Source organism: Pistacia vera, unplaced genomic scaffold (genome assembly GCF_008641045.1).
Source record: "Pistacia vera cultivar Batoury unplaced genomic scaffold, PisVer_v2 Contig32, whole genome shotgun sequence".
In the NCBI taxonomy this organism is placed as follows: Eukaryota; Viridiplantae; Streptophyta; class Magnoliopsida; order Sapindales; family Anacardiaceae; genus Pistacia; species Pistacia vera.
The window spans coordinates 331,615-474,696 of record NW_022196135.1 but is presented as its reverse complement, the minus strand read 5'-3'; the positions used below and the strand labels follow the sequence as shown (position 1 = coordinate 474,696).

General features: G+C 35.9%; 13 protein-coding genes and 1 non-coding gene across 22 annotated transcripts; 4 read left to right on the top strand and 10 right to left on the bottom strand.

Moving 5' to 3' along the window:
• Nucleotides 1-18,003: 18,003 nt before the first annotated feature.
• LOC116136793 (late embryogenesis abundant protein, group 3-like) lies at nucleotides 18,004-18,427 on the bottom strand. The gene is made up of 2 exons (XM_031422464.1): nucleotides 18,164-18,427; nucleotides 18,004-18,090 (listed from the first exon to the last, which is right to left on the bottom strand). The coding sequence occupies exons 1-2, from the start codon at nucleotides 18,425-18,427 to the stop codon at nucleotides 18,004-18,006; spliced, it is 351 nt and encodes a 116-aa protein (XP_031278324.1).
• A 4,963-nt stretch (nucleotides 18,428-23,390) lies between these two features.
• LOC116136758 (beta-amylase 1, chloroplastic-like) lies at nucleotides 23,391-26,454 on the top strand. Its single transcript, XM_031422424.1, has 4 exons — nucleotides 23,391-24,152; nucleotides 24,880-25,090; nucleotides 25,229-25,339; nucleotides 25,421-26,454. Exons 1-4 carry the CDS (start codon nucleotides 23,527-23,529, stop codon nucleotides 26,228-26,230), a joined length of 1,758 nt encoding a protein of 585 aa, XP_031278284.1. The 5' UTR covers nucleotides 23,391-23,526; the 3' UTR covers nucleotides 26,231-26,454.
• Nucleotides 26,455-68,061: 41,607 nt separating this feature from the next.
• LOC116136755 (transcriptional corepressor LEUNIG_HOMOLOG-like) lies at nucleotides 68,062-80,021 on the bottom strand. The gene is made up of 18 exons (XM_031422418.1): nucleotides 79,791-80,021; nucleotides 74,196-74,282; nucleotides 73,987-74,084; nucleotides 73,693-73,802; nucleotides 73,261-73,553; nucleotides 73,077-73,152; nucleotides 72,853-72,964; nucleotides 72,384-72,433; nucleotides 72,022-72,285; nucleotides 71,429-71,488; nucleotides 71,073-71,294; nucleotides 70,387-70,531; nucleotides 70,193-70,305; nucleotides 69,724-69,873; nucleotides 69,350-69,505; nucleotides 69,136-69,252; nucleotides 68,791-68,988; nucleotides 68,062-68,459 (listed from the first exon to the last, which is right to left on the bottom strand). The coding sequence occupies exons 2-18, from the start codon at nucleotides 74,225-74,227 to the stop codon at nucleotides 68,316-68,318; spliced, it is 2,340 nt and encodes a 779-aa protein (XP_031278278.1). The 5' UTR covers nucleotides 74,228-74,282; nucleotides 79,791-80,021; the 3' UTR covers nucleotides 68,062-68,315.
• Nucleotides 74,247-79,258, bottom strand: LOC116136791 (transcriptional corepressor LEUNIG_HOMOLOG-like). The gene is made up of 15 exons (XM_031422463.1): nucleotides 79,230-79,258; nucleotides 79,021-79,118; nucleotides 78,727-78,836; nucleotides 78,295-78,587; nucleotides 78,111-78,186; nucleotides 77,887-77,998; nucleotides 77,418-77,467; nucleotides 77,056-77,319; nucleotides 76,463-76,522; nucleotides 76,121-76,342; nucleotides 75,435-75,579; nucleotides 75,241-75,353; nucleotides 74,772-74,921; nucleotides 74,404-74,553; nucleotides 74,247-74,282 (listed from the first exon to the last, which is right to left on the bottom strand). Exons 1-15 carry the CDS (start codon nucleotides 79,256-79,258, stop codon nucleotides 74,247-74,249), a joined length of 1,908 nt encoding a protein of 635 aa, XP_031278323.1.
• A 5,845-nt stretch (nucleotides 80,022-85,866) lies between the features above and the next one.
• Nucleotides 85,867-89,862, top strand: LOC116136770 (desumoylating isopeptidase 1). 4 transcript variants are annotated; one of them, XM_031422439.1, is made up of 6 exons: nucleotides 85,868-85,911; nucleotides 86,462-86,550; nucleotides 86,639-86,730; nucleotides 86,860-86,957; nucleotides 87,570-87,886; nucleotides 89,156-89,862. In XM_031422439.1, the coding sequence occupies exons 3-6, from the start codon at nucleotides 86,722-86,724 to the stop codon at nucleotides 89,623-89,625; spliced, it is 894 nt and encodes a 297-aa protein (XP_031278299.1). In that variant the 5' UTR covers nucleotides 85,868-85,911; nucleotides 86,462-86,550; nucleotides 86,639-86,721; the 3' UTR covers nucleotides 89,626-89,862. The 4 variants fall into 4 exon arrangements, with proteins under 4 accessions (XP_031278301.1, XP_031278299.1, XP_031278300.1 ...); XM_031422440.1 differs by lacking the exon at nucleotides 85,868-85,911 and adding an exon at nucleotides 85,918-86,033; XM_031422441.1 differs by lacking the exon at nucleotides 86,462-86,550 and having other exon boundaries at nucleotides 85,867-85,911.
• A 246-nt stretch (nucleotides 89,863-90,108) lies between these two features.
• Nucleotides 90,109-94,299, bottom strand: LOC116136814 (thiamine-repressible mitochondrial transport protein THI74). 5 transcript variants are annotated; one of them, XM_031422483.1, is made up of 6 exons: nucleotides 94,159-94,299; nucleotides 93,409-93,989; nucleotides 92,241-92,374; nucleotides 91,716-92,142; nucleotides 90,508-90,852; nucleotides 90,109-90,237 (listed from the first exon to the last, which is right to left on the bottom strand). In XM_031422483.1, the coding sequence occupies exons 2-5, from the start codon at nucleotides 93,842-93,844 to the stop codon at nucleotides 90,536-90,538; spliced, it is 1,314 nt and encodes a 437-aa protein (XP_031278343.1). In that variant the 5' UTR covers nucleotides 93,845-93,989; nucleotides 94,159-94,299; the 3' UTR covers nucleotides 90,109-90,237; nucleotides 90,508-90,535. The 5 variants fall into 5 exon arrangements, with proteins under 5 accessions (XP_031278343.1, XP_031278342.1, XP_031278347.1 ...); XM_031422482.1 differs by lacking the exon at nucleotides 90,109-90,237 and having other exon boundaries at nucleotides 90,410-90,852; XM_031422487.1 differs by lacking the exon at nucleotides 90,109-90,237 and having other exon boundaries at nucleotides 90,410-90,852; nucleotides 92,319-92,374.
• Nucleotides 94,300-96,274: 1,975 nt separating this feature from the next.
• On the bottom strand, nucleotides 96,275-97,941 carry LOC116136790 (probable serine/threonine-protein kinase PBL26). Its single transcript, XM_031422462.1, has 5 exons — nucleotides 97,818-97,941; nucleotides 97,518-97,726; nucleotides 97,238-97,427; nucleotides 96,757-97,148; nucleotides 96,275-96,667 (listed from the first exon to the last, which is right to left on the bottom strand). Exons 1-5 carry the CDS (start codon nucleotides 97,939-97,941, stop codon nucleotides 96,275-96,277), a joined length of 1,308 nt encoding a protein of 435 aa, XP_031278322.1.
• A 1,351-nt stretch (nucleotides 97,942-99,292) lies between these two features.
• On the bottom strand, nucleotides 99,293-100,070 carry LOC116136742 (basic blue protein-like). Its single transcript, XM_031422403.1, has 2 exons — nucleotides 99,744-100,070; nucleotides 99,293-99,587 (listed from the first exon to the last, which is right to left on the bottom strand). Exons 1-2 carry the CDS (start codon nucleotides 99,934-99,936, stop codon nucleotides 99,388-99,390), a joined length of 393 nt encoding a protein of 130 aa, XP_031278263.1. The 5' UTR covers nucleotides 99,937-100,070; the 3' UTR covers nucleotides 99,293-99,387.
• A 581-nt stretch (nucleotides 100,071-100,651) lies between these two features.
• Nucleotides 100,652-108,593, bottom strand: LOC116136740. 2 transcript variants are annotated; one of them, XM_031422399.1, is made up of 16 exons: nucleotides 108,461-108,593; nucleotides 108,273-108,368; nucleotides 108,097-108,198; nucleotides 107,842-108,001; nucleotides 107,597-107,735; nucleotides 107,094-107,187; nucleotides 106,444-106,584; nucleotides 105,889-105,989; nucleotides 105,382-105,495; nucleotides 104,753-104,979; nucleotides 103,665-104,002; nucleotides 103,453-103,576; nucleotides 103,161-103,219; nucleotides 102,685-102,830; nucleotides 102,406-102,570; nucleotides 100,652-101,152 (listed from the first exon to the last, which is right to left on the bottom strand). In XM_031422399.1, the coding sequence occupies exons 1-16, from the start codon at nucleotides 108,519-108,521 to the stop codon at nucleotides 100,847-100,849; spliced, it is 2,373 nt and encodes a 790-aa protein (XP_031278259.1). In that variant the 5' UTR covers nucleotides 108,522-108,593; the 3' UTR covers nucleotides 100,652-100,846. The 2 variants fall into 2 exon arrangements, with proteins under 2 accessions (XP_031278259.1, XP_031278260.1); XM_031422400.1 differs by lacking the exon at nucleotides 108,461-108,593 and having other exon boundaries at nucleotides 108,097-108,194.
• Nucleotides 108,594-110,733: 2,140 nt separating this feature from the next.
• On the bottom strand, nucleotides 110,734-111,557 carry LOC116136809 (CLAVATA3/ESR (CLE)-related protein TDIF). Its single transcript, XM_031422478.1, has one exon. It carries the CDS (start codon nucleotides 111,419-111,421, stop codon nucleotides 111,053-111,055), a length of 369 nt encoding a protein of 122 aa, XP_031278338.1. The 5' UTR covers nucleotides 111,422-111,557; the 3' UTR covers nucleotides 110,734-111,052.
• Nucleotides 111,558-118,038: 6,481 nt separating this feature from the next.
• Nucleotides 118,039-123,707, bottom strand: LOC116136744. The gene is given in 9 exon segments (XM_031422405.1): nucleotides 118,039-118,482; nucleotides 118,886-119,142; nucleotides 119,447-119,651; nucleotides 120,680-120,804; nucleotides 120,885-121,052; nucleotides 121,825-122,044; nucleotides 122,187-122,510; nucleotides 122,991-123,175; nucleotides 123,546-123,707. Coding segments are annotated over 8 exon segments (1,578 nt in total). The 5' UTR covers nucleotides 123,101-123,175; nucleotides 123,546-123,707; the 3' UTR covers nucleotides 118,039-118,313.
• A 423-nt stretch (nucleotides 123,708-124,130) lies between these two features.
• Nucleotides 124,131-124,216, top strand: TRNAM-CAU. The gene is given in 2 exon segments: nucleotides 124,131-124,168; nucleotides 124,181-124,216. It is a non-coding gene; the product is annotated as a tRNA-Met (tRNA).
• Nucleotides 124,217-124,244: 28 nt separating this feature from the next.
• LOC116136816 (guanine nucleotide-binding protein-like NSN1) lies at nucleotides 124,245-127,711 on the top strand. Its single transcript, XM_031422489.1, has 9 exons — nucleotides 124,245-124,388; nucleotides 124,477-124,721; nucleotides 124,924-125,038; nucleotides 125,161-125,334; nucleotides 125,495-125,709; nucleotides 125,874-126,138; nucleotides 126,372-126,551; nucleotides 126,703-126,914; nucleotides 127,117-127,711. Exons 1-9 carry the CDS (start codon nucleotides 124,370-124,372, stop codon nucleotides 127,474-127,476), a joined length of 1,785 nt encoding a protein of 594 aa, XP_031278349.1. The 5' UTR covers nucleotides 124,245-124,369; the 3' UTR covers nucleotides 127,477-127,711.
• Nucleotides 127,712-128,428: 717 nt separating this feature from the next.
• Nucleotides 128,429-130,477, bottom strand: LOC116136808 (uncharacterized protein At4g13200, chloroplastic). Its single transcript, XM_031422477.1, has 3 exons — nucleotides 130,107-130,477; nucleotides 129,763-129,917; nucleotides 128,429-128,834 (listed from the first exon to the last, which is right to left on the bottom strand). Exons 1-3 carry the CDS (start codon nucleotides 130,342-130,344, stop codon nucleotides 128,586-128,588), a joined length of 642 nt encoding a protein of 213 aa, XP_031278337.1. The 5' UTR covers nucleotides 130,345-130,477; the 3' UTR covers nucleotides 128,429-128,585.
• Nucleotides 130,478-143,082: the final 12,605 nt, after the last annotated feature.

Below are 143,082 nucleotides of genomic sequence, written 5' to 3'. Positions count from 1 at the left end.
ACATTGCTGCTTCTGTGAAACAAATGGGAACCTTCCATAAAGAGTGGGAAAAAAAGAGCAAGGCAACACCAAAAACACTTTTCAAAAAACATTATGTTATGTTTTCCAAAACATAAATTAGAAATTCCAAATTTTCTTTATGTGGTGAATAGGAGAGTTACACGTGTCGGTGGGAGAAAAAATATGTAAAATAGAAGTTTAAGAGAATATTCTACTACCTACTGAACTGAACTGATTTTAACCATTAATTAAAATTTTATATTATCTTTAATTAGGATAATTTACGTAATTAATTTGTATAATATGGTTGATTGGGAAGCATGTGATAAAGGTTGTTTAGTATCCTTTTTCCTTTAAATGTGATGATGGTGTGAGGTTATAGCATGTGGAAGAGTATGTCAAAAAGTTGTTTCAANAATACTGAGTACTATTGCTAACATTTCCTACCAAGCATCAAGACAACATAAGCAAAACAATAAAACCCATCATTTACCATGAGACAAGACCTCGTCTTGCATCTTGCTCCTTTTCAAACCTTGACTCCAAGGAACTAGAACACTGCTTTGAAGCTTCTCTCCATCGTCTTTTGGACAAATGCTTTGTTCGAGGACAAACCTCTCTTCGCGACAATAGTCTGAACACATTGCTACCACAACCCAATTCATAAAACAAAACTAAATTAGCTACAGTTCTATCTAGGCCACAGAACAACAAATGAGAAGAAATAAGAAAATGCTACCTGCCATCATCAAAATTAACCTCGGCACAGGCCCAGATATGAATCTTGTAATACAAAACTATACAACCAGTAAAAATTCTCTATACAGACTAAAGTGGCAGAAAGACACGTAGGAGAGAATATAAGCTAAACTAGCAAATCAAAATAGATAATGTGGAAATCACACAGCAGCTTAAGTCACTTTGTAAAGAAGGGATTTATGGTTAGTTTGAAATAATAAAAGCACTCATTAAATCACCACCTTGTGAAACTAGCTAAAACTGTAAACAAGTGAACAAAACAAACTGCTAAAAAAAATAATCAAATAAAAATAAATTACATGAATTTGTCATAGAAATTTCACAAACAGCTGTATTGACAAAAATAATAAACAAATTACAGGCTAGAAGACACTCAATTGAACTTCAGTACCGAAAATTCAAAACTTTAAATAGTTTAGCGACATTAATAAATGTCTAAATGAAATACGTAAACATCAGAAAATAAATAAGCAAGAACTTGGATAATAAAATAAAAATTTATATAGCTCGGGATCAAGAGCACACCTCACACGGGAATTGGAGTGGTTTGGCGCAGCTTGAGAAGGAAAGCGTGGCTGCGAGCTTGAGGTTGATGGCGCGTTTGGATCATCTGTCCATATCGAGGCCCTCATGTTTGGAGATTCATTGAGCCATTGAGCTGGTATTAATTTCTGCCATTTTCTCGAGAAAAGGGAAAGGAAAGTTTAATAGAAAATATAAGATGAAACGATTATCAGAAAAAGGATTTGAGACGGGACAAGGGTATAAAAGTATTTTAGATCATCTTTTCTCTTTATTACTTAGTTCCGATTCTCTGGAATTCTATTGAACGTTTCACTATTTGTCTGAAATGCCCTGGCAGCTCCATTTGAAATTTTTATTTTATTTTTGTGAACATAATGTAAAGTAGAAAATAATATACGCTGGTGGTGCTTAAAATTTACGACAATCAAATAATTTTATTTTTAAATAAAAATATAGAATTTATTTAAATAATAATGGTCTGTTTTTTGGTTCTGCATTTTATGTCCCATGTGAATGCTACCTAGGCAGTGTTTGGAGCATGGGATTAAAAGCGGGATTGGACAATTCTTTTATCAATCCCAGTGTTTGGTTTCGTTTTAAGGAGAATTATCATAGTCCCATTCTCCTTTCTACAAGCAATCTTATAAGACCCGGACTAGACCTGACCCAATCAAAGACTCAGTTCTTAGTAAATACGGATATAGAAAAAAAAAGAGTACAGTAATTTTATGGGTATGATACGATAAATAATAAAAAATATGTTTGTAAAAATTCGACCATAAAATTCGGATATAGAAAAAATGCAATACAGGTTTAATACGACACATTATCAATAATACGTTTTGAAAAATATAGTAATATCAATCCTAGTGTTATCATTTTTCATGGGCTACTTGATTAAAATCTATATAATATTTCAAATATACAGATACGAAAAAAAAAAGGTATGGAAATTTTACGGATATGATATGAAAAATGGTGAAATATACGTTTATAAAAATTCAGTAAAAATTTGAATATAGAAATAATTTACGAATAATACGACTGATTTATGAATAATACAATTGGACTTATAGAATACAATTGTTCGCAAATTATACGGGTGGGCGTATAATCGCGAATTTACTAACTTGGGACTTCTTGTGGTCAGTCGGATTCATAACGTCAACATAATATAATAAAATTTTAAAATTATAATAAATTTCTAAAATAATTAGATCTAAATCCAAAATCCAAAAAACTGAAGATTTAAAGCAGAACTGACTGCAAGTGTGCTTCAAGTGAAAATCTCGATAAATCCTCGACCTTTCGGCTTTAAGACATAGATGTCTACAGATGAAAATATAAAATATGCATAGAATAAATCCTAATTCTATAATTGATTTTTGTACCCTATTCCACCACGGCTGCCCATCATAACTTACGATCTTCTCCATCAACGTAGCCTCAAATCCCTAGCCATTGTCAACAATTTCTTGCGCATCTTCAATCACCGTGGTTGACGAGATCTAAACCATCTACAATTCCGCTACTGATGAGCTCTAAAGCAACTCCAATCGCTGTTAAGCTCTAAACCCTCTCCAATTCGACAAGCTCTGTCGTCTCTGATGAAGCCAAAACCACTATCATCTAGTATAACGAGTGAGGTTAAAAAGAGTTTGAGCATTAAATTGGCTTTATGATTTTGATCTAAGTGGTAGGTGTTTATCTTATTTCATTTTTATCAAACATTGAATCAAATTTAGGAAGCTTGTATTTTTTTTGGCGATGCAATGGAGGGGAGCTACTGGAGGTGATGGGGTAGAGATTGAAATTATTGGTTTTGCGTGTGGAGGCGATGGATTCCGTGAAGAACGGAAGATTGAAATTGAAGATGAAAGAAATGAAATTGAAGAATATTTTAATTTTATGAATTAGGATTTCAGTTTAGCCACCGGTTCTTTGACCAAGCAGTTGAACTGGCGATCTGGCGATTTGGCGTTGTTCCTTCTGTTCAACTCTGGGTCAATCTGATCCAATTGCAATAATCGGATTTAGAATACACTCGGAGCGGATAAGAGTCTGGTTCCTTCGAACCGGTTGTCTAGTCTGAGTTTTGAAACAATGCCTACAAGTATGACTCTATGAGATTCGTTATCACAAGTTCGGAAAAAAATTTAAATAAAATAATAATTAAAATTGTTATGTTAAATATTATTTTGCTATAGAAATATTATTAAATTAAAAATTAATATTAATATTAATATTTTAATTATCTTTTTATTTGATTTAAATATACTTGATTTAATTTTATTATCTAACATTAGTATCTTCTACTGAATAATAATAAATATTTTTTTATATTTTAATATTAGAAATTGTGACTGATATTATTTTCAAAATTACAAATTACAGAAGATATCTCTCAATCAAAACTGATAGAAATAAAATTATCAGTTTTTCATATCTTTTAGCTTTTAACATGTTTTTCGTATCTCGTATGTTTTTAATATAGTTCAATTTTTTTATTATACCTTTATTATTTTGAATTGCAAATCGTACCAGAAGAAATTTCATTTCTTTTAAAAAAAATAAAAAGATTTTAAACTAATTTTTGATATATATATATATATATATATATAGTCATGTGTGTGTGTGTGTTAGAATTTTAATTAATTAAAATTCCTTGACTAAAACTACTATTTGGTTTTGCACTTTTGTATATTAGTTTTATATAATATTTAACAGCTGAGTAGTTATCTTCAACAGTTATCTTTGATGGAAAGACTTCTGCGTAGTTTAAAAGGGGAACAAGTACAGGTCCCCAATACAACAATTAATTCTAATATTCCCAAAACCATCATTTTGAGAATTACAGTGCATTGGAAGAATCTGTAATCTTTGAAGAAGACAGCAACAACAAATTGCTATGGCTGGAAGTTAGTGATAAAGTTATTCCGCTTCTGCAAATTCTATGAATGTATGAACATGTATATAATAGATATGATATGAATATGTATACATGTTGTTCTAAGTGTTTTTTACATTATTGATCTTACATGTGGTATCATAACCTTTCTTTTAATCTCTGCTTGGCATGTAATTGTTTATTGCAAATTTGGAGTATATTGCATAAAATTGGGACTTTTTATATTAAAACCCGTAACTTTAATAGGACATAATTTTTTGTATAAATCATATTTATTTTCGATTTTGGTATCATTGGAATCCTTGTTGAAAGAGCTTTCCAATGATATATTATTTGCCAAAAACGAAGTTGTGATTGCAAAGTTATGCTAGTTTAAAGTTTCAGTAAAAATCATCGTTTGGGTGATTCGGTTGCCATTTACGGCTCCAATTTGGGACGGAAACATCATTTGGGATGCCACCGACATATGCCATACGTCCACATTCAAGTTTCCTCTCTTAAATGCCAGAAAATTGGTCAGAATTGGGCTGTTAAAAACTGTAGAAAATGGGTTTAAAAGTTGCAAAAACTGGGTCAAGAAGAACCAATCAAACTGGGTCAACAAGTCAAATTGACCCGATGAAGGCAAAACGGGTTAGTTTGACCCGATCAAAGTGAAATGTCAAATTGGGTCAATTTGACCTGGTCAAACTCGATCAACAACCCAATGGGTCAACCCAACCTAATCAATCCTAATCTAAAGTCAAACCAGGTCAGCAGACCGGTCCAAGGTCAAATTAGGTCAATGGGTCATAATTTTAATTAATTAAAATTCATTGACTAAAATTACTATTTGGTCCTGCACTTTTATATATTAGTTTTATATAGTATTTAACTGTTGAGCGGTTTCTTGGCAGTTGAGCAGTTATCCCCAGCAATTGTCTTTGTTGGAAAGACTTCTGTGTACTTTAAAAGAGAATAGTTACAGGTCCCCAATACACCTAATTAATTCTGATATTCCCAAAACCATCGTTCTAAGAATTACAGTGCATTGGAAGAATCTGTAATCTTTGAAGAAGACAGCAACAACAATTATTGCTATGGCTCGAGGTTAGTGATAAAGTTATTCCACTTCTGCAAATTTCATGAATGTATGAACATGTATCTAATAGATATGTTATGAATATATATTTATGTGTGTTTTTTACATCATTAATCATATGTATATATAAAGGTTTAATAACCTCTTTTTTAAGGGAGATATGGCAATATATGGATGATTAATAAAGGGTTTGTTTTAAGATAATTAAAGTATCTATAAATGATAATGGGGAGAATATCGATTTGTGGACAATCATACTTATATTAACCCTTAAAAACCATTGGATGACATTCATCCTTCCAAAAGTTTTCAGGTTAATAGGTTAATTTGTAAGTTACAAATGTCTTATAAGTTATAAAATATATAGGCAATATTAACACACAATAATCCAAATATATCATTGTTGATGCAAAATACACTAACTAGAGTGATCTAATTGACCTTGAAGGAATCATAACTGATGTGTACGTGATCACGGGTAACCAACAATGTATAAACGGAAAATGCAACAAAGTAAATGGCACAATGAGTTTTTAAAGTGTTTTGACGAGTTAAATTCTTGAGCCTACGTCCACTGTTTTTGTATTTGCTATGAGAGCTTACAATAATGGTCCTAGAATAATTTGCTAACACCTTTCTCATCATTGGTGGGGGTTTATATATAGATTCTGTACAAAGGAAACAGCGAAAATAAAGGGATTACAATTAAGATTAATATGCAACTCCGATATTCTCACGATTGAGCGCTAAGACTACGCCAAGATTGTTGTCGATCTGATCCATTCGGAGACATCCAAGATATGAAGTTATCTGTGAGTTGGTTGAACAACTGTAAGGATTGGTCGCGACTAGCTTGTGCTAGGTTGAGCTACAACTCGACGAGCTTATGCTGGGTCGGACAATCGATTAAGTCGAACTGATTCTGGATCAAGCTATAACCTCGCAATTCTCCGAGCTTGATGGAGAAATCACACACAACATTTTCCCTTTGGTGTTCGATGCTCGTTTTGAGCTTCAAAGACTATTACTCAATTTGGAATCAAGCTTGGATTTCATCGGTTGTGCGCCGAATGCAGATTCAATTGAGCTTCATGAGTCAAACTCATCTCCAGTCGATGTACTCAACACTTGGCTTTTCCTCTACTATGGTATACTTGACAAACTTGGAATTTGAAATGAAGGGTATATGTGTAACTTCCATGCAGTCATGTAGCATTAAATGCAACAGCCTTTGGTAGTTGCTTTTCGTCGCGTTTGAGCAACTACATCTGTCCACGTGCAAAGTTAAGGCAACGTATGGTGACGGTTATGATTGTGGCAATCTGACAGTTGATCGCCCCTCGCGGATGATTGACATGTGGCCACGTCCAAGGGCCAAGATTGCTCAATAAATGAAGGGTTGAGATCCACTATAGATCAACGACTACGATCGAACCACACCCTTTCGTCTCCCATGCAAACCACTATAAAAGTAGGCAACATCGTCAAAACTTCTTCATGCTTTGCAAAAGTTTAGAATTTTCTTTGCTTGCTCTATTGTTGCTATTTCATTTTCACGATGCTCTTCTTGTGAATTTCTTCCATCTTTTTACTTCGGTAAAGTTTCTTTCCCCTCATTTGATTACTTTTATGCCTTTTTGTGATTGAGGGTGGTCATTGTCGTCGCCATATTGGGCTTTTTAGGGCTTTGTTAGGGTTTTTGAGTGTGTTTCTGGTGGTTCTAGGTTTAAGAAGGGTTTATGGTGGTGGCCACCGAAATTCTAGTAGGTCGCTTGTGTCTATTGTCCAACGCGAGCTACCTTGGGTGCCTAAACTATAAGGTGTGGATAGGTCACTGAATTTTTGAGCTCTGACACATGTTCGCATCTATTTCAGGTACCTAGAGGCGAGCTATCGTCATGTCTTCATCAAACAACCATACCATTGATTGCATGTTCGATTCCCAGCGGGCTCAATAGCTCTTGGGGGCGTAGTCCTTGAGGCTTCCGAGGATGTTGTTGCACGGAGCTCAGACCCTAGTGCAACGAGCTCTTCCGACCATGCTTCTGCAGAGGTTGTTCAGCTGAAGAAATCTCTAATCCATAGGCCTTGCAAGGAACCACAATCCTCAATTGGGGCTGAGGATCTTAGGCGCATAATCGAAATTTATGCACCTCAACTTTCCTTGAGGGTTCTAGGAGGCTTCTCCCAAAACAATCCCCCCATAGGTTGTGTGGCGGTCTCCGAATCCCTTTTAAGGGTGAGGGATGTCCATTCCCACTCATTACTTCATTAACAGTGGTTTGAGACGATTCGACATCGTCCCTCTCCAGTTGTCGGCGAACTCATATATTATAATCGTAGGCTTATACATAACATACCAAATAGCTTAGTTGGGCAAGCCATTTGTAAAGGAGCTCGTCCACCTGTATAGGTTAAAAATGGTCAAGGCCAAACGTATTATCTCTCCAAAGTGAGGAAAGTACATTTTAACTGTTTGGTCGACGTCCCAAAGAAGGTCCTACATTGGGATTCTCAATTTTTCTTTTATGAGACTGGGGACACCAACGTTTTTGCTTCGGAAGCTAGTAAGACCTCGATCCTTGTGTGTGCAAAGAGTGTTTCCAAGGTTGGTCGTCAAACTAACCAAATTTCTTTGCTTTGTAGTAAACGTCGAGCAAAACTTTCTTCCGGTAGCGAGCTTGGAGCGACTTCAGCGCTTTAGCAATCTCTCCAACAGGGAGCGCAACATTAACGAGATTATCTTGCTTCCTCAGTTGAGGGCGTACGGCTTTTGCACGGACAAAGCCACATTCAACACTATTCTCAAAAAGGTAAAGTGCTTACTTGCTCCTTTTTTTTTTTTTTAGGTTGCTGATACTTTGCCTCCCCTTTCGTAGATATGTGGGCCGAGAAACCAAAAGTCTTGAAGAAGAAGACGACAACTTTTGGGGTTGCCAAGAAATCGCCGATCACTCTGATGAAGAAGTGGCCTACTGATACTGTTGGGACAATCGGTGCCTTGTCCACAAACGCAACGGTGGCGAGCTTGGGGAAGGCTCAAGTGCTAAGAAGTCTACGAGTACCTCTAAGGAAATCAGGGAGAAGGGTGCCCCCGAGTCCCAAAAGGGCTCGACGAAAAAGACTTTTGAGCCAACTAGAGGCTCAGGAAAACAAAAGGCCCCGAGTAACATGATGGCTCAGACAAGAAGAAAGTGTTAGAGCAACATGAAGGCTCTGGCAAGAAAAAGTTGACAGAGCCACAGGGGGGCTCGGAAAAACAGAAGGTCATCGAGCAACAAGGAGGCTGTAAGGCAAGCTGGTGGCCCTAAGAAGTCCACGGCCAAGGACTTGGCCAAGAAGAAATTTGTTCATAAGGGCGAAGCTATCATTCCCGTGGAAAGTAAATCAAGCTCGCCTCAATAGGGAGGGAAAATGATGAACGAGACAGCTCGGGCTACGCTCGACGCAATAATCAACGAGCTCTCTGAGCACATTGGCGTCAGGGCCTCAACGGTCAAGGATGTCGTCACTACCTACACGAGCATTAGTGATTTGTCTCCTCCATAGCTGATGTCTTGAGCATGTAGCTATGTGACAAATGTATCAGTAGTTCGCCCCCTTTCCTTTTTCTTTTATACTTCCCTTTCTTCTTCGCTGACTTTCATTTTTTTTTTTTTTTTTTTTTGGCTTATATGGCGATCAAGCTCCTCTATGATGAGAGTTACCACAAATTGATGGGTACTCATCAAGGGTGGCAGGAAGCAGAAACGCTTAAAGAGGATGTCTTGGCTAGGGCCGAGGTAGCAGAGAAAGAGAAGGACTTGAAGCAGGCCGAGCTTAAACGGCTTAAGGAAGAGATGGAGGCCTTTGGCGTCAAGGAAATAGAGTTCCTTGACAAGATTAAGGCAAGTGAGACCGCTTGAGCTAAGGCTAAAGCAAAAGCGGACAAGGCTGTGAAGAGTTTGACACAACAATAAGGTGCCAACAATAAGCTAAACTCCGAGCTCACCTCGACTCAGAAAACTGCCTAAGATTGGGGGGCTAAGTTTAAAAAGGTCTCACTCGATCTCACCAAGGAGGTGGAAGGTCGCCAAAAGGCCGAGGCTGAAACTAAACAACTTAGGCTCAATGTTAGGGAGCTGAACATGACCATCACGAACCGAGCTTGGGAAACATCGGTCTTCTTAGTGTAGAAACTGTAGGAAGCTTATCCTTCAATCGACTTTTCCTTCCTTCCGAAGGCTTACCAGAAAGAGGTCGACAGAATAAGGACCGAGGGTCAAGGCATAGCCAATGTTTACTCGAATGACTCCGAGTTCAATGGTGAAGGTGAGGAGGGAGTCAAGGAGGGAGAGGAGGATGTTGGCGTCAAGCAAGAGGTCAAGGATCTGGCTCCTCTGGCCACACTTTCGCCTATTGCTGTCGACCTTCCTCCTGTTAAGACTTCAAAGGACGTCCCCACTCCTACCCTCGAAAAGGCTACCAAGATTCCTACTGTCAACGATCCCTCTATCCTAATTGGTGACGAACTCCCTGGTCCTGCTAGTAACGATGCCTCTGTTCCTCCAACTTTTTAGAGATTTTTTTTTGTACCTCCTTTTTTTTTTTTTTTTTTTTTTTTTTTTTTTTTTGGCTTTTTAGTTTAGTTTGTAGCTAAACTTCATAATCAATGAAAAATTTGTTTTGCACATATCTGTCAAGTAATTTTTACTTCTACAGAGTCATTTCGATCGTCCTAATCAGAAAATTTGAATTTGCTCCAAGTTATGCGTATTTTGCTTCTTGAGGAACTTTTCAAATATATATAAAAAAATCTTGTGCGACAACTCTGAGTTCTAGATTAATTGTCCGTCTCGAGTTTTAGTCGCTGGCTTATGACCGATTTTCCTTCGACATGTTTTACTTGAATTTTTTCAAGTTTAACTTCATCGATTTGAGAAATTTCTCCCTTAATGAGTTGAATTCTGACGTGGCTTATTGAGCTAAGCTGCCTTTTTTTGAACTCTTGACTCTGAGTTTTGGATGTGATCGCATAGGTCGCAATTTTGAAACCAAAGATGATAAATGATGAACAAGATACTAATAAACAAAAAGTGACAAACAAAATAAAGTTCATGAATAATACCTCTTTTTATTGATAGAATTTTGGCTATAAACGATCTTACAATGAATATTAGAGAAAAGACAAGACATAGTTAGAATCCGAGCTGCTTATTGGTAATAACTTCACAAATGCTCAGATTTCCATGCTCGCAGTACAGCTTCACCATTGAGGTGTCCAGGTGGAAAGTTCCTAGTGCAAATTTTTCGAAGATCCTGAATGGACCTGCCCATATAGGCCTAATTGCCCCCAAGTTTGGGTTTTGTGTACCTTGGACAACCTTTCTAAGGACTAGGTCACCCACTTCAAAGTCACTGTTCTTGACCTTGGAGTTAAAGTATCGTCTGGCTCGTTGTTGGTATGAGGCAAGCCTTAGCTGAGACTTGGCTCGATGTTCTTCGATTAGGTATAGTCTTAGGCAGAGAATATCTTCGTTTGTTTCTTCATTAAATACCTCCTTTTAGAACGAACTAATCCCTACTTCAATTGGGGCCATTGCTTCACACCCGTATGAAAGTGAGAACGAGGTTTCTCCTGTCAAGCATCTGGCTGTCGTTCTATAACACCACAAGGCCTCGAGCAATTCCTAAGCCCATCTTCCCTTTAGGGTGTGGAGCTTCTTCTTAATGGTGTGTTTGATCACTTTGTTCACAGCCTCCACTTGGCCGTTAGTTTGAGGCCGATCAATAGCGATGAAGCTCTTCTTTATACCAAGCCTTTCGCAGAAAGATCTGAAGTCCTTATAGTCGAACTGTTAGCCATTGTCGATTATTATTGTATGGGGAATTCTAAATCTAAAAATAATGTTTTTGTAGACAAAATCCTTCAGCTTGTTCGATGTGATGGCAACTAAAGATTCAGCTTCTGCCCACTTAATGAAGTAGTCTACTGTAACCACTGCGAACTTAACACCTCCTTTTCTTTTAGGGAAACGGCCTATTAGATCGATCCCCTAGATTGCAAACGGCCAAAGACTTGTCAAGGTAGTTAACTCTTAAGGCAGAGCTTGTAGAACATTTGTAAATCTCTGACATTTGTCGCACCTGCACACATAGTCTATTGCATCGTCAAAAACTATTGGCCAGTAATAGCCCTAGTGAAGCACCTTATATGCTAGAGATCTACGCACTACATGGTTCTCACATGCCTTCATGGATTTCTCTTAAAACATAGTCCGCGTCTTCATATTCAATACACCGCAAGAGTGATGAATTATGCCCACAGTTATACAGTTTGTCATTGATGAGCATGCATCGAGCTGACTTTGCTTGGAATGTCCTGGTTTCACTTCTTCCTTCAAGCATTGTTCCATCCCTTAGGTAATCAATTGTTACATCCATCCAGCTATATCGCTGCCCTGTTACTAAAACTGGTTCCTATAAAGCAAGGATGCATAGACTTGAGAGGAATTTGATAGGTATCAAATCAGTCTTTTTTTGGCTCATCGTCGAAGCTAGGCGAGCTACAACGTCGGTCACTTAATTCTTCTCTCTCGAGATTTTAAGAATAGTGAAAGATTTTAACTGCTCGAGTTCAGATTTCACCTGCTGGAGATATGATGTCATTCTATCCTCTTTTACTTTATATTCCCCAGAAATCTAGGATCTATGGTGTCCTCTAGAGGTCCGAGGTTTGGCTCAGACTCTGTGATGACCATGGCTCTAGGGAGTGGCCATTTCAGTGCAACATGAATAGCCCGATTGTAACACACCCAATATTCTTTCCTACAACTCCTGATTTTTGCATCCCCGCCTAGAGTCGGGAACCTTATTACCTAGCAGCGTACCGAGGTGACTGCACTCATATCACTAAGCATCGATCTTTCGAGGATGGCATTTTAAGTGGTCGGACAGTCTACTACTAAGAATTATGCCATCACCATTCTGATCCTAGGTTCTGTCCCCAAAGTCATGGGCAAGTCGATTGTTCCCTTGGGGACTAGGCTGTCCTCGGTGAATCCATAAAGCAGTGATGGACATGCCCTTAGATCTCGTTCTAGAACCTCATTTCCCAGAAAGCTCCCAAGAAAACGATGTTCATTGCACTGCCATTATTGACCATCACCCTAAGTATTCTGGCATTGCCGATCCTCGTTGCTATTACAATCGCATCATGATTATGGCGAGGAGATTCTTCACACTCGTCTATTGTGAATCCTATCACTTTACTCTTTTGTCTGGGCCACTTCGGCAGCTTCTGTTCACAGGTCATTACTCGGGGGACCGAGTCTGTTCTGGCCTCTCTAGCATATTATTTACGAGAGTGCCTTAAGCTTCGTGCAATGTCAGGACCCCCGTAGATCATGCCTACCCGAACATCATTGTTGGCATTGGCCGGGGCTTGTTGGATCTAGTTATTCTGCTTGCCTGTACTTTCATGTGCTAACGCCTCCTTAACAAATTCTTTTAGGTGGCCTCTTCGGATCAGATCTTCGATGGCGTCCTTTAAAGTCTGCCACTCATTGGTGTTGTGCCCGATGTCCCGATGGAATCGACAATATTTCTGTTGATCTCTTCTGTCCAGAGCCCCCCTCATCCTTTCTGGAACGTGCAATCTCTTACCCTCACAAGAGACTTCATATATATGAGTTATGTCTTGAGTGAAGGGAGTATATTTTGCATATCACAAGAAAGGTTGTCTTTCCTGCGATTTGTTGTTTTTTTGCCTTTTTGGAACCTATTCTAATCCTTGTCATTGCGGTCTTGGCCCCTTCATTTATCTGTTGGGTGACTTGTCACCTATCCGAGACTCTTTGCAGCGAGCTTCTAGCTAGGGCAGCTAGCGAGCTTTCCACTCACTGATGCTTAGCAACCATCTGATAAAACTTTGTCAAGCTCACATGGTCTTCACTTTAGAGCTCTTTCCACAGCTCTGTTTGTGGTCTGATGCCCACAATTAGTAAAGTTCAGATTGATTCTTCGGGTGCATCCATGACCTTCGCTGGCTCATTCTGGAACCTCGTTAGATATGAGGTTAGTGTTTCATCTCTCTCCTGACAAATATTGCTTAAGTAGCTGAGTGGCATTGCATACTATCTCCTCGCTTGGAATTGTTGTAGGTACAGCGAGGAGAACTATTGCCAAGAGCTAATTGAGTTTGCCTTGAGCCTTTTGTACCAACTCTTGGCATCCCCTACCAATGTGATCACAAAGCAACGGCACTTTGCCTAGTCACAGATCTGGTACGGCTCCATCAGGTAGTTGAAAGTGTTAAAGTGGTCTCTAGGATCTCCTTTCCCATCGAACTTACTTTCTAACGCCCTGAATCCCTAGGGAAGCAGGATCTGGCGAACTTCCTCTATAAAGGGAGAGCTCACTATCTCTTTCGTCGTATCGTTCTAGCAGGCTCTTAGATCGTCGAGCCTTTTCTGCACCCGATCTAAGTCTTCATTATGAGGATTGCCCTGACTGGCTTTGTTCAGCCTTACCTTGAGCAGGTGAGTTCGCAAACTTGTGAGCCCCCTCCATTATGCGCATTGATGTGTAAGGTTGAGTCATGATGGCTGGGTTAGTAGGTGTTATCATGCTCATTAGTACGTTGCTCGCGATGTTAGTTATAACTGGAACATCAGTTATTGCCAGATTGGTGCACATGACTCATCTCGCGAGCTTGCGAGGTTTAAGCCAATCTTGGGCGTAGGTTAAAACCGGCACGCTGACACTGGGGATAGCGTCAGTATCCCTTTGGAGACCATTATCTTCGTCTTTTCCTATGGGTTGTTTGTCCAGTCACCTCCCAGGGTTAGTTTGCCTGCAGGACTCTCGTTCTTACACTAAATGTTCTCGACAATGTCGGGATTGTCAATCGTGCCTCAATGCCGACGAACCAGATTGGTCACCAACTGAGTTCTGACCTATTGGAGTGACGTCGGTGAAATGCAGTCGGTCAAGGTCTTGGAGGGGCGGTTGCTAATTTCTCAGCTTAGCCACATTTTGTTGCACAAACTATGCGACCATCGTTTTGATCATCTCTACCAATTGGCCATTCTCAGGATTCGACATCCCTACCCCCAGCTGATTCACGGCTTACTGCACCGATGGCCCTAATGGTCGACGTCTGGCGACATCTTGGTGCACCTCCTAGTAGGTAGTCTCCACGTTGTCGTGCTTTTTGGTAGTGGTCTTTGATCTGGTTCAAACCATCGTGGGCCTTGAGTGATCAAGCACTGGGGTTTGTTTGCTGGAAATTCTGAAATTTGGCGGAAGCCTTACTTCTAGCGCCAAAATGTTGATGCAAAAATACACCAACTAGAGCGATCCGATTGATCTTGATGGAAACGGAACTGATGTGTGCATGATTATAGGTAACCAACAATGTATAGACAGAAAATGCAATAAAGTAAATGGCACAATGAGTTTTTAAATTGGTTCGGCGAGTTAACTTCTTGAGCTTACGTCCACTATTTTTGTATTTGCTATGAGAGCTTACAATAATGGTCCTAGAATAATTTGCTAACCCCTTTTCTCATCATTGGAGGGGGTTTATATACAAATGTTGTACAAAGGAAAAAGCAAAAATAAAGGGATTATAATTAAGATTGAAATGCAACTCCAATATTCTCGTGATTGGGCACTGAGATTGCACCAAGATTGTTGTCGATCCAATCCCTTCCGAGATATCTGGGATCTGAAGTTATCTATGAGTTGGTTGAACAACTGTAAGGATTGGTTGCAACTAGCGTGCGCTAGGTTGAGCTACAACTCGACGAGCTTATGCTGGGTCAAACAATCGGCTAAGTCAAACTGATTCTGGATCAAACTATAACCTCGCAATGCTCCGAGCTTGATGGAGAAATCACACACAACAATCATATATGATCTTCTCTTAAATAGTACTTTATTTTGTGTAGTACATAATTACTCTATATAATGAATTTTTTTACTATTTACTTAATGGATATAATTTTTTTCTTTTCTATATAATAAAGATAAGAAAGGATGAAAATAGTTATCACGTATCAAGTGATAATATGATATTATCACATATGTCAATTAATCGAGTAATAATATTACATGATTTGCTGAGCGGACTACATTCCAATGGCATAAATCAAAAGGCCTTTTGAATTTTGAGTAGAATTATTGTCACAACAAAGCATCAAGTGATTCTTTGGATGAAGTGGTTATGAGTCTTTGCCATTTTTGACCAAGCCTAGTGTTCCGAAGTCATATAGTGTTTAACCATTTATTACATTCTTCCACATGCATAGACCATACCTTGATGGTGAAAGCTCATGGATTTCATTTCGAGGGTATTCATTTAACTTTATGGGTGCATTTGGTTAAGAGAAAGTTGTATTGTTAAGAATGTTATATTAATGGGAATATAGATTACCTTAAAAATTACTTAGAGGTAGCGTTTGGTTCAGGAAATGTTATATTATTGAGGAATGTTGTATTACTGGAAAGATAGATTACTAGGGAATCTTTAAAGAAATGTGTTTGGTCGGTTGGAATAAATTGATAGGTATGTTATAACAATATGTTTGGTTGGGAGGATAAATGAGTGGGTATGTTATGTAGATTACTAAATTGCCCTCATTTTAAAATAATAATATAATATTTTTTTATTATTATTTTATTCTATTATTTTTTAAATTATTTCTTTTAACCCCCCTATATTTGAAATTTTACCAAAACACCCCAACCATATACAACTTTAATTTATAGCAAAGTCACCCCCACTCACCCCAAACCACCGCCGGCAGCCACCACCACCACCGGAAGCCGCTGTAATGGCGCACGACCAGCCGGATCTGGCTGGTCGTACACCGATCAGGCCTAATCCAACTAGATTTGGCCATGAATATGGTCGTTTCACAGCTAGATCTGGCCGTTAATATGGTCATTTCATGGCCAAAGATGTGGCTGTGAAACGGCCATAGATCTGGCTGTGAAAAGGCTAGATCTTTGGCCATGAAACAGTCGCCGTTTCACGGCCAGATCTATGACGTTTCACGGCCACATCTTTGGCCGTGAAACGGCCATATCTGGTCGTTTCCGGCCATGGATCAAAAATCCATGGTCGGAAATGTCCTTATCGGCACACGATCGGCAAGATCCTACCGATCTTCTGCCGATATGATGACTTTCATCGGTGGCCAGCGGTGGTGGCTAGCGGCCGGCGGTGGTCTTGGATGATTGGGGGTATTTTGTTAACTTTTAAACTTTTTTTGTGGCGGGGGTGTTTTAGCTAAGTTCTCAAATGTAAGGGGTCTGGGTAATTGTTATTTAGTAGACATGTGAGGGCAAATGTGTCCAGAATGATAAAATATTAACGGCAAAATAGGGTAAAAATTATGATTACCCCGATAATCTAACATTAACACCCCCTGGGAAGGTAATCTGATTACCCCCAATATTACCAATAGTAACTACTATTTGCAATAAAATATTACTGTAATATTATATTACTTTACAACCAAACGAGGGAATCTTGAAAATTAAACAAAGATTACAGAATTTATCTTATTTCACCCCGAACCAAACGCACCCAGAATGTTATGTTAAATGTGTGTGGTTAGATTGAAATAAATTGGTGGGTATGTTATATTGATATGTTTGGTTGGAAAGAATATATTGGTGGGTATATTATATAGATTACTGAATTGCCTTTCTTTTTTAATAATAATAATATTACTATTATTTGAATTATTCTTTTAACCCCCTACATTTGAGATTTTGCCAAAACACCCCAGCCACAATAAAAATATAATTTTTGACAAAATCACCCCCACCCACCCAAGCCACTATCAGCCGATGGACACCACTGTCTGTCATGCTCGGCAGTGGCCTGAACAACACACAACTGGCCGGATATGACATGTCGTGCGTCGATCTGGCCGTTTCCGGCCAGATCCATAGCCTAAACCTTTACAAATGTGGTCATTAACGGCTAGATCGACGCACGGCCAACCAGCCAGATCTGGCCAGTCGTGCGCCATTTTGGCCACAACCGCCGCCAGTGGTGGTTAGATCTGGCCATCTGTCTTGGGTAATTCGGTGGAAGTGTAAGGGTACTAATGTCCTAAAAATATTGTGTATAAGGATAAAATAATCCACGAATATTCTTGTAAATTGTTTTCAAAGCAAGAGCATTATTGTCTAAAAAATTTAATAGTTAGGGGTAAAATTGTAACAATATTAAGATTACCAAATAATCTTAGAATACCCACAAAAATTGTGGTATTTACCACCTATATAACCAAAAGTGATTACTATTAGTTTTGGAGGTTGACTATAATCTTATATTACTTGATAATCAAACATAGTAATGTAAATAATATAAGATGACATTATTGAAGTATTATGAAATGACCCCCAACGAGATGCATCCTATGGTTTTATTTATAGGTATTAAATACTCTGGAAGATTGAGAATTTTAACTAAGAATAAATAAGAAAAAAGAAGAAAGCTTTATTACATCCGGAATGAGCTCTGTAAACAAGTTTGAAGGTAGAGAATCATTAGTCTCTCAAATTATAGTACATAATAATATTTGTTTATATATTCTAGTCTAAAAATAAATATTAGGTAAGCAGTGAGCTTGACATTGGTAATTTATCCATAATAATTAGGTAAAAGAAGCAAGAGAATGAGATCTTTGAAAGTTAAGGAAGGTTCAAATCAGAAGAAGATTTTAATTAATCACTTGTTCCTTTCACCACCAATTCCGAGTTTGCTCTTTACGCTGTCCACAGCGCTCTGCGCTATGTTCACCACTTTCTCTCCCGTCTGTAAAACAACCCCATTTTACAAATTCAATTCTCGTTTGTAATATCATAAAATAAAAAAATGAGAGGAGGACCTGTTGAAGAAAATCAGTTCGCTCCAATTCTTGTTGCACAGATAGCCTGGTTGGTTCAGACATTTTAGGTGTCCTCTCCTTTACTGCATTTGCTGTCTCTTTTGCTTCATTTGCTGTCTCCTTCCCTTTCCCCTTTGCTTCTTCTTTTGCTTCATTTGCTGTCTCCTTTCCTTTCCCCTTTGCTTCATTTGCTCTCTCTTTAGTACACTCTACTATCTTTTCTGTATTAGCTTTATTTGGTCTCTCTTTGGTACACTCTACCATCTCTTTTGTCTTAGCTTCGTTTGATCTCTCTTTAGTACACTCTACTATCTCTTCGGTCTTAGCCTGCACAAAACACAAAACAAAAACGACGCAGGATCGGTTTTCTAATTTCAGTTACGATTTTATATTGGAATTTAATTGATTTAGGATTTTTAGTTGAATCAAGAAGGTTAATTTTAGTTAAATTTTGTTATCTTATTTTATGATTTCTTGTCTTATTGTTTTATTGTAGATTCGACATTTTTTTGGGTAGATTCAATAGTGGCAGACCTAGGAAATTAAGTTTAGGGGCTAAAATGTAATTTTAAATGAAGAGCATGTCAAAGTTAAGAAAACATCAATTTAAGAAATTGCATTTAATGGAATAAAATGTAAAGTTTAAAAAATATGAGGGGGCCAAAGAAGAAGTAACTTTTCGAGGACATAATTACTATTTTTTGTTTTTTTTAATGACCGAGGTATTTAGGCAAGCTTGTTACACACCTCAATTAATTATCGAGGTCCATTAAACACTCTACAAGCTCAATATTTCAAAATAAACTATTAATGTGGTAGGTAATCTCAAGGTGATTCAAACTCAAAAAGTCAATAAAGAAAGCAAACATTCTTAATCGTCAAACTAATCTTTTGGGGTTTAAACCTTCTTAATCATTAGGTCAATCCCTTAGGGTTTAAAATTACTATTTTCTTATCGTATAATATTAAAAAATCCAAAGGGGAGATCCGCCACTGAGATTCAATATGCCTTCTATTGGATTGAAAAATTATTATTCGTAGTTACGGTTACACTAAAGCGTATTTAGTACCTATCCTATTATGTTGCATCAAAAAACCACAATTTCAAACAAAACTTCCAAATCAAAATATGGAAAATGTTCACATTTAGAATTAACTAAAAAATATATGTTTAGAATTCACATAAAAATAAAAATACATTGATATAATCAAATAATCAGNTTGGCTTCGTTTGATCTCTCTTTAGTACACTCTACTATCTCTTCGGTCTTAGCCTGCACAAAACACAAAACAAAAATGACGCAGGATCGGTTTTCTAATTTCAGTTACGATTTTATATTGGAATTTAATTGATTTTGGATTTTTAGTTGAATCAAGAAGGTTAATTTTAGTTAAATTTAGTTATCTTATTTTATGATTTCTTGTCTTATTGTTTTATTGTAGATTCAATAGTGGCAGACCTGGGAAATTATGTTTAGGGGCTAAAATGTAATTTTAAATGAAGAGCATGTCAAAGTTAAGAAAACATCAATTTAAGAAATTGCATTTAATGGAATAAAATGTAATGTTTACAAAATATGAGGGGGCCAAAGAAGTAGTAACTTTTCGAGGACATAATTGCTATTTTTTTTTTTTTTTTTTTTTTATGACACGTCATATTTGGGCAAGCTTGTTGCGCACCTTAGTTAGTCATCAGGGTCCATTGAATATTCTACAAGTCTAATATTTCAAAATAAACTATTAATGTATCAGGTAGTCCTAAGGTGATTCAAACCCAGAAAGTCAATAAAGAAAGCAAATATTCTTGACCATCAGGCCAATCTCTTGAGGTTTAAACCTTCTTGATCGTCAAATCAACTCCTTAGAATTACTGTTTTCTTAACGTATAATATTAAAAAATCCAAAGGGGAGATCCGCCACTGAGATTCAATATGCCTTCTCTTGGATTGAAAAGTTATTATTCGTAGTTTCGAATATATTTGTGTCTTAGAACGGTTACACTAAAGCTTATTTAGTACCTATCCTATTGTGTTGCATCAAAAAACCACAATTTCAAACAAAACTTCCAAATCTAAATATGGAAAATGTTCACATTTATAATTAACTAAAAATTATATGTTTAGAATTCACATAAAAATAAAAATACATTGATATAATCAAATAATCAGAATATGCCTATGTAAAACACAAGTTAAAATAACGTATATTATGTTTACTTGAGTTTGGCCCTGGGTTAGGCCTGCATCAGATTGGCCCTGGGTTTGGGCTGCATCAGATGATTCTTGTAGGGTAGACATCTTTTAACTTGTAAATAAAACTTGAGAAATGATTTTCCCTCTTTAAATTGTTGAATGTAAAAATGGGGATAATATAGAGTGCAATGCATATAGGAAGGAAGACATATGGCGTCAAAGCGAATAATTCTGCTATTGAAAAGGACTAAATTAATTTTTTTTGTGGTGAGTTAATCAAAATATGGTCCTCTAAAAAGAGAAGAATATGCATTTCCATTCATTTCTCAAAATGATAAAAATGTGACCAAATTGTTGCACCAGGAATTTTATTTTAATTTATATTTTCTTTATTAAGAAATACAACAACATTTCTAATTTTTTTTTTTTTTTTTTTTTTTAAAATATGATCCTCGTGCCTGCAGGCCTTCAAATTGTAATGTTTTATACTCAAGTACCAAAACAGTAGCTAGTTGCCCAATCAAACTAGTGATTATGTATATTAGACTTTTTGTGGACCGACAACAATTTTATATAAAGTATGAAGCTTTACTAAATTCCAAAACTCATCCATACTTTCTTGCTAAACTTTGTTTCGGTGTATACGTTTGTGGCTTCCAATTAAAATTATAAAGTAGGATTAGGTTTCAGCAAAATAATAATTATCATTGGGAGTATTCGAGTCAACTTGTACGTACGTCAACTAATATTTCAGTATCTTAGAATTGTCAGTAGAGTAAGAGTCTCAATGATCACCCATATTAGTGTCTACAGAAACTCAAACTTAAAAGCTCATAAAACCTCTTTTTGCTTTTTTACTATCAGGTCACCCGATGGTGGTTAATTCTAATTGCAAGTTGAACGTTTGTTTGTTAAGAATGTGTTAGTGTTCCTTTCACGTTTTGCTTTCATCCAAAGTCCACTAGAAATATATTTTTGTGATAGAGTGTTAACAATAGCTAACTTTTATCGTGTCACGTCTTCAAAATAAATATAATATTAAAAATAAAATATAAAAAACATTGCATGAGAAAGATTGGCGATTGTAGCACCCCGGTTTTGTGATTATTAAGATCAAAGGATTGTTATAGAGTTGATTGAAACTTCATTGTGGTGTTTCAATTTAGAAATTATGCAAGTAGTTTGAAAATCATGTGATTGAGCACATGGACATGAGATAGACAAAGACACCCACTACACTTCATGACTTCATGTGACACAGTCATGGTTTATCTCTTCTGCTAGTCAATAAACGTGGCCTTCAACGTCAATCAATTTCCCGACTTCTCTTCTCCTCCATAAGTATATGAAAAATATTAAGGTCTAATTAAATATAAAATAAACAATATTTTTCAATGATATGAATATACAATATATAATTAGTTCTTGACTCTTAAAGAAGATTATTATAGTTAATCCCAAATGGTTGATTTGATGGTTAATAACGTGTATTTCATTTTTTGAGTTTTTAAGTTCAAATTTTGATATTTCAACCATAATAACATTATGTTTTACCTAATTTTTTGATTTTATAAGATATTCAAATTATTTTAGAGTTTAGTTGATGTGTACTTAAACTAACTTAGTTATCTTGGTTACCAAAATATTATTATAGTTAATAAAAATTAGGTGTGCTAAACTTTGTTTAATTTGTGTTTACAGCCATAATTGAACCACCCAATAATAGTTAAATAAAATCAAATAATCTATTTGAAATAGGTAGTTAATAATAACTTTTTCTAGGTGTAAAAATAATCTAATTGTTCTCATTCACCATATAATTATAGAAATTATACCAACTTCTTCTTATATCAAGAGTTTACAAACAAGCAACACCAAATAAATAGGTCTATTTTGAGTATTGGATCCAAATTATGAAGTGTCATGGTGTTTAATATTAGTTATTGATGGAGGAGAAACATAGAATTGTCTCAACATTGGTTAACAACTGCGAATGACTATAATAAGATTAATTATACAACTCATAACAAATTAAAATTAAATTTCCATATCTCAAATACTATTAGATTTTTTTTCAAAATTTCCTTAAAAAACAAATACAAATGTCAAAAAATTTATTAAATTGGAAATTATTTATATATTTTCAAGATTTTAAAATGAAATAAATAACTACTTTCATCAATAAGGCTAAAGAAAAGGATTTTTGTAGTGACAAAATCATATAAATATATGTCGGGTGTTAGTATTAATGGTAGAAAGTATTGATTATTTATTGAGCTACTCTAACATCGCTTATTATTAGATTAACTATTGCATTCCTCAAATTTAATAAATTTATGCATAAGAAGTTTATAAATTTGATAAATCAATTACCAAAAATTTTTGGACACACAGGTTACCCCTAATGATCCCGAGACATGTGGAGATGGCTTATATCACGAAAAGATTGTCCACTGGACGATCATGATTCAGTTGTGGCCCCCGTTTGTCAATCAAGCCACTTATCAATTATCATTCGCCAAAAAGAAATCATAGAATCCTCCAGATCCGAATATGCTTCAACGTGGCAACTCCTGACAGACGATTGCACTATTCATCGTGCTACCTCATGCCATTATCCGCCACGTGTCCGCCCTGTCTTCCTTAAACTAGTTTTGTTATCGGTCCTTCCGATCCGTGGACGTAAAGCAGCCTTAGAAAATAAAAAGACAAAACCCGCAACATGTCTTACGCCGACAGAGCACGACACGTGACGACGTCGCTTTAGCAAACGTGTCACCACATCATCCGTTCCCCCAGTTTACTTTCAAGTAAAAACCGCAAAAGCGCGTTCGCTTGCTCGAACCTTCACGCGTTTTATCCATCTCACCGTCCCTTGTCACATGAGTCGAGCAATCGTAGCCATCGCCTCCTCACGAGCTCTCCACCCGCCACGTTGCAACCCACTACACGCGTCGCGAAATTAGCGGTTAATCAAATGATTATTTTAATCTTATCCGAATCTCAACCTTATATATACTCGCCAGCCCCACCATGCGTTTGCAAAATCTAAAACGCAAACTCTTTTGACACGAGAAGAAATTTTTTTCTTATTCATTTTCAAATTCAAAATTCAAGCAAAAGCTACGTAACTTTTTCAGTTATTTTCTTGGGAAAATCCAGCAAGAACAAATGGCTTTGAACATGACACACCAGATCGGAGCATTGGCAGGGACTCCGATTTCGTTGGAAGGAAGCCCCGTCTCCGGCGATTCAACCAACGCGGTGAATGCGTCAGCGGTTTGGAAAGCAGTTCCAACAAATTTATCTTGTAAAATTTCAAAACCAGATATGATGGACTCGGTATCACCGCCCATCAGTCCCTGTCGGTCACCGGTACTGAGCAACATGCGCGCAGATCTCTCTGTGGCGTGCCGCGCATACGCGCCTGAGTCGACGGCGACGCCGGTGTCGGAGACGGACAGGGACTACGCTGAGCTGTACAAACAGGGAGGCGGTGCGAAGGGAAAGGAGAAGGGAGTACCGGTGTTCGTGATGATGCCGTTGGACAGCGTGACGATGTCTAACGGCGTGAACAGACGGAAGGCGATGGACGCTAGTTTGAGGGCGTTAAAGAGCGCGGGAGTGGAGGGAATAATGATGGACGTGTGGTGGGGCCTGGTGGAGAGGGAGCAGCCCGGGCACTACAATTGGGGTGGATATAACGAGTTGATTGAAATGGCTAAACGACATGGACTCAAGGTTCAAGCTGTGATGTCGTTTCATCAATGTGGCGGTAACGTCGGTGACTCTGTTACGTGAGTATCACATGTTTTCTTATTAGTTTTTTGGTAGTCGCATGTGGCGTTATGATTTGTTTGAAAAGTAGGGTAGCTTTTCGGTGTTTTTGGAAATTTATGGATCTCTTGAAACTTGGAAAGTTGCGTAGAAGCAAAGTGATATACGAAGTTATTTCGTTCTATATTGAAGAATTGGGTTTAAAGGATTGGATTAGTATTCTATAGGGAAAATGATATAGAAAATTATTTATTTAAGTCATCGTGGATCCTATTGATTGAGAAGAATAGAGGATTGTGCAACTCATTGGCACATGCACTGGTGGGGTGCATGATAACTATTACATTGAATAGAGAAAGTTGGAACCAATTTGTAGAAATATAGCGTCAGATATTGCAGTTGCGAGGTTACGTTATTGTTATCTCTATTAAACCTGTATTAGTATCTCTGTTCAATATTAACTATTACATTGAACAGAGAGAGTTTACTATTGTGGGAATCTTTCTAGGTTTCTTGAGATATTCTGTCTTGGTAATAGTAATAGTTCATATAAGAGATTATTACATATATTTGGAAAATTATGGGATAAAAGTTTTTTGACAGCATAGTAAGTTTGATTGATGTTTTGGTGGCTTTGAAATGCTCGACATTGTCGAAGTAATAGAATACTATGTGTAAATTCTTTTCTTGTTTCTTTTTATGGGAAGTTATGGCACTTTTCTCATTAGTTTGTTTTCGATTTCGCAGTATCCCATTACCCAACTGGGTTAGGGAGGAAATGGACAAAGATCAGGACCTTGCATACACTGATCAGTGGGGAAGAAGGAATTATGAATATGTTTCACTCGGCTGTGATACTGTGCCAGCCCTTAAGGGTCGAACACCTGTCCAGTGTTATGCTGATTTCATGCGTGCCTTCGGAGACAACTTCAATCAGTATCTTGGTGACACCATTGTGGTAATTAGTCGTTCTTCTAGTGCTTTCTGATATATTGTCTTTGGGTGCTAAATGATCTGGAATTCTGCATTTGTGCAATTATGTATGCTATATAAGTAAAAGATTTAGCTAAATTGTGGAGGAATTCGTTTTATACAGGAAATCCAAGTGGGAATGGGTCCAGCAGGTGAGCTTCGTTACCCTTCATATCCAGAGATGAATGGAACATGGAAATTCCCTGGAATTGGAGCCTTCCAATGTTATGACAAGGTACTTACAATTCCTTTTATGCATTTGTTCAGATACTTAAAGCTTTCCAGTTCTCATATGAGTGTTGGTTACTTGATGCAGTATATGCTCAGTAGCTTAAAAGCAGCGGCTGAATCTGCGGGTAAGCCAGAATGGGGTAGTACAGGCCCTACTGATGCTGGACACTACAACAACTGGCCAGAAGATACCCCTTTTTTCCGAAAAGAAGGTGGTGGTTGGAATAGTGAGTATGGTGAATTTTTCCTCGGCTGGTATTCACAGATGCTCATCGAACATGGTGAGAGAATTCTCTCATCTGCCAAGTCAATCTTTGATAGGACAGGTGTAAAGATTTCGGTGAAGGTTGCAGGAATCCACTGGCACTATGGAACCAGGTCCCATGCCCCTGAACTCACAGCTGGATATTACAACACACGATACCGTGATGGTTACCTTCCTATTGCCCATATGCTGGGACGCCATGGTGCCATATTTAACTTCACTTGCATTGAGATGCGTGATCATGAACAACCACAAGATGCCCTTTGTGCACCGGAGAAGCTTGTCAGGCAAGTGGCTTTAGCAACTCAGGCAGCACACGTTCCACTTGCTGGGGAAAATGCATTGCCTCGATACGATGAATATGCCCATGAACAGATCTTGCGAGCTTCATCCTTGAATATTGATGGCAACTCAGAAGCAGATGCACAGATGTGTGCATTCACATACTTAAGGATGAACCCTGACTTGTTCCAACCCGATAACTGGAGGCAGTTTGTGGGATTCGTGAAGAAAATGAATGAAGGGAAGGATGTTCACAGGTGCCGGGAACAGGTGGAACGGGAAGCCGAGCATTTTGTGCATGTGACCCAGCCTTTCGTTCAGGAGGCAGCCGTAGTTCTTATGCATTAACAAGTTAGTTATAGCTCATCTTATTATGTACACGTAAAAGGTCACATCTGGCGTCGAGGCCTCTGCTATGCTATAGCTGTTTTTATTATGCTGTGGCTATATAATTGTGCAAATGTTCCAATAGTGAAAAATATAATTTATGATATTGAATTATATATTATACATAAGAATGTTTGTCATTCTTTTTTGTGTTTCAAAAATGAAATGATGTTGTTTAATTTTAATTTTGTAACTGTTGATGGAAAAATATATCAATTAGAGCGATCTGATCGACTTTGACGAGATTAAAACTGGTGTGTGCATAATTATAGGTAACTAACAATGTTATGAATGGAAATCAATAAAGATAATTTTTTAAGTGGTTCAGTAAGGTTGAATCTTGAACTTATGTCTATTGTTTCTTTAATTGAATCTTGAACTTATGTCTATTGTTTCTTTTATTAAATGAGAATTACAAATGATGAATCATTTCCTAAAATAATTGCCCAGTCCCTCAGAAAACAAGTTTTGATGGATTTATATAATATCTATTTATGTGATAGAATTGAGGTAAGATCTAACTACGTAGGATTAGAATCTATATCAATCTGAATATTTTTCTTCCAAATTGAGTCAATTTAAATATCTTCACTCCTAATAAGGAATTACCCACACCGGATTTCCAGCATAACAATAACCAATGTCTTTTACCTTGTTTCATAAAGACATTGGTTTAGTTTAAAACATGGTTCCAATTATTATTACAAGTCTCCTTCCCATCTTAAGGTATATTTTATGTTCCTAAAATGTTTATTTAATTTTAAATATAGGAGGAAATTATATTGTGACTACGGGTTATCGGAAGAGAATGATTTGGGATGAATATGTGCACTATAAAATCGATGCACTGTATTCTGAATTTATGTAGTGTTAGGCTATAAATTCATGATGGTGGATCAGCTCTAGTCACAGAATGAATTTACGCCACATGTTTCGTGACTGTAGATCTATCTAGGTTACGTGTCACACTATAAAGTGATTACTTCATTTGTAAAGTTACTATTACAAGCTGCTTCAACAGTAAGGTTTGGGGCTAAGTTGATGTCCAGGTCATGTGTTATCTCATAAGAAGGTTGTTTCACTAGTAAGTCTCCAACAAAGACAGTTTATCAGGCCATGTGTCCTGCGATGAGAGGATTACTTCATAAGCAAGTTCGTTTATGCAATGGTATAAATAAGGGTCTCTCACCCCAAAGAAGAGATCCAAAATTTCATTTTCCTGAATAGCTAAGAGTAATTGTTTCATTTGAGAGCAAATAGCCTTTTATAAACACACCAAAAGCACGCTAGAAAAATAATAAGATAGCAATAGACGTAAGATTTGCACTTTACATCCGAACTATTTTAAACATTGCTTTTATTTTCTTTTTACTTGTTTGTATTGTTATTATTTTTCTCATTGGTTCATCATCATATTCTTGGTCTCTAACCGACCCTTACACGAACTTTCCCAAAGGCTCGCTTACTTCTCATTGGTGTGAGAAATCGCAATATGAAATAGAATTGTTGATCTCATCTCTACCCCTATGATTTAGAATTTTAGAGTCAATTTGTAATGCTATATAGCCATATTAAACCAATTTAATTTATTCAGAGTAATTTCTTAAGATTTGAATATACTCAATTACATTCAACTGGATTGTATAATATATACTGATATGAGCACATGTTTTGTTCTAATATTACATATAGAGGTCTTAACGTAGCTGTCCAAGTTTTAAAGGATAAAAAAATAATTATATAAACACAATGTTATGCCTGGAAAAGTAGGGCTGACGCAGAGCCTTGTCAGCATGGATGGTCAGAGCTTGAGAAGGTTCTACAACCGCTCAGATGTGGCCACGTCGCGTGATGACGTGAGTGGCATGCTCCTGCCAGTGTGGTAGGTGTATGTCAGGTTGGCGTATGGTTGGAAATGATCTACGTGTCCAATCCCTGCACGAGTCGAGAAAATCACTCTGACAGGTGAGCAATGGGATGCAGAGCTGGATTTGCACGGCATCTACCCTACTCGTAGATTTAGTAATGATTACCTTGGTTCATCCCACTATAAATAGAGGACTTATCTCCCATTTGTGGGATTGGTTAATTTCACTCCGGAATAACATACTCTCTCCCTCTCTCTTGTATTCTCTAAGCTGTAAACCAGCTCGTTGAACGCGATCTGACTTCACTCATTAATACAATATCAGTGGACGTAAGATTCGCCTTGTGAGCATCCGAACCACTTTAAACATTGCTCTTCATCCCCACAACCCCCCCCCCCCCAAATCAACCTAATACTTCCATAATCACGTGTGACTTCTGAGCTCACTCAGCATTTCTCACGTGCGAATAATTGGTGTCAAAATCAAGCATCAACAGTTTGGCACTAGAAGAAGGGCCCCTGATTTAGTACTTGTTCTTCATTAGGAGAATCTCTGACTAATCAATCCTACTATAGCAAATGACTCGCGGTTTCGAATCTGAGCGAACCAACTATGGCAATGAAGAAATCCCCCAGGTACAAGAGGACACTTCTCCCGAGGTGCCCTCAGCCCAGCAAAATACCGTAGGAGATATCCCTTCAAGCTCACGACTTGATCTAGCCATGAGTTACCTGAAGAGATTCAACAATACTCTCCAAACGGCCAGTCAAATGCTGGACCGATTGGATCGGGTCGTGTCACCTATATCAAATGAAGCGGTGCAACCGCAAAAAACGCCTGTAGGTCGCGTGAAAGTGCGAAAAATGGCAAAACCCCATACCACGCGCACTGCAGCGTGTCAAAGAAAGGGAAAGCAAGTGGCGCATAGTGGACTCAAAGGCCCCGAGGGACCAGCGAACACCGATCATGCCCCGGGTAGAATACCCGTGGCATTACGACTTGGTGACATGTCGCGGCCTGAGCTGTCTCGTGCCACGTCGCACAAGCACCCCCACAAAAGTGCAAGGCGAGGAGATTCCCATTATTGCCAAAATGACGACGTTGATCGTCATCATGCAGGAGATTCCCACCAGCCGTGGGTCGGTTCATACCACCGCGGAGGTCGGGAAGGTTTCTCGAACCATTCAACGCCATCACACAGCTCTAGAGCTCTAGCCAGCATGTGTCGAGATTTGCCGAAACTGTCGACCGAGGCGAAAAGGAATCTGACCTATGGTCTTTCCTCAACTGTAACCATGCGGGTCGAACCCACGTTGCAGAAAGTGATCCCCAGGTAGCTCCACTACCTCAGATTGAGGAGCTACAGCGAGCTCTGAATCAGCTAAAGGCTCAACGAAATGAACAAGGGCAGGTCGCAGAGGCGTCTCCCTTTTCTCCAGCAATATTAGTTGCTCCTCTCCTGTCAAGATTCAGAATGCCTGACATACGAGTATTTGATAGGAATTCTGATCCGTAGGATCATTTGTACGAGTTCAATGACCTCATGGAACTCCACTAAGTCTCTAACTTGGCAAAATGTCGTTACTTAGCAGTAACTCTTACCTCTCATGCCAAGCGATGGTTCAGGTCACTCCCAGCAGGATCAGTTAGCTCGTGGTCCCAGATGAGCTCGACATTCTAAGACACTTCCAAGCAAACAGGAAGTTTTCGATGCCCCTAAGCTACCTGAGCAACATAAGGCAAGAGAGGGAGGAGCCCCTCCAATCTTATATTGACAAGTTCCACAGGGAGCTCCATAAAGTAGCTCACACTCCCGAAGAGTCTGTTCGGACTCTCATTATTGCGGGAGTTCGCCCACAGACGAATTTGTGGAAGGAGTTGCAATCTGAGGACGATGTTTCCCTCACTCGCTTCTACAACCTTACAGAAAAGGACCTCTGCATTGAAAACTCCGTGGCAGCGCTCAACCGCCACGACCCCGGTCCCTCAGGCAGTGCTCTCAACCGAGGGAAGAATAGGAGGGCCGATCGCAGATGGGCTAATGACGATCAGTGCAAAGGAAAGAAACAGCGATATGAGCCCAAAAAATCATACGCCCTAGTTCCTTGTCGCGACAAAATTCAGTACACCCCTTTGAATACCTTAGTCTCGGCTATCCTTGATAAATCAGAGGAGGCAAATATGCTCGGAGAGCCCAAGCCCATGAAAAATCCCTCTTTAGCCAGAAGTAATAAAAAAATATGTCGCTATCATCGGGATAATAGGAACCACACCGATGAGTGTCGAGCCCTCAAGCAAGCAATTGAGGATCTCATTAAACAGGGGCACTTCAAAGAGCACGTCGATGACTTTGCTCCCGTTTGGGAGAAAAATCAAGAGGAACCAGGCAAGAAACGTCGTGGTCGTAAGGGTCTCTATAGTGTAGGGATCATCTTTGGGGGACCGTATCTCGCGGGGAATTCGCAAGGTGCCCATAAAAGGTATGCTCGCGCAGCCGGTCATGACCCCATAAGTGTGATGAGCACGACGCCACAACCAGCATAGGTTCGCAGAGAGGAGGAAATCACATTTTCTAAGAAAGACGCAGTACGATCGCATCATCCCCATGATGATGCTCTCGTCATCACGCTCGAAATAGGGCGGTACGAGGTTCATCGAATGCTGGTGGACAACGAAAACGCCGCGAACATCTTGTTCCAGTGAGCTTTCGAAAGGATTAAACTGGATGAGGCCTATTTGAAGCCTGCCTTCATCCCTCTATATGGTTTCACCGGGGATCATCTGATCCCCAAGGGGACGATCTCACTCCCGGTCACATTGGGTGACACCAACGAGGTGGCCGAAATTACTGAGTTCCTAATAATAGACTGTCCGTCCACTTTCAATGGCATCCTAGGAAGACATCTACTAAGAAACTTCAAAGTAGTCACCTCGATCTACCATCTAAAGATGAAGTTCCCCACCTGATGGGGATAGGGGAAGTAAGCGGATCTCAACGTGCATCTCGTGACTATTATGTAAGTGCAGTGCAGATGGCGTGCAAAAGAAAAGGCAGTCCACTTGGCATCCCTGAACATGCAATGGTGATCAGCCGGATCGAACCACAGCTTGGTCCAATTGAGGATAACATGGATCCTTGTATCCAGGAATGCCCTTCCAGTGGGCTGGTTGAGGACCTATCTGAAGTGTCAGTCGATCAGAGCGAGCCGAGTGTTGAGAATTGGAAGTAATATCAACCCTCAGCTTGCCAACGACCTGACCAGCTTCCTTAGGGAGAATATCAACGTGTTCGCATGGACTCATGCCAACATGATCGGGATCAGCCTGAATATCATTTGCCATGCCTTGAATATTGATAGTGAGGTCAGGCTGGTCTGCCAGAAGAGAAGAGCAATGGATCCGGAGTGATATGCTGCCTTGAAAGTTGAGGTAGATAATCTTCTTCTGAACGGATCCATCCGAGAAGCACTCTACCCGAGCTGGGTTGTCAACCTGGTTTTGGTAAATAAGCCCAACGACAAATGGCGGACCTGTGTTGACTTCACTGACCTCAACAAAACTTGTCCGAAAGACAGCTTTCCCTTGCCGAGAATTGACCAGCTCGTTGATGCCACCTCCAAGCACGAGCTGTTGAGTTTTGTGGACGCCTACTCGGGATACAATCAAATTTCGATGTATGCGTCGAACGAAGAGCGTACCTCCTTTGTTATAGATCAGGGGCTATATTGCTACAAGGTTATGCCCTTCAGCCTAAAGAACACTAGGGCAACTTACCAGCGACTGGTTAACCGGATGTTTTCCAAGCAGATCGGAAAATCAATGGAAGTCTTTGTTGATGATATACTGTTCAAATTGCATGTCACTTCAGATCACATAACACATCTCACTGAGATGTTCGGTATACTCTAGAAGTATAGAATGAAGCTCAATCCTCTCAAATGTTCGTTCGGAGTATCCTCGGGAAAATTTCTGGGGTACATGATTAACTAGCGAGGAATAAAGATCAACCCCGAAAAGATCCAAGCTCTCCTCGATATGAAAAGCCCAACCAACCGAAAATAGGTTCAGAGTCTCAATAGGCAAATAGCGGCACTCAGTCGCTTCATATCAAAGGCAACAGATCGATGCTTGCCATTCTTTAATATACTCAGGGCCAACAAGAAATTCGAATGAACTCCTGCGTGTGAGCAGGCATTCCAAAGCATTAAAGAACACCTCGGAAAGCCACATCTACTATCCAAGCCTCTCCTTCAGGAAATTCTTCTTCTGTATCTGTCTGTCTCTCAGTATGCGGTCAGTGCAACTTTAATCTGGGAGGAAGACAAGGTCGAATGGCTAGTATATTACGCGAGCAGGCGTTTGCTAGACGCCAAAACACGATATCCAGAAATGGAGCGATTAGCCTATGCCCTGCTGATCGTTTCCAAGAAGCTGCGACCTTATTTTCATGCCCACACAATACATGTGTTGACAAACTACTCGCTCAAGCAAGTCTTTCAGAAACCAGAGGCTTCAGGTAAGTTGTTCAAATGGGTCATGGAACTAAGTCAGTTCGATCTATAGTACAGACCGAAAGCAACCATCAAAGAGCAGGCTGTTATCGATTTTACCTCAAAATTTTCATATCAACCGGTTCAGGAATCGAGCAGCAGGCCAACGAAGTCACCCAGGAGACCGTTTGGAATCTTTCGACCTGGAGCCTCTATGTCAATGGATCCTCGAACAAGAAAATGGTCGGGCTAGGCCTTCTCCTTCTTAGTCCCGAAGGGACTCACATTCATGGAATTTTTCGGTTTGGGTTCAAAGCGACCAACAATGAGGCTGAGTATGAAGCTCTGCTCGCTGGTCTACGGTTGGCAAGAGAAATGGGATCAATCACGATCAGCATTCACAACGACTCTATGCTGGTTGTTAACTAGATTTTGGGGGAATATCAGGGTAAGGAAGAAAACATGATCAACTATTTGAAGAAGGCTAAGGCCGTACTCGAGCCATTTAAGCACTTCACGATCACGCGGATCCCTAAGGACAGTAATTCTGTCGCGGATGCCTTGGCAAAGATAGCCTCGTCATTGGACTTAGATGTGCTAGAGAGTATTCCTGTTCGGTTCATAGAGATTCCTAGTATCAGCTTGCCCGAACAGGCCGTGAATGTGACCCAATCAGTTTTCTGGATGACGCCAATCATTTAGTACCTCCGAGATGGGACCTTCCCCAACGACAAGATCGAGGCAAGAACCATGCAAACTAGAGCTTTTCGTTACACACTTATAGGAGATCAATTGTACAAGCAAGGGTTTAGTGCACATCTCTTCCGATATGTAATTGATGAAAAAGCAGACTATATCATAAGGGAGATACATGAAGAGATCTGTGGTAATCACACGGCCTCACGATCTCTCGCTAACAAAGTTGTTCATCAAGGGTATTACTGGCCCCTACTCCAAAAGGATACCTTCAACTTTGTGAAAAAGTATGACAAATGTCAGCGGTTTACAAACATACCGCGAGCTCCTTCTTACCAGCTGATAACCATGACCAGCCCCTAACTGTTCTCCATGTGGGGAATCGATCTTATTGGACCCATGCCAGTTGGTAAAGCAGGGGTCAAGTATGCGGTGTCATAGTGGTCGCGATAGATTACTTCACCAAGTGGGCCGAGGCCAAACCTTTGGCCGCGATCACCACCAAAAAGCTTAAGGACTTTGTCTTAAAAATATAGTGTGCCGCTGTGGAATTCCTCATACCCTAATCTCTAATAATGGAAAGCAGTTCGATAACGAGGAATTCAAGCAGTTTTGCGATGAGTTGGGAATCCACAAAAAGTTCTCCTCAATCGCAAGACCGCAAGCAAATGGTCAGGTTGAAGCTGTCAACAAAACCATCAAGCATACTTTGAAAGCCAAACTTGGCGCTGCCAAGGGTAATTCGGTCGACGACCTCCCTAAAGTCCTGTGGGCATACATGACAACTTCGAGAACCTCTACCTCAGAAACACCATTCTCGCTAGCATGTGGCTGCAAGGCGATAATCCCTGTGGAGGTAGGAACTGGTTCAGCTCGGAGAGACTTGTTCAATGAAACAGACAATGAAGCGCTTATGCGTGCAAGTCTGGATTTAGTTGAAGAACATCGCAGCAAGGCTCAGCTGAGGATAGTAGCCTACCAACAATACGCGAAAAGATTCTTCGACTCTAAGGTTAGAAGAAGAGACTTCCAAGTCGGCGACCTTGTTCTGAAAGAAGTCCTTCTCGGTATAAGAGAACCAAGTGTCGGAGTATTGAGGCTGAATTGGGAAGGCTCATACCGCATCGCTAAAGTGATAAGACCGGGAACTTATCCCCTTAAAAGGCTGAACAGTTCCGAAGTACCGCGAGCTCGGAATGTTAAACATCTTCGCCTCTATTATCAGTAATTTTGAGCTCATTTTTCTAATTTTCTTGTAAAGACTTACTTTTTCAAGCCTTGTAAATAAGATAAGCTCTTTTGTAATATCGTTTCCCGCAAGTGTACCCTTCTGTTCACATAAATATCTCTTGTACAAATACTATTGTAAATAGTTAGAAAGCGACCTCATGTCCACATGTGTAACATTTGTAAAGTACGAAAAAATTATAAGTGCTCACGAATGGTTAAGGAAGCAATCTTTTTATTCATTGTAAAATAAAATTAAGTACATATTTGTGAGAATGGAAATAGCAGTAAAAAGCAGAAGCCATCACTGGCCTTCGTCCCCAAGCCCCGAATGCACGACCTCGGTATCACCAAGCTTGTCGTCAATCACCTGTTCGACCGCTGGTTCCTTTGGGACATACTCCTCTGGGTGCTCATCCTCCAGATCAGGCCCCTGACCTTCCTCCTCGTCATCAGCCCACGCCATGGAAGTGAGGATCCTCTGGTAGTCGTCCAGGAGGTCGGTGAGATCTATGGTGGGATTCTTTGCCCGAAGGGCATAGATGGACTAGATCGACCAGTCGATAGCCCTCCTCTCAATCTCCAGCTCTTCTCGTTTCATCTCTTCGATCAGCGAAGCGACACGACCCTAGGAGAATTGGAGTTCAACCTCAAGTGCCCACTTCTACTTCTCGGTGGCTTCCCACAGTTGCGCTCTTTCCTACTCTGCTCGCAAGGCCCGCTCAAAGTTCGCTCGTAGCTCTAGCTCTTTCTCGCTAGCTTCCTTGGTGAGTCTGGCCACTGTCCTTTGGAGCTCTTTAACCTCCTTTCCTCTCTTCTCTAGCTCGACCTTCTAGAAATCCACCGTATGAAGCGCAACGTTCCTCTTAGACAAATATTGGTTAGTCTAAACGGTGGATAGGTTCTTCTCTGCTTGTACGACTTCTAAGTTCCTCTTCAACCGCTTGTTCTCTTCTCCCAGCTCGACCAGCCCCTCAGTGGCCCCCAACTGAGTCTTCTGCTAGGTCAGGTGTATGGCGAGCAGGGTCTGCGAAGTGAAAAGAGCAAAGGGTTAAATGTTTTTCCATTAAAAAGCAAGGAAATGTAAGAAAGTCCTCGACGAGGACAAACCGCTTTACTTGGCTTTGATGCTGGAAGGCCATGGTCATCAAGTCCACGGGGTTAAAGGCCTCGAACTGTTCAAATGCCTCTGCGAGCTGGCACTCCAGCAAGGTAAACATCAGTGACTGTAAATGCTCCGAGAATTGCCTCATGGAGTCCAACACGGGACCGCCTGTTCTTGCCACAGGTGGCAAGTCACCCACTAGTTCCTTGCTCGCTCTCCTCCCAGGATCCGTGACCTCCCCTTGCCCCATTGGTGGACCCTTAGGGGTAATAGTGACACCGGTCGTGCCCCTGGGAGGCCCCTTCAAGCGAAAAGCCTGGTAGGCTTGTGACCTCCCGGGCTGAATGCCTAAGCCCTTTGGCTTAGACTCTGACTCCTCGACCCGAAGCTGCTTCCTCTTTTTAAACTTATGGGACATAGTCTTCTGCTTGGGACAAGTAGCCGCAGATTGGGGAGCACCCGCTGGTCGAACCGACACCCCCGCTGGCATCCTTCCAACAGGGGGACCGTTAGGGGCCGCCCCAGTTGGTCTTGTGGCACCGACCCAAGGGAAGGTGAACTCCCTAGCTCTCAGCGACCTGAGTACCTTGGCTGGCATGGTCGCTGCATGCAAACATCGTTAGCAAAACAGTTCGCCCTATGCAAATAACAAAGTTGGCTAAGGTTATGGATACTTACTCAGTAAGGTTTCCAAGCTCACTTCAGGGTTGAAAAACTCGTATTTCCATAGCTTTGCGATTGTCACGAGCGGTCTCACGTCGCAACTTTGTTCAGGCAGGAAATTGAAGGCTGTTATTCTATTGAAATCAATAAGAGCCGACAACTTAGTCGTCTTGTTTACTGCGAAGAAACAAAGAAAACTCGTTAGCAAAGATTAAAAGAAGGAAAATTCGCCAAGAAAAAGAAAAAAAGACCTACTCAGCTCCCTAAATTGGCAGATGCCATCATAGTAAAAAAAGAAAACTTTCGTCTCATATGCCTCGACATTGCTAGGATAACTGTGTATCCCTCCCTCGATCGTAGATCACTTCGAGAGGTAAAAAGAGTCTTTGTTTTTACTCTTCTTCAAATAGTATGAGCAGTCGAGCTCTAGCGCGGTCAGCTCACTTTGGTCATTCTTGTTGTATGCGATATACATAGCCATTGCTATTCATATATGCATTTGGTGTCAGCTGTAACGGTGCAACCCCGAAGTGATCGAGGATCGACCTTATGAAAGGGTGGAAGAGAATCAACGCTCCGCACTTAAAAATGTTATCGGAGATCGCAACCATTCCTTCTGGCGGATTTCGAGCTATATAAGTCCTATGCTAATAGACATCTGCGCTAAATGCATATTGGTTTACCGCTTTTTAGATCTCCTCTACTGTGGCTATTGATAGGATTTCCTGTGAGGGACCCGCTGGGGCGTCCTGCACCGGAGAGCTCGTTCCCTCATCTGTCCTAGTCACTGATAGGTCCATTTCTTATGCGGTCTAAAAAAGAGCAACATGCAGGAATTACTCAGTCATCGTACAAAGTTTTGTACGATGACGTGAAAGGAAAGGTAAACATTATCTTCCTTAAACCCTAGAAAACCCTAAGAATCCTTAGGGGCCACCCCTAAAGACTCAAACCCTAGAGGAAAACCCCTTCTTCGATTAACCACCAGCAAACACCCATCGTTACCACATGGTTATCATCAAAACAGAAAAAGGAAAGTAATGAAAGAATCATCTTTACCTCTTGAGTATGAAGATGGAACTCTTTGTTGTGAACGTCAAGTGCGCACCAATCTGAGAGGTGGAAAATCTGGTCTCACGACAGTTTCTCACTCTTTTTGAAAAAGTGAGTATTGTGACATTGCTTGAGGTGATCTTGGGATTTTATAGTGAGGGAAGTGGCGCTTGGTTTTCCCAAAGCCAAGTGACGTTTGAACGGAAATCATCTCTCGCCGTTGATCACGATCACGTGTCATCAATCCACGAGGAAGAGTAATCGCTACGTTTCAAGAAATCAAATCGTCGCTTCCCTCTGTTGAAATGATCGAGCGACGGCTCGTTTCTCTCCTCCACATTAAATGCGTTCCCATCAGCGTTTAATGTTCTGATAGGGAATGTCGTTTTAGCATGGCTTACATTTAATGCGCATAGCTGACACTTATTACGCATAGGACACGTTTGTCAGAGTAAAAGGTGTTTCATTAATGTATTAGCTGCCAAAGCACAACGGATAACATCTGAAGAGGTCGTTCGATAAAACACTCTTCGTCACATGTCTGTCGCGAAGCGATGTGACTCCTTGCCTCCAGCAAAAAATACGCTAAGTATAACTAGGTCGTGAACCTCGGTCAAGATAAGAGCTCCATCCATATGGCACTGAATAAGGTTTGGTCCAATTCATAAACCTTGTGGAAGAAGACCATTTCAGGTCGCCTATATGGAAATGTCTTGCGACCTCCTTGCAGCCAGGTCTGATCGATCGGGCATCATTCAACGCATATCAAATCAAGGCATAATTTTGTAGTTCTCAAGGTTCGATTCTCAAAACCTTAAAAACTAGAGGACTTCTGTTATGCCTGGAAAAGTAAGGCTGACGTAGAGCCTTGTCAGCATGGGTGGTCAGAGCTTGAGAAGGTTCTACAACCGCTCAGATATGGCCACGTCGCGTGATGACGTGAGTGGCATGCTCCTGCCAGTGTGGTAGGTGTACACCAGGTTGGCGTATGGTTGGAAACGATCCACTGTCCAACCCCTGCACAAGTCGAGGAAATCACTCGGGCAGGTGAGCAATCGGATGCAGAGTTGGATTTGCACGACATCTACCCCACTCGCAGATTTAGTAATGATAACCTTGGTTCATCCCACTATAAATAAAAGACTTCTCTCCCATTTGTGGGATTGGCTAATTTCATTCTAGAATAGCATACTCTCTCCCTCTCTCTTGTATTCTCTAAGCTGTAATTCAGCTCGCTAAACGCAATATGACTTCACTCATTAATACAATATTAGTGGACGTAAGATTCGCCTTGTGAGCATCTGAACCACTTTAAACATTGTTCTTCACAACCACCCCCCCCCCCCCCCCCCCCCCCCCCCCCGCCCCACCACCAATCAACCTAATACTTCTATAATCACGTGTGACTTCTAAGCCCGCTCAGCATTTCTCACGTGCAAATAGTTTGTGTCAAAATCAAGTATCAACAATATCCAAAAATGACACAATGAATATCCCAGTTGAATCTTTATGTGCAAGCTTTTATGTCATTTAAGTATTACATTACAAAACAAATGTTATTTATATTTTATTAATTGGTTAAATATTCACTTATCTGGTAAAAAAAAATTATAAGGAGTTTATTGTTTTTTATATATTTAATTATCATTTATATTTTTTATTTATTTTAATTAATTACGCGACACCTTTTTTTATTGTAATAGTTATTTTTAGAATCATGTTATTCACGGGTTTATTTTTCAGCAAATTAATTGCTACAGCACTATTTTTTTAACTGTCCAATATATATATGAAATAGAAGTACAAGCCCAATGTGGGACTAAATAAAATAGTCCAATTTTACCTTTTAATCCACTATTGTCAGTTCAACCAATCACATCGAACCACATCTCTTCTTCTTATTATTTATTTATTAAAAAAATTAAAGAACCTTACAATACAATATTAAACCTTTATAATAGTATTTGAATTCACTTATGTAATACAACTTATAAACATAGAATTAGTTTAAGTGTTGATGAATGATGATACGTGTAATAGTTATTTTTAGAATCATGTTACTCTTTTTTTTTTGACAAGATAGAATCATGTTATTCACGTGTTTAAATTTTAACTTAAAAACATAGAAATATAAATTATTAAGGGTGTGCGTGAGGACTGGACCATCGATAAGAAGTTATAACTTTTTAAAAATATTAATCCAAACCCCAAGTTTGGACGGTCAATAAGAGAAGTGGGATTGGAGTGGATCCAACCTGGGGTTGTGACTCAAACCAAGCCACTCGAGAGACTTAAGTTCCTATTAGAGTCGAGCCTCAGCCACCCATTACTCGGCTTGAGCGGCTCGCGAGGCTATAGTAGCTCGAAACGGTATATATGCAAGTTTTGCAACTATAAGGGGGTTTAGTAACTTTTCATTTTCCCAAATCTATATTACAAATTCTATCAATTGAAACCCTAAATCCAATTCAATTTCAATTTTCAAATCAAGACAGACAGACCCTTTCCTGATTCTTCATGACTGCTGCGACTCTAATGACTGAGATTCTCTGTTGAATCCGCCAACTTGACGACTCTGATGATGCCGACGACGTGGGTACTACAACATTGTGCGGGTCTCTTTCTTCTTCTCTCGATTCCTGAACTCTACATGTTGTATATTACTACTATATTTGTTGTAAGATTGTTAGGGGTGCTCAAAAGCAGTTAACCGAATCGTTTAACCGTTTTCTTGAGCCAAACTGGTTTTTCGGTTCAGGAAAATTCCTGAACCAAAACCAAACCGGTTTGGAGAGAAAATTGGTTTTTTGGTTAACTGAAAAATCGATTAACCGGTTTTCCCTTTTTTTATTGGATAAAACCTTTTTTTTTTCCCTAAATTAAATTGTAAACATCAACAATACATATCCAAATAAAAATTAAACATTCATACATATCCATTGACCATAACTAACAATACATTAAAAATTGATACAAATAAAAGTCCGAAATTAAACAAAAATAAAAGTCTGTAATGAAACATCCATATTAAAATAACAAAATAACTAAATAAGTCCCAATGAAAAACAACAAAAGAAATTGTACAAATTTAGGGATTAAGATTATTATTATTATTATTTATTTAATATATATTAGTAAACTGATTCAAAAAACCAGTTTGGGTTAACCAGTTTTCATTTTTACCCGAATCGAAAACCAAACCTAAAATCTGGTTTTTTGAATTCTTTGAACCGTAACGGCACCGTTTTTTTGGTTAATCGGTTTTTGGGTTTGGTTATCAGTTCGGTTTGGTTTTTACATTTTTTTGAACACCCCTAAAGATTGTTATTTGTTCTTAAAGTAAGGATTGGTTGCTGGAAAAGTGAAACTTTTATGTTTGGAAAAAGGTCATACCCAACTACCCCCCACTTGTTTGGGAAAAAATTCCCAACCAATGCTTGAATTTGAGCTCGAGCTCCCATTTTTTTTATCAAGCTCCACATCTGGAGCTCGATCAAGCTCGAGCTTTTTCTATTCATGCTAAGCCGAGCTCGAGCTCCCCAAAGCTCGGCTTGACTCGGCTGGATAATACCCTTAATCCAACCTGCTATTCTCCTTTAATCCCAATAATTTGGGATAAGAAATCTTGTGGGGAGGCATGGGATATCTTGTCCCATAATGGGATTAAGTGGCTTTTTTGTTTTTCTTTTTTTTCTTCTCCTTCTTATATTATTAATTATTTATATTTGATTTAAAATTATTTTTCTTTTAAGATAATGTAAATATTTTATAATAATCTATTTATTAGTTAATTAATTATATATATATATATTTGATTTATATTTTTGAATGTATAGTTTATTACTTTATTTGATTAGCCAGTACTTCATTAAATTTATAATTAAACATTAAAAGAATCATATTAAATTATAATAAATGTTTTGTTTCATATCATAAAATCAGTTATTTGAAATATTAAAAACACACTAACTAAAACTAACGTGTTAATAATTAATATATTTTACAATATTATTAATTATGTATGGACTGAGATGTTGTGACTTAAATTTTATTCCAATTATTAAAATAAATATTTTAAGATAGTTATTATTGGAATGAAAACAATGTTATAAAATGAAATTTTAATTTTAATACAAATGACATTTATAATTAACAAAGAAGAATAATTCGCAAGGAATGTAAAAATTAAGTCAAAAAGTTTAGTTATCCCAACCCTTAAAATAATTAATATATCTCCCTTTCAAGTTTCTTATAATTAATTACCATATAAATATCATAATTATTAATATAAATAATTTAATATAATTATTAGTAAAATTAAGATGATGACAATGGTGTTGAATGTTTTATAATTTAAAAATAAAAATTATATCAATTTTAAATATTTTTATCCAGTCCCATACTTCACGAAACACAAAGACAGGCATTATTCTAATTCAACCCTATCCTAATCTGAATCCAATCCGATCCCAAAATCTAATCAAATCGAATTCAATCTTGCCTCCCTAACGCAACCTAAGTATGTTGTTACTTTTCAATATATAGAATTAGTATTAGTATTAATATATTATTCAAAATGGATCGCATTAAAAACTTTTATTTCAATTTTTTTTTTTTTTTTAGAAGTCTCCTCCTTACCATTCTTTTGTAAAGGGTATTTAGAGATATTAAATGGATGAAATAGGTAAGTTTAACATGATTTGAAATTACATGACTTAATAAAAAAAAAATTATTATAACACAAATTTGTACGATATAATTTAATATTTGTATTGACATTAAAATAGGTGGCAAAATAGCTCTAAGTTCAAAATTTATTTAATTTTAAATATTGGAGCAAACTATATTGTTATTACATATTTATTAAATGTCGACTAAAACGAATAAGTGGAGGAGATGAATTTGATGAATACGTCTAGCAGACTATATATATCATGTTAGTATTTCACATATGTTTCTTACTGGCCTAGTGGCCTTTATTGTTTTAAACCAATGGATATTTGGTCATTTCAACCCACATTTAATTTCATTATTATTATTCAATTAAAATTTTGAAGTCAATCCATGAACCTTAATAACAACATTTGAAAATTAAATTATCTAATCCATGATTTAGTCAAATAAAATAAAAAACAATTAAAAAACTAAAAATCGATAAAAAAAAATTAAATGATATAATCTAAATTTATTAAAAAAATCAAAGTCAATAAAAAAAATAAATAAATACAACTTATAAGCATAGAATAATTATTTGCACGTAAAAGTTTGTTCATGATACATGTTTCCACGTAAATAGAGCATTAAAATTTATTACTTTATATATTCTAATATTCTTAGTATATCATGGTTATCATCATCAACACAAAAATTCTTAAACTAAATGGAAAATACGATTAAAACAAACACACACAAAAAAAAAAAAAATTCTGGAAATGGATGAGAAAAAATGATTTTGAAATGATATAAATGTATGTCATTTAAAAAATGGGGAGTGACCATAGTATAAAGCTCTGTTCTTTTAATGTCAGAATTTTATTTTTTATGTCTAGATCAGGTCTAAATGCATCCAAATCAATACGGTGCGTCTGTTTGTCGGGATTGTATTGTATTAAAAGTCTGGATTGAATTATTTGTCTTAGTCCCATGTTTGGTACTTTGGTTAACATTTTGCATATAAAACAAGTTTACTATGCGCGCAAATAAGCAAACTTTAAACCCGCCACCCCCTTATTTGTTCAGTATTTTATTGTTTCAAAAAAAAAATCAAAAAAATCGTACAAATTCCGTTTGGTTTATTATTACGATAGTTTTTAGGATAATCTTTTGAAAAAAGTTAAATTTGACGGGTATTACGATATAAGATTTAGAAATTAATAAAAATATCCTTTATGTTTGTTTATTTACTAAACACCTTTACAATAAAATATTAAAAGTTAATAAAAATACTCTCAACCCACCCATTAAATATGAACAGCCGGCCACCACCGTCGAAAAGTGGTCGGAGTGTTTTTATAATTTCTAAAAAAAATATTTGGGAGTGTTTAGTTAAATTAATAAATTTAAAAAGTTTAAAAGAAATTAAAAAATATAGAATAATATTTTAAGAATAATGACATTTCACTCTTTAATTTTTTTTGAAATACTAATAATAATATTTTCAAAAACGAAATAAACGAAGCCTACGTTTATCTCGAATAACACAATTTTTGAAGTGATATTAAAAAAAATATAAAATTTTAGTCGGACGCTTGCCGTCCAGTCACCACAGACAATAAAGCTAGTTGTTGCCAACAACTTGTTCAGAGACACTACCAAAACCGTTGGGTAAATCTGCAAACAATCTATCAAACGTGCAAATAATGATCTATCCAACGGCATCAACTCCACCTTTGAACTATTGGATATATCGTTTGACTATCTGTCTAACTATGTCGACTGTATTTTACCAACAAAAATGCAACGGATCCTGAACGCTGGTACTAAAATTTTATACCGATCTATTTGGCATCTGACTCGGATGTGACCATGTAAAATACAACATAGGCATTTAGTAAATAAACGATCGTCCAACAATTATGGATGTCCGTTCATATCTTATGGACGATCGTTCATCATAAATGGACGAAAGTCTAAGAAATATCAATAGACTTTCGTCCACATATTATGAATGGGAGTCCCTTTACTATAGACGACCGTTCATCATAAATGGACGACCGTTCATCTCAAATAATTTTTTTTTTTTAATTTACAATTTCTTTTTCATTTATAAAAAACTATCGCTTGTCTAAGTCAAACATTTTAGATGAAATATTCATTTTTAAAGCATAAAACTTTTAGATGAAATAAAGGAAAAAAAAAAAAAATTGATTTTTAAAGTAAAAAGCATGGACGTCAGTCCATCTAATGATGATGGTCGTCCATATACAATGGACGGCCATCCAAATGAAATGGACAGACGTCCATACTCAAATATATATATATTTTTAAATTTACATTTTTTTCATTTATTAAAAAAAAATGCAAAGCAAGAGAGATAAATAAAAAGTATTCACAATGTAGAATTTTTTAAAGAAATTTTTTTATTAAACTAGAATTTGGGTATAGACAGCCGTCCATCTTACACGAACGGTTGTCCATTGTATATGGATGCCCATCCTTTATTAGTTTTTAAACTTTTCTAAACGTATGGACGCCCGTCCATAGTAAATGGATACCCGTCTATATTATATAGACGGGAGTCCATTGATATTGTCATGGACAGTCGTTCGTGTAAGATGGATGACCATCCATTCACGAAATCAGTATTTTTTATCCAACGTGGCCGCGTCTTTGTGGATGTCACGTCGTTAGATAAAAAATTTCAGTGCACAAATTCGATGTCTGTAGCATTACTCTTTTACCAACTGCATTGCCAGCAATGAAGACCAGAACCCGTTGCTAGTGGCTGGTTGGTGACTCTGCCAGCCAATATAAATTTGTTTGATTTTTAAAATTTTATTTAAAAAAATTATCATTATTTATTTTGATTTCTTAATATTTCAATTTTTTAATAATTATATTTTTATTTAAATAATTAATTATACATTCAGTTTTGTTTTGCACCCCATATGATATTAAATCATCTAAACAATCCAATTCAAACCTTTAAAAAAAAAAAAAAATTGAGTTTCCTAGTTACAACACTTATCACAAACTCTTTCAAACGGCCAAATGACAAGAAATTGAGTCTATTAAACCTAAGGGGCTGACATGGCGGTCAAGAATGTTTGTTTTTCTCATTGACTTTTTGGCTTCAAACCATCTTGATGGCTTACCTTGGAACGTTGGGCTTGTAGGGTATTTAATGAGCCCCATGAATTAGTTGAGATGCGCACAAACTAGTCTGGACACCCTGTTCATAAAAAAAAAAAAATAATAAAGAAATTGAGTCTATGGTAAATTAATGATGTTAAAGTAATGTTATGTCTTCAATGCACCATACATTGATAATGTTAGGGGTGTTTGGTTGGAGGTTATCTCCCATTACTGAGATAATGTCATATTATATTATTAGATTACCACGTTTGGTTGTCAAGTAGTATAAGATTCTAGTAATCTTTTAAAACCAATAGTAATAACTGTTGGTAATATAGGTGGTGATCTGATTTCCTCAATTTTCTTAAGTATTTTAAGATTACTTGGAGGGGGCGTTTGAATCATATAATGTTTTATTATAGGGGAATGTTATATTAAGGAAAATATAGATCACCTTGAAGATTATTGAAAATGTTGGATTATTAGAAAGTTAGATTACATTGAAGATTACTGGGAATCTTGAAGATTACCTTATGTTAATTTTGTTACAATTTTACTCCTTATTAAAAACATTTTTGGACAATAATGCCCTTATTTTTAAATTAATTTATATGAACCTACCATTACAATTTTACCCCTAATTAATTAAGTTTTTTTTTTTTATATAATAATGCCCTTATATTTAAAAAAAATTGCACTCAAGACCACCACTACCCCTCAGCAACCACTGCCGGGCGATGTGGCCAAAACAGCACACAATAGGTCAGATCCAGTCGGTCATGCGCTTATCTGGCCGTTTCAACTAGAGCCATGGTGGATCTGGCGAAAAATGGCCATATCGACATATGATTAGCTAGATTCAACCGGTCATGCGTCGTTCTGGCGGTGGTTGACTTTCGGTAGTGGCTTGGCATAAGTGGGGGATGATTTTTGTTAGAAATTAAACTTTTGTGTGGCTAGGGTGTTTTAGCAAAATCTCAAATGTAGGGGGTTAAAAAAATAATATTTAATTAATATTTAAAAAGGAGAGCAATTTAGTAATCTACAACTATACCCACCAATTTATTCCTACCAACCAAACATATCAATATAACATATCCATCAATTTATTCTAACCTAACCAAACACATTTCCCTAAACATTCTTAGTAATTTTCAAGGTAATATATCTTTCCATTAATATAATATTTTGGGGCCGTTTGGATCGGGGGTATATAATATAACAGGGATAATCTTCGTTTATTTTGCAAGATTCATGTGTTTGGTTTGCAAGTAATAAAATATTATAGTAATATTTTATTACAAATAGTATTTACTATTGGTAATGTGGGGGGTAATCTTATTACCTTGTTAGAGGGTGTTATTAAAACATTACCAGGGTAATATGATTTTTCTATCCATTTTGCCCTTAATTAAAAACCATTTTGGACACAATTGCCCTCAAATGTCTACCAAATAACAATTACCCAGCCCCCTTACATTTGAGAAATTATCTAAAATACCCCAACCACAAAAAAGTTTAAAAATTAATAAAATACCCCTGACCACCCAAGACCACCGCTGGCTGCCGACGTCAGTCGCTGTAATGGTGCACGACTGGCGGGATATGGTTGATCGTGGGCCGGTAAGGCCTCTTTCGGCATGGATTTGTGATCCATGGCTGGAAACGGTCAGATATGGTGTTTCTATGACCGTTTCACGTGAAAATGCTAGATTTTTGGTCGTGCCATTTCACGGTCACATCTTTGGCCGTGAAATGGCCATAGATCTAGCTATTTTTGGGCCATGGATCTGTGATCCATGGCCATTTCCGACTTTGCCGGAAATGGTTGGTCATATACAACTAGTCGTGCGCCATTTTGTTGACTGCCGACGGCGATCGATGGTGGTGGTTGGTTGCCGGCAGTGGCTTGGGGTGGGTGGGGGTGATTTTACTACAAATTAAAGTTTTATATGGCTGAGGTTTTTTAGCAAAGTTTCAAATGTAGGGGGTTAAAAGAAATGATTCAAAAAATAATAATAAAAAAATACTATTATATTAATATTTAAAAAAGAGGGCAATTTAGTTATCTATATAACATACTCACCTAATTATCTTTCCAACCAAACATATTATTCACCACTTTACTCGAACCAACTAAACACATTTTCTAAACATTTATAGTAATCTTCAAGGTAATATTTGTTTCCGTTAATATCGTATACCCCTATAATTAAAACATTATATGATCCAAACGCCCCCTTTCAGTAATACAATATTCCCTGAACCAAATACTCCTTAAAGTAATGTTACATTATCAAGTCTCAAGATATAAAGTTTATTCATAAAAATTCATAAATGGATTGAAGAATACAAATAAGAATATATATTTCTTTATTTTTTGGTAAACAAAATTTTTAACTTTAATAATAACTATTTTTTTTAATTTCAAATTTATATATAATAACAAAGCGCAAGTAAGGGAATTAGTTAACTTTTTAAAATAGTATTCTATTATGAATAAAATTTAATAAAATAGGATAAGATTGTGAGAATGTGTCTGGTATATTTTTGNTGCTGTGCAAGTACAAGTTACCGTGTGCACATGTGTGTAAGCACATTCAACAAAATATAAGCTTTACCTAGAATCTGTTGTTCCCTTTTCTTATAAGCAATGGGATATATCTTCAAAAGCAAAAGGTGAAGCATCCAACAAATGTTAGGGAAGTGATTATATGTGTGCCTGCAAATCGGACAATGGGACTCGCGTCGATTACTCATAGATCTATGGATGCACCAGAAACAGGAAATGTGACCACAAGCTGTGACAAAAAGAGAAGAGAAATTAATCAAGGAATAGGAACTTCTAATTTCAAGTCTTCATAGTAACTAGCATTGCCTTACCAAGTACAACAGGTTTGTACAGAAGATCCCTGCAGCATAAAATTAGACTTAAATTCAGGATTAGGAACTCAAAAGAAAAATATATAAAACAGGTTAGAAATGACACAAACAAGAATAAGAAAGGAACATAGAGGAGGGAAGTTAGTTAGAAGACATTTTGATCAAACTATTGCAACTTCTCAAAAAACTTTCATCCTTGATTAATCAACAGTTCATTATTCATAAGTAGTCATATATAATTTAGCGGTGAGCACGGGTAGCGGGTAGAACTGGAACCTGGGGGTAGAACCGGAACCGGCACTGTGCGGGTAGGTTTCGGTTCCAATTTTTTGGAATCGACACTGTGCGGTTCCGATTCCAGTTCTTGTGTGTGGAGGAACCAGAACCTGGAAAAATAACCTAAAAAGGGTACCCTGTTTGGAACCTGTAACGGGTACCCGGTTTGGAACATATTTTAGAACCTGTTTGGAACCTGTTTGGAAACCTGGACTGCAATGAAATATTTGTGAAATGTGAATAATTGGGGGTTTCTATTATTTTACATATAAAAAAAATTAAAATAGAAAAAATTAAATTGTTAGAATAACCTAATTAAATAAATATACTAATACAATTATACTTATTACATATAAATTATACTATATTAAAAGCTTTAATATATTATAATATATTACTATTAAAGTTTTCATTAATTAAGTGAATAATTTGAATTATGATCCAATTAAAAGTGTTTTAAATTTTTAATGTTATTAAAAGATCTATTTTTGAATAAAATAGTATATTTGATTGAATAATAATTTATTTAGTTATTTACTTCAATTATCAAGTTCTAAGTATATCTATAGTAAATTAGTAATTAATTAATTATATATGATAGATTGATAAACATTAATAAATTTAATTACTAGTTAAATATCATACTTAATCAATTATAAGTTTATAACATTACATTATAGTTAAATGATTACTTAATTAATTATAATTTTATAACATTACTTAATTGATTTATAGTATAATTAATTATAGCATTACATTAATTGATTACTACTTAATTAATTGACTTATAAGTTATAACATTTAGTATATTACTTAATTAAATAATTAGAAATTTAATTAATTATAGCATTACATTATAGATTTATAGTATAATTAGTTAATTACTTAATTAATTATAACATTTCATTACAAACATTAGTACAATACTTAATTAAATGATTAAAAATTTAATTAATTATAATATTACATTAAAGATTTATAGTATGATTACTTAATTCACTATAACATTACATTATAGTATGATTACATAATTAATTATAACATTACATAATTAAATGATTACTTAATTGATTATGACATTATATTATAAATATTAGTAATTACTAATTTATTACATAAACATTAGCAATTTAGCATAATACTTAATTAAATTATTAGAAATTTAATTAATTACAACATTACATTATAAATTTATAGTACGATTACGTAATTAATTGTAACATTACATTATAATTAAATGATTACTTAATTAATTATAATATTCTATTATAAACAAATTAATTATAATATTATATTAAATATTTATAGTATGATTACTTAATTCATTGTAACATTTCAATATTTCATTATAATATGATTAGTTGATTACATAATTAATTATAACATTACATAATTAGATGATTATTTAATTGATTATGACATTATATTATAAACATTAATTATAACATTACATTATAAATAAATGATTACTTAATTAAATGATTAGAAATTTAATTAATTAAATATTATATTATAGTTAAATAATTACTTAATTAAATTATAACATTATTACATTACATTATATTATGATCACTTAATTAATTATAGTATTATATAATTAAATAATTATTTAATTAGTTATATATTTATAACATGACATTATAAATATTAGTAATTTACTACATTATTATTTATTACATTACTTAATTAAATGATTAAAAATTTAATTAATTATAATATTACATTAAAGATCTATAATCTGATTACTTAATTCACTATAACATTACATTATAGTATGATCACATAATTAAATAATTACTTAATTGATGTAATATACTATATAGCTAGTAATTCTGTAAGAAATATAAGATAAAATTTACTAGATAACGTTTACAAACATATATACATAATGTAAATCCAAAAATTCTAATTTTTAATTCATAAATATATATATATATATACATATAACATTGATATACTTTAGTAACATAAGGTAATCTTGAACAATGCCACCAAACTCCACCACTTCTTGACGTCCCACCTGATCGCAAATCATCTAGTACCTGCAAAACAGTAAATTAATGGAGTGAGCACTAATTGCTCAGTAAGTAAACCAAACTACACTATTATTTTTCCTTGGTTACTCATATTCTGATTTTTCTTTTGAAGTTTAGTGAAGAAAATTGAGAGAAAAATGGGGTAGAGTGGCATGAACAAGGGCCGGATATGGGTTAGGGTTTCTTCAAATAAAGCCTTATATCAATTAATATAAGCATGTGTTCCCATTTTGCCTTTGCACTTTCTTTAAAATTCCATCTATGTCCCTTAGTCAATTACCACAATGCCCTCATTTTATTGCATTCTTCATGAAATTCTATCTCTTTTCACTCTCTACAATTTCAACTAATTTTGAGTGAAAAGACCATTTTACCCTTAATGCACGCTTAAAGCATTTTCTTCACATTTTCTTAAAATAACTTTAGCAAAAAATCAACTAAAGGTGTAAGAGCATAAATTAAATTACCTACCTCCATGTGGGCATTACAATTCTCCCCCTCTTATAAGAAATTCGTCCCCGAAATTCAAACAAACAATTCCGGGTAACGATTCTGCATATCTTGCTCCATCTCCCATGTAGCTTCTTCAACTTTATGATTTCTCCAAAGGACTTTCACTAAAGGGATACTCTTGTTTCGGAGCTCTTTAATCTTTCTATCCAATATCTGAACTGGACGCTCCTCATACATAAGATTTTCTTCTAAGTCCACATCTTCTACACTTATTATATGGGAGGGATCACTTACATATTTTCGAAGCATCGAGACATGAAATACATTGTGTACTCTGTCCATGCTGGGTGATTGAGACAACCTATAGGCTACCTTTCCCACTCGTTGTAATACTTCAAATGGACCAATGTATCTCGGTGCTAACTTTCCCTTGCTCTCGAAACGCATCACCCATTTGTAGGGGGCAACTCTTAGAAGCACTTTATCACCCACTTCGAATTCAACATCTTTCCTCTTTAAGTCTGCATAGCTTTTCTGCCTGTCTTGGGATTGTTTCATTCTACTTCTGATTAACTTGACATCTTCTATCATTTTCTGAGTTAGTTCTGGCCCAAGAGTTATATTCAACTCATCTTTCTCACCTATCTCATCCCAATGTAGTGGAGATCTACAACGTCTACCATACAAGGCCTCATAAGGAGCCATCTTAATTGTAGATTGATAGCTATTATTATAAGCAAATTCCACCAAGGATAACATCTTATGCTAGGACATTCTATAATCCATGCAACAAGCCCTCAACATATCCTCAAGTATCTGATTCGTTCTCTCTGTCTGGCCATCTATTTGAGGATGGTAGGCGGTACTAAAAACCAATCTAGTACCCCAGTTCCTCTGTAAACTAGTCCAGAAAGCTGAGACAAATCTGGAATCTCTATCTGATACTATTGTCTTGGGTACTCCATGCAATCTCAGTATCTCTTTAATGTAAATCTGGGCCAATTGATCTAAAGTAGTGCTCTCCTTTACTAGAAGAAAATGGGCTGACTTGGTCAATCTGTCTACTATTACCCATATAGCATTAAACCCTTTCTGCACTCTAGGGAGACCTGTAATAAAATCCATCGAAATACTTTCCCATTTCCATTCAGGAATACTAAGCGGCTGAAGCAACCCTGATGGCCTTTGGTGTTCTGCTTTCACTTGTTGACAAACCAGGCACTTAGCTACAAAATCTCTAGTATCCTTCTTCATACCTGGCCACCAATAGCCTTTCTTTAAGTCTTGATACATCTTGGTTGCTCCAGGATGAGCAGTATATGATGTGTCATGAGCCTCCGTAAGAATTCTCTTCTTTAACTCATCATCTTGAGGAATGCACAAACGACTCCTGAAATGGAGGACACCATCTGTCTGGTATTTTACCCTCAATCGCTTGTTGACTTATTTTCTGACACCACTCATCAACAACTTGCTTTCCTCTGATTTCTTCTAGTAAAGTGGACTAACCCTCTAACTTGGTAATCCTTCCTGGTTTGACCTCAATCTGTTCTTTGCACAATTCTTCTATTAATTCTTTATGCCTTGTGAGTCGGGACAAGTAAGCTTTTCTACTCAAGGCGTCAGCTACTACATTGGCTTTTCCCGGCTAATACTTAATTTCACAGTCATAATCTTTAACCAGTTCTAACCATCTCCTCTGTCTCATATTCAGCTCCCTCTAGGTGAAGAAATACTTCAAACTCTTATGATCAGTATAAATATTGCTCTTTGCTCCATATAAGTAATGCCTCCATATTTTTAGTGCAAAAACTACCGCGGCCAACTCTAAATCATGCGTAGGGTATCTTGTCTCATACTCTCTCAACTGTCGAGAAGCATAGGCTATTACCCTACCCAACTGCATCAACACTGCACCAAGTCCCTGAAGTGAGGCATCTGTATAAATATCATAGTCTATACCCTCTTGTGGTAACACTAGAATAGGAGCTGTGGTTAATCTTCTTTTTAACTCTTGAAAACTTTCTTTACAAGCATTTGACCATATGAAAGGAGTGCCCTGTTTGGTAAGAGCTGTAAACGGCTTAGCCAGCTGGGCAAATCCTACTACAAATCGCTTGTAATAACTTGTAAGCCCCAAGAAACTTCTAACCTCTTTTACTGTCTTCGGCTTTTGCCACTCTAAAATTGCCTTCACCTTACTAGGATCCACTGATATGCCTTCCTTAGAGACAGTATGGCCCAGGAAGATAACTTGATCTAGCCAAAACTCACATTTAGAAAATTTGGCAAACAGCTTCTTATCTCTCAATCGCTGTAGCACAAATCTCAAATGCTTTTTATGCTCTTCTCTTGTCTTAGAACAAACTAGGATATCATCAATAAACACCACTATAAATCGATCAAGACAATCATGGAATACCCGGTTCATTAAATCCATAAAGACTGATGGGGCATTGGTTAACCTAAAAGGCATCACCACAAACTCATAATGCTCATATCTGGTCTGAAATGCAGTCTTGGCAATATCTTGCTCTGCCACCCTTACTTGGTGATAACCCGACCTCAAATCAATCTTTGAAAACACTGCTTCTACTTCCAACTGATCAAATAAGTCATCTATACGAGGTAACAGGTACTTGTTCTTCACTGTCACTTTATTCAACTCTTTGTAATCTATACACATCCATAGGGACCCATCTTTCTTCTTCACAAATAGGATTGGAGCTCCCAAGGAGAATGGCTGGGTCGAATAAAACCCTTATCTAAGAGTTCCTGAAGTGCTTCTTCAACTCCTGTAACTCAGCTGGGGCCATCCGGTAAGGGGCTTTAGAAATAGGTGCTATCCCTAATGCCAGTTCAATGCTAAACTCCATTTCTCTTTATGGAGGTAACACTGGCAAATCATCCAAAAATACATCTGGAAACTCCCGGACTATTGGTACATTCTGGATCTCTGATCGAGGGACATCACTACTTTGCATCACATGGGCAATATATCTGGAGCACCCTTTTCTTAACATCTTTCTAGCCTTTACACTGCTAATTAACAAACTAAGTTGATGGCCCTCTCCGAAACTAAACTTATCGCTGTCATCAAGATTAAATCTTGCTTTCTTCTTTCGACAATCAATTTCTACTCCATATCTCCCTAGGAAATCCATGCTCAAAATAACATCAAAGTCGGGCATGTCAAACACAATCAAATCTATCAACAACATTCTTCCACGGATCACTACGGACTCCCTTGGAAGCATCTCCTAATTTACCACACTATCATCATCTGGCAATTCTATCTTAATGGGTTGATCTACTGTAATAGGTTTCAAACCCAATCTCTCAATAATCCCATGTGTAATAAATGAGTGTGTGGCTCCAGAATCAACTAATGCATAAAGGGAAACTGAATGAAATAATAACTGACTAGTAACTGCCGATGGGCTGGCCTCGGATTCACTCTGTGCAACCGTAAATACCTGAGCATTAGTACCTCTAGATGTCTGTGCTATGGATGTAGAGGGGCCTGACAATCTTTCATCATATGTCCGGCTGTCGGCATCTAAAACACACACCTTTGAGACACTCTCCTGATGATATTTCCCGCTTTCTGACATTGGGGAAACTCAATAGTTCTTGGCCTTTGTTCTTCCTCCCTCATGTTCTTCTTGACTGAAATCTTTTCTTATTCTTCCTTCTCTACTGTTGGGGTATCAAATATGTCTCTCTATGGAGCAAGAGGTGGAACACCGACACTGCTGTTGATGGAGTCAATGAAGTCAACTTATTCACAAATACTTCGGCTCGTAAAGCTCGCTCCAAAGCCTCATTATAAGTCTGAGGGGGCTGGGCACCTGCCATCACATCTCGGGCTATTTCTGGATTCAGCCCGCCAAACTTGTCCCTTCTTAACTCTGGTGTGCTCACTATACCTGGTGCAAACCTCACCAAGGAATTAAATCTAATGGAGTATTCCTTCACTAAACTGATTCCTTGACTAGTTAATAAATTCCTGTATCTTTTCATGCATCTGTCAGCTGTCCTATATTCTGCCTCAAAAAGTCGTCTAAAATAGGTCATCGTGGCTACTCATGAGTCTTCTCCCAGCCCCCCACCATATCTGGCATCACTCTTAAACAGAAACTCGCATATCGGATCTTCTCCCAATTTGTCATGGAAAAAAAGTGTTGTCGTGCGCTCCACAATCTATCATTCTTCGCCACTGATGGATCAGTCATACCCCGAAATTCTAACGGCGATGCTGACTAGGTAACCCATAATGGGCTCAAGACGACTCTGTACTATCAGAGGTACCGGCCTTCCTCTTCTCCTCTCTAGTGGTCAATGGTACAATAACTGGGGTCTCAACTCCCTCCGATATAGATCTCCCCTAGCTTCTGCCAATACCGCTGAAAAGTACGATCCCTGCCTCATCGAGGACAGGGGTAGATCCGATGGTTGGATCTCACCGAACTCATTGCTTTCTTCTTACCGAATCGAGTCTTCCGTCTCATCTAAAACACATGCATCAATACCATTAGTCAGCTAATACAATGAGGAAAGAAATAACTTACAACGTACGCTATGGTACGTCAACCCGGCAGAGAGGCGTACTGTCATTTCCCAAAATCGACGCTCTGATACCAAAATGTAATAACTATATGGCTAGTAATTCTGTAAGAAATATAAGATAAATTTACTAAGATAACGTTTTCAAACATATATACATAATTTAAATCCAAAATTCTAATTTTTAATTCATAATATATATATACACATAACATTGATATACTTTAGTAATATAGGTAATCTTGAACAGTGCTGCCAAACTCCCACCACTCTTAACGTCCCCCCCGATCGCAAATCATCTAGTACCTGCAAAACATAAATTAACGGAGTGAGCACTAATTGCTCAGTAAGTAAACCAAACTACGCTACTGTTTTTCCTCCGTTACTCATTTCTGATTTTCTTTTGAAGTTTAGTGAAGAAATTGAGAGAAAAATGGGGTAGAGTGGCATGAACAAGGTAGATATGGGTTAGGTTTCTGTCAAATAAAGCCTTATATCAATTATATAAGCATGTGTTCCCATTTTGCCCTTGCACTTTCTCTAAAATTTCATCTATGTCCCTTAGTCAATTACCACAAGCTCTCATTTTATTACATTCTCCTAAAATTTTATCTCTTTTCACTCCCCACAATTTCAACTAACTTTGAGTGAAAAGACCATTTTACCCTTAATGCACGTATTAAGCATTTTCTTCACATTTTTCAAAATAATTTTAGCAAAAAATCAACTAAATGTATAAGAGCATAAATTAAATTACGTCCCTCGATATGTGCATTACAATTGATTATGAGTTATGATATTATTATAAACTTAGTAATTACTAATTACTACATAACATAAGCACAATACTTAATTAATGATTAAAAATTTAATTAATATAACATTACCTTATAACATTAAATATTACATATAACATTAATTAAGCATTACATTATATTAAATAATTGCTCATTAAATTATACATTATTATTTACTTATATTAGGATCACTTACTTAATTATAGCATTATAGTTAAATGATTACATAATTAGTTATGAATTTATAACATTATATTATAAATATTAGAATTTACTTATTATTACATTACTTAATTAAACGATTAAAAATTTAATTAATTATACATTACCTTTAATTTATAATAGATTACTAATCAATTATACATTCCATATAACATTAGTATTAATTAAATGATTAGAAATTAATTATTATAATTTAAATTATAGATTTATATATGATACTTAATTCATATAACATATTACATTGCATTAACTATATAGTATGATCATATAATTAACTAACATTACATAATTAAAAATAAATGATTACTTAAGGATTATAACATTATATTATAATATTATTAATTACTAATTACACAATACTTATTAATGATTAGAATTTATTAATTATACATTACATTTAAATTTATAGTATGATTACTTATTAATTATAACATTCTATTATAAACAATATTACAATACTTAATTAAAGATTAACAATTTAATTATTATAATATATATTATAATTAAATAGTAATTTCTTAATTATTATAATTACAATTTACATTGTAATATGATCACTTAATTAATTATAACATTACACAATTAAATGATTACTTAATTAATTATGATTATATTATAAACATTAAACATAATTAATTAATTAAATTATTAAAAATTTAATTGATTATAACTTACATTATTGTTAAATAACTACTAAATAATTACATTATTTATAACTTACATTATAGTATGATCACTTTAATTTTATAACATTACATTATATTAAATAATTTAATGTGTGTTTGAAAGAGTTTTGGTGAAGTTATTTGATGTGAAAGTGATGAATAATTGTTTGTGTTTTGGTTTTGATTGATTAGAATTTTTGATTGTGATGAATGATTGAATTCAATTGTTTCCTAGAGATTACAAGTTATGAGTTACATTGGACACAAATGAATGAATATCAAAATTTGTTAGAGGTGTATTTGTAAATTTTAAATTATTTTTGTCATTTTTTAAACTAATAGGGGGGTAATTGATTTTTTATAGGGTACCGGGAAAGGAACCGAAACTTGCTTTAGGTTCGGGTTCCTTGAATTGAAGAACCTGCACTGTGCCATTCCGTTTAGTTTCTTTTTTTAGAACCTGCACTGTGCGGTTCCGATTCCGGTTCCTTTGGAAAGTACAGGGTACCCAAAACCGCTCACCCCTATAAATTCATATATATAGTCCATTTTCCAGTGCAAATGTCTGCATTTTAGAAAATATTGCCAATCATTAGCTGGGTACCGCTAGCTAGCTCAAAATCAACTAGCTAACATCACCTGATCTTACCTAAGAATTTTCATAAATATTAATAAATATACACACACGAATTTCTCCAATTCGGTGGCATAATTCTGGCTGCAATTTAGAGAAGTATAAAAAACCTTTTAACGCATATCATGAAATTTTGCATCTTATTCTCAAAATGCACTTTTGCCCAACTGACATAACAGCCCAACAATACCAACTTCAACCAAACCCAAGCCCGCTGTGGTTTCTTCCTTTTGGTTCTGAAAACCTTTTCATTCTCAAGTGTTATTCAATTGGGGTAACCCAAGCCGTATTTTTCAAAACGTATTATTGACAATGCACCGTATTAAACCCGTATATACCCGTACCATATTTTTCCCGTATCCGAATTTTATGGCCGAATTTTTATAAACGTATTTTTCACCGTTTGCCGTATTACACCTGTAAAATTCCCATACCGTTTTTTTGCCGTACCCGTATTTACTAACTAGGCGCGCCAATGCAAACCATGAAGGTCTCCCAGCCGTTCCCTACTCGCCCGAGGATGAAGACAATGGCTCAGCAAAAGAAGAGGAGGCAGATTCAGGTCGAAGAGTTAGAGACCGAATCTGAGGGCGAGCAACTCAAGAGGTCGCAGAAGGACATCGGAAGAAGGTCGGGTAAGGAATCGATGGACGACACAGCCACTGCTAAAGGCGCGAAGAAGGGTACTCCAATGTTGGACTCACTAGGGAACCTGCCGGAGAACCTGCAGCTGGTGGTCTACACTTTATTGGAATACGGACTCTCGGAATCATTTGAGCAGTTCGCAAATTCCAGCGACATGGACTTAATGTCCACATCGGTCCAACACTTAAGCAAGGTGAACGAACTGTCCTCGGCGAGGACTACCCTTAGCTCCTCTTGATTGGCTAACTCTATCTTTCTTTGTTCGCAGACCCTTCTTTCCGTGCGAATGTCCTTGGAGAAGGTTCAACTAGGCGCCGCAAAGGGGGAGGTTGCTCTGAAAGAAGAGAATGCAATACTCAAACGAAGCCTGAAAGCCGTCAAAGCAGAGAGAAACCTATCTTCTGAATCGATGAACCGGTGCCTAAATGAAAGAGACGCGGCTCTTCGCACAATGGACTTCCAGAAAGCGCAGCTCGAGAAGCATGGAAAGGAGACAAAAAAGCTACAAAGGACCATAACCAGACTCTCCAAGGAGGCCAGGGAGAAGGACCAGGAACTCAAAGCGGCCTCTTTGCAGGTCTTGCGAACAAAACAAGAGAGAGAAGCTTCCGAAAAGCTAAGGCAAGCTCTAGAAGTTGAACTTCAGGCAAGTCAAGGAAAAGTTGCTTCCTTGACAGAGGAGATGCAGAATCAGGCAGCGGAGGTCGAGGAGAAGGCTGCCGAATGGGCGATCGAGTCTATCTACGCCTTGCGACTGAAGAATTCATGACTTGATATGTCCGACCTCCCGGAGGACTGGCGGGACACACTTATGTCTATGGCGCAGGAGGATGATGAAGCGACGACCTCCCGAGCAGGAGGTTCGGGACATGCCTCAAATAAACCCTCAGTCGACCAGCCCTAGGACAACGAGATCGTTCTTTTAGGAGCCAGATTAGGGCTTTTAGTCATGCCATTTTGCTTGCTGTACTCCTCATTAATGAAATACATTTTGACTTTTACAATTTCTATTCGTTTTATTATACATGAGTACTTCCTGATTGCTTACATTTACTGAACAAGCGTGATAACATAACTCATTTGCGAGAAAAAGATCACATGTGAAGATTGTTACAAACGCGCAAGATAACACTTTACAAGGAAATGACTTACAAAAATCAGAAATTAATTTACAAGGAAAACTGAGTTCGGAATTACTGATAGTATGGTCGAAGGTGCTCAGCATTCCAAGCTCGGGGTACTTTGGAACCGTTCAGCCTTTTGAGATGATAAGTCCCCAGTCTAATTACTTTGTCGATGTGGTATGGACCTGAAAGATTCAGCATGCATGAAGAGTGGTGGAGATGGAGAATGAAAGCATGAAAGCATGGATTAAAAAAAACGGTTTACATGCAAAGCTTGGATATGAGCTATTAACATTGCATTATACTATTATAGTATGATCATATAATTAACATAACATTACATAATTAAAATATTAAATGATTACTTAATTGATTATAACATTATATTATAAATATTAGTAATTTACTAATTTACACAATACTTAATTAAATGATTAGAATTTTATTAATTATAACATTACATTATAAATTTATAGTATGATTACTTAATTAATTATAACATTCTATTATAAACAATATTACAATACTTAATTAAACGATTAACAATTTAATTAATTATAATATTATATTATAATTAAATAGTATATTTCTTAATTAATTATAACATTACAATTTACATTGTAATATGATCACTTAATTAATTATAACATTACACAATTAAATGATTACTTAATTAATTATGACATTATATTATAAACATTAAACATAATTAATTAATTAAATTATTAGAAATTTAATTGATTATAACATTACATTATTGTTAAATAACTACTTAAATAATTACAAGTATTTATAACATTACATTATAGTATGATCACTTAATTAATTATAACATTACATTATAATTTAATAATTATAATGTGATGTTTGAAAGATTTTGGTGAAGTTATTTGATGTGAATAGTGATGAATAATTGTTTGTGTTTTGGTTTTGATTGACGAATTTTATGTGAATTGTGATGAATTGATTGAATTCAAGTGTTGCCTAGAGATTACAAGTTATGAGTTACATTGGACACAAATGAATGAATAATCAAAATTTGTTAGAGGTGTATTTGTAAACTTTTAAAGTATTTTTGTCATTTTTTAAACTAATAGGGGGGTAATTGATTTTTTATAGGGTACCCGGGAAAGGAACCGGAACTTGCATTTTAGGTTCGGGTTCCTTGAATTGAAGAACCTGCACTGTGCCATTCCGGTTTAGGTTCCTTTTTTTAGGAACCTGCACTGTGCGGTTCCGATTCCGGTTCCTTTGGAAAGTACAGGGTACCCAAAACCGCTCACCCCTATAAATATATATAGTCTATTTTCCGGTGCAAATGTCTGCATTTTAGAAAAAATTTCCAATCATTAGCTGGGTACCGCTAGCTAGCTCAAAATCAACTNCTTTCGGAAGCATCCGGTATGCCTACTGTACAATATAGTTGCCCAAATTTATATTGCTTCCGCAGGGAACCTTTTTCGATAATTCATTTACCTATTAAATGAATCATCTGGATAATTCATATACATACTTTATTTTAAATGCATGACTGAATAAAGGAAGCAATTTACATATATGAATTGAAGAACTCTTTCTTCTATTATTTATGATATATATAGATACAAGACAAAATACTCTGAAACCGACAACACGAATGGTTTCTAGGGCATACACTAATATACACTAACAAAGATCCCATCCTTGAGGTATTAGAAAATGGGAGTCATCCAAGAATCTGATTGTGTCACATTCACTGCCTGTTCGATCGGGCTGATGCTTGGGGCCTCAACGAATCGAACAAAAATGTTATCCGGTGCTTCTGAGTCCAACGACGAGGCTATTCTTGCCAGGGTGTCTGCCACAAAGTTGCTATCTCTAGAGATCTGAGAGATTTCGAAGTGTTTGAACGGCTCGAGTGCGACCTTAGCTTCTTTCAAATAACGGACCATGTTTTCTTCCTTGGCTTGGTATTCCCCCAAAATCTGGTTGACGACCAGCATGGAGTCGCTGTGGACACTGATTGCGGTTGCACCCATTTCTCTGGCCAACCGTAACCCAGTGAGCAGAGTTTCATACTCGGCCTCATTGTTGGTTGCCTTGAATCTGAACCGAAGAATGTTGTAAACGCGAGCCCCTTCGAGGCTCAGAAGGAGAAGACTTGCATCGGCCCTCTTTCTGTTGGATGATCCGTCAACGTAGAGGCTCCAGGTCGACAGATTCTGAGCAGTTTCCTGGATGGCTTCGCTAGGCTGTTGCTCTGATTCACTTGGAAGATAGGAGAATTCTGAGATGAAGTCAGCAACTACCTGCCCTTTGATAGCCGATATTGGCTTGTACTTCAGATCGAACTGACTCAATTCCATAGCCCATTTAAGCAATTTACCCAATGCCTCTAGCTTCTGGAGGACCTGCCTGAGTTGGTAATTAGTCATCACATGGATAGTATGGGCGTGGAAGTAAGGTCACAGCTTTCTGGAAATGATCAGCAGGGCATAGGCTAATCGATCCATTTTCGGGTACCGCATCTCGGCATCCGTCAGACGCTTGCTCGTATAGTACACTGGACATTGCACCTTTTCCTCTTCCTGAATTAGGGCTACACTGACCACGAATTGAGAGACGGACAGATACAGTAGCAAGATCTCTTGCGAAAAAGGCTTGGACAAGAGAGGTGGATTCTCGAGGTGTTCTTTTATACTTTGGAACGTCTGTTCGCACTCGAGAGTCCACTCGAACTTCTTGTTGGCCTTTAGAACATTGAAGAACGGTAAGCAGCGATCTGTTAGTCTTGATATGAAGCGACTTAGTGCTGCTATTCGCCCATTAAGACTCATGACCTGTTTTTTACTGGTCGGGCTTTCCATATCAAGTAGAGCTTGAATTTTCTCGGGGTTTATTTCTATCCCCCGCTGGTTAACCATGTATCCTAGAAACTTTTCTGAAGATACTCTGAACGAACATTTGAGAGGATTCAGTTTCATTCTGTACAGCCGGAGGATATCAAACATCTCAGCGAGATGCGTAATGTGATCTAAGGCGACATGGGATTTGACCAGCATGTCATCCACATAGACCTCCATTGTTTTTTCGATCTGGTCGAAGAACATCCGGTTAACCAATCGCTAGTAGGTTGCGCCAGCATTCTTAAGGCCGAAGGGCATAACTTTGTAGCAATACAGCCCCCGGTCTGTAATAAAAGACGTATGCTCTTCGTCTAGCCTGTACATCAGAATTTGATTATATCTGGAGTACGCATCCATAAAACTTAGCAATTCGTGCCCCGAGGTGGCATCCACGAGCTGGTCAATTCTTGGCAGAGGGAAGTTGTCTTTAGGACAGGCCTTATTGAGGTCGCTGGAAAGTTCACCACTTACTATTGGACTTCCTTACTAGAATTGGGTTGGTAACCCAGGTCGAGTAGAGTGCCTCTCGGATGGACCCGTTTCAGAGGAGGCTATCCACTTCTAATTTCAAGGTGACATATCGCTCCGGATTCATTGCTCTTCTTTTCTAGCGAATTGGCTTGGCTTCGCTGTCGATGTTTAACGCATGACAAATGATGTCCGGGCTGATCCCGATCATATCTGCGTGCGACCAGGCGAACACATCGATATTTTCTTTCAGGAAGTTGATCAGCTCGAAGGCGAGTTGGGGGTTTAGACTGCTCCCAATCCTTAACACTGGGCTCGACTCCTTCAGGTCAACCGACACTTCGAAAAAATCCCCAACTGGGCCCCTGGAAATGCTTTCTTGAATTTGAGGATCCATATTATCCTCTGTTGGGCTAGGCAGTGGCTCGATCCAGTTGATCGCCATAGCCTATCGAGGCATACCTCATGAAATGCCCTTCTCTTTACACGCCATCTGCACCGCTTTTATGTAGCAGTCGCGAGATACGCTTTGCGATCCGTTCACTTCCCCTATCCCCGTCGAGGTGGGGAACTTCATCTTGAGATAGTATATGGAAGTGACTACCTTGAAGCTTCTCAGTAGAGGTCGCCCCAGGATTCCATTGAAGGCAGATGGGCAATCCACGATCAAGAATTCAGTAACCTTAGTCACTTCGTCATAGTCACCCGACGTGATCGAAAGTTGGATCGTTCCTTTGGGGATCAGATGGTCCCCTATAAAGCCGTAAAAAGGGATCGAGGCAGGCTTCAGGTCGACCTCGTCCAAGTTCATTCTTTCGAAAGCAGTCTAGAACAGGACGTTCACAGCGCTTCCGTTGTCCACTAGCATTCTGCAGACGTTATGGTGCCTTATGAGGGGCGTGATCACAAAGGCGTCGTCGTGAAGATGGTGCAAACGGGATGCCTTCTTCTCGTAGAAAGTGATCGGCTCCTCCTTACGAACCTTTTGTGGTCGCTGCGATGTGTTCATCACCCTGATTGGGTCATGATAAGCTTCGCAAGCATATCTTTCTTGCGCACCTCGCGTGTTTCCCGCGAGGTGCGGTCCTCCAAAGATTATGTTAACACTACTATACCCTTTGCGATCACGACGCTTTTTCCCTTGCTCCCCTTGGCTCTTCCCTTGCGCGGGAGCGGACTCATTAATATACTCCTTGAAGTGCCCTTTCTTGATGAGCTCTTCGATTGCTTGTTTTAGAGCTCGGCACTCATCGGTGTGATGCTCATTGTCCCGATGGAAGCAACAGTATTTTTTATTATTTCTGGCTGTCGTAGGAGTTTTCATGGGCTCGGGCTCCCCGAGCAGACTGGCTTCCTCGGATTTATCAAGAATGGCCGACACAGACGCATTTAGCGGAGTATATTGGTTTCTATCGCGATCGCAACGAGGAACAGAAGCATAAGACTTTTTGTGCTCGTAGTGAGGTTTCTTCCCTTTTCGCTGATCATTAGCGTCCCCTCTGCGATCAGCTCTTCTACTTTTGCCCCGACCAGACATACTGCCTAAAGCGCCGGGGTCGCGACGGCGGAGTGCTGCCAATGAATTTTCTATCCGAAGGTACTTCTCTATAAGGTTATAGAATCCTGTGAGGGAAACATCGTCCTCAGCCTGTAATTCTTTTCACAGGTCGGTTTGTGGACGAACTCCGGCTATGATGAGAGTCCGAACAGACTCTTCGAGAGTATGAGCCACCTTGTTGAGTTCTCTGTGAAAACGGTCAATGTAGGACTGGAGAGATTCATCTCTTTCTTGCCTTATATTGTTGAGGTAGCTCAAAGGCATCGAAAACTTTCGATTCGCTTGAAAATGCCTTAGGAACGTCGTGCTCATCTGAGGCCACGAACTAATTGATCCTGCTGGGAGCGACCTGAACCACCGTTTGGCATGGGAGGTCAATGTCACTGCCAAACAGAGGCATTTTGCTAAATCTGAGACCTGGTGAAGCTCCATCAGGTCGTTAGATTCATATAAATGATCATGCGGATCGAAATTTCCATCAAACGCCCGCATGTTGGGCATCCTGAATCCTGATGGGAGTGGAGCGGCTAACACTTCGGGAGAGAAGAGGGACGCAGATGCGACCTGCCCTGCTCATTTTGTTGAGCTCTTAGTCTATCTAGAGCTCGCTTCAACTCCTCAATTTGCGGCAATGGAGCCGCTTGGGGGTTGCTTTCACCAATGCGAGTTCAATTTTCGCGGTTACGATTGAGGAATGTTCGGAGGTCGGGTTCCTCTTCCCCTCGGCCGACGGTTCTAGCCACTCTCGACACACGCTGGCTAGAGGCGTGTGATGGCGATGAAAGGTGTAGGGTATTTTCACGACCTTCGAAGTGGTAAGAACCGCCCTGCGAAGTGTGGGACCCTCTCGCACGGTAACGATCAAGATTGCTTTGCTGGCGGTGATAAGAATCACCCCGCCCAGCACTTTTATGGGTGTGTACTTGTGACGTGGCATGGGACAGCTCAGGTTGCGTCTTTTCACCGAGTCTCAACGAGACTGGTATTCTGTTTGGGACGCGGTCAGTGTTTACTGGCCCTTTGGAGCCCGTGGACTTGTTTTTTGCCACTTGCTTACCCTTTCGTCTACGCGCTGCAGTGCTCGCGGCACGGGTTATTTCCCTTTGCCGCGCTTTTGCGTGACCTGTAGGCGTTTTTGGTGGTTTCACCGCCACAACTGACTTGGATGGCGCGCCTTGGTCCAAATTGGTTGACCGTCTGGAGAGTATTGTCAAACCTCTCCAAGTAGCTTCTTATAGCAGGGTCAAGCTGTGAACTTGACGGGATATCTCCTACAGCATTTTGCGGGGCTGAAGGTTTTTTGGAAGAAGTGTCCCCCTGAACTTAGGGGAGCCCCTCAGCGCCCTGGTTGGTTTACTCAGGTTCTGGTTGGCGGGCCATTTATTGTTGTAGGACCGGTAAGTTGGAGATTCTCCTGATGAAGGATGAACACTAAATCAGGCCCTCCTTCTAGCGCCAAACTGTTGATGCATGATTTTTACACCAACGAAACACACGTGTGAAATGTTGAGCAAGCTCAAAGGACACACGTGAATAAAAAGAAAAATGATAGTAAATGCAATAGGGACAGTTTTTAAAGTGGTTCGGATCCCAAGGTAGCAAGTCCTACGTCCACTGATGCTTATATTGATGATAAGGGTCAGGTCGCTTTTAGCTGACTGACTTTACAATGATATTACAAGGTATCAAATGCATAAGAATTCTAGGGAGAGAGAGAGTAGTTAATCAAGTGTAAAAATATGCGAATCCCCTTTAATGAGAGAGGAGCTCTCAATTTATAGTGGGATGCATTGAGGCAATGATCACTAAATTTGTAAGTTGGTGGGATTATCAGTGCAAATCCTTCTTTATGTCACATTGCCCACCTTCCAGAGTGATTTACGCGATTTAGAGCAGGGATTTGACACGTAGGATCACCATAGCTTCTGGCTGGCCTGACACGCACCCACTATTCTGACGGAAGCAGATTGTGGTTGTACCAATGATCTGACTCTTATAGGCTGACTGGACCTGACGTCGGCCCTTATATTTTTTAGGCATAACAGAGGCCATAAATCCGCAGCACAGAAAATCCATTTACATATGTATAATGCATATCTTGTCTATAACTTGAGCATGTCGAATTCTTATCTGAATACTTTTACTTGATGTTTTCAGCAGGGCACAGTTCACAAAGTGATGGAAATGATTGAGATTAAAGAAAGAAAATAATTCACATTTGATAAGCAATCCAAAATAGTTATAAATGAAGTCAATAGCAAACAAATAGCTTAAAAAGTAATCAACACAAAATTAAGTTATAAATATTATATTAAATATATAAAGAAACAACTTACAGACAAATGCAGCAAAGAAAGGAGTTGGAATAATCCTCTGATTGAACGTCAGTGTTGTGAAGGGTCAGATAATTCTCCATTGAAACACAAAAGATGGAAGGGGAAGGGGAATGGGATGGTTCTTCTCTAGAGCAGATGAGGCGCATGAATGGACGGTTTTGTTCGCGCGGCTTTTAAGTGCCCTCTTTGGCTTTTCTGTTAGATGGTTGGTACTTGAATGAATGGATTATGGCTCAACTTTGTTTTGATAATCACTATCCCCCTTGGGATTCCGAAATATAGTAAATATGTTTTGCTTTTAATAAGTCGAAGNACAGAGGCCATAAATCCGCAGCACAGAAAATCCATTTACATATGTATAATGCATATCTTGTCTATAACTTGAGCATGTCGAATTCCTATCTGAATACTTTTACTTGATGTTTTCAGCAGGGCACAGTCCACAAAGTGATGGAAATGATTAAGATTAAAGAAAGAAAATAATTCACATTTGATAAGCAATCCAAAACAGTTATAAATGAAGTCAATAGCAAACAAATAGCTTAAAAAGTAATCAACACAAAATTAAGTTATAAATATTATATTAAATATATAAAGAAACAACTTACAGACAAATGCAGCAAAGAAAGGAGTTGGAATAATCCTCTGATTGAACGTCAGTGTTGTGAAGGGTCAGATAATTCTCCATTGAAACACAAAAGATGGAAGGGGAAGGGGAATGGGATGGTTCTTCTCTAGAGCAGATGAGGTGCATGAATGGACGGGTTTGTTCGCGCGGCTTTTAAGTGCCCTCTTTGGCTTTTCTGTTAGATGGTTGGTACTTGAATGAATGGATTATGGCTCAACTTTGTTTTGATAATCACTATCCCCCTTGGGATTCCGAAATATAGTAAATATGTTTTGCTTTTAATAAGTCGAAGCGGATAAGGTCCATAGTAAATATGTTTTGCTTTTAATAAGTCGAAGCGGATAAGGTCTACTTTTGCTTTTAATAAGTCGAAGCGGATAAGGTCAATAACTTCTTTAACCTGTTTGAAGGAACAGATAGATGCTGGTAGTTTTTAAGTTGCTTATTTCAAGTCCACAATCACGTTTATATTATATTAAGCAACAATTGGAACATTCTCTACAGATTAGAAAAATGTTTAATTAAAAAAAAAAAAAAGGGTTATTAGTTATTACATATTTATTTAAAGTTAATTAAATGCTTAGGAGTTGCGACTACACTTACTACTCCAAAACATATCTATACGGTCTACAGGTAGAGGCAGTACGCCAATAAGCCTTGTGGAATTATATAAATCTATACTCTATGCGCATAACACTAGTATTAATTTCAATCCTCTTTATCAACATGTGCTACTCACCTTGGCAGACATGCTGCTTCACACCATACACTAGGGTTAAAATTTTAAAACATATTTATTTTATAGCACTTAATAAATGTTTCACAATTGATCTAATCACCCAATCAGTCTGCTATCTTCACAGGTTTATATAGACGAACCTTATATTGCTAGCTATCAGCCTTTTTTTCCCAGATCTTGGTGGATTAGTTCGAAGCTCCGAGAAAACTAGGATGTTATTATCATACAATAGGATTTATTTCCACAGCTTAACAGAGCTGTCATAACTTGCAGACGCCACCATTCCATTCACAGATGACTGTGCCAATGCTGAGATTATATTATCATGAGCAGCAATTGTCATGCTCTTATTCTCAGCCATGTTCCACAGCTCCAAAGACTGCACCCAAAAGTTGAAAAGAAAATACAAAGTTAGTGATATATCAACTTACAATGACAGACTATCCTGTTCCATTTAAACCCCACCGCCACTGCAAACACGACACAGCTCCACACAAACTATGATATCATCTTCCTGACATTGAAAATTTTCCACAGATACCAAAGCAAATGTGAAGTAGAATTATCAGCAGCTAAAGAAAACCATAAACACTGCATTTTTAAACCCATGCCAACTGCACACACAAGTTTGAGGGCAAAAACCGGTCACAGTAAAATATCACCCCGATTATACCATAGGGAATTAAACTGAGAAAAATATGGAAAATTACCGAGATTCCTCCAATCACCAAAAGAGTTGAATAACTTGGGTGAAAAACACAAGAGCGAAATTGATTCCCATTCGAGCTAAACTCTTGAATGCACTCCCCCGAGTTCATTGACCAAACTTTCACCAAGTTCTGGCTAACAGATGCCAGATAATCTCCATTTGCATCCCAACATATGTAGTTCACCAATTCCGAGTGTCTCTGAGAATAAATGAAAATTTTAATGATGAAAACTTTCAACTATAATGAGAGATTCATTCAAAAGGTCACAACTGAACATTTAAGAATGCTAGTACTAGACCTTGGCATACAAATATGAAGAAATTAATCTCTTTACAGGAGCATTACCAGAAATGAATGTGTTTTCCGATCAGTTTCAATATCAAAGACACTCACTACTTTATCTGATGCTGCTGCCAACAAACGTCCAGTTCTTGGTTGAAATCTCACTTGTGTTGTACCTCCCTATATCAAGCACGGTGGAATTGATAGTGAAAAAAAATCCAATGTAGCTTAGGTAAGTAGAGGAACTGAGAGGAAAATAAAATAAAATGTTTCCGACCTTGAAGATATGAGTGCACGAAAATGGACTGACACTCCAATACTGAATTTCATTGTCATTATCACAAAAACAAAAAATATCATTCTTCTTAGGATGGAAGTCAAGGGACATAATTGGCGAACGGTGCCCGGTATATGCTTGCAAACAAAAGTTTGGCTGCCACAATAAATTTTATGAGTTAATCACATGGCAGTAAAGTAATAATAACCATATACTCATAAAGTTGTTATAACATAATGCAAGTACATTACAGCAAAATGTAAGGACCCATGTTGTCTAAATACTTGAACTCAGAAGATCAATACTGTGAGGCCCACACTTTAGATAGATAATGAAGACAGAAGTTTCAAGCAGAAGACAGCAAAGAAAATTACATTGGCTGCATCCCATAATCGCACAGATTTATCAACTGAAGCTGTTGCCAGCTGAGACGAATTCGGCCTGAAACGAACATCTGTGATAACTAATTTATGTTCTTCAGGTGTGCTCTCTGTCTGCATTGTATCCATGTTCCATAGGACAACCTATAACATACAATAAATGCAAGTCAACATATCAACTTTGGGTTCTGCGCTGTCATTTATTTAATTTCTAATATACTTTTGGCTCAAAAAGCTGAAAAAGTAACAGAGCTAGATTAAAGAAGAAAATATAATTCAGTAGTTGGAACCCAATAGCTCATTTATTTGTTTTAAGAAACAATTCTCAGAGAGTGATCCATCATCTACATACCAACAAGAGGGACAGAAGAACAGGGAAGGCGATCCATCACCAAATAAATCATCATATTGATCCTGTATTTTTTTTCCTCAAATGTGGTATTTACTCTCTATGGCACTTTACCTTCCTGTCATGGCCAGCACTGGCTAGTGACTTCCCATCAGAAGAAAAATGACAGCAAGTGACCATGCTATTATTTCTTGTCCGTTGGCAGCCAACCTCAAAAAAGGTAAAACCTGAAAAGAAGGTGAACCAGCTAAATTAAAATGTAAACAGTCCCTCCAACTCTGCCCAAATACAACAAGATTATCACTTACTTTTAGATGATGACTCTTTTTGGTACTCAGTAGGACTTTGTTTCAGGGCTCCATACAAATCTCTTCCATCTCCTCCATCATGTGAAAGTAACGATTCCATATTGTCGTCTATGGAACCGACATCCCCAAATCGTTCTATATCTTCCTGCCACCAAAAAGAAAATCTCATTGTTAGAAGCATTCTTTGTAACTTCTATATTGAATTAACTACAGAACATATATATAATCAAATTTTGTAATTTAAACATGTCAACTGAACTGATAGTGTGAAGGAAAGGTATAAGATGACCCACAACTGAGTATATTCGTTGCATTTTTTATTATCGTATCCAAGGAAATAACCTAACCAACCAGATTTCTTGCAATGAAGCAAGAGGTTTAGGGAGTAGTCCATTCATAACAACTTTGACGGGGTAATCCAATTTAATTTGTGCTTGGTATGGGGGGTGTTTCAATTTTTAATTTTTTTTTAATAAAAGATATAGCATATAAATTAATTAGAAACAAAATCTTATGTACTAGTGGTTATATCAATAGGTTAAATTGCCAATAAGAACACCACATCTTGTAAAATTTTATAGCACCCCACAGTGCTTGGATGATGAATAATAGATTTTTCTACACCATGTACTTTACATGAACAAACTGTATATCACTATGCCATAATATAAAAGCTAGAAGGTTACCAGCAGATTGGAAGATGTTGCAAGACCTATTGTTCCCTCTGGACCATTCATCATCAAGCTTTTCTGCACATTGTTAACATGCTGTGCACTACTTGCAGTAGTCATTCCATCCCCAGGGGTGTGAGTTGATGGAGGCGAGTTAGGTGAAGGGCCCACTGTATTTCCTGTGCCTGTGCTGTTCGCAGCTCCTGAAGAACACTGTTGTTTCCTTTTCCTGTTATGCTGCAGCACCATAAGTAACTGTTCAGGTTGATTAGGACAATTGTAAATGTAAAATACAATTTGATTCTTTCAAATATATATATATATATATATATATATATATATAACAAAAACAATTATTAAAAAAGTAAAACCTGTTGCTGCAATTGATCCTGTTGTTGAGAGGAAGAATGTTGCATCTGAGCCACCTTCATCTGTTTAGGCACCAATCAAAACTTAAGGATAAAGCTTTTCAACTAGTTAATGTATCTTCAATCACAAAATGATATAATGTACCTTGAATCACAAAATGATATAACTGACAAGGTAAGAGTTAAGGAGACAATGGACCAGACCAAAATTCAGAAAAGAAACAATGACAAATATCTATGTACACAAGTATCGAGGTCCTTCTACCTTTAAAAAAGGTAAGCAGGTCAATATATAACAAGGATAATAAGGCTCTATATGCATGTCAAAAAATAGGCGGGTAGCCAAAAATTAGGGAATCTTGCGGGGTTTTCTAATTCCTCTTTTCTCTGGTATCTTTCTAGAGTTGTGTTCTCTTCACTACAATTTTCAGCTTTCATTTAACTTTATAACTCACAGTTAGAGCTCTTGCCTAGCTAACTCCTAGTATTCAAGAGAGCTAAAGTTTTTAATGCACCCACCGTACAAAGTGTTCCCTCCACATACAAAACTGCTAATTATAATGAATTTTGGGCAGGCTTCAATATGGTATCCAAACCTTAGGAGAAGTTGATTGCACCGGGGAGCTTATTGATCCATCATTTCTAGTGGATTGACCATCTTTTGCATTAAAGCTACCCCGAGGAAACTGACAAAACCTACGGGGATCCATATCTCCAAAGTTCGTTGGATTTCCATGGTTGCTTTGTGCCTGTGCCAAAATCTGCTGTTGCTGATGTGATGCGAGAAGAAACTGATTATGAGTCTGCATATTGGGCTTCTGCACTTGTGCACCCAAATTTGGTCTTAATTGATCAAGTCCCTGTATAATTGGGTAATATTCATAGTCAAGGACTTATGTTATATCCAAATCATATAGGCAAATAATGACGATGGGAAAGGCATGTGCAAGCAACTTACAGTCAGAGGCCAACCCTTTAATGGAAGACCTGCGACACCTTGATTCAGTCCTGAAGGAGAAATATGACAATCTTAACAAAGGAAATAGCATTCAGACATCATTAGACAATGTTTCTCAACTGAATCCGAAGCAAATGGCAAGTTAACTCTTTTTGCGATGGAAAAGAAAGAACAAGTTAATTATGTTTAACAATAACTCATACACATGAAAGAGATAATTTCTAAGATACTCACCCGGAGCGTTAAGATTTTCAGTTAAATTCTTTCACTTGTCCAAAGATTTATATATTTATTCATTTTTTTGAGAGACAGTCTTTCTCCTTTTTATCATCTTCATTGAAATAACAACTGTTTATATACAATCCTCATACTCCTTACAAAGCGAACAAGATGCTAAACATGAGAAATGAAAATGAAATAATGAATTTACATGACTGTTTCTTGCAGTGATGGAGTCTTGTAACATTACCTGAACCTGCCAGTCCAGATTTTGACTGTAACATTGCTTGACCATAGATAGATGAAGGATCCATGGGCAAACTTTTCTGAGATGTGCCCATATTAATTTCACTCTTGATGTCCTACAAACCCAATATATTGCCAATTCAAGCTTTACGAAAGAAAAAGCAAAAGTACTGAAAATGGAAAACACAAAGACGCAAAATAAGCTGTGCATGTAGTCCAAGTAATTACAGCGGTTAAAGGTGCCCGCGCTTGGATCTGCTGCAAAGCTGAAGACATGTTCCCAGAATTACTTTGTACCAGTTGGCTGAATCAACAAAATGAAGCACAGAAGTCAATGGTTTACTCCAGTATCCAACCAGGATAAAGAAATATAAAACTCGAGTACAAGTGTCAGGAGCCATATAAAATTTACACTTGATGATTGTTAGCAGTTTTGAGATGGGCCATCTTATTGGCATCAATTAGAGCTGATGATGTCTCTGAATCCATCGGATGAGGGTGTTTCATACGTTCTTCATATATTTTCATGGCCAAGACACTGGCTGATGACTGCCCCATCATTCCTTCAGAGTTTAATGTGGTTATAGAACTGCCAATAGCTAGATGATTAGGATCCCTCCGTTGCAGTTGTGCATTGCGGTGCTGCATGAGTTGCAGCTGCTGTATTTGTAGCTGTTGTTGCTCCCTTGCCTTAAATTGTTGTGTCTAATTTACATGAAAATATTAAACCATATTAAATTTAGAATGACTGGTGGAAATAAAAGAAAGAAAGGAAATCACAATTAATACGCATTCCAACAAAAAACCTAATTAATCAATTCTAATAGTGAGACAGCAGAGTTACCTCTATGTAAGCTGCAGCATTTTCAGAATGTTTCTCATTAGTCCTTGCAATAAAAATGTCCCAGAAGACAGACCACCATTCAAAGAGAAATCCTCCAGGAGCATCAATTGCTGCAAACACAAACTATTACTTACAGAGCAAGCTACACTCATGCTTTCAAGATTATAGTAAATTTAACATTGTACAAATCTTTACTTAATAAACTATCCTTCTATAAACAACCTAATAAAGTATATTAAGCAAAGAATTCAATTACAATTTTATCAAGATTTAGAATTTAGAAAACAATATTACCTACTGGATCTGTGGCCACTTTTCCTTCAGTCATAAATTCTTTTGCAGACGCATGCAACTTTCTTTTCAACAAATAGTCGTGAATATAAACATCAAGCCTATAATCCCACAGAAAAATAAAAAATAATAAAAAAATTATCGACCACATGACATGAAACTACAGAAAATGCAAAAATAACAATTAAAAAAAATATTTGCACAGTACTTACATCTTATCGGCTTTCCAATCACCTTGCGCCATCTTGGCTTTGCTAAAACAATTATAGAAACAACAAATTATCAATCACTGTTGTTATCTGCAATAAAAATTCACCGTTGCTTCAGAATTCAGATTTCTCACATCAAGTAACTCAACCTTAAATAAATCAATAGATAATTGTAGAATCCTTGTTTATACTTCGTTTAATTAAAACTCACAGTATGAGTGCACGAAAATGGACTGACACTCCAATACTGAATTTCATTGTCATTATCACAAAAACAAAAAATATCATTCTTCTTAGGATGGAAGTCAAGGGACATAATTGGCGAACAGTGCCCGGTATATGCTTGCAAACAAAAGTTTGGCTGCCACAATAAATTTTATGAGTTAATCACATGGCAGTAAAGTAAAAATAACCATATACTCATAAAGTTGTTATAACATAATGCAAGTACATTACAGCAAAATGTAAGGACCCATGTTGTCTAAATACTTGAACTCAGAAGATCAATACTGTGAGGCCCACACTTTAGATAGATAATGAAGACAGAAGTTTCAAGCAGAAGACAGCAAAGAAAATTACATTGGCTGCATCCCATAATCGCACAGATTTATCAACTGAAGCTGTTGCCAGCTGAGACGAATTCGGCCTGAAACGAACATCTGTGATAACTAATTTATGTTCTTCAGGTGTGCTCTCTGTCTGCATTGTATCCATGTTCCATAGGACAACCTATAACATACAATAAATGCAAGTCAACATATCAACTTTGGGTTCTGCGCTGTCATTTATTTAATTTCTAATATACTTTTGGCTCAAAAAGCTGAAAAAGTAACAGAGCTAGATTAAAGAAGAAAATATAATTCAGTAGTTGGAACCCAATAGCTCATTTATTTGTTTTAAGAAACAATTCTCAGAGAGTGATCCATCATCTACATACCAACAAGAGGGACAGAAGAACAGGGAAGGCGATCCATCACCAAATAAATCATCATATTGATCCTGTATTTTTTTTCCTCAAATGTGGTATTTACTCTCTATGGCACTTTACCTTCCTGTCATGGCCAGCACTGGCTAGTGACTTCCCATCAGAAGAAAAATGACAGCAAGTGACCATGCTATTATTTCTTGTCCGTTGGCAGCCAACCTCAAAAAAGGTAAAACCTGAAAAGAAGGTGAACCAGCTAAATTAAAATGTAAACAGTCCCTCCAACTCTGCCCAAATACAACAAGATTATCACTTACTTTTAGATGATGACTCTTTTTGGTACTCAGTAGGACTTTGTTTCAGGGCTCCATACAAATCTCTTCCATCTCCTCCATCATGTGAAAGTAACGATTCCATATTGTCGTCTATGGAACCGACATCCCCAAATCGTTCTATATCTTCCTGCCACCAAAAAGAAAATCTCATTGTTAGAAGCATTCTTTGTAACTTCTATATTGAATTAACTACAGAACATATATATAATCAAATTTTGTAATTTAAACATGTCAACTGAACTGATAGTGTGAAGGAAAGGTATAAGATGACCCACAACTGAGTATATTCGTTGCATTTTTTATTATCGTATCCAAGGAAATAACCTAACCAACCAGATTTCTTGCAATGAAGCAAGAGGTTTAGGGAGTAGTCCATTCATAACAACTTTGACGGGGTAATCCAATTTAATTTGTGCTTGGTATGGGGGGTGTTTCAATTTTTAATTTTTTTTTAATAAAAGATATAGCATATAAATTAATTAGAAACAAAATCTTATGTACTAGTGGTTATATCAATAGGTTAAATTGCCAATAAGAACACCACATCTTGTAAAATTTTATAGCACCCCACAGTGCTTGGATGATGAATAATAGATTTTTCTACACCATGTACTTTACATGAACAAACTGTATATCACTATGCCATAATATAAAAGCTAGAAGGTTACCAGCAGATTGGAAGATGTTGCAAGACCTATTGTTCCCTCTGGACCATTCATCATCAAGCTTTTCTGCACATTGTTAACATGCTGTGCACTACTTGCAGTAGTCATTCCATCCCCAGGGGTGTGAGTTGATGGAGGCGAGTTAGGTGAAGGGCCCACTGTATTTCCTGTGCCTGTGCTGTTCGCAGCTCCTGAAGAACACTGTTGTTTCCTTTTCCTGTTATGCTGCAGCACCATAAGTAACCGTTCAGGTTGATTAGGACAATTGTAAATGTAAAATACAATTTGATTCTTTCAAATATATATATATAATTATGACAAAAACAATTATTAAATAAGTACAACCTGTTGCTGCAATTGATCCTGTTGTTGAGAGGAAGAATGTTGCATCTGAGCCACCTTCATCTGTTTAGACACCAAACAAAACTTAAGGATAAAACTTTTCAACTAGTTAATGTATCTTCAATCACAAAATGATATAATGTACCTTGAATCACAAAATGATATAACTGACAAGGTAAGAGTTAAGGAGACAATGGACCAGACCAAAATTCAGAAAAGAAACAATGACAAATATCTATGTACACAAGTATCGAGGTCCTTCTACCTTTAAAAAAGGTAAGCAGGTCAATATATAACAAGGATAATAAGGCTCTATATGCATGTCAAAAAATAGGCGGGTAGCCAAAAATTAGGGAATCTTGCGGGGTTTTCTAATTCCTCTTTTCTCTGGTATCTTTCTAGAGTTGTGTTCTCTTCACTACAATTTTCAGCTTTCATTTAACTTTATAACTCACAGTTAGAGCTCTTGCCTAGCTAACTCCTAGTATTCAAGAGAGCTAAAGTTTTTAATGCACCCACCGTACAAAGTGTTCCCTCCACATACAAAACTGCTAATTATAATGAATTTTGGGCAGGCTTCAATATGGTATCCAAACCTTAGGAGAAGTTGATTGCACCGGGGAGCTTATTGATCCATCATTTCTAGTGGATTGACCATCTTTTGCATTAAAGCTACCCCGAGGAAACTGACAAAACCTACGGGGATCCATATCTCCAAAGTTCGTTGGATTTCCATGGTTGCTTTGTGCCTGTGCCAAAATCTGCTGTTGCTGATGTGATGCGAGAAGAAACTGATTATGAGTCTGCATATTGGGCTTCTGCACTTGTGCACCCAAATTTGGTCTTAATTGATCAAGTCCCTGTATAATTGGGTAATATTCATAGTCAAGGACTTATGTTATATCCAAATCATATAGGCAAATAATGACGATGGGAAAGGCATGTGCAAGCAACTTACAGTCAGAGGCCAACCCTTTAATGGAAGACCTGCGACACCTTGATTCAGTCCTGAAGGAGAAATATGACAATCTTAACAAAGGAAATAGCATTCAGACATCATTAGACAATGTTTCTCAACTGAATCCGAAGCAAATGGCAAGTTAACTCTTTTTGCGATGGAAAAGAAAGAACAAGTTAATTATGTTTAACAATAACTCATACACATGAAAGAGATAATTTCTAAGATACTCACCCGGAGCGTTAAGATTTTCAGTTAAATTCTTTCACTTGTCCAAAGATTTATATATTTATTCATTTTTTTGAGAGACAGTCTTTCTCCTTTTTATCATCTTCATTGAAATAACAACTGTTTATATACAATCCTCATACTCCTTACAAAGCGAACAAGATGCTAAACATGAGAAATGAAAATGAAATAATGAATTTACATGACTGTTTCTTGCAGTGATGGAGTCTTGTAACATTACCTGAACCTGCCAGTCCAGATTTTGACTGTAACATTGCTTGACCATAGATAGATGAAGGATCCATGGGCAAACTTTTCTGAGATGTGCCCATATTAATTTCACTCTTGATGTCCTACAAACCCAATATATTGCCAATTCAAGCTTTACGAAAGAAAAAGCAAAAGTACTGAAAATGGAAAACACAAAGACGCAAAATAAGCTGTGCATGTAGTCCAAGTAATTACAGCGGTTAAAGGTGCCCGCGCTTGGATCTGCTGCAAAGCTGAAGACATGTTCCCAGAATTACTTTGTACCAGTTGGCTGAATCAACAAAATGAAGCACAGAAGTCAATGGTTTACTCCAGTATCCAACCAGGATAAAGAAATATAAAACTCGAGTACAAGTGTCAGGAGCCATATAAAATTTACACTTGATGATTGTTAGCAGTTTTGAGATGGGCCATCTTATTGGCATCAATTAGAGCTGATGATGTCTCTGAATCCATCGGATGAGGGTGTTTCATACGTTCTTCATATATTTTCATGGCCAAGACACTGGCTGATGACTGCCCCATCATTCCTTCAGAGTTTAATGTGGTTATAGAACTGCCAATAGCTAGATGATTAGGATCCCTCCGTTGCAGTTGTGCATTGCGGTGCTGCATGAGTTGCAGCTGCTGTATTTGTAGCTGTTGTTGCTCCCTTGCCTTAAATTGTTGTGTCTAATTTACATGAAAATATTAAACCATATTAAATTTAGAATGACTGGTGGAAATAAAAGAAAGAAAGGAAATCACAATTAATACGCATTCCAACAAAAAACCTAATTAATCAATTCTAATAGTGAGACAGCAGAGTTACCTCTATGTAAGCTGCAGCATTTTCAGAATGTTTCTCATTAGTCCTTGCAATAAAAATGTCCCAGAAGACAGACCACCATTCAAAGAGAAATCCTCCAGGAGCATCAATTGCTGCAAACACAAACTATTACTTACAGAGCAAGCTACACTCATGCTTTCAAGATTATAGTAAATTTAACATTGTACAAATCTTTACTTAATAAACTATCCTTCTATAAACAACCTAATAAAGTATATTAAGCAAAGAATTCAATTACAATTTTATCAAGATTTAGAATTTAGAAAACAATATTACCTACTGGATCTGTGGCCACTTTTCCTTCAGTCATAAATTCTTTTGCAGACGCATGCAACTTTCTTTTCAACAAATAGTCGTGAATATAAACATCAAGCCTATAATCCCACAGAAAAATAAAAAATAATAAAAAAATTATCGACCACATGACATGAAACTACAGAAAATGCAAAAATCACAATTAAAAAAAATATTTGCACAGTACTTACATCTTATCGGCTTCCCAACCTTGCGCCATCTTGGCTTTGCTAAAACAATTATAGAAACAACAAATTATCAATCACTGTTGTTATCTGCAATAAAAATTCACCGTTGCTTCAGAATTCAGATTTCTCACATCAAGTAACTCAACCTTAAATAAATCAATAGATAATTGTAGAATCCTTGTTTATACATTAGAAGAAAAAAAAAAATTTGTTTAAAATAGATAAATAAAACAGAGAGAAAATTCAACGGTATACACAATGTTGTCTTGATTTAAAGGAAAAAAAATTAATTATGCGATCAACTCTTATAGTCTTCTAATTTAGAATTTAGAAACTTTGGACTGTTTTTGGAACTAAAACTCCAAATATTATTTTATTACTCGATTTTCTCAACAATCAAACAGACTAAACTTCACACTGGAATCATGCAACTCAACTGAGTGCCGTTCAAACCATCAGAATCAATCTAAAGTCAACCAAAAACAGAAAGAAAGAAAATGCAAAATTCAACAAACAAAATTAACATGCAGTACGGAGATGCAGCTACACAACCATAACAATTACATGAAATTCTCTACCACGCGCTGAAGAATCAGTTCACTTCATTGCTAAGCTGAAATTTGTTGCGCTTCAAATAACTGATTCCGTTGAGTGTAACTGAAGTAGAAGCGCTCGAAGTTTAACAGTGAGAGAATAAAAAAAAAAGTAAGCAAAAGAATCGGCAACGACGAGATTTTTTAGAGAAAAGTTTGTGCCGAATGGACCAAACCTGTGGTTCGGAGTGAATTTTATTTGAGCTGGTACATATAGAAAGATGGTTCGGAGAGAAAGCTGAGCGGGTATTTATAGAAAGATGGTTCGGAGCGAAAGCGATGGACGTTTAAAGTAATAGGCGGTTCGGTTCGGTTACGGGTTATATGTCGAGCAAGTTTAGTTGGACATAAGATTAGTGTCATGCACACGCTCACCTCGTGGGTGGCAGAAGCTGATGTGGATTGGGAGTGGACAGAGAGAGGTGTTAGATGCTTAACAAGTGGGTTGTGACGTTAATTTTTGATGCTTTGGAGGGTTTTCTGTGTCGTCAGATTGACAAACAAAACGATATGTAGGTCAGTCTAACTTCATACTGACGTGACCTTTATTTTGTGATATACGTTAGCATGTGTTATTAAAACGCATCATAAAAATATAATTTTGTATCAACAATAAATAAATATTTATGTTTTAATATATAGTTTTATGTTACACTTCTATATATAATGTATATTTATTAAGTCAAATCTTGGATATTGCATTCTAAATGAGTTGTTGCTTTATATAATACTGTGATATAAAAGGTATGGTATTTGAGAATTGAAATGCAAACTTAACTCAGTTAAAAAATATTTGATATCTCGTTAGATTAGATTAGGAAAGAGGTAATATTTCAAAGCCAATAACGGTAATTATATCCCAATAATAATTAGTGAATCTCCCGATGGTAGTTGATAATTTGGTAAATATTCATTATTTGGATAAATATTAATATATTATCAAGTGAGTATAATAATTTTGTACTACTTTAAAACATATTGGGTAAGTAGAATATTACTCCACTTTTTTAAGAATTTTTTTTTTTTTTTTAACCAAAGTGTCCGGATTAGTTTGTGTATACCTCGATTAATCTTCGAAGCAAATTGAATACTTTACAAACCTAATCTTTCAAAGTAAGTTACAAATATAGTAAATGACCTTAAAGTTCGAATCTAAAAAATTAATGGAAGAGCAAACTTTCTTGATTTATTGACCACCATATCAAACCTCTTAGAGTTAACTTTTTTAAGAAAGTTACTTGGTGTCCAAAATTTACAAGATTGACACGTGACACAATGAAGAGATTCACTGTATGTATTTGATAATTATATTGAACCATATGTAACATTTTGATGTAAATATCATTTATTAAGAATTATTTTATATTTTGATGGTTCTCATTCATATGCGTTTCAATGGTATAAATGTATTCAAAAGTGTGTTAATTTCTTTTTTGTCAGTAAAATATATTAATATAATTTAAGATTTTGTACTATAATAATAGGATGATTTTACTTGATAAAATATGACTGAAATTTAGATAGTTTGGCGCNGCCAAAAATATATAAGCCATGTTACATTAAAGGTTTAAAATGAAATAAAATATTTATCTAAAGTTGTTTGGGATAATGATTTATGCTTTAGAGTTATTACCACATCTTTTAAATTACGGGTACGTAATAACTCACGAGCATGGACACCTTCTTGTTGAAGCCAAAATATTTCTAGCTTCTCAAGCATGTTTAAATCTTCTTGGCATGAAACTTTTTGTATTTCCGTACTATACTTTTTGTATTTCCGTACTATCATCCTCAGGATTATTTCATTTTTCCTTTTGTCTAATTGCAGCAATTGTTCCTAAAACAATGAATTGAAATCCTAATACATATTACTAAAACGTGAATTATAAAATAAGAAATTAAAACAGTAATTGTAGATGCAAAAAATCTACCGTCATGAAAATAGGGTCTGATCCCGTAAGGTTGAGGCCACTGACAATCTGTTGAACCTACACACATGAAAGGGCAAACTGTAGATGCAAAAAATCTACTGTCATGAAAATAGGGTCTGATCCCATGAGGTTGAGGCCACTGACAATCCGCTAGACCAGGAGTCTTGTCAGAGGCTAGGACTACGGCGAAGGCGTCGGGTTCTTGGGAGCCAGAACTTTAGGAGCAAATAGATGGTTTTGAGTAGTGTAGATTGACTATAGGAGATTGCCCCTGGGAGATTGCCCCTTAATGAGAGGGCAAGCCTCTGTTTTTATAGTGAACCCAACGGATTGGAATCTTAGTAGGACATTGAGTCCTCTTTTTTAGGAGATAATCCCTATCAAGAAAGAAATATGATTTCTTGACCTTATCAGATTAAGTTTAATGGTTTAAATAAGATTTAGAATCTTAGTAGGACATTAAGTCCTATTTTGGGAGATAATCCCTATCATGAAAGAGATATGATTTCTTGACCTTATCAGATCAAGTTTAATAGTTTGAGTAAGATTTGAAATCTTAGTAGAAGAGGAAATAGAATAGGATTCTGATTTCCTATTTATAGACTGTTGTAGGCTAATTGGCTGAAACCCAGTTTAGTTTAACTTACATGATAGCCCAACTCATAGAATGGGTAGGTCGCAAGGTGATTTTAAGCGTAGGCCCAATCGGAATTGGGTTGAGGCCTTGGGCCGTGACATGTTTATTTTGTTATTAGGCCTCGTCAAGCCCAAGATGATTTTTTGCCCTAACAGTAATTTCTGTAACTACACCTCTATTAAGTTATATCCTCCATAGTAATAAATTAGTTTGATCCCACTATTATCATTATAGAGAGGTTTTACTGCTTCTATATACATTATGTTATAAATCTTTTATCTGACTATAAATTATTAATTACATACGCATGCATATATATATATAGGCTTAAATATAACATGAAACAAAATAATGAGGCAACCAACTTACATTATAAAAAACTAAATTTAATTGCCCTTTTTGTTTTGAAGCTTAAAATGAAATATTAAATAAGGAATTAATTAAAAACAATGTATAGATGTTGAAATACGAAACAAAATATAATAACAAACACACGCCCACACACACATATATAAAGTCCATTTGATAATATTTAGATGTCAAAATATATGAAATGTTTTTATTGTTTTTGTTTCTGAAAAGGTGAGTCGTGTGTCACCCCATTTGGAAAACGAATTAAGAAATTAAGATGCAAAATTGAGACATTGTGTTAGTGGCAACAAATTAAAGATTCTGACTAATCCATCCTAAACCATTGCAGATTAAGCACCAGGTTCTTATACATATATTTTAAATCACTAAATTAAATTTCGGATTCAATTGCCCAAAAGCATAGAGTATCATTCCCAAATTTAAAAATCAATTGCCCAAAAGCATAAAGCATATCGGCAGTTCTGCATTAAAAAATAAATCTCTAATGTTATACAATACCACCAATGCAATTTATCAAACACTTAATAATATGCACAGCACAACACTTCAATTCTAAACACAATTGATATATAAATCCATCCAATACAATATAATCCTGTTAAGATCAGCAATAAATCCATAATCCACAATCTCATATCAAGCATACATGATCGTTATAAGCAAAATCTAATTTAAAAAACGTACTGTTTCTGAAACTCCCAGCTACCCAAAAAACCTAGAACAGTAAGTTTAAAGAAACTTACAATTGGTTGTGTTTTATGTGTGATATATTAATGAAAAAGCTTATCAAAGTACTTCTAAATATTAAGATTAAAGAAACTTACGATTTCAGGAATAGAATAATGGAAGAATGGAATTTCGATTTATGATTTTAGGAATGGAAGAATCGTAAAACTGGAAGAGCAGAAGAACTGTAAAAATTGAAGAATGTAATGAACTGTTGTGCTTATGAGAAGAGAATTAGGGATTAGGTTACAAACTTACATTTAGACTTTCAGGTTTTTTTTTTTTTTTTTTTTTTTCCTTCATGATAGCCACGAGTATACCGAGCCCACCCTAAAAAACAGGGGCCAATTTGGATACGAGTAAAAAAAACGGATCTAAAATAATGAACTTGTACCTATATTATTTTGACGAGTGTGAGTCCATCCGTGGGTAGGGGTGGACCCAGACCCTTCGGCCTACCCTCACATTTTATAAAAAAATTATTTATATAGGCTTATAAAAAATTCTGTACATATATATATAAGCTTTATCTTCATATTTAAAAAAATAAGAAATATTATACATATATAAAGACTCATAAAAAACTTATTATTAATATACATATTTCACGCCTATAGATTATATCATATTAAATTTTAAAACTCTCTCCACTATTTTTTTACGTACATCTGTTTTTTATGATTTTATCCATAAAATTCTTTATTCTCTCATTCTCTCATCAAGGTGTCACAATTAACTTCGTTTTCTGTTTTCTCAATTTTAGGTATATGTATTGCTCATTTCATTTTAGTTTATTTTAGGGTTGAATCATGCTTATTTTTTGGAGGATTTTTATTCTTTTGATGGAAAAAGGCATGAATCTTGTGAGTTTGTTTTGTGTTTTATGTTTAAGAATGTTCTCGCTTTTCCAAATTAAACCTTAACTATATTTTACTAAACGTTATTCTTCACCTTTCACCCACCACTTTCCTACATTTCAAACGGTACCATTTAGCTGCTCAAAATTATTAAAGAAGTTTGAATTATTATTTATGTTTATACTAAGAAAATTTTCCATTTTTTTATTAATTCATGTTAAAAGTCAAGATAATATATACTTAATTTAAGTTTTTGTTGACTTTAGCTTATGCTAGATCTGATTAAAGTCATGAAAATTTATATTATAATCTTTGAAAGAAAAAAAATTAAAAAGAAAAAAGAGAAATAAGAAATTTGTGTAGAACATTTTCAGTGGATTGTGATTGTTGTAAATTCTTTTAATTATATTGGATTTAAGTACATCATTAGATTCCCATGGTCTTTTGCTTTCTTTAATTAAAAAGGTTTTTCTATCTAAAAATTTTCTTGCGTTTTTTCGTGAATTGAATGTTATTTTCAACATAATTTGTTCAAGGTTTTGCTTCTCATAGATTTATTCAACTGGTAAAATATTATGTTATTACATTATTTTCTTTCAAATTATTGATATTATATTATTTCTTTTGCTTAAGGTTTGATGATTTTTTAAAATTTTTCAATAGTTGTTTGACAAACAATGGCGGAGCCATGGAGACCCCCCTTGGACAAAAATCCTGAGTCCGTTACTGTCCGTGGGTATGGACCCTTTTTGCCAAGTCTAATTGTGATGGAGATACTGTTGAGAAGAGGGACAAGGAAAGTGAGGGCAACAGTGAACAATTGGGTTTTATTTTATGTGATTCAATTCAAGTATTTGTTAGCTTTTACTCATGAAAGCAATTTGCCACGCTGTATTTTCAGCTGTCTTACGAGCGCATCTAAATAAAGAAAACTAGTAGAAACAGAGCAGGAGCAACCAAAGTAATGGTCCTCATTGACTAGTTGTTTCAAACCACATTACATTGAAATTTATGAAGGCTGATATTTGTTGCACCCAATATAACATATTGTTTAGACTTCTCAAATAAATTTTAATTAGATTTCTACGTCTCTTATTTTAATTAAATATAAAAACAAATCTTATGACATTGATTGTCAACGGTGATAACAGGATCAACGGCTGTCCAAGGCCCCTAAAAGGCTGGATGAAACAAAGGTGCATTGCATTGGACTGGGCTAGATAGCGGCCCAGTTATCGACAATAAAAATTCTCTCCGCTCCACGTGGCAGCTTCTAAAGCAAAGTCCTATTTCGGAACGAAAAAGGTCACAACTCAGAATTCTCATAAAGGGCCTTTTTCCTAAAAAAAAAAAAAAAATTTGAATTCTCCATAAATTTCACGTGTCTGCAAACAAGTGGATAGTAAAATCTAGAAGGTCATAGAATTGAATGGAGAATCTCGGGCCGAGTAGCCCAACTGCATCAACTATATAATGAAGGCTCCAAACACTTTGCATTTAATGGTTTTAGCGGTTCTCTTCTAATAAGTTGACCATAAACTGCTTAAGCGGCTGGGCTCTTCTTCTCAGGTATATATTCCTCTTGCCATTAATTGCTTTGTCATATGCGTTGTAGATCTAAAAGGCGCTGTTGATTTACGGCATATTTAGCGTTCTTGCATGATTGTGAACTTTTCTCCTGATTCGTGAAGGTGAAGATCAATTGTTTATCCAACTTTATTGTCTTTAGAAATTGTATTTGTGGTTAGTATATCCAAACCGTTTGGTGTGATTGTGAAATTATTCGGATTTTGTGTGTGCGCGGCCAGGTTGGGATTTTTTAGAATTTTGAATGCTGAATGAGTTCGGAATTTCTTGTTGATTTGTGATTTTTGGTTTGATTCATTTGAATTTGATTGTATTTGCTGTTTGGTGCTATAGACTACTATATTCTTTGATTTTAAGCATTTCTCACGTTCAGAATTAAGAGTTTTATATTTCAAAGGAAGAACATATGTAGTATTCATTTAGTTTATTTTGGAGTTTGATCCAGATACACAATACTTGAGCAGTATGTTTTAGGAGGATGAAAGTTTGTTTTGAACAGATATTGAATTATTCATTTTGGTTGCTTGTGCAGCAAGCAGAGAATTGCTTTTGGAAAGAGCAAAGAATTTAGAAATCTTTTGCTTGTGCAGAATTTTTTTCATCATTTTCTTGTTTTTTAAGGTGGACTTTCTTACTTAGCAGCAGGAAATTTTCAGAATTTTCGTTTTGAATGTCATGCGTATTGATTAGTTTCATTATGACTTTGTAGGTTATCTTGATTCTTGCCATCAAAGATTTTATAGGTTCAAGTAGTTCCAAAGTACGTAAGGTTAACGTATTTGAACTTCAATAATGGTTGAGGTATTAAAATGTCTTACACTATCTCAGTGGTTTTTTTCCCATCTTTTCCTTAGTATCTATGTTCTCTTTCACCTAACTTCGTGAGTTCTCAAAATGCACTTATGTTCACAACCTAAAACTGTTGTGCAGGAGGGTTTCAAGGTTTCATTGAATGTCTATGACCTAAGCCAAGGACTGGCTCGGCAACTTTCTACTACATTCTTAGGCAAGGCTATTGAAGGCATATGGTGAGTGTTTAACTTAAAGTAGTAGAATTTATGAATTCAAGTATATGCACCGGGGATTTGGTAGTTTGCCTAGAAGCAGGATGTTTCTATCTAAATAAGCATTAGTCATATGTATTCTCCCTCATTTATCAAGATTATATTCAACTCATGTTTCTTATGAGTAAAAAGATCTCTTTTGGAAAATGTACGTTCAGACTGAGTTTGTTTGTGTAAGCTTAGTCTATATCAGAATGAAATTCTTTTGTTTCCTGATTAACAAATAATGTGGGAGGCATAGGCATAACTACTCATGCCTATTTATTTGTATTGACATATGTCTAGTAGCTAAGAGTGAGCCTAAGGTCTAGCATTAATTTCTTTTGCAAATTCTTGTCTCTGATAGTTGAACCAGCAACTCACGGCTTTCTACTTTTATCCCCCTGTTGCTTACTGGAAAATTCTCAATGTTGAATTAAATAACTGCTGGGTTTTGTGTGGCGGGTGGAATAAAATATTTGGACCTTCTATGGTAGTATAGGAGAAGAGTTTAGACTTGTGTTCTTTTCTTTAGAAATGCTTTTCTTTTTTCAGTGCTGTTTCTGGGGGCTTTAATTATTTCATTTTGAATGACAGGCACACAGGTGTAGTGGTTTATGGTAATGAATATTTTTTTGGGGGAGGTATACAGCATACTCCTGCTGGAACTACACCATATGGAACACCATTGAGAGTTGTGGACTTGGGTGTCACACATGTACCCAAGGATGTGTTTGAAATTTATTTGCAGGAAATTAGCCCTCGTTATGCGGCTGAAACTTACAGTCTCCTCTCTCACAATTGCAACAACTTCAGTAATGAGGTGGCACAATTTTTAGTCGGTAAAACTATCCCGCAGTATATTCTAAACCTACCTAATGAAGTTATGAGCAGTCCAATGGGTGCTCTTATATGTAAGTTTTCAACTCTGATTTGCTTTAATTTCCCTTCACGCTGTGAGACTTTGATAGGGTATCTTCTGCTTAAGAATGGTTACTTACATGGAATTTTTTGAATTTTTAATTTGTTTCTGGACTCTTACTTGTGTGTTAATCCGTTCTGATTTTAGTTAGAATTAGGGAAAAGAGAGGTAAATGTTTAGTTGCTTACGAAATTGAGTTGATTTGTGAAAATTTTTACTATTTTCTTTTATTTTTAAGTTGTCCTAAGATTTTGTCTTTGTGCTGGATAAGTTTAAGCTATCTCCATCAAATGCAGATATTTGATGGTATTGTAATAAAAAGATGAAGCACTGAGATTTTTTTCTCAATTTTCCTGGGGCACATTTTAATTTAGGGGTGTTCAAAACTGGGTACCCGAACCGGTTTGGTGTATTTTGAACAGATTTGGAAATTTGGTTCAGGCTATAAACTGAACCGAATCCAAACTGGTTTGGTGTTTTTTTTAACCGAACCAGAAATTTGGTGCAGGCTATAAGCTTTTGAGCCGAACTGAATTTTTGGTTCGGTTCAAGAGGGTACCCGGTTTTGAACTGAATTTGAAATCCCAAAATTACAATTCTGCCATGGTCTTCCCATCGTAACACCTCACTTCATTAACATACCCAGCAACTATCCTGTCATGCCCTAAATCTTCCTCCCATATAAAGCCATAGAACATCCTCTTCCGGTCGTAAAATCATTCTCCTAAAACACTCAAGTCTCCCACACAATAACACCTGAACCACCACAACTGTGAAATTAATTCAATCATTTTTAGACTTGGAATGTATGGTTTGACATATCTTAATGGTGATTTGGCCTGGTTCAAGAGATTGGGGTGGGAAGATACGATGAAGGGTGGAAACACGATGGAGAAAGGTAAGTCTGTGCAAAAAATCGGTTCGGTTCAGATAACCCTTTTTTTGCACAAACAAAGGAGTACCTGAACCAGAAATCCGGATTTCTCCCATTATAATCCAAAATTGAACCGAATTTCTGGGTACCTGGTTTTTCTGGTTTGGTTCTGTTTCCGGTTCGGGTTTAGGGTATTTTTTAACACCAATAAATTTTGTTTGCTATTTGTGTCATATTCAACCCTTCTTTCTTCTTTCTCAATGTAGTATGATATGCAACATGTACAAGTTCTGTCACTGTAATAGGAATAAAGAGACGGAATTATCTAGTCTGTCACTGTGTTGATCAATGGTAGAGTTACATACTCTGTTTCAATTTTTGTTGCAGTGCCCATGATACAGAATCTGGAAGCAACATTGAAGGCCGGTGCAGTGCCACAAGTTCCTCAGTTCAGACCTCCATTGGCTCAGTCTTCACCGTCCCCGAGCGGCACAACTGCTACTGTGAACAAAGCCTCCAGTAGTCCCAGCACTCTTTCTGTGCAAAAGACTCTGAGAGAGGCTGATGGTAAAGTGAAACCTGAAGAGCAACCTACCAGGTCTGAGGAGCCAAAGTCACTGGATAATGCTGTGCCTCCTGCTGTCAAACCTGTGGAAGCACAAGAGAAGTCAAGTGTTAATGGGGTCGCAGAAGATCCTCTTGGAGATGCCCGGAGCAAGGTGCAAGAGGAGATTGGCCGTGAATTTGCTGCAATCATGGCAACTGGGAGATTGCGCGCAAGTGAGGCTGCAGCCCTTGCAATGAAGAAAGTGATGCAAAAATATGGGCATATGAACGTTGCCATGCCGCAGTGTTAGAAATTGAGACTGATTTTTTAAGTTGTTTCCTGTTGTTTGTCCGAAGGCCATTCAATGAAATTTATAAATCAACTTCTCATTCCTTCCAGGCTCTATAAGATGTAGGCCTGGACTGATTGTTTCCGTACTTAAAAAGAGTATGAATTGACATTATCTATGGTTGTCTAAAACATGTATTTGAATATGCTTTCAGACCTCTTTTAATTAAATGTATCGGCATATTCTTTTTTTCCGTAATTTGGATTCTTAATTTCAATTTGCAATTGGGCTACAACATTCTAATTAAGAAACGAATGAGATGCGTCTATTATCATACAAAAACAAAATAATATTATGAATGCAAGTACAATTAATTAGTATAGAATTGGGCTTTCATTTTTCATAACACGATAGACAAAACACACAACAAAAAGAAAAAAAATAAAAATTGCCGGTCTCATTTCCAAGTAACTGAATTTGTTTCGTGTAATGTCATTGAATTTGATTTCTCCTCTCATTTTGTTCATGAGGTGCACTACTCAATGGATGTAGCCCCGTCCAGCAGCTTAAATGCGCTTTTTGTTAACTGCTGATGGGAACCAGATATGCGGCTGCCTAAAGTTGATTAAACAGCTGCATGATTGAGAGACATAACATTGGTCGATAAAACCACGGCAAAAATTAATAGAAATCAAATCTCTTTTATCTGTGCAAAATTAGCAAATAGAAAGGGTCTAAGGAATATAATAAAGTTAGCTGATGTCTGTAAAACGAATACAAAACGAGAGTTAGAGGACAAGCTAACTAATCAACCAAAGCCTTTTCTTCCAAGAAACAATATCAAAGAATCATTATAACAATTCTTCTTAGGAATGATATGATACATATGTACTATTATATTACCTTAATTCTGAAAGAAAAACAGCAACGTTTAAGAAATGGCAGTTGTTTTTTGGTGGAGTGAAGAGACATTTTCTTGATTATTTAAACTAGCACTTTCAGTTTCTAATTCGAGAATAGCTTCTTTTGATCTGCCAAAAGCATCAGAAGGAATGTTGATGCCAGCGAATCCGATCATAACAGCAACAGCTCCAAGGTAATCCATGAGATGGGGGGCATTGCCTGTTAATGAATCCACAATAGCTGCCAAGGGCACTTGAATTGTTAGACCAGCTGTTGCTATTGTGGTTGTTGTAAGAAGTACAGCCTTGGCCCATAAATAATCACTCAGCACATTGTCTAACAAACCTACGACCATTGATATCAAATAAAAATTAGACACTGAAATGACCAATTTAATCCAAATCCAAGTTATCTAGCATAGAATATATATTAATGTGATATAATGAAAAACTTTAATCATGAAATTGGATCCCATATCAATCAAAACAGGAACTTTAATACAATAAAAGTTCAATATCTAGAGACTGGCCCTGGTTACGTGCCATTCTCTAACTATCCAACAACTCTTTGACATGAAGGAAATGGGCTTTCTCATTGATTTTCAAGAGAGATTTCTATACTTATAAGCACACAATATATTACAACTTAATTATATATTTTCAAAAACTAAATTTAAACTGGTCCTGCAAAACAACAAAACAATAATAGCTTCTTTCTTCTGATCAACAAAATGGGATGAAACAGAAAAATACAATACACAGCTATATATGATATAATGTGATTATCAGCATCTCTAAGTGATAATATGCAACACTCCACAGAGGAGAAGTACTACATTCAATGGATGCTACTAGAAAAAGTGAATTGTGTATAAGCAGTCTTATTTCGGATGATAAGAAATACAACATCCAATGATTACATCTCCTCATGCAGAAGTATGACACTAAAAATTATAGGTATGCAGTAAAACTGGGAATTGACACCAATGCTCAAGTTTGGAAAGAAACTAAAGCAAGTATGTATAGACATATATCACAAGGACCCTAGTATCTGCTAGGAAAATAAACAAAACACTGAGTTGGTATTAACTAATTATGTCATATAATTGATTTATATCAAGAAAAAACAAGAATACAGTTAACAAAGAAAGAATAAATTTTTAAACCCAATATCCAGGGAATAAAGAATCATATAACTTGAATGCATACCTTTACCAACAACTAGACCAAACTGCTCCAGGGTCAGCGAATGGCAAGCCTCTAGCTTGGTAAAATTGAGTATAAGGGCAATGGGAAGAAAAATAATGAGGTTGAAAAGCCCAAGATAACCAAGGAAAAGTGCCATACTAGCCTGACCACTTTTTCCATCATCATCAGGCAACTTCTTGCGGATAAGGGTAATATAAACAGCATATAATCCAGCTGATACAAGAGCAAGAATATCTCCAAGAAGAGGAATTGAAGCAGTTGCACCTAAACTGGTACTGCTTTTTGAGTCACCCAAGCTGACAATAATTGTTCCAGCCATGCAGAGAAGAACACTGATAAGCTTCACCCAAGTGAACTTCTCACCCAGGAAGGCTAGAGAGAACAAAAAAGTGAAAAGGCTGGATGCGCTGCTTAAGATAGTATTTGACTACACACAACGAAAGAAAGGTATTAATTACACCAAATTGAATAAAACATAGACGTCAGAAGCAACACATGCCATAAAATAAATTAAAATATGCTTACTGTTACTGTAGTATACTTCAACGAGAGATTAAAAGTCAGCTGTGCCAAAAACCAAAATGGGCAAATCAACAGGCTGACCTTTGCCACTCTAGTGCGCGTCCATCGTCCTTTTGCGTCAAGTCCTTTATCAGGATGTCCATCAACTTTAACAACAGGCAAAGTCCTCTCAAGCTCACGTGAAACAAATTCTGATCTTGAATCAATATCTCTCCCATGCTGACTAATTTCTCCCTTTTCCACAGTAACAGATGGATATGATCCATCCACTTTGACATCTACATCACTCTCTCCAAGAAGAATGGTCTGTTCAGAGGATCCCGGCTCTTGCAAAGGGCTACTCTTTTTCTTTCTCCAAAACAATAAACTTCCATAAGTATCAACCAAATATCGCCCAATTTCAGCAATGGGAATGTACACCACAAACAAGGAATTACAAATGTATGTGATGAGAAACGGCGAAACACCGTCATCAACCACAGACTGAACCACAAAACTGGCAGCAATCCAGATAGTTGCAACCGCAACTATGTATATCAAACCCAAAACCCACTTCCAAACTTTACTGTTCATATCTTTCGAACCCAATTATGACTCGAACTAGTTCAAAATTTCCCAATATAGCTCAAAACTTATTCCCATATATATATATGTATAAAAAAAATGTCTTCTTCAGGGAAAAATCAAAATACCCACATCATAATCACACTGAACTTCCCTAAAATGTATTGAAACGAAAAAAAGAGACAAAGGTCAAAATCTGTACTTATAAAGCCTAGAAATACAGAATTCAAAGACAACCCAATTAAAAGATCGTGATATAGAAACCAATGCCACACTGAACGAATTTAAAGTAGAACAATATAAATAGGAGGAGAAATCTGTACCTGGCCAGAAAAATGAGTTAGAATCGGATCGTTGTCGTTCTCAGAAAAGAGAAGAATTTATAGGCAGAGAGAGCATCGAGCTTCACCTTATTAACGACATCAAATATCATTTAGTTCATTTGTTGGTTATTTTTATTTTTTTCAGATTTGTTTTTTATTTGTTTGGTTGTGCAAAACGTGTTGTTAATGGTATAGTTAATCGGTGGTTACATTTCAACAAAAAGGTCAGAATACATTATAACATAATTTATTTACTTATTTGAAAAANAGTCCTTTATCAGGATGTCCATCAACTTTAGCAACAGGCAAAGTCCTCTCAAGCTCACGTGAAACAAATTCTGATCTTGAATCAATATCTCTCCCATGCTGACTAATTTCTCCCTCTTCCACAGTAACAGATGGATACGATCCATCCACTTTGACATCTACAACACTCTCTCCAAGAAGAATGGTCTGTTCAGAGGATCCCGGTTCTTCCAAAGGGCTACTCTTTTTCTTTCTCCAAAACAATAAACTTCCATAAGTATCAACCAAATATCGCCCAATTTCAGCAATGGGAATGTACACCACAAACAAGGAATTACAAATGTATGTGATGAGAAACGGCGAAACACCGTCATCAACCACAGACTGAACCACAAAACTGGCAGCAATCCAGATAGTTGCAACCGCAACTATGTATATCAAACCCAAAATCCACTTCCAAACTTTACTGTTCATATCTTTCGAACCCAATTATGACTCGAACTAGTTCATAATTTCCCAATATAGCTCAAAACTTATTCCCATGTATATATATGTATAAAAAAAATGTCTTCTTCAGGGAAAAATCAAAATACCCACATCATAATCACACTGAACTTCCCTAAAATGTATTGAAAAGAAAAAAAGAGACAAAGGTCAAAATCTGTACTTATAAAGCCTAGAAATACAGAATTCAAAGACAACCCAATAAAAAGATCGTGATATAGAAACCAATGCCACACTGAACGAATTTAAAGTAGAACAATATAAATAGGAGGAGAAAACTGTACCTGGCCTGAAAAATGAGTTAGAATCGGATCGTTGTCGTTTTCAGAAAAGAGAAGAATTTATAGGCAGGGAGAGCATCGAGCTTCACCTTATTAACGACATCAAATATCATTTAGTTCATTTGTTGGTTATTTTTTTCAGATTTGTTTTTTATTTGTTTGGTTGTGCAAAACGTGTTGGTAATGGTATAGTTAATCGGTGGTTACATTTCAACAAAAGGGTCAGAATACATTATAACATAATTTATTTACTTATTTGAAAAATAGTAGGGAGAACGACATTTCCCACCCAAGGTTTGATGAAACGACGCTTTCCCACCCGTCAAGTTTCAAAATGATACTTTCCCACCCTTTGTTAGGTTCTGTTAGTGTCTTCAATTAATATTTGATTGAAAAGATGAAAATACTTGAAATAGTTTATTATAAATTAAAATAAGTTAATTCAAAGTCTTTATTTAATTATTTATTAGTCCAAATATAAAGATACATTTTTTTCTTTCTTTATTTAATTAATTAGGAATATTAATTTTTTATGTTAATTAGTAAAAATGAAAAACATTATAAATGATAGTGATGTGATATTGATGACATTATAAATAAATATTAAGATTATTTAACTTTAAACAATTTTATAACATTACTTCTAACTTTTTAGGTGAGGACGTGAGGTTAATTATTTTTTCTTTTTTGAATTTTAATATTTGACTTTTTGGCTAATTAAAAAATAATAAAAATTTTATAAAGTAAAATATTTAAAGATATTCCCCTTTTTTTAGTAAAATATTAACAAAAAACATAACAGAACTTAACAAAGGGTGGGAAAGTGACATTTTGAAACTTGATGGGTGGGAAAGTATCATTTTGCCAAGCCTTGGATGGGAACAGTCGTTCTCCCAAAATAGTTCGTTCTTAGTAAATATATCTAATCCCATGAATAATCTTAGATATGTTAATTAATTATATTATATTACATTAACCAATGATGTTACATAATTTTTTTTTTTCTTTGCTAGAGTTATCCGGGCCAACTTGCTATTTCCATTGAATATAGCAAATATTATTCGGTGATAGTGTTAACCATTGAATTTGTATAGCTAAGTTATCTTAATTATGTCACATTTTTTTTTGAACTAAGGTGTTTAGTCAAAACGCATATCTCAACTAATCTTTAGAAATTAATTATGTCACATGTCTCCATCTTTTGTAATATGTTTATTTAATACAATATTCATTATAATCTGACAAAACGTGAATGTATTCCATGGTGATCATGTTAAGTTGCATCAGTTTTTTATTTTTTAACAGTATTGTTTGAGTATTATTACTTTATGATCACATCAAGTATACGAAAAAGAAATAACATAAAATACGTTAAATTTATAAGATATTATAGAAGATTTTAATTTTATTTCAGAAATCATGACGATAAAGAGATAGAAGTGCAAGTATTCTGGTAACAACTGAATTAATTTCAATTTACATCAATACCGTGTAGCCCATTGTGGCGGATAGAGTTCGGACGACGACATGTCCAGAAGGTATAGGTGATTGCTTAGTCTCAAGTAATCATCTCGTCATGTTCATTGCTTATTTAGTAGGGCGAGTGGCTTTGCAGATCCTATATTCCTCACGTTACCGTTTGACTTTGTTCCTAGACTTGACGCTTTCACCACTTTCAAAATATTCAGGCATTAACGCTGTTTAGGAGGTCCTTTTTGGGGATCAACTGTGACACAAAATTCAGAATGAGAATCATATTCAATATTATACATCATCTACATAAAGCCACTTATTCACCCTTTGCCTTCTTTAGTACCACAACAGATCATGTCATATACAGCTTTGGAGATTCATGGCTGACTGCAATTGAAACAATTAATACCCGGAAAGGAAAAAAATGTTGTCTTAACAAAGGAGTATAATATTAACAATGATATATAATTCATACTTGTTATACATCATAGCTAAGTTGAAGGAAGTTCAACTAGATTATGCAATTCAATTGTTTTACAATGCATAAAGAATTAAAAAATAGATCTGCACAAAGCTATGAGAAAGTAAAACCAATTAAACCATGCTGAGATTATACGCTTAATATATGTATATTTTATTGAAAATTTTACAGTGAAGAAGCACTTGCACACCCCGATTCAACATGCCTGGAATTAGTACCCCATTGTATTGCTTCTGCCACCTCTTTTCGGCGTTGCCATTGGATATCATCATAATCACCTTCGTCACCATTTACATCACTGGTCATTTCTTGAACAGGTGGTGTAGTAAGAAGAGGGGCGGCATTAGGGGGAATATTTGTGCCTGAATCTTGACCGTTTCCAAGGAAACTGAGAGCAGTGACCACATCAGTAATCAAAGGTCGAACACCGGGCTCTTCTTGGAGACACATGGCTGCAACTGCCACTGCTTGATTCATAGCTCTCACTGGATACTGTCCTTCTATAAGTGGATCAACCAGTTGTGGGTACCTGTTTGGTTCCCTAAATACAGGTTGTGCCTGCCAAAAGAAATAATCAAACATCAAAACAAAAGAAAATATGGTGTTAGATTTTAGACAATTAAGCAAAGAAATAAAGGTGGACTAACCCATGCGATTAGATTTTGTTCATCGGTTGGTTTTGTTGTGTCAATAACTCTTCTTCCTGTGATTAACTCTAACAAAACGACCCCGAAGCTGTAGACATCGGACTTGACAGTGAGTTGACCTGTTCTTTGGTACTCAGGGGCACAATAACCGTATGTTCCCATTACTCTGGATGACACATGTGTCTTTTCCCCCACAGGTCCAAGCTTGGCTAGTCCAAAATCAGAGAGCTTGGCGTTGAATTCATTGTCTAGCAAGATGTTTGAGGATTTCAAGTCGCGGTAGATGACTGGGGGATTGGCATTATCGTGCAAATATTCTAGGCCTTTTGCTGCACCTAATGCTATTTTTATTCTTGTCTGCCAATCCATTGGCTTCTGTTCGGGTGAAAGATCTGAAAATCAGCACATTTTGCATCATAGTTCAGAATATCTAGTATCATATTAAAATTTAAAAAAAAAAAAAAAGTGCAAGAATGAGTACCAAGAAGATGATCTTCTAAAGATCCCTGTGTCATGTATTCATAAACTAGAAGTCTTTGATCTCCATCAGCACAATAACCAATGAGATTGACTAGATTTTCATTATGCAAGAGGCTTAACATCAGCACCTCAACAAGAAATTCTTTGTTTCCTTGCAACCCATTCCTATCAAGTTGCTTCACAGCCACAACCTGAATTCATGAATAAATCAACCCAACATCACAACATCATTCCTTTCAAACATATAAAAGATTATTATCAAACAGATCAAAATCCTTTACCTGCCCACTCTTCTCAAGTTTTCCCTTATAAACTCTCCCAAATCCCCCTTCACCGATTAAACATTCTTGCCTAAAATTCTTTGTAGCTGTGGCTAGTTCACGAAATGTGAACGTCTGTGCCGCAATGTTTTTATCGCCTGCTTCTTTATTAGCAGCATCCTTGTTACTAACGGGATCCTGCGCAGGCCTTGGTTTAGGACTAAAATTCTCTGCACAAAGGGCAAAAAGATGAAGTTATAAATTTATGACGAAACATTATAACTATGCCATAAAAATGAAGGCAAGGATATTGTAACGTACGGGGCAGAGGTGGATTTTGATCTCGTGGAGCAGTTGAGATTTGCACTCGTAGTTTTTTGCTAGAATGTATTTTTTTGGAGCTAGCTTTCCTCCCATGAGATGAAAAACACGAAAAGCAACTCATTTTTATTTTTTATTTTTAAAAACTTTTCAAACCACCCAGAAAGCTCAGAAATGTTTGTTATTGAATAAGAAAAAAAAAAAAAAGTTATCTAACTCAAAAACATTGATAGTTAATGCATGAGAATTGAAGTAGGCGTAAATCTAATTAAATTACATGTAACACTCCAAAAACAAAATCCAGAATCTCCTTAAACAAGAGTATGATGAAGATAACATTTGATTTGATGTTGATACAATTAATACCTTCAAAATTCTCATGACACCATTAACAACCAAAATGTTGGTTAATGGTTAAGGGGTTTTTAGATAAACTAACAGGAAATAAAAACACAGACAATGAGGACCCAAATCCTAAAACCACCAAAAAACCATCTCAGAAACAAAAAAAGGCGAAATTGAAACGAAAAAGGGATACTTTTTTTTTGGAGTTTCCGTAGAAAAAGGAGAGACTTCTGTTGTTTGAAGTTGTCTTTTCTGGGGAGAAAGAGAGAATTTGGCGGGGAATCGTTTAGTTATTGTGGAGGTTATAATTGGAGTTTGGGTTTGAAAATACTCAAGATATATATATAGTTAATGAAACAAGACAAAAATAGATGTAATATAAACTAACATGTTTGACAGACAAGAGTTATGCGATGCAACAAACATTAATTTGGAAAAAATTATCAGGTTCATGCACAGAAATGCTTCCACATAACGTTTACCAAAACCTGGAACGTGCCTGCGTTCAACTATGCGCAATATCTTGTCTATAACAAAGGCTACCCAGTATCTGAGACAAATCATTTGCATGATTAATTAGTTAAATACAATAATTCTATTGCTTTATATTGAAATCTCAAATTCATACTTTTTTTTTTGGAGGTGACCAAGGGTGTTCAGGCCAGTTTATACGCACTTTAACTAATTCTTTGGATCCTGAAATTGACAACCAGCTAAACCTCTCAGTGGCCACCCTTACTATCGCCTGTGGAGACTTGAAATATGATGGTTATTGTCTTCTATGATGGCGGTTCTCAGTTATTGATCTCTTTGAAAATTCAATTATGTTCCATCCATATTGAAGTTTGAAGAAGCAAACTCTGGTAGACTTGCCAATTTTCCTTCATAAGATCCATTTTAAGTTGGCGGATTCTGTGCCTGCGCTCTCTCTCATCTTATTAAATTAACCATCTTAATTTCGCTAAAGAAATATCTTTGACATATTTCTCATGGAGTGGGGCTTTGATGGAAAATTTAAGCAAAACTGATCTCACGGCATGTTCTGATTCAAATTTCAAGAAAATCAACCAAAAAAAAAAAAAAAAATACTACCATGAATAAGTCTTTTGTTTTATTCAATTACACCCCAAGCTTAATACAACAATAAGCAACTGATTAAATCGCCTTACATAACTGGGGATCAGGGTTTGAAGCAGAGATGTATAAGCTACAATATATCTGTTACTTAAGAAGCATCAACAGCAATCTTCAAGCCACCGTCACAATGGCCAGGGATACCACAAATGAAGTAGTTACGTCCCTTGGATAGTTTCACTTTATCTTTCCCAGTTGCGTATGTCTTTGAGCTTGGAGAAGAAGAGCAGCTGTTGTAGCCATTCTCATCAACAACTACCACATTGTGAAGTGATGGGTCATAGTTGAATACTGCAAAACAAAAGAGGAGGAAAACAAAAAAACTGTCAAATTGGTTGTAGCTACAATTGAATATTATCAAGTAAAAGCACTTAATACAAAAGAATTCTCAAATGCATGATGTTAGAAGCAGAACTTAAGTTATTTGATTTGAAACTGAAGAAGTACCAAGTATATCGCCGGCCTTGAACTTTTTCCCGTTAGTCCAGTTCTGATTAAAGCTGAAAGTCCAGCCTGAAGTATCACCAACAGTGAAAGTAGTTGCTCCAGTGCTTCTAAATTGAAGTAATAAGAGGAGAACAAAAGTAGTGGCAACAAGCATAGATTTAGCACTGCATCTTCCCTGGTGAAAGCCACTCATTTTAATTTCTAGTTAACTGCTGAGCGTGATGAATATTTGATAAAATGAAGTGTGCAGTTGATTGCTTTTATAACGTGTTTTCTCTAACAAAGAACAGTCGGTGTGGCCATTGCCAGAAAATGTTGATTTCACTATTCCAAATACTTTTTCACGCAAGAAAGAGACTGCGACGTCGCTAATTGGATATTAAATAAATAACGCTACTCTAGACTGTTGCATTCAGCTGCAAATCATATTACCTCTTTTATGAGACAATTATTAGCTTCTTTTTCTTTTATTTTTTTAACTTGAGAAACAGAAAGACTGGTTACTGTGACGACGATTTCTCACCTATATTTTCTTCATTTAGGACAAACCGTGAAGCAATCAAGATTTACATATAAAGGAAGACTTGTTCATTCTTCTAATATGAGATTCCATTATTGCAAAAGACGTGAACATGTGAATGTGATTATTTATTTTGTTTTGTTTGGTAGAGAAGACAGAAGTCACAGAACCGTATAAAGATTTGAGATTCCAACTTGTGTTATTTTCTTCCTTTGTCCTCTTCTCTGTCTTTACATCAATCGAATGAGTTAACAACGTGTATACTGAATGAGATGGAGAATCTTCTCGATGGTGATCTAAGCATATGAAGCATAGACGGTTCGATATGGCACAGTAGCTTAACTATAGAAATCTGCAGACCTCAAAATCATGGACTGCAACCACTTCATCTCGTAATTGAGTTGTATACCTGCGAAGAACTTTTACATTTCATGAATTCTGTTACATCTTAAAGTCCTCTCATCACACTAATTTCCAATTTAAAATGATATTGGAAAAATATTTAATAAAAATTCAATTACTTTATATCAAAAAATAGATTTCAGAAAACATCCGAGGACTTGCCGTTGTCCATCAGCAACAATTATGTGTGAAGTGATACGGTAAAATCAATTTTGGAATCTGTTAAGATAATTTCTTTCGAGTTATGGACTGCTTTTGGGTGATCAATACAATCCAACTTAATCCTAACATGTAGAGGTTTCATGAAGACGAGATCTCTCAAATCTCTGTTTGATTTTAACAAGAGATGAATGCATAAATCTCTTCTCATCCCCCCAATTCTCTCCGGATTCAAAATATCTGTTATCCTTGCTGCATATTTTTCCTGACTGTCCTGTTGATCAGGATCTCTTCTAAGTTTTAAGTAGAATGCTGCACAAATAATGACCTGAAAGATAATTGACAAAAAAAAAAGCCATTAGTTGACACAAATTGATTTGTGCATAAAAGGTTACATCCTGAATTTACATTGTAACAGTAAATAAATCATTTCCAATTTCACATAGTTCACAAGGATCTAAATTCCAACCAATAGCATGCTTACATCAATACACGATGTTTAGGTAGCCATGATCAACCACTTAACATTTTTTAGGTCGAATTTTAACTTACCACCATACATAAAAATCATCACCCCCTCCCCCCATGCACAAACCACACTCCGTACTTAACCTTTTTTAGGTCAAACATGTTTTTTTTTTTTTCAACATACCACCACACATGTAAAAATCATCATCCCCTCCCCCCATGCACAAACCACAAACCACACTCCGTACTTAACATTTTTCAGGTCAAACACGCTTTTTTTTTTTTTTAACTTACCACCACACATGTAAAAATCATCACCCCCTTCCCCCCTGCACAAACCACACTCCGTACTTAAACATTTTTTAGGTCAAACATGCTTCTTTTTTTATTTAACTTACCACCACACATGTAAAAATCATCACCCCGTCCCCCAATGCACAAACCACACTCCCTACTTAACATTTTTTAGGTCAAACATGCTTTTTTTTTTTTTTTTTTTTCAACCACCCACCACATCCCTAAATCCCCCCCCGGGACAAACCACACTGTAGTTAACTGGTTGAATTGATTATGTTTGTCCTTGCATCTAAAAATTTGAAGTTTATATCATTTTTCCATTGTCAAAAAGCAATTGATCTTTGCAAAAGATAGGTAGTGTGCTGCCAAACTCTTCTTGAACCAAAATTCGGTAGAAAGCAGAAAGAATATCTCANGGTCAAACATGCTTCTTTTTTTATTTAACTTACCACCACACATGTAAAAATCATCACCCGGTCCCCCAATGCACAAACCACACTCCCTACTTAACATTTTTTAGGTCAAACATGTTTTTTTTTTTTTTTTTTTTTAAACCTACCACCACACCTGTAAAAATCATTCCAAGCCAAACCACACTGTAGTTAACTGGTTGAATTGATTATGTTTGTCCTTGCATCTAAAACTTTTAAGTTTATATCATTTTTCCATTGTCAAAAAGCAATTGGTCTTTGCAAAAGATAGTTGGTGTGCTGCGAAACTCTTCTTGAACCAAAATTCGGTAGAAAGCAGAAAGAATATCTCACCATGCAGCAAGACATAAACAGAGAGAAAGAGAAGGAGAGATAAGATTCATACTTCACTTATTCCAGGACTTGTATTGACTGCACAATCAATGTGAACTCTTTCATCATCAGATTTCAAATCCGAAGTTGCATCATCATCTTCAATAGTCAATTCTGATTCAGCGGTAGAGAAGGCAAGGTTATCCAACTCATCATACCACTGCTGGGAAACACCAACCTGTGTACACCCAAGAACTTAACTTCTGAGATACTAAGGGTACAGACTAGCAGAACAAAAAGAAACATATTATCAAAAGAAAGTTAAAAAAAGAAAAATCTGCAGTGTATGAACCTTTTCTGATGATTCCAGTATACCCTCTGCCCTTGATACTTCAGTAGCAGCTCCTCTGGCCTGGAGCCATATACATCCTTCTTGTAATGGTTCCACAAGCTCAGTATCCAAGGGGATGTCTACATTTAATTTGATGTCAACCCTACCTGTTACACAAAGCAAAATTCTAGGATCACAGTGGTTGATTGTTGCATGATTCACAGGCCTGAACTATCAGTGGAAAGCTAGACAACAAACTAATAGCACATTCCATAAAATAAAACGTTAGTTTAATAACATTTACTAACATTGTCTAAGAATATTGTTCTCTGTTTTAAACCAAATAACTTTGAAGCATATTATTAGCATGATATTCAGATAAAAAGCTCTAATTTGATATCCAAGTTGATGCCAATATGAGTTAAATATATCAACCAAAGACTATTTCATGTAAAAAAAATATTAATAATAATAATCCACTGTAAGTTTCCAAATACCTGGCAACAAACCTAAGTGTTGAAGCTGATGGGTCCATGCTCCCTGAAGTCCACCAGCACTGTCAAATAATTTAGAAAATTTATAAAAATGAGTATAAGCAGGGCTCAAAATGAAAGAATTCACCATCACAATCACATCCAGCCAAATTGGAAGCATGCAGCGTTAGATGGAGATCCCATAGGTTGTCTTTGTAAACAAACCAATGAATGGAAGAAGAAACAAACTCTATGTGGTAGTCAGACTGAAACTATGGCACATGATGTCAATTTTTAAAAAATGAAAAACACTCACACAGAGTAAACCCTTTCCAAAGGGAAGGACAGCCAATAAGGTAATCCAAGAATCCCAAAGTTTGAAAACTGGAAATTTGAAAGGACTCCAGATTCTTTACTCAGCTTCAACATCCTCTGTCCAACTTAAAACACCTGAAGAAATGAGTAAATGGACACAAGCACCGCATAGAAACACATAAACACCAAAGAAAGTATTATAGAATTTGGTACCCATGTCACACATGATTATATGATTTTGAATCGCTGTTAAGGACGATATAAGACCAGCATAGGGAAGCTCTTTCGTTGAACAGCTAGAATCAATTTGTTGTTGCAATAAATCATGTGGCATCTGTTTCACAAAGTGTACTTTCTCCATGATCAATTCTCCACAGATCTCCAATATCTTTGAAAATCCTGATAGAATATTTACAAAGCAATGTTTAGAAATAATAAATTGGCATTTATTATAAGGGATAAATGAAAGCATTTTAGTAACCAATTTTGAACCTGTGACAACTTCTTTTATTTCTCCTGAAGCCAAATCCATGATCCATAAACTTTCAAAGCTGCAAATAAAACCAAATTATGATGCCACTCCCCAGAATACATAAATGGAATCTAGCTAAGCATTAAATATGCGAAACAGTAGAGCTCACTAAATTTAAAACATTGTATAAAACTTGTGACTTGGGGCAATATAGAACATTGTGCACACAATGAAGATAGAAAACCAGCTTTCTACCATGCTGGATCTCATCTTAGGTTCTCAATACTTTAAAATGAAGAACCCCAGCAAAAACTTGGGGAAAACAAAGGCTATGCAATGTCCTATTCTAAGTGCAGTGGAGTGCTTCACTTATGGACATACGTATTCTACATCATACCATATCAAGAACCAAATATGGTCTAAAGGGTAGCAGAGAGAGTATTAATGCATTGACATTCTTTCTAGTAACTCCTGTTTGTCACATTTTCATTCTTGAGTGGCATTTAAATATAAGAACCTTAGATACATAAACCCTAAAATATGCCTAAAAAAACAAGTACCTCCCACTTTCTTCATGTTTATTGTTTTAACCAACTGTAAAGATAAATATTTACAATTGCTCTTAAAACCCCTTTCACACTGGTCATAATGAGATAAAGGTTCTGTGGATTTGGAAAATAAGCCCCAACAAACCATTTCTAGCATCCTCCTCAAAGGTACAAGGGGTTTATTCTAGAAAAACTTTGCATGAAGTTGATCTACTGTGAAAACTCAAGTGGGCACCCACTGCTTTTATTGACCGAGAACAAAAAAGAATTGCATCCTTTACCTGCGGTTGATAATTAACATACTATCATCCTCTGACTTCATTAAATGCCAGGGAAACATCAATGACTGGGAGCCAAACTCTTCAGACTTTGTATCTTCATCCCTCCTAAAACCCAGCTTATTCTCGATCCAGCTCCATAAACTATTATTTTTCTTATTGATACTAAATGTTGGATGGAGTGTCTCCACAACCCGCCTCTCCATGTCAGCTCTCCTGATGGCATGGTTCTAAGCAGATAGGAACCACCACAAAGCAAATAATTACAAAACTGTATAAAGAATTACAACTGACGGAACCATATTAAAGATGGCACCAACTATGTAAACGGTTTACCTAAAAAAATGTCAATAAAGATGAAGCAGTGTATCAAAAACTCACAGAGAAGAAATCTATTCTGTAAGAATGACAAGAAAGCCACTTATCATGTACTTGCTTTCTTTTACACTAATCAATTAAATACAATCAAGAAAAAGTAAATAATAGCAGAGATTTCTAATCCAGAAGATAAAAGAAAAACCATGAACACATAAAATGCATAATTAAAGAGGATGAAGTTTTACTCTTGAAACATCTAATTTTTCCTTCCTTACAAGTTCAAAATCAGAAATTAAAACTTCTTAAATGCATACCTCTGAATCTACAATATATAGGCAATCCTCGTCCTCATTATAAAAAGAAGCTCCAGGACGTGCCAGCTTGGCAAATTCAAATTCTCCATCCTCAAAACCTGGGCAAGAACCAATCTGACATAAAAAAAGATAAGTGGTATCCAAGCTTTATTTATTCCTCAGAGTCATCCATGGACAAATAATAGCAGAACACGCTAGACAAAGATTGTAAAGATAAAATAAATAAATAAATGTGTATTAAAAGTTTCGCATCATTAGACTCTACACCTTAAAAGAACATAAAGGACACAATCAGTGATAAACCATAGATGATGTCCCAATTAGAAGATTCACATCCCAAAACTAAAGTTAAAGCCAGCCTGATAAACAACTGTTGAGATGACAATACCAAGCTAAAGGGGATTTCCTTTGTTTACTCAATTAGAACTGTTCCAAACTACAGCCTAGAGAAGACTTAAAAACTGTATTGCAACTCAAAGAAAACAGAATTGTAAAACTTATACATACACAGTCCAGAATCTTCCCATTGCCATCAGTTATGATAATCCGATGATGATTACTGTCAGAAAGGAACAAGCGATCACTACTTTCATCTGCAGAGATGCAGCCTGTAAAAGGATCACGATCTTTGAGTAAAATGTAGTACTGACATATGAACTACTTGAAGCAAATAAGATTAAGCTATATGAGCTCTTCATGTACTTAATCGTGTTTGTAACTGTAGCCACTCTAAATTAGACAACAAATATTAAAAACACAAGTATTCAATTTATCTAAAAATAAAGCAAAGATGTGGTATTGATCTGTAAGTTTCTCTGTGTGAAGTCTTATTAAATAGGTGATCCCTATCACCATTAAAGATTTGATAGCAAGCAGAATTGATGGGTAGATTTTGGGAGACATGTAATTGGTTTCTTATCAGCACTAATTTTTCTTCAAATATAAAGAAAAGGTCTTATGAGCAAATGAGGAAATAAGCATGGAAATGTGAAATCTTGAACACTCAGCTCTTTGATAATCTAGAGGCAAGTCAACAACAAAGCATTCATAGGATGTCTATACCTGGGAAGTGAAGGAGTAAGTTCCTCAAAGAAGAACATAAATATGGTTCTTTAAGGACCTCAACTTGTTTCACCCATGTACTTTTCAGATTAGTGGGTGAACTAGAATTTCCATTTGGTAGCACATTTAACTCCTCAACAGCTGCAAAAGGTCACCAAAGTGAGAAATGGCACATATATACCCACAGATGCACACATCTATTTCATCTCAAGGCCAATATCCAATAATATCTACTCCCCTAAAGATAAAACCATAGTAAAGGTATTTCACACATAGGTAATATAGGAGGAAACACTTTTTACTCTTGTTTCTTTTTGGATAATAATCTCAAAAACAAAATGTCTACACAACTGCAAAAACTACACAGAAATGATGCATAATTCCAATAAGGAAGTCCTTTCCAACTTACACTTTGATACCAAAATAGCAAATACAGTAAAAAGGTAAGGACATAAATGTTATGTCAGGATATATAGAGGAGAACAAGAAAATATAGAGAGAGGTTAGAGCAAGAAAGAGAGAATTTCTTTTTTTTTTTTTTTTAAAAAAAAGATTTAGCCTGATGCATATAGATCTCCATCTACTATCAACGAAAAAGGCATTAATTTAATTGATATAAAGCTAGTATATCTCATATATTAAACACATACCTTTCTTAAGCATTTCAATATCTAGGCCCTTCTCATGGTAAACTCTAGCGTTTCTAAAATTTTTAAATATGATGTAGCATGCTCCATTTTCCATCTGAAAGAGCAACAGGATGTTATCTTATAAAACTACCAAAAGAATCTTTAAGATTAAAAGTTATACCAGTGGAATCTCACAGTCATGTTTGTATATAATCCTCAATTCCAACAAATATTATTGAAATGACAGTCAACTATGGTAAATATATTTTAAACCATCTGTATTTCACATCATTTATATGCTGATCGTAGAAAAGAATAAGCCATTATGCTGATAACAAGAAACATTACACAACTTCAAAAATCTTTGTTTGATCTAATATTACCCAATTCCAGATTTCCAGAAATAAAAAATCAAATACCACGATCTTAAAGACCCCATAATCATTATGGAGAAAACTGCATTTCTAATTACAGAATTTTATTACTTGCATTTTCAAAGTTAAACTAAGAATTCAAATTGTCACCTCAGGGAAATTCTTGTTAGACAACAAAACAGGAAACGTAATGTACTCCTTCATCACCAATTCAACAAGACGAGTTTGATCAGCAGTAGAGCTAATCGAACAGCCAGGTAGAAACCCCATAACATGGAGCAGCGGAAACCTACATAAGTTGCACGTATCAAAACTCTTAACAATAAACCACATAGTTTCTACAAATTTTCCGTATCCGGAAAATGCAAATCAACAAATATTTTATCCTTCCCTACCTCTGCTGAATTAACTTTATTTTCTCAAAACTATCAACTGAGCCAGCTACTTGTGAGCTACAATTATCCAGGAATGGTCCAGCAAGAACCAAAAAAGCTCCATCTCTCTTGAAGAATTCTTTGTTTCGTTCAACTATATTAAACCAACAATGATGTGGGCCTGTACATTCATTTTTTTCATGAGTTTTAATAACACAGACACCAGTAAGTTTCTTCCTGTTTCTTTAATTACATGTTGTATTCAATTTAACATACCTTGAAGCTTACTGAAAGTGGACTGAATGAAAGATAATATATCAACTTGACGAGTTGACTTCTTACGTGATACTTTTGACATTGTGGAGATACTGAAACTGACTGTCAATTTATAAGTTAATAAAAAATACATATAAAAGAAAACACACTCAATCTAAATATTTGCAAAATTTTACCTCCATTTTTGCTAATTTGTTCACATTCTCGAGGCAATGGAATCAAAGAGAAAGCAAAAGTGCCGATTACATGTCTGGAATGTTGATAACGATTACCTAACATTATTCAGAAACGACAAAGTAAAATCTCAAGAAACCAAAAACGAAATAAAATAAAATCAACCAATTAATTAAAATTAGTTGAAAACCTGTGTAAATGTATGGCAGAAACCTTGAAATTTGTGTGAGTCGGGCATATCTCAGAGCCATTTTGGCCTGGAAAATGTTAACCCTTAGGAATTGACGGGTAGGGTTTAACTACCCGTATCATAATCGATCGGGGAAACATGGATCCGGGTTGGAATCTGTTGAGGCTTAATCGTTGGGCCCTATTGAGCCAGTGGGCTAATGGACCAATCTGTTTATGTCCTCTTGATTATGGGCCATACAGTGAGTAAAGTCGTAAAATTGATTGATAATGTAATTAATTTAAGCAAATTAGTTAATAATTAATAAAGAAATGGGTATGATTTGAATAAGAATTTGAATGTGTCTCATTTGTTTCAATTCAAGTAGTCATTTCATACCACCTTTACAACTGTTATAAATCTTTATCAAGCTTTTGACATGCACGTTGCTAGATTTAGATAGAGGCATAGAGCTACCCCTGCCCTCCTATATGGCTCTTTTCATTATTGAAGAAACAACATGCCTATGATAGCGATTGATCTAGTGATTCAAACCAGTGTTAATAATTCCTCTATGACCCAACTGCTACTTGCTACATAGAATATTTGGTCCTAACATGAACACCAAAATTCCAGGAAGCATAATTATTATGGTTCCTGTTAGTTTTGGATCAACTTCTCATTTTGTTGAGACCATTTCAGAAGGTTAAATCTGGCTTCTAGTAACACTTTTGAGGACAACTGCACTAAATGCTGTAAATGTCTAGTTAACTTGAATGAATTTGCAAGGTAGAAAGTGAGCTCCAGAAAGGACAATGAACAGAGAATTGTATATGTTGATGTGCTTCCACCCTTTCATTGTCTCTCTCCTGTTTCCCAGTATTATATCTTTTGTTGAAAGTTGAAAAGTTGATCTAAGGTTTAGATTCTTGAATTATATTCAAATTAGGGTTAGCTAATAAGCTTTCTAATTGGGACATTGTTTATAGGTCAAGATAAATAGTGCTTATCACTGAAAATTAATTACATCAAACAGCAAATTTCAAGTACATAATATATATACCACAATGAATTTGACCTTTAAAATAAACTGCAACTGTGGCTGCCTTTGTAGTTTATGAATTCCGTTGATATTCTCATTATCATAACATACATAAGAGCTATTATTTTTGTGAATATGAACTGCAACTGCAACTGCCATTAATTAATTATTTCAGAAACTATTACGGTTACACGCTATATAAAATAATTATAATTATACAGATGAGATGAGATGAGAATGAAAAACCGCAAATATTAATATTCTTTTATGGTCCCATAATTTGTCAAGAGTTTATCAAACAACAAATCAGATGTACACAACACACTGAATGGAATAATCACTGCAACTGGTTTTTGGTTGAACGTTTAAGAGGTCTGCTTGCTGTTGCTGATGATTAAATTTTCCTGAGATAAGTCAAAAAATATATATAGATTTTATTTTTATTTTGTTAAGACAGAAACACCATCATAAATCATATGATTGGTTTGAATATATATATCAACACAGGGAAATGATACAGTTATAATTATCAAATCATGGCCTTTCTTCATGACTTTGTTTAATTATTGCCGTCTCAACTTTCTTGAATGATGTGTTTGAGAAGACAAAAGCTAAGTCCAACACTACACATCTAATAATTTCCCAACCAAAACAAAAGGACCGGTCTTCTCGTCTCTCTCTCTCTCTCTCTCTCTCTTTCCTCACTGTATTGTAAGTTTTACAGATCTGACTCATACTGTCTCTTTGGTTCAGATTCCGTTCTTATCTTTGCCTCAACTCTGATTTTAACCTAATACAATGCAAGAGAATCCATGCAAAATCAATTATACTCTTCTTCCTCCTTCAAAATAACTCCGTTGGTTTATCTTTTCCACAGAAAATATCCTATCCACTTTCAGTCTTCTTCAGGAAGGCTTATCAGTGAGATCTATATGGAAGACAGCTAGCTATATTTTGGAACTAGTTCACTTTCTTTTTGCTAGATTTGATCCGCGATTTTCACCCCCTTTTAAGAGAAAAATAACAAAACACATAGAACGACTCTGTCGACTCTCAAATTAGAACACCTTCACGTTCTACCATTAGACCCTTCAAGAAATCATATGAAACACAAAATAACTTACGCCAACCGTAAATTAATTTTAACGCCGTTGCTTTTAGAAAAGGAAAGCACAAATAAAGGAAATCAAGCACATAAAATTAAACAATTATTTACCACCGCATTTAATTCATAAATTAATATGAACATGAATTAATTAAACCATACCACCATCATCTATATATGAAACAAATAGATAAATACATGCATATAGAATATCGCTCTTGCTATACATTTCTAGTTTTTTTTCAAAAGAAAAAAAAAACAAAAATATAGTTAAAAAAAAAAAAAGTAACGCTAACGATAATAACAAAGACAACAAACCTCTGACTGAGGACAAGCTCTATTAAATGATGGACTGAAACAATAGCCATAATGATGACAGTTTCATAATAACTTCGCCCGTTATGACCTTATCATCTTCAGCCGGTTCATGGTGGTCCAGTTCCATACTATATACTGCTAAATAAACTTACCTGTTTGAAATAGGGTTTGGTCCGCTGGGAACTTCATGAGCTGCAGCTCGAAACTCTCTTTTTGTAGGCTTGTTTTTGGTTTGTTTGGGATGCAAGTTCACGGTGGATGTTGTAGATGACGATGATGACTCAGAGGATTCCAAGAGAAACCTTTTGTGGGTAATTGAGGGAGACATTTTTGAAGGGTTTACAGGGTGGGTAGAGCTAAGCAGGATGAGAAAAATGCAGAAAAGGGCAAAAAGGAGAAAGAGAGGGTGGGTTTTAGTGGTTGTTCCAGAGATTGTTGATGGTGTTTTAGGTGCTGCCATGCAATTATCAAGAAAAATAAACCACCCCCCAAGAGCCCACAAGGGTTCAATATCCATGAACCAGCACCAAGGCTAGCTAAAGAAGGGGGAGAGGAAAGAGAAAGAGAAAGGTAGAGGAGCAGAAGCTTCAGCAAAAGTGAATATTGGAAAGGAGGTTTTGAAATTCGATACACATTTGGAGAGGAAAAATATGTCTAACTTAACATGGAAGTTTATATGATATTTATTTGCGAATTCACCATATAGCCCTTGTTAATTTCACTATATATCAAAACTAATACAACGTTTAATTTTTTTAGAATAATTGAATTTTGGTTAATTATAATTAGTATTCCACCTCTACCATGACCAAAACGCCCTTACTATCTAGGGCTTTTCTTAGCTTTATAATACACCATGAAATTAAGTGCATGTGAGAGAAAACATCGTTTTGGATTAAATTAACAATAGAGCAGAATGTTCCTTAATCTCCAAAGGTTTTAGAGTTTTATTTTTCGAATAAAACGATGACTGCACAGTACAGAGATAAATGGTAATTGCTTGGTTAGACTAAATTAATTATGTGAAAATTATGCTATGGAAAGAATTATGAGACTGGAAAAGGGTGTGATAGTCTTACTGATTATGAGAAACACAAACGCAAAGCAGCATTTAGTTTATGGGGGCATTTGTAAATGAAAAAAATATTCAAAGTTAAAAGGGGGAATGGCACCTGATAGTGTAAAGAAAAGGGAGGTGGTGGTGGAAGAAGGGGTGGGGTGGTGGGGGCTTTTTCTTGGTTGGCCGGTTCCCCAAGAAATCTTTCTTTGACTTGGAGAACCCTGAGTAAGAAAATATATATATTGTTCTTTGCTTAGTTTTTACAAACAATAAAGTTTGACTATACTTATCCCTTTTGGCGCGTGCTTCCTACCTTACAATTACACCTCTGTTTCTTTTGGTAAATCAACGACAAATTACATTTAAATGTTTTTGTAATGCGACCCTCTCATTCTCATTGTTCATGGTTTTGAGGTTTACTTTGAGATGCATAAATTCCATATGAAATCTGACTCAGTTGGATTTAAAGGTTTTTTAGCCTCATTGTTCATGGTTTTGAAGTTTATTTTAAGATGCATAAATTAAATATGAAATCTAACTAATAACCCGGACCAAATCCATCAAATAATTCACAGTAAATTGAAATGAAAATTTATAAGTGTGGGTGATATTAATTGAAACTTATCAACCAAAACATGTACTTATATTTAGCAAACACAACTATTAATTTAAATGAAAAGGGTACTTTGAAAGAAAACTTAGATGCAGACTAAATGCATTATATGAATTGAATTATGAAAATATATTCTCATGTTTTTCAGCAGCCTATCATGGTCTATCCAAAATTTGTATCATGGTTATGCTATAGCTGCTATCTGTGAATTAAAAAAAATAAGAATAGTAAACATGTTGCTTCTTTTTGTCTCTTAGTTTAGCATATTTATTTGGGATGAATTAAGTTTAGCAGCATCTTTCACATCTTTGAGTTGTAATAGAAAGCAAATATTCCTTAAAGAAAAACCTAATTATTAAACTGAATTAATCACGGTAGGCGCGCAGTCAATTAGATGTAGCTATAGCATGAAAAATAGAATATTTAATCCCATATGATAAACGTTAGATTCCTCTAATCGAGGTATAACTTGTGTGATTGAAGATGGATGGAGTGTGAGCAAAGTGTGGGTTGAAATGAGAGTGGGTCGAAATGAAAACAAAATACAAAGTTGTTTTATGGCAACAGAAATAGGAAAAAGCACACGGAAAGCAAAGCATCCTATTCTCTTCTATGTCAAGAGGTTGCAACTTCTCTCATAATGAAAGGCCAAACATGTATGTATGTCTCCCATTATGGGTGATGCATGGGTCCCCATTGCTTCGGTAACATATTTCAGAGAGAGAGAGAGAGAGAGGGATGGTAAACTTTGTGATTTTGTTTTCCATTTTCAACTTTTTAATGAGTGGCTCATTATTAACCTTGCTCAACATATACAGACTACAGAGAGACTGCATGGCAGCAAAAAGATCAGCATGATAACAGGTTTCATGCTGTAGAAGCTGATGAAATATTACCCAGAGGAAGAAGTTGATATATGTTCATTTCCCCATGCTTTTATGAATTTAATAAGCTTAGTGTCGAGATCATGTACAGATGACAAAAGAGAGAAAGTAAAATGATACAAAATTGGGAAGTAATTAATGTCTAAGTGACTGCTGTAAAGCATAGGTTTGGGAAGCAATTAATTAATTAACCCAATAATATAAGTTAAATAATAGGGAGGAGCATTATCTTTTGGGGAGATGTAATGGCTTACCAAATTACTGTTTCTCAGCAGTAACTAAGCAACCAATTAGTCATATTTCAAAAAGCCAAGAAACACTGGATTTGTTCTTTCTTGTCTCTCCATATATATGTATATAAAATTCATTAATATGAAATATGACATCCTATCTGAAGAATGCATGCGCCATGCATTGAAATACTATATTGAGAATATATCATATAAATAATATAGGGGTATTGCAAATTAAACAGAAAGCTACTTGACAAACAAGTAACGATAGACAGCACCAGCAAAGGAGATTGATTGGACTGGTGTGAGTGAACTTCCTACCTGCCCTGTCAAATAAGCTCGAAAAGTTTTGGCCCCTCTCCTTGATAAGTAAAAACTTATATATAGCAGTAGTAGCTATTTAGCGAAAGTGCTATATTTTTGTTTAGTGGGAATCTCCTTTGAAGCCTTGTATTATAGCATCATGTTCAAACCAAAACAAACTTTAGCTGGCTACCTTGGTTAATCAAATCAAAAGTAAATAAGTTGAAGAAAAGAAAGCCATTGAAGTGTATATATATAGTGAAGTTATCAAATCAAAATACCCCTCGAGACACACTCAATAGAGTCCTGGTTGCCTGCCCAAGAAGGCCAATGCCCATGTGCTGCTTTTGCAAAGCTTCCATGAGAATTGGTACCAAAAGTCAATGGAGTGGACCTCGAAATTAACTTTAATTTGTTAGTGACTAGCTATATTATTAAAAGCAAGCAGTAAATTATGAATGGCCATTTCAACATATCGAAGAAAAAGACAACCTACTTATTTATAGAAATCAATCTTTAGTTAATTTTCTTCAGTAATTAGGTAAGTTCTAAGCTAGCTAGCATCAAATCCGAGATCATTGTGTGACCAATATGTCAAAAGTTTGATGTAAGCCTTTGATTTTGATCCATATATATGCTCCTTATCTTTTGCTTCTTTTTATAGCTGTGTGGTGACCCTGATAACTATGGTGTTTAAAATTAAAAGGGCGCTCTTTGTGATATTCAACAAAAGTGTTTAAGTACGGACATATCGGAAAATTACAACCATCGAATCGAGGCCATGTGAGCAAAGAATATTGTGGTCTGCAGATTTTTCCTTAACTTCGCATCAACTGATACTAATTCCAGCTATTTCTTTTTCATGCTTTGTCTATCAACCAGTAAATAAAAAAATCCAATTCCCACATTTGATGTTGAGAGGACTTTGTAAAGGAATCGGTATTTGGTGCAAGAAATTAATCATTTTCTAAAGTATATAATACTTATTTCTTTCAATCTTCAATTTCCAATATTCTTTTCCCACTCACTTATGTTGAGTGGGCAATGGAGAATTCGCATCACCGACTAAGCATCTCTGATATATATATATAGCATGTTACAAGAGGGTTAGTCACTGTCCATTTAATAATAAGTGGTTGTTCAATTATTTTTTTATTTTTTTTGTCTATTATTAGAGTGTCCGGGTTAGCTTACATGCATTTTAATTAATCTTCCAAAACCTTGAAACTATCAGTCGAGTTCAAAAAATCATATTAGATCCTAATTTTGTTCTTTTATTATGAATGGATTCGAACTTGAGAGATCATATTAAATCTTTCTTTGTTCTTTTATCATCAAATCACCCAATGGTGATTAATTTTTAAATTATTGCATATTCATATAACTAAATATTTTAACTTAAAATACAGTTAACTGGTACATATGTGTCTATATATATACTTCAATTCATAGCATCGTACTACTCTCGTGGATATTAGTTCTTCATGTTGCAGTAGTTTTGGTTTTCGCTCCATATACGTGTTGATCAGAAACAAAGATACAAGTTGTATCCTGTAGGATGATGGTATATATGAGATTATTGGTAATGGGTGGGGGTGGAGGCATTGGCATATGTGTACGAACAAAACTAGCTGGCTTATAACGTCATTTGATATTGTTGTGTTGTTTTAATCAATGGGACCCTGATTAATTGGCAGGATCTGGCTCCATTGCTGCTGGGAACCGGGAAATGACAGCACTCAACTGAGGAGATTTATCAGAATCAGACCCATGATTTTGGCTTACCTCATTCTTATTACGGTTCTCTTCATTCAAATAATCAAGGCCTTAGTCACCAATCTGGAATCAACGTACAAACAGCGGCAAAATGCCATCCAAGCTATATAAAGGGTGATGTGGGTTGGGAGTGGTGCAGTCACGATATTGAAAGTCTCATGAGATGTCACAGTTAAAAAACAAGGAAGAAAATGATTGAACAGAAAGCAAGATTTCACTTTTATCAAAACACAGGTTTTGAGATGGATTTTTTTTTTTTTTTTTCAAAAGTTTTATAAATTATATATGAAAGCCATGAAATAATTCCCAGGCTCCTCTTAATGGAAGAGCCACAGCCATTTTCACTTGAGAGCATAAAAAATAATTAAAACAAAAAAGTACATGGTCTGTATAAATATTTGTGCATAGAACACTCAACTTCAGCTTCAAGGTCAAAATTTAGCTAGTTTTGTGTAATTGCTTCTTCTTCTTGCTCTTTTTTAAAACATTCTTTGGTAAATTCGCCTTTTAAGGCAGATGCTTTCGGCTATCCATACAATCCCAAATAGAATGAATACAACAAAGACTCTTTCTTATAAAATATATTAATTAATATTATGGAAAACATTTTGATTCAGCTTCCAGGTTTCCTTAAAATAATACCTTGATTAAGCTTTTGTTTGGCAGTCAAAGAATTATAGTTTAACCAATCCTGCCCGAATCAATGTTTCGTCTTTGACACTTCGTTTATTTTAAATTGATCGATTATACATTTAATTGTCTGTAGTTTTCTTATAAAATATATTAATTAACAATATGAAAAACCTTTTAATTCAGCTTCCAGGTTTCCTTAAAATAATGCCTTGATTAAGCTTTTGTTTAGCAGTTAAAGAATTATAGTTTGTTTAACCAACCCTGCCTGCGTCAAAGTTTCGTCTTTGACACTTTGTTTTAAATTAATCAACTATACATTTAATTGTCTGTAGTGGATCAGAAATCTGATCTGCAGCTGAGATTTGTCAAAGTTTATGATTAGGATGAAGGTTATATAATGACTTTTACTTTGAAAGGATTCCCCAATCACATGCAAATTATGAAAAATCCAAGTTATTATGTATGAAATGAAATTAATTAATTTCGGAAGATTATAATAAGATTTTCATAGAAATAGCGAAGATTTGTTGTTGGATCAAAAGCATGGAGCTATATTTGCGGTAAACTCGTTAAATCTTGTCAACAACACTACTTGAAATAAAGGTATTAACCGATAAAGAACCATCTTCTTTGCTTCTTTCTTATTCCTTTTATATTTTTCTTCTTTGTCTTTTAACGAATGGAGGAGATTGAAAATATGATCAAAATCAAATCACAACAGTTCCATCTGCCTAATTGGTTTCATTTTCATGCAAGGTTCCTTTCACCACCAAAACATGCAGTAAATTAAGCGTAGGAATTGGCCAAGACCATTGTGGTCCACAGAGACAACACTCATCAATAATAATATATATAACATCTTTTATAATTCAGCAATCATATCATAGCATGGCAAAAAGTGTTACTACATTTTCTGGTGAAGTTGCTCATCTCCACCATTTTTATTTGGTTTGGATAGCGATGCTTCATCAACTCAATCTTTATGCATACCTTTCTCTGCTCCCTTTCTAGTCCAGGTCCTCCACGATGACTGATTCCAAGGCCATAATGTCAGATATATAGATGACAATTCAAAGAGAGTTGGTAATGGTCACGCCCTTGTGAAGTTAGATCGACGTTGAATTGCAATTCCCCGTTTGTTGACCCAGACTTTCGAAATCAAAAACCCTAATTAATTTGACGTGTTTCTTGGTGTTATAATGCGTAGTTAAAAAAAGGTGAGGTTTTGGAGTGGGAAACCGTGCTTTATATAAAGTTGTGGACACCGTGAATTGATTAATGTAATAAGAAGTTTCTCAACAGAAGGGATTATCATCATGTAAAGATGGTAGGGCACAGGAATTATCTTCTGAAATGTAACTTTTGCTTTCCTTGATTTTTTAAAAAGTAATATCATCTCTGCGCACATCACTTTCTCCTATTTGTGTTCCCACCATTTTCTTCATTAAAATAAAGAAATACATCACTCATGCAAAACAAAACAAAACAAAACAAAAAGCACCCAAGATTTAGAAGACAATATCACAGATATGGGCATGATTAGTAAACTAATCTTTTGTCATAAGTCATAACTTCCTTTTACCACTACAATAATCACTTCAAGTATCGTAAAATCAGGCAATTCTCTTTGGAAAAATTCACAATTTAGCCCCTCACAGAGAGTCCAGATTAAAAATGAATATCATATGGCCATGTGATAGACAATAATATAGAGGTGGAAGTCAATCTTTTAACTTCAAAATAAATCAGATTCTCAAATTTTTATTGAGCAAGTATTTACGAGAAGCCTCGATGCTAAATGGAGAAATGAGGATTTAATTTGACAATCTACGTATAGGCTAGTCCTATATCAAGTGAAGATGAAACTTTAGCAATGAATGACAAAAATACACCAGTTATATTACATCTCACTTCCATCGCAGGGATTGCCTAATTCCAGTGTAGATGAGTCCTATCGACCTCCCAATCAAGCTAACAAAAAAGAATGAGATGGCATTGCTGATTTTCTCAAAAACAGCTCTAATAAATGGCATGCTAATGTCAGATAACTCGAGGAATAGACTGAAGTAGTACCGCCTGCAACACAAATTTTTTGAGATAGATTCAATTGAGAAAACAACAAATAAACATTGACAGATTGACGGTATAAGACAGAAGTGAGATCCAACTGCACGAACTTGTGCATAACCTCAAATTATTAGTTTCTTTGCATAATCAAATGATTTTATGGGAGCATTGCTTGCATTATGTTAAAAACTAGATTTTCTTTTTCTTTTTCTTTTTTAAATTTTGAAAGGCAACTCTTAATTGCTTGTCAAATGGTTAATAAGATATAACACTTTTTTACTATGAAATATTGATAAAATCTGATTTTCATCTCCAGCAGTCTCAAGCACTCCCTAAGTCAGAAACCTTATACTCATGCTGCTGCTGCATGCATGAAAGTAAAATTGCTATGGGGCAAAGAGAAAAGGCATACCATCCTGTCAGGGCCCTTAATTCCTTGGTTCTTCTCACAGAAATGGAGATTTGGATTATTTCAATATAACTTAATGCAGATGTCGAAGTTCTAGATTTTCTCCAGGTAAGCTTCTTCCACCAGTTATGATTTTCAACCTCGATATCCCTGCTAGATTCCTCAATTCGTTGGCTCTGAAATGTGCACAGGTCAAAGCGATCTTCATACATTGATACGACTGCCTCCACATTTTGATACAACCATAAATTCAGGGCCACCTGTTCAAGAGAAGAAAGGGTTAAAGCCATGGTATTCAGCTTCCTAATATTTAAATTTAAAAGAAGTAAAACATTTTGGCAAACTACCACTTCAATACCTTGACTACTACTATATACCCAGCTAATGAAACACAGACGACAGATTCAAACTTAAGGTTTAATAGTAAGGCAATATAGGAAGTCCCTTTTTTGCTATGAACAGTGAGAAAGAAAAACAAAATGCAGAATTGCAATATGCATATTAAACATTGACCATAAGGTTCATGAAATATTAATACTAATCGGGCAAAGAAATTACTTGTACCTCATTACGTAATCTTTGGAGTGCACGGGTTGACAGATTACAAATCACCAAACCCAGGCTGTTAATTTCATTTGACAAATTGCCGTCAACAGAAATAAGCTCTAGATAAGTGCTTGCAATCCCATCTGCTAAAGTTATCACCAAATCTTCCAATATGGAATCCGCATGCAAAGAAAACAAGGTATTGTCGTAACAGCAACCCTTTCTGCTAAACAAAAATGGTGGTACAGCATGTCAACATAGATAGATACTGATTGAATACCAAAGTTCAAGTTTTTACTGGGAGCTAAGAGCATACAAATAAATTCCTCATTAAACACCTCTAAGAAAACTGAAACAAGGTCGGTAAGGAGAAAGTAGAGTGTTGATCTATCACATAACTTAGACTAGGCAAAATTTCAGTAGTTAATGAGANCAGAAATAAGCTCTAGATAAGTGCTTGCAATCCCATCTGCTAAAGTTATCAACAAATCTTCCAATATGGAATCCGCATGCAAAGAAAACAAGGTATTGTCGTAACAGCAACCCTTTCTGCTAAACAAAAATGGTGGTACAGCATGTCAACATAGATAGATACTGATTGAATACCAAAGAGCAAGTTTTTACTGGGAGCTAAGAGCATACAAATAAATTCCTCATTAAACGCCTCGAAGAAAACTGAAACAAGGTCGGTAAGGAGAAAGTAGAGTGTTGATCTATCACATAACTTAGACTAGGCAAAATTTCAGTAGTTAATGAGAGCCAATTCATGTTTAAGAGTTATCAACTAAATGATCTCCAATCCATTGGACTCCTAAGAAAGCCAACTTTGAAGCAGTGCTCTGGTAAGAACAAGACCAAGATGCTTTGTAGGGATAATCTATTTTTGCCTTTACAAAATAACCCATCTATGTATTCTATAACCTTTTGGCTTTTTACAGAGAAACATGCAATCTCTTTCACAATATTATTTTATCTCAATACAACTACTTAGTTTTCTCAGAACGAAAAACCTCCATAGAAAACTGTGTTTTGTACAACAAAAGACGTAACAAGGAATAAAAAACAAATACACAATCAAAGATAAATGTTTTTTCTACGCACAGACGTTTCCCCACAATGTGCAAAAACTGCTACTAACATGTATGCATACACTGTATGCAGCAGATAACTATTCCACAGAGTTACTGAACATATTTCTACATGATTTATGAAAACACATCTGGTTCAAGAAACAACACCAACTGGTTTTACCTGGGGGAACCAAACCGAAGACAGTGCACTAATTCTGCATAAAGATCTCTCTTGCCTGACTTTATAATATTCCTTAAAACAGTATCGTCTCCTTTTAACTTCTCTATAATCAGAGAAATAAGTGCCTGAAATGAAGGGTAACAAAGATATGAACTGTATTTAGAAGCCACAAAAGAGAGAAATGCAATGGTATGGAAAGTGCTACAAATCAAAATTTGCAAGGTACCTCATCAGAATTGCTGTTGTCTAGCTCAAACTCATTTTCCAGCCAAATCATGCACACTGGTTGACAGGATTCTCGAATAATTTCAGAAAAAACGGTCGTCCAATCATCCATGTTAAAAGTTTCAGGATTGCCTGAGAAATTATTTACCTGAAATAAAATGCTGAAATATTAGATCACCAGAGCTGAAAAAATTATTTAAGAGACGGAAATATTGCAATTAGTAACCATGCAATGCCTCATTTACAGGGAACACACCATACTTCCAATATATGAATTCAAAATGATACACTGATATATCAAATTACATGCATCTAAGATGTAACTGACCTAACTGTGGCAAATGAATCATAGAAACCATATCAAATAGAGTTGAGAAGTAAAGCCCAATGTTCCTTCACAAAAAGATTATTTGTAAGTACTGCACATAATTTTGGCAAATTATGCTGTAACTATGTGATAAATACAAATTGTTGTAACAATCCTTTCTCCTATGCTGAAGGGTAAATATATAGTATATACGTCATTAATATATGTACTTAAATGTTAAATAAGATTACAAATTCAAACATTATTTCCAGCAACTTTTAATAGTGAGCAACATATTTATCTTTCAATCACAATTAATTAAAACACTAATGTTTTCACACTTTTGCTACCAACAAATTTTTAGATTCACATTCAAGATTGTTACAATCTAAAAGACTTCTGAAAAAAAAAATTATGAACAAGAAGCACAGCTATTTATCTATCTTTCTGCAATTACAACCAAAATAAGTGACTTTTATTTTTTCTTTAACCAGCAGTGTCTTGTAACAAGTACAAGTATCCATATATGCAGGTAAAATGCCCAATTTCTTTAAAAGTAGCAAATTTATGCATTATAACTATAGTGCAAGGAGACAATATAGACAATGCCTGCCTCTTTCTCAAGCTGCTGAAAAGAAGCCCAAAGCAACCGCAACTTCGGTCCCTCAGATACAGCATACAAACTTAATGGGCGCTTTCCTTGTTGTTCAAATCCAAGGGCTCTGTTTGCAGAATTATTCCCATGTTCAATAGCATCTAGAGAATCCAAAAGTTTTTCTTTCACTACTTCCCAAGCATAATTTAAATTATCTTTGTCAGCATTCTTCCTGGCACTGCATTTAGAGGAGAGATAGCCTGAGTAACAGAGAGAAACAAGCATACAGAAACCAGAAATGCATTCACATTCCGGATAACCAAAACACTTATGTCCATGTCCAACAAAACATATGAAATATTTGATATCCTTACCCTTACCTACCAGGAGAGGTTGAGCTATCAGGGACCACAACGTTATCGAGGATGTTCTTTTGCAAAGTGTGATTAGACTTCTGAACAGGAATTACTCCAGCCAGATATGTAAGGAATATACTAGCCATAAGAAGTACCTGATCACCAACAGGAACCCATTTAAAGGCTGTTGCACAATCAGGGTTCACCAAAAACCCCAAGCAACTACATTTGAACGAACGGTCCCTGAGTTGTGGATAAACTTGCTGATTTTCAACACCTGAAGTACTAATCACTTGTATTTTCTCCATTGAGAACTGGGCAACTTTACATCTTCCACGGGAACACCTTCTACAGCCACAAAGGCAAAAGAAAATGCAAGACTCAGCATCATCACTAATATTTATCCCTTTATTGCGTTAACATCTCTGTGCACACAGAATAATATAGTTGCTAAGCATGTTTTAATGCATATATTTGTAAAACACTATGCTACAATTATTTGGGACGTGAGGCACAGCTCAACTGGACCAAATATGGAATACAAAGTTCTCTTAATTTTGACATCATAACAAAACTTAGAGCAAAAGATTCAAAATATCATTCTCTGTGGTTCTCACAATTTCTCATCAAGTAAGCGAGCGTCTGATAAATAATAACACTCCCACAACAATGATTAACAATGATGACCAACTGAGAACCATCTGCTGAGAAATATGAAACTGAATAAGAAATCAAGAATGATTACTCAAACAGGCAATGCCCATTCCCATTCTCAAAGCACCATCAAAGATCAATCTAAAATGAAGCAAACAACTAAGGAAAGAAAACCTTTGAGCTGGTCTAAAATATGAATTCCGTAGTAGAAATTGCCGCTCTTTTACGTAAGTTCTCTGCATATGCAGCTTGACACATGATGGTGCTGCCACATATTCCGCCATTTTTCAAATTCAAGTTCCTCAATCAACACATAGCGTGAGTTGCACGTGCATTGCAAACTATTCAAACGACCACAGCTGCCAAACCAATTGATACATTAAATATTTGCATAAAATCGATTTGAAATGGATTCAATCAAATAGTTTATAAAACCAATAATATTAAGCAGCAACAAATTGAAGGCGAAGTGAATCCTTAATTTAATTAAATACTAAACCAACGTCTACTTATATTTAGATCTCTAAGTTGACAGTAAGAGCAAGCAACAAAAGTTAAATAAATTAAATGTAATGTAAATTACGAAAATGCAGTTACCGATGAAGGCGAAGTGAGAATGTAGATGGAAGAAGACGAGTGAGATTGAAGAGGTTAGGGTTTTGATTTGAAATAAGAGAGGAAGAAAAGAAGAGGTTGATAAATGAAGATGAGGATTGGATTTGTGCGTACCTGGTTCTTTCCGTCCTAACACAATACACCAAATCAAATGAGAGGGCTCGCTGCGTTACCCTCTCTCTTCTCTGTTCCTTTCCTTTTCGTTTTTATTTTTCTGGACACAATCTTATTCTTGGATGAAAATTGACATGACAATTGACAGGCATGTACATGATAATGGATTATTTAGAACAAGCTTTCTTTTATTTTTATTCAAAATAAAATGCTACTTCTTTTATAATTTTTTATTACCGTTGACTGCATAGTATTAGTATCTCTATTTTAATAGAAAAATTAAGAGTAATAAACGGTTAAGAAATAAGAATTATTAAATAATACATATTTCAAAAAAAAAAATCTCTGATAAAATATATGTAATACTATTTAAAATATCAACGTTAATAATATTAAATGATTATGATAATAATTTGAAAAAAATGTAAGGACTTAACGTTTTCTTAAATAAAAATATTAATGTTTGGAAGTCATATTATATTTGTTTCTAACTAAATTAAAGCAATTCTAAGATACAATATGATTATCCAAAAATAAGCGTTTCTGTTATTTAATAAAATAAAATTTAGAACCCAATCCAAATATGGGGTGGTGGCGCAGTTGGCTAGCGCGTAGGTCTCATAGCTAAACGAGTAATTCTGAGGTCGAGAGTTCGAGCCTCTCTCACCCCAATTTTTTTTATTTATTAGTTATTTTTAAAATTTTCTTTCTGCACCGACCCTACCCATGTCATGACTCAACCTCCATCAAAAACCCTAAAAACGGCCTCTTGCCTCCCCTTGCATTCTTTTCCCCCGAACCCTTGAAGTTGAAGGCAACCGAAAATGGTGAAGAAGAGTAAAAGTGAGCAAAACATCCCCTTCCTTACTAATTTGCAGTCACCATTATAATGATATTATTGTTTTATTTATTTGTTATGTGATTGATGCAGAGAGTAAGAGTAAGAGAGTATCGTTGAAGCAGAAATACAAAGTAATAAAGAAAGTAAAAGAGCACCACAAAAAGAAGGCTAAGGAAGCCAAGAAGCTCAATTTGAACCGTAAACGCAAAGTTGAGAAAGACCCTGGTATTCCCAACGACTGGCCCTTCAAGGAACAAGAGCTCAAGGCCCTTGAGGCTCGCCGTGCTCGTGCCATCGAAGAGTTGGAGCAAAAGAAAGCCGCCCGCAAGGAGAGGGTATTATTCTTTTTGTTTCTCCGCTGATTATATTTATAGATGTAACACTTTAAGTTTTGGTAATTATGAGTAGAATGGACTTAGTTTCTTGGTGTTTTTGGTGACGGTATATATACTGTGTAGATGCAATTGTTTACCTCGTTTGTGTTGTATCTTTAGTTGGGTATTGGTAAATGGTATAAGGATCTCTGTGTTTTTTCAGGCTCAGAAAAGGAAGTTGGGTTTACTACAGGATGGTGATACTGCTACTGCAGGAGAACAAGATTTTGGAGAGGGGAAGAGCAGTGATTATTCAACTGGATTCCAGAAAAACCGGGGTATGTTTTTATGTAATTGGAAGTTGCTTTTCTGGGTGAAAAGATGCAAAACACTTAAGTTAGATATATGTATTCGCTTTAAGGTTTTTTGCTGTTTGTGAAAATATTTTGCATTCGTACAGATAACTCGGATAGGGCTTTCTATAAGGAGTTGGTTAAAGTCATTGAAGCATCAGATGTCATTTTGGAAGTTCTTGATGCTCGAGATCCCCTTGGTACTCGCTGTGTTGACATGGAAAAGATGGTGATGAAAGCAGGCCCTGAGAAGCACTTAGTGTTGCTTCTGAATAAAATCGGTAATTTGGTTTCCTCACTGTCCTTGCTTACTGTCTCTATATGTCCCTTCTTTGTATTAAGAAGAATATCAAGTTCAAGATATTGAAAAATAGTTTGTGGTCATTACCTTTTACCTTTATGATTTCACCTGTACTAATCTAATGCATGTTTGTATTTTAGATCTAGTCCCTAGAGAAGCTGTTGAGAAGTGGCTCAAATACCTTAGGGAAGAATTGCCTGCTGTTGCCTTCAAGTGCAGCACCCAAGAGCAAAGGTCAAATTTAGGGTGGAAATCCTCAAAAGCATCAAAACCTAGCAACCTTTTGCAAACCAGTGATTGTCTTGGAGCTGAGACACTGATTAAACTTTTGAAGAATTACTCAAGAAGTCATGAGGTAATTTTGGCTATTGTTTTTTTGTTAGGATCCTTATTTTCTTTCTCCTATGTTCTTGCTGCTTATATGTTGTGTGTGCCAATAGTTGCAATGGATTTCAAACTTCTGATAGTCTATCACTTTCTTGCAATTACTAATCTATAACTTCTACTGGTCTATGGCAGATCAAGAAGTCTATCACAGTGGGTATTATTGGCCTACCAAATGTCGGTAAAAGTAGTCTAATTAACAGTTTGAAGAGATGTCATGTTGTAAATGTTGGGGCTACTCCAGGGTTAACCAGATCAATGCAAGAAGTTCATTTAGACAAGAATGTTAAATTGTTGGACTGCCCTGGTGTTGTAATGATTAAATCAGGGGAGAATGATGCTTCAGTAGCTCTTCGAAACTGCAAAAGAATTGAAAAATTAGAAGATCCAGTTGGACCCGGTAATTGAATCATCCACCAGTTTTCTTAAATTTCTGGAGTTTATGTGCAAAACACTCAACTGCTGTCTTGTGAATTTTCTAATTGATAAGTAGTAATTTCTTATCTGTTTTAGTAATAGAAAGTGTTTTTTCTGCATATATGAACATATGCATTGCTACATAATCTTGTTGTTTATTGACGGTGTCTCTCATCCCTTTTTATCACTCACACATCTTTTTTATGGATAATTCAGTGAAGGAAATTCTCAAGCTTTGCCCAGCCACAGTGTTGGTAACATTATACAAAGTCCCAAGCTTTGATTCAGTTGATGACTTCCTGCAGAAGATAGCGACCGTCAGGGGTAAGCTTAAAAAGGGTGGTGTTGTGGATGTTGAAGCTGCTGCAAGAATTGTTCTGCACGACTGGAATGAGGGTATAGATTTGTGGATGCTTATTGAATTTGATTTTAGTCTAAATTCACTCAGAAAACAAGATGAAATAATGAACAAAATACTATATATTGCATAGAAAGAAAGTGATTTTCAGTACTGAGTCAACAAGTACTTTGATTTGACATATTTCAGGTAAAATTCCATATTTCACTATGCCCCCATCGAGGAATCAGGAAGAACCTTCAGAGGCAAAGATTGTTTCAGAGCTTGGTAAAGAATTTAATGTTGATGAGATATATAATGGTGAATCTTCATTCATTGGAAGCCTCAAGTCTGTTGGCGACTTCCATCCTGTTGAAGTTCCTCCAAGTTGTCCACTCAGTTTTGATGAAACCATGCTGGAGGTTTGTTATGCTTTCAATTGTTTAAGGCTGCTGTGTAATCCTTATGGACTGCCTAACTTTTCAAATGTATGCTTATAGTCATAAATTATGAATGTATTTAAAGAAATATATGAAAAAAAAAATTAATTTCAAATGCCTTTACTAACATGGTTTTTTGAACCTCGCCTGATTTTACAATTAATGTCTTATTTGTTGTACTCAGGAAGATGTGCAACAGCAATCATCGGCCCAAGGTAATGAAGGACAGGAGGATAGATCTAACATTGATAATGACCAGCCCATGGAAGGTGAAGAAGACAATGCAAGAAAAACTAAAGGAACAACTGCCACAAGCAGGCAGAATGAGAAATTATATTCAGCCGAAGGAATACTTAATACAAAAATGAAAAAAGCAGAAATGAAGAGGAGGAAAAAAGCCAAGAAAATGGATGCCATGGATGATGATTATGATTTCAAAGTGGATTATGCTAAGAAGGGATCTGCCATAGATGCGAGTGATGAGGAGGAAGCTCCAATCATCGCTGAAGTGCCTATGTTGGGTGTTCAGTTTGATGATGAGTGATGACAATAGTTAAGAACAACTAAATGGGGAGGCTTTTTTCTTCTTCATTTTTTCCTCTTTTTGGGACTACTTACATCCAGTATGAGCTCTATCGGATGTAAAACATTTTTGTTAAGAACTTTTATATGGCTATTTATTCCATTCAGTTTTGTTTCTATTATGCATGTATTAATGCCTTAAATGGGAATTATCAGATTAATATATGCGCGATATGTCTTACATGGTTATTATCTTACTCTGATTCTCCCATTTTGGGCTGTCCTAGGTTTTAACCTGTGTGAGGTAACCGTAAAACCTGAAGTTTCATCAATTCGTTTTTCTGGCGTTCAGCTTAGCTTCTAATATTCTATAGCAACTTAAGAGTTAAAACTTTTGAGTATTAAAAGTTGGGCTTTCTGGTACGATAACGACGTATCTGTTATGTATTGACATTATATAGACTTCAATCCTGTTATGATCTAAAGGCCTTATGCGATCTCGCAATTTCCTCACTAAACAGTACCTGGATTATAAAACTAAAAGTTTGCTGGTACTGAGTCACTGACTAGATTCTGATTGTACTACTGTTTGAGTACCCGAATCAGCTGGAATTGAGTGGCTGTTATCCCATTGCTGAAGACATAATTTGCATTCAAATCATCAAGTAGAGCAATATGCCATCCAACCAATTTTTTTTTTTCTATTAACCTTCAATTTTCAGACACTGGGTAGACGAAATGAAGATCATACCTGCCTAAGATTTTTTATTTTTTATTTTCATATAAGAGTAGAATTAACCACAGCCGTTTGCCTACGGTATTCACAACAAAATGGAGTGGTTACAGACTTACAGTGAGTTTCAAATCCATGTATCAATTATTTTTAACTGCTTAGCTTGGATATGAAGTTGTTTTTTGAGTCACTAAAGCAAACCAAAAGGAGATTCCCTCTTCCTCTCACTCTCATAAAAAGGTAGGTAAAAAGAACCGATCTTATTCATGATTCAATGGACTATATGCTATAAGAACCAACACTAACTGTCACTTTGGAAGATGTGGTTTATACCATAATACAGATCGGTGTCTGACATAAAGCTTTTCAGGCACCCACTAAGACATGGTTATAAATGCCTAGTCCTCATCTGACACCTGCTCAGCAGGATTTGGATCTGACTCATAGGTGGGGGTGATTGGATCATTCGATGAGGATGGACTTGCGGGAGTTACGCTGCTCGCATTTACAGGTGAAGCTGTTGAAGTAGAACCAAGAGTGACTGATGTTGTGTTTTCTGTACTGGACTTGGGGACATGTCCTCGTGCCTCCATGGCTTCACGTGCAGCTTTCTCCTTTGCTTTTTTGGCTCTTTCAAATACATCTTCCTGCAATAATCACTTATATAACTTCTTAGCATCAAAAGTCAGGTTAGTTTACCACTACAAATCATGTACTCCAACAATGCTCATATTAGATCGGTAAAATGAATCCAAATCTGTTGCATACCTAAAACAATATCAAAAAACGTTGTGCAAGGAGTAGGGCATAATCTATTTCAACAAATCAATGAAATTGATTCTTCATTTATTTTTCAGAAAACAAGTCTTGCTCACTAAGACTTCAGTGGCATGAGTACTGATGACACTGGATATATAAATATGAAAGGGACTAAGATGCTTATAGCATTCTATCATTACTAGAGCAATTTTTGTTTTTTTTTAATACAAGTACTTTAGCAATTTATAACAGAGAATAACAAGAAATATAAATGTTGCATGTTCAATCACCAAAAATTTGATGTCAATCATCCAACTTTTCTGCTTAGGCTCTGTTTAGTATCTCGGACAGACAGGATGTTGTGAAAAAGATATTAAGAAAAGCTAAGCTTGTCCCACTATATGATTAATATGGCATTCTTAACAATAATATGGCATTCTTAACAATTGACCTCTTTAAAATCACAGAAATTGGATATCATCCATCATTTTGGAATTCGCATTTTTTCATAGTAAGCTAAATATAATGAATTTTTATCAATTTTAACCACAGTGCCGTGTAGCTTCATATCACAAAAAAAGCACCATTGATTCTGATTTTTCTCTGAGAGAAAAGATACAGACTCATGGCCTCAACTTTGTACTACTTCAACCACCATGGCAAAGATGTTTGAGACCACTTCCAGTTTTACTTGCCATATCACAAAACAACCTATAAGCGATCTTCCAAATAATTGAGATGCTGAAGCTAGCATATAGTAGGTTGAAAATAGAAAAGATATAGTTCGTATCACGAATGACAAACAATGAAGATAACCTGAAATTCCTGGACTTGCTTTTGTTGCTCAGCTTGCAACCTACCAATTGTACTAAAAAACTCACCAACTGCTGACTCAACTCGCTCGTTAACGGCTTCTGCTACAGCCTTCCCCAGGAAAAATGCATCCAATATATTCCTGCTGTCACCATCACCTGCATTATTCAGCACACTATTACCCCGCCTGTATCTTTTTCCTCAATTGCAACTTACATATAAATATAATTAAGAAAAATGACAAATACCCACCATTTCTTGTCCATTAAAAGTTCAAAAGACTCATAAATAAAGCTAACTTAAAGACAATTCAATAATTAAAAAGAGATAAAATTGAGGGATTGTACCGGAACCAGGAGGGCTAGGTTTGGTGCTGCTATTACATTGTAGTGTGAGTCTTTGAGTTGGTCTTGCTCCACCAAAGCTAAGACCTTTAAGTTTAAGATCTGAGGAACATGGTAGGGTACGAGAAGTGACAGTGACTGAGTTGAATGGATTGCTCAAACAGCCGTTTTGTTGGGGTTTAGATTGAATATACGAACAGAAAATTGAAGTGGGCGAAGAAGCTGAAACCAATGTGTTCATGTTTTTCCTCTCTGTGTTGTGGCTGTTGGGTTTCGTATCTCACCTGTAATTTTCATCAATCGTCAGATTGATTCTTCGGAAACAAACGGGTCTGGCCGTCTGGGTTCGGTCCAATATTTTTTTATTTTCTTCCTTTTCCTTTGTTTTTTTCAAGAAGCAAAATTATTCTATTGATTACCTCAACATTTTTAAAAAATATTAAATATTTTTTACTTAGTTAATGTTATCTATTTCTATCTATACATAAAAGTTATAGAAGAAAAATATTTGTTAGTAAATTATAGTAAAAATTTAAAGTACAAATAGGTAGAAGTGTATTAATTTTTAAAAAATTGTAAGTTATATTTGTAAATTGTATGTACATATTTTATTATAACATAATTTTCTTTCTTTCTTTCTTTCTTTCTTTTTTTAATTTCAAAAAGATTCATATAGAGATAAAAAGAAAAGAATTATTCACTTTATATAGATGCATTAGAATTTTTTTTTTTTTTAGTTACCAAGGGTGTCCGAGCCAACTTACGGGTACCTCGACCCCAAACAAGGCTTCCGAAGTAGGGCAAACCTTACAATCTGTAACCAACAATATTAGCAACTGTTCTTATGATTCAAACCTATTGGATAAGGGTGAGCACCCATGATGGGTTAATCTAAACGGCGTGTGAAGTGGAAACTGCCAAAGGCAGTTTTTCGCTAACCGCCGCCCATATATAAAGAAAATTTTTCTCTTTTAGAATTAAGATATACACACACGCTCTCTCTCTCTCTGAAAATAGTTAAAGGAAAAACTCTACAGTAGTTTTCTCTCCAGATTCAACTTTTGCTTCAGAATTAAGGAGAAGAGGTATTTATGCTGTGTAAATACATTGTAATTCGTTTTTATAAAAAATGTGACTGCAATGGGTGACTATGAACATGATCTTGGGATTAGTTTATAATATTTGTTATTCTGTATTTTTTCCAACAATGGTATCAGAGTTGTGGTTTATATTGTTTTAAATTCTTACTATTATGTTAAAGCATGTTGCTTATTACTTAAATGCAGTTCTGAAATTTCAATTTTTGTGCGTAAAAAGTTGTCTTTTTGGTAATGATAATTAGATTATTAGATTCCTTATGAAATTAAGAAGAGAAATGGCATCTACATCTAAGAACATTGTCGTCAAACTTAATAAAGGAGAAAAATTTAACGGTGAAAATTATGAGATATGGAGCATGAAAATCCAGTATGTCTTGGAAGAATAAGAGGTTCTTGAAGCTCTTACCATGACCATGGAAGAGCCTAAAGAAAGAGTCACGACTCAACATAGAAGAGACCGTGCAGATTATGACATGTGGAAGAAGAAGAATTCCACTGCTTGCATCACTTTGTTGAGCAGCATGGACAATGATCTCATGAAAAAGTACCGAGATTACGAATTAGCAAAGGACATGTGGTCCACCCTTGCTACAAAGTTTGGCGGTACGTCCATTACCAAACTCTAGTCACTCACTATCAAGTTTGACACATATAAGAAAAAGCATGAACATACTATGAGAGTACACTTACGACACTTATCAAACATGATTAGTGAGTTGAGAGATGCAGGTCATGTCCTAACTAATGAACAACAGGTTCAAGCTGTCATAAGATCATTGCCTCAAAATTGGGAACACGTGAAAATACACCTTACCCACAATGAGGGTTTCAGAAATTTAGAAGATGCCACACGACATTGGAATTGGAAGAAGATCGCCTTAATGCGAGTAAGGCAAATAATGATGTGTATATGACTAGTTCCAGTTCACATGGTGGGAAGGGATTTAAACGTAAATTCTAATATGGATCCCAAAGAAAAGGCAATACTGATAAGGCTCAAGGGAAGAAGAGAAAACTTTTTAAACATGGAAAAGGAAAGCATCCTGCCAGGAAGAGAAACATGGCAAAGGTGAAATGCTATAACTGTGGCAACAAGGGACATTTTGCTCCCAATTGTAGCGAGCCGAAAAAGGTAAATTACTTATTTGCACAAGTAAGTTATATAAATGTTTCCAGTTCTATTTTCCTAACTGAATCTCATCCTTTGTAGATTATAGATTCAGCAGCAACAGACCACATAGCGAAAGACAGGAGTGCTTTCGTGGAGTTTTGACGAATACCACGGGAAACAAAATAGATATATGTAAGTAAGAATTCAAAAGTGGAAGTTAAAGGGATCAGCACATGCAAATTGATCATGCGTGGAGGTCGAATTCTATACCTACATGATGTGTTATATGCACCCGATATTCGTCAAAATTTAATTTCTGTGTTAGAACTTATTAAACTTGGTTTTAATTTAAACTTTTCCAGTACTGGTGTCCATTTATTTTTTGACACAACATACTATGGTTGTGGTTATATTTCTGATGGTTTTATAGTACTTGACATTGCTCAAAATTATAGTAATGTTTGTTTTTCTTTCACTACATCTTCCAATAATGATGATGTGAATATAAGGCATGCACGGCTTGGCCATATTGGCCAACAACGAATGAATATACTAGCAAGAGAAGGCTTGTTAGGATTTTTAACAAAAGTAGACTTGACTACTTGTGAACATTGCCTAGTTGGAAAAACAGCAAGAAAACCATTTGGAAAAGCGATAAGAGCTGAAGTTCCATTGCAACTAATTCATTCTGACATATGTGGTCCAATGAATGTGAGAGCTAGACACGAGGCTATTTATTTCATCACATTTATAGATGATTTCACTCGATATGGTTATGTTTTTTTTTTTTTTTCTAAAAAATCAGAAGCTTTAGAATGCTTTCAGAAGTTTAAAAACTTAGTTGAGAATCAATTAGATAAAAAGATAAAAGTTCTACGAACCGATCGAGGTCGTGAATATTTATTTGATCAGTTCATAAATTTTTGTGATGAAATGGGAATAGAACGTCAATTAACTATTCCAAGAACTTCGCAACAAAATGGTGTTGTAGAATGAAGAAACGAAACCCTACTTGAGATGGTGAGGTCTATGATGGCACAAGCAAACTTGCCCATCATCTTTTAGGGTGATGCCTTATTGACTGCCACATATATCCTCAATCAAGTACCCTCCAAATCTATTACTACTACACTATATGAGTTATGGACAAATCGAAAACTCAATTTGAGTCTCCTAAAGCCATGGGGATGTGCTACCTATGTTCATGATCCTTCCCATAAATATGGAAAATTAGGTCCAAGGGGGAAGAAATGTATCTTCATAAGATGCTCAGAACATTCAAAGGGATACGTCTTCATATGAGAACAAGAAAGTGGTAGCATCACTGAGTTTGAATCACCAGATGTCACATTCTTAGAAACCGATTTTTCTAAGAAGGGCGAGATAGGTCAAGACTTGTTTCTATATGAAACACAAGATCAAGACAATTCTGTTGCCAATAATCAGTTGGTTATACTACATCCCAATGGGAGCGATATGGAAATTGATGAATCAGTTTCAGATCCTCCATCATTCCCTACTGACAATCCAATTATGATAGCTGGTCCAAGTGGGAGTAACACTAATCAATCTCTAATACATTGATCAAACAGGAAACAAGTTCCACGTTGACAATTTGAGATTGAGGGGGAAATTTTTCTAGTTACTCGACAAGATGAAGAAGAGCCAAGGAATGTAAATGAGGCTCTCAATTGCCCTTCTAAGGAAAAATGGATGAAAGCAATGGAAGAAGAATTGGAGTCTATGAAATCAAACCAAGTATGGGAATTGATTGATTTGCCAAATGGACGCAAAGTCATTGGGAACAAGTGGGTTCTCAAAATCAAGCGTAAAGTTGATGACAGTATTGAAAGATACAAACCTTGCTTAATCGCGAAGGGGTATACACAACAAGAAGGAATAGATTATGAAGAAACCTTTTTGCCTGTTGTGCGGTTTACCTCAATCCGACTTATTTTAGCTATAGTTGCTAGCATGGATCTTGAATTGCATCAATGGATGTAAAGACTGCTTTTCTCAATGGAGAATTACAAGAAGAAATCTATATGGAACAACCAATAAGTTTTATTAGAGAAGGTCAAGAACACAAAGTGTGTAGACTTTTAAAGTCATTTATGGCCTTAAGCAGTCCTCAAGACAGTGATATATTCAATTTCATAATGCGATAATGTCATATGATTTCAAAATGATAAATGAAGATCACTGTGTATATACAAAGAGATCCAATAACAAATTTGTTATATTATCATTATATGTTGATGATATACTTATAGCTGGAAATGATAAGGGATTTGTCAATGAAATCAAAGAATGGTTATCGTCTCATTTTGGGATGAAAGATATGGGTGAAGCTGCATATATTCTTGGAGTCAAGATTTCAAGAGATCGCTCAAGAAAATTAGTATCTCTTTCACAAGAACCATACATTAAGAAAATTCTTGAACGATTTCATATGCAAGATTGTAAACCCATAGACAATCCTATCGCGAAAGACGAGACTTTGAGTCGTAATATGTGTTCGAAGACTCCACAAGAAAAGGAACAAATGAAGAATGTTCCTTATACAAGTGTTGTTGGAAGTCTCATGTACGCCATGATGTGCACTAGAGCTGACAACTGTTATGCCTTTGGATTGGTAAGCAGATATCAGTCCGACCCAGGACAAGCACATTGGAAAGCAGTGAAGAGAATCTTAAGATATCTAAAAGGAACAGCTGATTACTTATTACGTTATCAAGGAAATGATTTACACTTGAGAGGCTACACCGATGCTGATTGGGGAGGAGATTTAGATGAAAGGAAATCTACTTCCGGATATGTTTTTTTACTAAATGGTGGGGCCATATCATAGAGCAGTAAGAAACAATCATGTATAGCCTTATCTACAATTGAGGCTGAGTTTGTAGCCTTTTCAGCTACAGTGCAAGAAGCTGTTTGGTTGAGACGGTTCATGAATCATTTGGGAATAATTAATGTTGCTATTGAACCAGTAAAAATAAACTATGATAGTTAAGCAGCAATAGCATACACTAAGGATCCCAAATATCATGGTAAAACGAAACACATATATATCAAATATAATTTTGTGTGAGACTTGGTGGCACAAAAAGAGATGAGCATGAAGTATATATCTACGCATGACATGGTTGCGGATCCATTTACAAAGCCTATACCAAGAGATACTTTTAATAAACATGTTAGATCTCTAGGCTTATGTAGGTGTTGAATGTACTCATACTTTGAGATTTCTCAAAATTGTTCACATTTGTCTTATCAATATTAAATAACAATTTTGTCAATGCTCAATTTCGATTATTATGAAAAGCATGTCAGACAATTAAAAGATTGGCCTTCTCACACAGGCAATCGCCTCCATTACTTCGTAGGAATGGAGATGAGACGATTTTAAGCTTATTATCTAGGTGATAATAGAGAGCCAAGCTTAAAATGTTTGATGTCACTTAAAAAAAAAAATAGAATTAAAATAATGTCATAATGAAATGTGACCATAAGTGATAAATGATCACTTTATCTGTCTAATTGCCAGATTAGAGTTTTGATGAATTAAAAGTATGTAAAGTGAACTCAAGTTAGACATTAGGTATGTCTGAACTAAAATTTGTACAACATTTACAAGAAAAGAGGCATGCACTCCATGGGAAAGGAGGAAATGCTGTAGCATGTGATTCAGACCACATGTGCAAAACATTGACTAAAGGGGTAATGAAACTCAAAATCTCAACTTTAACATTATGTGGGACCCTAAGATTTTAAGAATAAAATCTCATAGAATACCTTTATTACTTTATTCCATTTCTTGAAAACATCATTTAATGATTGTTATCTTAGAGTGTTACCAAAAGATTAAGATAAATTCAATATGCTGGGACATTTCTAGAAAAGCAAGTTAAATGAAAGTTGCAAGAATCGAGAAAAGAGGAAGATTATGATTTTGAATTATCACACTATAATCACGTGTATTCATTGGTCGACCAATTATGTTTTACTTTTATGTAAAGATAGAACATAATTATGAATACAATGGATATTTATTATAAATGAGATTGTTAGAAAAAATGTGATAAGTAATCTAGGGTATTGCATACAACATACAACCTAAGTTTCACAATTCGAGAAGTTATATATTCCTAACAGATATATGACTAATGTGCTCTCGAAGTATGCATGGTCACACGACATATTTATTAAAGTATGAACCTTAAAGAAGCATAGAGAGAGATAGTCTCATCATGTGTGAGTGGGAGATATTGGATAAGGGTGAGCACCCATGATGGATTAACCCAAACGGCGTGCGAAGTGGAAACTGCCAAAGGCAATTTTTTGCTAACGGTCGCCCATATATAAATAAAAGTTTTTTCTTTTAGAATTAAGATATATACACACGCTCTCTCTCTCTTAAAATAGTTAAAGGAAAAACTCTACAGTAGTTTTCTCTCCAAATTCAACTTTTGCTTCAGAGTTAAGGAGAATAGGTATTTACGCTGTGTATATACATTGTAATTCGTTTTTATAAAAAATATTATTGCAATAGGTGACTATGAACATGATCTTAGGATTAGTTTAGAATATTTGTTATTATGTATTTTTTCTAACAAAACCTAATATCACAGGGAGAACAAACCCTTTGATCCCAAACTTTTACCACTCAACTAACCCAGGGGCAGATCCAACCCCTTTGAGGCCTACCCTCAAGTTTTTTTTAAAAAAAAAAATTATTAATATATAGACTCACAAAAATTGTTATTATAATATATATATATACCTAGGTCTACCCTCATATTTTAAAAAAATCAGAATTATTATACATATATCTAGACCCACAAAAAACTTGTTATTAATATATATATATTCCAAGCCCACATCATATTAAAAGTTTCAAACTCTCTCCACTCTTCTTCCGGCTCCACCTGTTTTTTATAATTTTATCCCCAAAATTATTTACTCTCTCATTCTCTCTTTCTCTTCCTTATGCTATTCGATCTTAAAACTTTGGAAGACCGAAATTGTTGAAGCTTTCACTACTCAAGGTGTCATAATTAGTTATGTTTTCTGTTTTATCAATTTTAGGTATGTGTATTGCTCATTTCAATTTAGTTTATTTTATGGTTGAATTATTATTATTTTTTTTTTTTTTGAGGTTTTTTATTCTAATTTAAGAAGAAAAGACATGGATCTTGTGAGTTTATTTTGTATTTTGTGTCTAAGAATGAACTTACTTTCCCAAATTAAAACCTTAACTATATTTTAAAAGATGTTATTCTTCACCCTTCACCCACCACTTTCATACATTTCAAACGTCATTGTTCTGTTACTCAAAATAAACAAAGAAAATTGAATTACTATCTATGTTTATATCGAGAAAATTCTTTTTTTTTTATTTTTTATTAATTCATATTAAAAGTCAGCGCAATGTTGGCTTGATTTAAGTTTTGGTTGACTTTAGCTTAGGTTAGGTTTGGTCAAAGTAATGAAAATTTATATTACAATCTTTGAAACCCAAAAATAAAAAAATAAAAAGAAGGTTTTGCTCAAGGTTTACTTAACACATTTACTCAAAATTTTGCTTCTCATGAATTTATTCAAGTAGGAAAGTATTGCGTTATTGCATTTTTTTCTCTCAGGTTCTTGATATTATATTATTTTCTTTGCTTAATATTTGATGATTTTTTAAAGTTTTTACTAGTTGTTTAGCAAATAATGACGGAACCGCAGAGGCTCCTTGATAAAAATACTGGATCTGCCACTGAACCAACCCATTGTTGGTTGATGCATTAGAAAAATTGACTAGTGTTTACTCTAAAAAACTCGCAATTACTTGTCGTCCCAATACTTGTCAAATGCCAAGTGTCAAGGCAGAAGAGGTGAGAAATAGGGTTGCCAATTGTCATTTGCTTTGTCAAACTCCACACATCTAGAAATCCCTTGATTGAATTTTCTTTTCTAAATGTAGTTTGGAAGCTTCAATCAATTTGCATGAAATTCAAACCTGTTTTATTTTTTTATTATATTTAATGTCTTAGTGTGTATGGATCATGTTCTTCTGTTTGAAAATTATTTGGATATCTGTTGGTTTGAAATGAAAAGCCTAAAAGAATAATCGATTTGGTGAAAAATTCTTGGTCAATTCTTCTGCTGGATTGGAAGGTTTGTCACAACAAAAATGTTTATAGACTTATCTGATGACGATTAGCTCGACAATAAACAATAAAATATGATTTTGGGTCCTTTAATGTTTGAGTTAATACCAAAGACATTCTTGCTTGGGCAATCATTTTCGGTAAGATTTTTTTTTTTTTTTTTTTTTTTTCAGGATTGGAAATAACTCCTCTCACTATATAAGATACGATAAAGCCATAAAATAAACATGCAGAGAGACAGCTTCTTTAATTAAGGCTATACGGTCACACCAATGAATTACAACTGGCCATTTATATAATAATCTTTTATTTAGTTGTCAAATTGAGGCTGTGTGCCGTAGCATATTAGATTTGCTCAATTGAATGGACAAATTTAACCCAGTATATTTTTCTTCATGGTAGATTCAATTAATAATTATTTAAAAAAAAATTGGACCATATCCTTTATAGAACTATATACAATAGTTTTCATCAAAATGACCTATTCGGGATCATTCAAGAAAAAGAGTATTCCAGAAGAATTTATAGGATTAGAGGAACTATTCCTCTTGACTACCGTCTGCCGCTGGGATCACAACTTTGCTTTATAAATCTCTTTATAGGCGGGAAACAATTAGTTAAGTGGGTTAAATACAGTTTGCGCCCTAGGTTTGGTGAATTTCCTTTAGTACCCCTGACTTTGGAAACTATAACGTTTCACCCTCCGTTAAAATCCGTTAATGACTTTATATCTGACACCTGTGCAGACAATTCAATGACCATATTGCCCTTAAACCATTGAATTTTGATGTTTTAATTCTATTTTTTTTAATATTCCCGAAAAATTATGATTTTCTTTAAACCCGGATAGTGGATAACAAGAGCTCCCTCGTCCCTCCTTCCAAACAGTGTGCATCCATGGAGTTTTTGAACATTTCTTTAGGAATTTTTTATTAAATATTATGGTTGATGATTTAACTCTATTTCCATCAACCACTTCCACTCTATGCAAGACTGCAACAAATCATTGCTCACAATGCTACCTGAAAACAAAGGGCTCGTTTGGTTTGTTATTTTGGATATGATTTTAGGAATAATATTTAGTAGCTGAATAGGGTGAGTATTACGAGGTAAAATTTAAAAATTAACCAAAAAACCCCCTAGGTTTGCTAATTTAACTAAACACCCCAATATATAAAAATTTTATAAAATGGCAAAAGCACCTCCACCCACCCACAATGCCAGATTCTGGCCACCATCGCCAGAATCTGGCCGGAAAATGGAGTTACAACGCAGACCGGTCGGATCTAGCCGGTCGTGCGTCGATATGGCCTTTTTCGGCCAGATCCACCATGTTTTCGATCAGATCTAGCCATCGACGGCCACAAAAGACCAGATTTGGCCATCACTAACGGCCAGATCTGGCCTTTTCCGATCAAATTTACTATGGATCTGACCGAAAAAGGCCAGATCAGCGAATTACCCACCAGTTTCGATCGTTTCTACACCGTTATGACAGGTGGTTGCCGGACTCTGGCAACTATGGGTGGGTAGGGGTGTTTTGTTAATTTTTAAACTTTTTTCTAAGGGTGTTTAATTAAATTAATAAACTTAAGGGGACTAAAAGTAATTAAAAAATATAATATTATTTTCAAAATAATTAAACAAATAGGTATTTTTGGAATAAGATAAAGGAATAGGGTATGAAATAATAAAACAAACGGACCCAAACTTATTATTCAAGTTTATTTACTTACACAGAGTTTTCCATCTTGGTGCAACACAATAATTTAGTGTACAACCTAAAAAATTTGGGTATGTTTGGTAGGTTATTTGAAAAAATGTTATTTTGAAAAAATAATTGAATAGCATTGGATATGATTAAATAGAATAAAATAAAATTTTGATAATGTGTTTGGTATAATATTTGAAAATTATATCAGAGTTGGATAAAAGACTGAATAATTGTTTGATACATTTTTTGAAAATATTTAGATTATTTTAACCACCTGCATTTGCTAATTTAGCTAAACACCCCCCACAACAAAACTTTAAAATTTAACAAAAACACTCAACAATAAAACTTTAAAATTTAACAAAAATGCTTCTACAATAAAACTTTAAAAATTAACAAAACCACCCCCCCAAAATGGAGCTGTCGACGATGGCCAAATCTCTAGCCATTGATTTGGCCATTTCTTATCAGATCCATGGTGGATCTAGTTGAAAACGACAAGATCAGTGCACGATCGGTCAGATCCAACTAGTCATGCGTCGTTCCAACGTCAGTGATGGCCGCATGTGGCAACGACGACGACTACTAGCTACTGACAATGGCTTGGGTGGGTGGGAGTGTTTTTATTAATTTATAAACTTTTTATTGTGAAATTTAATTGTTTTTAGTTGAATAGAATTGGAAAAATATTAGAATAGAATAATAGAAAACAAATCCCACCCACTTTTCATTTTCAATAGAAAAAATATTATTTTATTTGGATTGATTTTCAAAATAATAATCCTAATAAGTAAACAAATGCATGTTTTGTTTTTTAATCCAAATAGGATAACAGAAAAATGATTTGAAAGAGTGAAACATATAAGGGGAAATCAATTGAATTTTACAATCATAATCAATCTGAATAAAAAATAACAATTAACACAAACATAGCCACCATATCACCCTCTATTTGGTTGATGAAAAAATGAGAAAATTTGTTTTCCCATATTTTCTTGGAAACCAAACAAAAAATGAAAAGGGCAAGAAGTTGAGATTCAGTTAAGTGTTTGGCTGTTGAGGAAACGAAGAAAATTGTTTTTTGTTTTGTTTTCTTGGCAACCAAACAGAAAACCATGAGATCAATCGATTCACAGGGAAGTCCAAATAGCTCGGGTGCAGCTAGGGTTTAAGGTTCCAAGGCATAGAGTAATGACGATAATATCCTTACTCTGTTATATATAACGCGTAACCTTGAATTTTAGGCATAGTTTAATGACGATAATATCCTTACTCTGTTATATATAATGCGTAACCTTGAATTTTGGGTAAAACATGATATTTTCCGAAACCAGGGGTAGAAAGTAGATTTACAAAACCTAGGGTGGGAAATTATGTTTCGGCCTTAGTTAAGCAATAATTATCCATGGTGTTTATTAATGGAATTGACCGCAGACATTTGACGCAACTAAGCTTCCAATTCCTGTTCCGTATTAAGATAACTTGGCTTAATTAACTCCACTAAATTTATTAATTAATATAATCTAACTTTTTATTCAAGTTGCTTGTTCTACAAATTTAACTGAAAGCAAGAAATAAAGTCATTTTCAAATAAAATTCATCTATTTTCTTCTAATCTTGTCATTGACGATTTAACACTTATAAAAAAGTAAAAACCAAAGAAAGATTATTTGTACTCTACATCAAATACAAATTTAACTGAAAGCAAGAAATAAAGTCATTTTCAAATACAATTCATCTATTTTCTTCTAATCTTGTCATTGACGATTTAACATTCTATAAAAAAGTAAAAACCAAAGAAAGATTATTTGTACTCTACATCAAAAAGTTACCTACTTTAATATACTTTTACTTAAAGAGTATGGATTACATTTTAGTAGGTACTACCATATTTCACTTTTCAAATGAGTCCTCCCCTTTCTTCTATCGTCAATTTCACAAAGTAAATTATAATCTTATCATTCACATTTGTTTATGACTATGACAAAATAACGCTCCGTTTTAGTTATGTTTGTTTTTTTTTTTTTTTTTTTTTTTTTTTTGGGTGATTGGATATCTGAACCAGTTTACGCGTATCTCAACTAATTTTTAAGACCCTAAAATTAACGATTGGGTAAACCTCTGGTGGTTACTCCTACAATAACTAGGTGAATCAAACTCATGATTTCTTAGGCTCTGTTTGGTATATAGTTTTCCCAATAAAGTTAAACAAAAAATTTGTCTTTGGGGTTCACTTATTCTCAAAATATTATTCTATATTATTCAATTTTTTTTAAACCCCCTAAGTTTGTTAATATAACTAAACAACTCAAATTTAAAAAAAAAAAAAATTGACAAAAACACCCCAGCAACCCACATTTACCAGATTTCGGTCACCACTGTCGGAAGCTGACCGGAATCTGGTGTAATGGCGCACTACTGGCTGAATCTAGCTGGTAGTGCGTCGATCTAGCCTTTCCAGCCAGATCCACGATGGATCTGGCCTGAAAGGCCAGATCTTTGGCTGTAGACAGTAGTCAACGATGACCAAAGATACGGCCGTCATTGGCCGTCGTTGACGACCAAATGCGGCTAGATCTGGCCATCAATGGTGGATTTGGCTAGAAAAGGTCATATTGGCGCACGATCAACAAGATCCAACCAGTTATGTGTTGATACGGCTACTCCAGCCACCCTACAGCAATAGTAGTCGGCTGTCCGTATTTAATGGGTGAGTTGGGGGTGATTTTGTTAACTTTTAATATTTTACTATAGCGGTATTTAGTAAATAAACAAATATATATGATATTTTTATTAATTTTTAAATTTTACATCGAAATACCCACTTAATTTAACTTTTTTTAAAATATTATTCTAAAAATTATTATAATAATATACTAAACAGACCTTAGATAAT

Bases quoted from the DNA above. Each gene is read 5' to 3' on its own strand.
- LOC116136740 (XM_031422399.1), bottom strand. From the start codon at position 108,521: ATGGCTCTGAGATATGCCCGACTCACACAAATTTCAAGGTTTCTGCCA. The intron at 105,990-106,443 runs GTATAGACATCC...ATCCTTTTACAG, and splicing joins CTTACTCCTTCACTTCCCAG to GCTGCATCTCTGCAGATGAA. The intron at 105,496-105,888 runs GTATGTATAAGT...TTTTTATGTCAG, and splicing joins ATGGGAAGATTCTGGACTGT to ATTGGTTCTTGCCCAGGTTT.
- LOC116136791 (XM_031422463.1), bottom strand. From the start codon at position 79,258: ATGGCGCAAGGTTGGGAAGCCGATAAGAT. The intron at 78,837-79,020 runs GTAATATTGTTT...TTGTGTTTGCAG, and splicing joins AGTGGCCACAGATCCAGTAG to CAATTGATGCTCCTGGAGGA. The intron at 77,468-77,886 runs GTAATGTTACAA...TTTCTCCTTCAG, and splicing joins ATCTGGACTGGCAGGTTCAG to GACTGAATCAAGGTGTCGCA.
- LOC116136790 (XM_031422462.1), bottom strand. From the start codon at position 97,941: ATGAGTTGCTTTTCGTGTTTTTCATCTCATGGGAGGAAAGCTAGCTCC. The intron at 97,428-97,517 runs GTAAAGGATTTT...TCATGAATTCAG, and splicing joins AACTTGAGAAGAGTGGGCAG to GTTGTGGCTGTGAAGCAACT. The intron at 96,668-96,756 runs GTTAGTCCACCT...TTCTTTTGGCAG, and splicing joins AACAAAATCTAATCGCATGG to GCACAACCTGTATTTAGGGA.
- LOC116136742 (XM_031422403.1), bottom strand. From the start codon at position 99,936: ATGAGTGGCTTTCACCAGGGAAGATGCAGTGCTAAATCTATGCTTGTT. The intron at 99,588-99,743 runs GTACTTCTTCAG...TTTGTTTTGCAG, and splicing joins CAAGGCCGGCGATATACTTG to TATTCAACTATGACCCATCA.
- LOC116136755 (XM_031422418.1), bottom strand. From the start codon at position 74,227: ATGGCGCAAGGTGATTGGAAAGCCGATAAGAT. The intron at 72,286-72,383 runs GTAAGTTGCTTG...CCAATTATACAG, and splicing joins TAAAGGGTTGGCCTCTGACT to GGACTTGATCAATTAAGACC. The intron at 70,532-71,072 runs GTAACCTTCTAG...TTTTGGTGGCAG, and splicing joins CAACATCTTCCAATCTGCTG to GAAGATATAGAACGATTTGG.
- LOC116136770 (XM_031422441.1), top strand. The intron at 86,958-87,569 runs GTGAGTGTTTAA...TTTGAATGACAG, and splicing joins AAGGCTATTGAAGGCATATG to GCACACAGGTGTAGTGGTTT. The intron at 87,887-89,155 runs GTAAGTTTTCAA...TTTTTGTTGCAG, and splicing joins TCCAATGGGTGCTCTTATAT to TGCCCATGATACAGAATCTG.
- LOC116136758 (XM_031422424.1), top strand. From the start codon at position 23,527: ATGGCTTTGAACATGACACACCAGATCGGAGCATTGGCAGGGACTCCG. The intron at 24,153-24,879 runs GTGAGTATCACA...TCGATTTCGCAG, and splicing joins AACGTCGGTGACTCTGTTAC to TATCCCATTACCCAACTGGG. The intron at 25,091-25,228 runs GTAATTAGTCGT...CGTTTTATACAG, and splicing joins ATCTTGGTGACACCATTGTG to GAAATCCAAGTGGGAATGGG.
- LOC116136793 (XM_031422464.1), bottom strand. From the start codon at position 18,427: ATGGTAGAGTGTACCAAAGAGAGACCAAATAAAGCTAATACAGAAAAG. The intron at 18,091-18,163 runs GTCCTCCTCTCA...GTTGTTTTACAG, and splicing joins GAACTGATTTTCTTCAACAG to ACGGGAGAGAAAGTGGTGAA.
- LOC116136809 (XM_031422478.1), bottom strand. From the start codon at position 111,421: ATGGATATTGAACCCTTGTGGGCTCTTGGGGGGTGGTTTATTTTTCTT.
- LOC116136814 (XM_031422483.1), bottom strand. From the start codon at position 93,844: ATGAACAGTAAAGTTTGGAAGTGGATTTTGGGTTTGATATACATAGTT. The intron at 92,375-93,408 runs ATCCTGATAAAG...AAGTTGATGGAC, and splicing joins TGTTGCTAAAGTTGATGGAC to ATCCTGATAAAGGACTTGAC. The intron at 90,853-91,715 runs GTATGCATTCAA...CAATGGTCGTAG, and splicing joins TGGTCTAGTTGTTGGTAAAG to GTTTGTTAGACAATGTGCTG.
- LOC116136808 (XM_031422477.1), bottom strand. From the start codon at position 130,344: ATGAACACATTGGTTTCAGCTTCTTCGCCCACTTCAATTTTCTGTTCG. The intron at 129,918-130,106 runs GTACAATCCCTC...TGAATAATGCAG, and splicing joins ACCTAGCCCTCCTGGTTCCG to GTGATGGTGACAGCAGGAAT. The intron at 128,835-129,762 runs GTTATCTTCATT...TGATTATTGCAG, and splicing joins AGCAAGTCCAGGAATTTCAG to GAAGATGTATTTGAAAGAGC.
- LOC116136816 (XM_031422489.1), top strand. The intron at 124,722-124,923 runs GTATTATTCTTT...GTGTTTTTTCAG, and splicing joins AAGCCGCCCGCAAGGAGAGG to GCTCAGAAAAGGAAGTTGGG. The intron at 125,335-125,494 runs GTAATTTGGTTT...TTTGTATTTTAG, and splicing joins GTTGCTTCTGAATAAAATCG to ATCTAGTCCCTAGAGAAGCT.